The following is a 144,179-nucleotide window of genomic DNA, read 5'->3' as shown; positions in this document are numbered from 1 at the left end:
TGCTCTAATGTATGTGATATACATTTGTGAATATATATGCATCCTCAGAAAACATAAAATATTGTTTAGTGCATGTAGGTATTTTTATTTTGTCTGAATGTTTCTCTATCTTAATCTTTCACTTAGCACTACAGTCTTACACTCTACCTGTGTTGCTGTGTGTAGCTCCTTTTTCTGACATGCCATTTCTAGTGTGTATCCACATTTTACTTATTCATGTCTCCGTTAATGGTTACCTACATCACCCCCAATTGCCCACTCTACAGATGGTGATGGTGCATCACTAAGCAACCTCTTCCAAGACATTTTAATAACATTTTTTAGAATGTCTTTGGAATAGTTTCCCAGGAGTAGGTCCACTGGGTTACAGGGATAAGTTCATTTGCTTTTACTAGACACGGCCAGATTGCTCTCCAGAAAGGCAGCATCCACCTGCTCTCTCAGATCAATGAAGAAAGGTTCCAGTTTTCTTACATCCCCATCCATACTTGCTACTTTCCAGCTTTAATTTTGCCAGCTTTTGGGGATTTAACATAGTATCTCATTATTGTTTTAATTTGTATTTTTCTTCACACACTTGTAGCCACTTGGGTTGCCCTCTTTTATGAATTAATTGTTTACATCAGTTGCCCACTGTTATTGTGGGCTTTCGTCTGTGGTTGTTGTTAATTTGGAAGAGTACCCTGCATATTTTAAATATTACTCTCTTTGGGGTTGTAGACATGACAAACTCTTCTTTCAATTTGTGTTCTATCAACTTTGTCTATTTGTCCTTTGTTGAACAGAAAACTTAATTTGGATGTCATTTAAGACATTTTTCATTATGTGGTTTGAACTTTTCAAGGCTTTGTTTAAAAAGTCTCTCTCTAGCCCTAGGTCCAAAAGATATTCTTCTATCTTTTCTTCTATTTATTCTACAGTTTTGCCTTTCACAATCAGGTCTTTAATGCCTTTTTGTACATTATGGAAAGTAGGAAGCCAGTTTTATTTTCTCCACAAAGTGAGCCAGTTTTTCCAATACAGTTCACTAAACAGTGAGTCATTTATCATATGTTTTATACGTGAATTTCCCAAATATAAATAGCTATCTCTGAGCTCTCTATTTTGTTGCACTGATTTATTTATTTTGTTTCTTATTGTTCTTGAGCCAGTTCCATAATATTTTTGTTAATGAAGAGTGTCTTTATATCTGGACAGGAAAGTCTACCCTCTTTGATTTACTTTTTTCAGGGCTGATTTAGCTATTCTTCATTTTTTCATATATATTTTGCATACATTTGTAATAAACTTGTCAAGTGTCTGGGAAAAAGGCAGCAGAAACTTTCATTTGGCTATTGTTTGATTTAAAGATTAATTTAAGGGGAATTAACATCTTTATAATATGAACTCATTCCACCCCAGAGCATTTACCATCATCTCTTTACAACTTAGTATCTCTTTTTATACCCTTGATAGTGTTTCTAAATTTTCTCCACTGAAGTCTTGTGTACTATTTTTAATTCCTAGTTACTTTACAGAAGGAAAGTCTTAATCTGTTAGTTGTCACTTTCACCTTGGTGTGAATGACGACCAAGTTGACTTGGAGAAAGAGACTATTAGGGTGCTCATCTCCTGAGAAAATGAAGAGTTTTTTTGTTTATTGTTTGTTTTTAAGGTCAGTACAGAGGAGAGATAGAGGTACCCTGCAAAAAACAAAGCTAGGGACTGGGGTTCCCAAGCATGAACTTTATTTATTTCCCAGTTATGTTTGAAGAGAACCCTAACAGTCCCCAGGACAACTTCCTACCATACCAACCTCACCCTGCTCACACCTTGCCCACAAAGATACTTGTCAACCATAGCCACCTTTCTCTTTTTCCTGAGGACCACAACTTGTGAATCTGTACTGTAGCTCATCTTAAAGGGAGGACTATGCCATGGGAATGTGTCATAATATAAATGACTATCTTTTCCTCTCTAGTAATACCAAGTACTGAAATCAATTTAAATGAAAAAAGAAAGCAACATTAATGCAAATTCCTCACTACTCTAGTGCATATCAGCAGAATTTGACATTGGCTTCCTACAGTCTGTCCTCCACTGTCACAGATTTTTTTTAAATCTATAAATCCATCTAAGTCTCTTGTTTCATTTATTATTTAACTAATAAATAAGTATAAAAAAATCATAATTCACACTTGTTTATAACACCAGATATTCAGCATCAGAGTTAATTAATTAATATCCTTGAATTTTGTATCTCAATTCTCGAATCAGTTTTAAGGGTATTAATGTGCCTTACAATCATTTGCACAGGTTAAATATTATTTTAAAAACATAACTAAAAAAAGTTACATTCAAAACTCTATGCATCACCGGTGTAGTTTTACCACACCCTCTCAGTCTCTGATGAGAAAACTGTGGGCCAATAAATGTCAAGTGAAGTAGATAATCTCTACATTCTCATGAACCTGCTGAACATTTTAAAATACAAATGATTAAACACAGTACCAACTCACAAACGTCAATCCTGAGAAAATGTCCCCTTTCCCTTTTATTTGTCACTGTCCTAATTTTAAAATTGTGTAGGTGCTATAAATAGGGTGACGCATCACTACTTTAGGTTAGTTGGACAAGATGTCACTCTGAGTCAGTGGCAAGTCAGAAATGCATTATGTTTTAAAAGAACTACAGATCTGTTTTCATTGTCAAATTCTTACAATCAAATAAACTAAGCTAGAAATATTTCATTCTGTTTAACAAATATCTCTTTTGTTGCTGTTGGAATATTTTACCAAGCAGGAGTTCTTGGACCCATGTTTAATACTTCAAAAAAATGTATAGTAATAGTTAACATAGTGATGGTGCTGTAACAGCCTTAGGATTAATCTGAAGTGGGCTCACTTTTGAGAGAAAATCTTGAATGTGCCTAAATACTGATTAGAGAACTGGAATTTAAATCATATTAGTTAATTTGCATGCCTTTAGAAAAATTAGAAGTACCTACAGGCCCTTGAATGAATAAGGAGGGAATTATGTATAAGAACGGTATGGACATCGTGCTTGGAATACGTAACAGGCTGGCAAGGGAGGAATTACAATAAACAGTGTAGCCATAGGCCACTGAGATTATCTATTAGAATGTCCACTTGAGTGGCCTAATAGGAAAATATTTGAGTGAGGTTTGCCTAGGAAATGGAGCAGAAACAAAGCAGCACACGGGCTGCTGGACGAGAGAAAGGGAGGCAATCTGCTTTATTTTTTCATTTACTTATTTATTCGTTCACTATAACATCAGCTTCATACGAGCACAGCCTCTATCTGTCACCATCCTTAGAATGTCATAGGCCCTCAGTAAGTTCTAGGTGGTTGAGTAAATGAGTTACAAGCAAAAGTGACTTGATGATATTGCAATAAATGTTTTTCACCATTTCATTTATAAGCTCAGCATCCAGCAGGCATCCAGCAGGCATTCAGGTGAAGGGACAACATGAATATTTCTTGATAAAATAACTTTTATCATTTTTGTTTCTTCTCATCTTTTCCGTTTTCTTCTGATGTAGAAAGGTAAGTAGTTTTATCTCCTCTGTGCAGCTGGGAAGAGTGAGATTTGTTTGTGACTTAGGCAAAGCCACAGAGTCTTCACGAGAAACCCAGAATTTGAGTTCAGGTCTTCTGTCTCAATACCACTGCCTGTACTCCCTCTATCTCTTTCGTTTTTCATCCTATGCAGCCTGTTTTTTTCTTCAAATTCGTTGCTGAAGCTCATACATTTGATAAGGTTGGCATTGAGTTTGAATTAAAGAACTGAAGTCCCATGGTCGACAAGGTCCACTCTATGGTGTAAGAGGGAGGCAGCAATTGAGAGTCGCTCTCTCTAGTCAGTCTGCTTAGATTTGAATCTGGCTCCACCTCTTGTTCACTGGGTGGCCTTAGCTATCTAAAGTTTCTGTAATAAGAGAACAATAATAGTTCCTACCACATAGAGTTGTTGACATAATAAATATTCAGGAAACATTAGGCATTAACGATAAGGAGACTCTTCATGGACAAAGTATGGAGCATCCAAAAGAAAGAAGTGAAAATAGTCACACGCTAGCCAGGAGTTGGGAAATAAAGATCTACAACTTAACTAAATGTTTTACCTTGGACAAGCCAAATCTGTTGAATGAATTAATGAGTCTTATTCTGGACTTTAAGTTGTAGCATGAATCTCCCTTCCCCTTCATCCTCTGTTGTCAAACTGTCCTGAATCCTTTTGTTTCTTCCTTTGAAATATCTCTTGATTTAGGGTCTTTCACGCAATAAACATATACTGATACTATTATTGGAACCACTACACTACACGTGTGAATTGTTGTTAAAAACAGTCCCTGAAAAGATATTTGTCATATATCTGACAAAAGACTCAAATTTAGAATATGTAAAGAGTTCTTGCAAATCAATAAGAAAAAGACCACCCAGAAGAAAAAATGGACAAGAGCTTGAACAGACACCTTGCAAAAGAGGATATCCTATGAAAATACGAGGAGTCAGACATCATTAGACATAAGAAAATGCAAAATTAAAATCATATACCCACTAGAATGACTAAAATAAAAAAATAAAATAAAACAGACAATATTAATTGTTGGCAAGCATTTAGAACAAATGGAACTTTCATAAATTGCCTGTAGGAGTATAAATCAGTACAACCACTTTAGGAATCTGTTTTGCAATGTCTACCAAAGCTGGACAGATACAGATTCTATGACCCAACTATTCAATGTCTAGCTACATACTCAACAGAAATGAATTTGTTAGCAAGAGACATTTACAAAAGTATGCATAAAAGCATTCTTCATAATAGCCCTAAGCTGAAAACATTAGAAAGGATAAAGTAATGTATAGTTATACACTAGAACACTATACAGTAGTGATAATGTATATGATATTGCTACACGTACTACAGGGATGAAACTCATAAACAAATGCTGAGCGCAAGAAGCCAAACATAGAAAAATATAACCCATGTAATTTCTTTCATATAAAGTTCAGAAACAGGCAAAACGGGTTTATCATGTTAGAAGTTAAAAGAGTAACCATCTTTGGGGATGGTTAGACCTTGCTAAGGGACAAAAGGGGTTTCTAGGATGCTGGCGATATTTTGTTTCTTTATCTGGCTGATTAAATGAGTGTGTTTATCTGGTAAAAATATATCAAGCTATACATTCATGATTTATTCATTTTTTATATGTTTTATGTGTCATTACTGTCATTATTTCTCAGAATCAGTTAAACCTCTCAGGTTTGACACTGTCCACATTTTCTCTAATTTTGGCAATAATTTCCAGGGCTTCCTTTGCTCAGTCTGTACCTCCCAAGAAGTGACCAGTGTTGGCCTTCACTGTCTGTTCAGGATTCTCCTCTTAGGTCATGGACAAAACCAGGGGCACATCTATTTATTTCTAGATCTGACCCTACATACCCCAAATTTAATCTCTGTTCAACCCTACTCTCACCATGCATGATAATTCCTACAATAAAGATTGTTAACATCTGTCATATGTCTAGTACTAATGACTAATGACTAAGACATGGCTGTCTCCTTAAAGAGCTTATTAATACAATTGCTTCTATAACATTTTTAATTCAACTGCTATTTCCTAGACACTGAACCAGATGGCAGGGATGCACAAATTAATAAGTGCTTTTAGAGCACTCAGAGGATAATAGAGATGACAATTATTCAAAGGGAAAAACAACAATTCTATGTAGTATTATCCCACAAATACAAATTCACGTGAAATGAACAAAACATGTTACAAAGGGATTACAACTATTACAGTAGAGGTGCCTGATTAGAAATTGATATTGAAACTCATTCAAAACTTCAAGATGTTGAATGTGAGTAAAATTTTAAACATTATTAATTAGTATTTGGATCGGTTTAAAGAATGAAAGAGGGAAGAAGAGGAAATGGCAGGGGAAAAAAACGTTTGGCGATGGGGCTGGTAGAAGAAAGAGAAATGACTGGTGTGGTCAGAATGGAATGATGCTGAGAAGTGACAGCCAAGAAGGGTGGGTAGGGAAGGTGAGAGCAACTTAAGAACAGCTTTGAATACCAGCCTGAATAGTCTGGTCTTGAGCTGATGGGCAATAGAGAGCCGTTATGAAGAGGTGAGCATGGAAGAGACGCATAGAAAGCAATAAATTTAGACATTAAGCCTGAGGGTTATCTGACGCAGGAGTTGGAGAGGCAGAAACTGGCATCAATGAGGCCTGCTAAGAGGCTGTGACACAAGCAGCAAGGGTAACTTAGTACGATCGGTGAGCTAAGGACCAATGAAGACAACAGTCGATATCCAGATAAACTTGAGCCACCAATGAACGAGATTTTTACTTAACACTAGTTTGAGACTGTGACACAGTATATATTTTTAAAACTTTAATTGAGGCAATTTGGTAGGGAAAAAGCCAACTACTTAAGATGCTTTAGGAACTAGTGATACGTAGAGTAATCTTATGCAGTGCTCATGATCGGTCCCAACGATATGGCAAACAACTGGCATACCCAGAATGCAAAGATGCCATGTAGAGGTCCCTGAGAAAGGCACAGCCACTTAGGAGAAAAAGACCAATGGAATAGGAACTGCTGACTCTAAGGAAAATCTGCCAAATTTGAAGGCCTCAGGCAGAATCACCAAACTGCTACTGCCACTGATTACCTCTGCAACAACCTAAATGCTTCTTATCATTTTTCTCCTCTTAATTGATTCATGGGCCCAAGAGGAATGAAGCAGAGGCCCAAAGGACCCCATCCTGTCCTCAGGTATCTCTTTCTCCCCTCTTCTTGCTGAAATGATAGGTGAGGAACTCACTGGAACAGAGATCAAATACTGCTTCCCCTGTGGAATGGGCCGAAGTGGGGGTGAAGGATGAGAATGGGAATGCCGGGGGGCGGGGAGATTATGTATTTGGGGAGAGAAGCAAAAGGGAGTTAATTGGTGCTCCTGGATTTTGCCCACATAGAGACGACCTGTGCACCCAAGCTGGAAAACTGCCAGTGAAAACAGAATAATATGTTAGTTGAGAAAGAGTCTTTGTTCTCAGCTAGTTGTTTAGACAACTTCTCAACACAGCATGAGCAAGATCGTGTGTTGAGTAAAACCAAAACTTCTATTCTTCATCAGAGACTCAGACAGTGTGGAGGCAACTGAGCAATACAAACTGATTTCTTTGGCTTCAATGTAGACTCCCTTCATCTCCACATCTGCAAATAGAGAGAAGCACATGGGAGAGGGATTGATGCTGAATTTTACCACAAGATAAAACTTCATCCAAAACATCAAGAAAGTGACCAGAGATGTTCCTGCTTTATACCTTTGGCATGACCTTTTTATACTCTCTTTCCCACAAACACCCAATCACAGCACACCATTGGTCTCTTCTCCCCACTCTCCTCCCTCCAGCCCCACCAGGACCTCTCTTCAGGTTCCCTAAGAACTGAATTAAAATTCTTCACACTTGGCATTCATCTTGGTCTCCAAACCGGATTCGTTTTGATCACCACTTAGATGTTCTCGTGCTGTTTTTCAGCCAGTCATGAAAATGTGCTCCTGATGGGCTTTTAAGATCACTGCCAGATCCTTTGGTACTGAGGAAAAAGAAGGAACTTACATGTCAATATAGCTTCTGTTGGAAGGAAAAGCGGTGGTTTATCTGTGGGCACTGACTGGGTCACACATTTTCTAGTCTTTCTTTTTCTCCGTTAACACTAGGTCAATTACTTGCATTTGTAAATAAGTATTATCTTCAGTTAGGGCTGCTTTGAAGCAAAACTGTGAAATAAAAGAAGACTGCTTTGGGACCTTCATCTCTTCCTTTCTACACCATTTCGCTCACCATTGTCTCTCTCCTTCTTCTCTCCAGCTCCCATCTTCTACCTCAATCTGTTTTATATTCATACTAAGTCATAAATCATAAAACTAATATCATTCATAATTTTCAAGCTGCTCCCTTAGATTTTATCTCTTTTAATTTTCTTAATAACCTGTCAGATTATGTTATTCCAATTCCACAGATAAGAAATATGAGGCTCAGAAAGGTGAAATAACTTTCTGCAAGTCACACTGCCACATAATGACAACTTTAGGACTAACAAAGAGTGTTTTCCATTCACCATGTTTTATCACAGCGTGAAGTGTCAAGCTAAACGCATCTCCAATGACAAGATTTCAGCTGTTAGGGATTGAAGAAAGGGAAATACTTGGTCAACAAAGAGAGTTTCCTGAATCCATGAAACTATACGACTTCCCCTCCCACTGAGTCACATAGTACCCTGTATTCACTCTTATCATGACACATGTCAATCTGAATTAAAACACCCTGGTTAGTTCTCTCATTCCCAGACTATAGATCACTAACTCCATCAGAGAAATGAGATGGACATGTCAATTTTTATTTGCTTCTCCTGTAATTCCATTAACTACCATTCTCTCTCTCACACATACACTGTATCACCTTATATTTTGCCTGGGGATAGCCTTGAGTAACATGAAAAGAACAGGAAGTAAGAACATGGCTACTCTACCTACTTCTAATGAATTACACAATTTTCAAACTGGAACAATTGGAACAGAGATCAAGAGAATTACTGAGAGAGGATGGCAAGGAAGAAGAGTGCCACGTGGCATCAAAAGGAGGCGAGGAGCAAACCACCTGCTTCCTCATGTTGTGAAGGATAAAACCTGTACTCATATGATCTAGGCAGCCTCTCCATGGCCTGTTTTTTTGAGTGAAAGTCAGACCTGGAAGACTCACTCAAAGAAGTTCAGGTCAGGAAGGATGATATCTCTCTGTCTTTCAAGAGTTGCCCCATTCGTTCTACCACAAGCAGGCATGTGTTCCCCCAGAGTGACCCAAAGGCAAAGATGACCCATGTTCATCACTGGTCTACTTTCTCCATCTCAGTTGCAAGGGCATCCTGAAGATGAAAAACCACAATGGCAACCACACACATCTTTATTAGACCTGTTCTCCTCCTCTTGTTCTGCCAGCCCTGGTAACCCTTTTATGTTGACCCCCATGCTATTTAGGGTCTCAAACATTTCCCCCATAAAGACACAACCTCGGTGAGAGCATACTCTGGACACTACATCCTGCCCAAAAATGTACCTGGCCTGTGTCGCTACTATCCCAGGTAGCACCAGCTCACTGAGATGGTAATGGCCAACCTATCCATACTGAGGCATTAAGACCTAAAAAAATTCTAAATGCAAATAAGTGTTATTGCAAGATTCTTTAATATCTTAGCTCAAAGGACAAATCTGGAAATTTGGACAAAATGACAGTCTTGTAGAAGAAAGCTTTTGGATAAATGTCTCTTGGCAACTTTCTGTGCCTCTTACAGAAGTGTTGGGCTCAGCCTTACGCCTGACCTTCTGACTTTCTCATAACATTAAAATTTCTGTGACCTCTTTGGAAATATTTGTGGTTGATCACATGCACTGTCATTCAGGAAGAGTAGAGGGTGTTTTGATATTTTTTGCATAAGATCCAAGGTTGATTTCAGGGACCTTTCTGCATACTTATTATCACGTAGCCATTCATTAACTCCCCCAGGATGTCCAGAACACCCCTTCCAATTACCCCTCTGAGAACCCATTCTAATATCCTGTTTGCCTATGGGATTCCCCTGTACCACCTTGGTGGTTTAGTATTCTCGACAATGACATAAAATGGAGAGGATTGGGGGAAAGAACTGGAAGCTAGCATCACTTTACCTCAAGAGCCACAAATGCTTCCTTCTTTCGTTTTTTTTCACCCACAAGTAGAACCAAAATTCTACCTTGATCTCTTGAGATAATCCACTTTCCCAGATGTCTACGTTTGTCACATTGCTTTGCTAGGTCATTTATTTCATAAATTAGTGAAACCAGAGTGAAACCAGCAAGAGCTTCATCCAATCATAATAAATTAAAAGTTGTGGCATTCTAATAGAAATTCTTTCCTGAAATCCTCATCTGTCCACAAAGGGCCTTTTCATGACTTTTCCAAAAGTCACTTCTCCCCACAAGTCAGTCTCTCCCAAGAGCATTTATTAAGTGACTTCTATGTGCCCAGCCCTGTGCTAGTCCTCGTTATGTAGGAGGAAAGAAACATAAGGGAAAAAAATCCTCATCTAAAATCAAATTAGTGAGACAAACACAAAGAAGAGGGAGCATTAGTTAGGGAGCATTAAAAGAAGTGCTGACATTAAGTATGATCGTGATTAGGATTAGGGTGAGAAACATGGACATGTGCAAATTTCTTTTTTTTTTTTTTTAATTTTTTTACTGGGGAATATTGGAGAACAGTGTGTTTTTCCAAGACCCATTAGCTCCATGTCAAGTTGTTGTTTTCAATCTAGCTGTGGAGGGCGCAGCTCATTGGCCCATGTGGGAATCGAACCGGTGACCTTGGTGTTATGAGCACTGCGTTCTAACCACCATGGTAACCAGCCACCCGCAAATTTCTTGTTAAAATCCCTCTTTGTTTACCCCAGACTAGGCAGATATTAATGCCTTTCTGGAACAAGTGCCATCTAAGCTAAGACATGACATATAAATGCGGAGTTAATGAGGAGGCTGGTATTGGTAGTAGGGTGGGGTGGGGTGGCAGGGAAGGCTGAGAAGGAGTACGTTATGGGAAGAGGAAATAACATGTGGGAAGACCTGGAGTTGAGAAGGAAAATAGTGTGTTCAAATTACCGAAGTAAGTTCTATATGACTTCATTGCAATAGGAAAAGTAATAAGAAATCTTCCCTGGTGTGCACATGACTCACTCCTTCCCCCCTTCAGGTGATTTCTCTCTTAACCTCCTTCTCTCTTGTTAAAAGTAATATTTGGTTCCCAGCAATTGAGCAGAAGGTACAGAGATTTGCCTCCTGCACCCCTGCCCCAGGATGGTACATTTGTTACAACTAATGAACCTACATTGACACATCATTGTCACCCCAAATCACCCAAAGTCCTTCAGGTGTTTATTACAAGGCTCCTTCTCAAAAAGGTCCTTCCCCAACCACTGGGCAACTGCCAACACCACCCAACATATATATTCACTATTTTATTTTTGTATCAGTTACATATTACTATATAACAAATTGCTCCAAAATCTGGCAGCTTAAAACAACCAACATTTATTATCCCATATAATTTCTAAGGGTCTGGCTCTGGGTCATTCACGATGTTGTAATCAAGATGGCCAGGGCTGCAATCACCTGAGAATTTGACTGGGGCTGGAGGATGCACCTCTCTCTCTCTCTCTCTCTCTCTCTCTTTATTAGTTTCAGGTGTACAAACAATGTAGTATACATTTCACCCCTCACCTATAGTTTTAGATAGATAGATAGATAGATAGATAGATAGATAGATAGATAGATAGATAGACATAGATATAGATACATAGATAGATACATAGATAGATACATAGATAGATACATAGATAGATACATAGATAGATACATAGATACATAGATAGGATAGGATAGGATAGGATAGGATAGGATAGGATAGGATAGGATAGGATAGGATAGGATAGGATAGGATTGGATTGGATTGGATTAGATAAATAGATAGATAGATAGATAGATAGATAGATAGATAGATAGATAGATAGATAGGCAGGGGACATGGGGCATAGCATAGGGAATAGAGTCAATGGAATTGTAGTAGATATATACGACATCAGAGTGGCAATAGATTGGGGGAGGATCCACTTCTAAGACGTCTCACTTACATGGCTGCTGTTGGAGGTCTGCAACCCTCACCATATGGGGCTTTCCATAGGACTGCACATAACATGGCTGCTAACATCTCCCAGAGTGTGTGATCTAAGAGAGGGAAAAAAGGACGTCAAAGTGCCTTTCATGAGCTACTCTTCAAGGTCACACACCATCACTTCTGACTTAGTCTATCCATTTAAAGTGAGCCACTAATCCAGCCCACCCTTGAGGAAAAAGGAAATTAGGCTCAACCTCTTGGAGGAAGAAGTTATCAAAGAATTTGTGGCCATATTTAAAATCACTACATCTTCCATGTTTTATTTTCTTTCATGGCATGCATTACCACCAACATGATGTATTTTACTTATTTGTTTATTGCCTGTCTTAGTCCACTAAAATATAATCTCCAAGGGAATTTTCTCTGTTATATTTACTCTTGAATTCTCAAAACGGTGCCTAAATTATAGTGAGTGCTCAGTAAATATTTGATGAATGGGTTGATAAAGGAATGAATAAATGAATCGATAAATAAATGAAGCAAAACTGGAGAGATCAGCAGAGGTCAGACTGTGGAGGACCTACTAAACATGTCAAGGAATGTGGGAAGCTGTCAAAGACTTGTAAACAGTTGTCTGGCATTCGTGGATGTTACAGAGATTTTCTTGCCTCACTCATGGCACTTGAATTCCATTCCTCGGAGGTCCTTTCTGACTCCAAGTGTGGCCCATAGTGCCATGGCAAACCCTCACCAGCTTCACCGCCGGAGCTGTACCCACCTCACCCTCAAAATTCCAGCTACTGTTGAAGTACTAGTCTCAAAATTTGGAAATGTCTTGCTCTAAGTAATTGACAAATTTTACGTTTTGGGGCAACTTATTATTCTCTGACTTATAAAAATCTCAGACTTTTACAATATTGTAAAATCATATTATTAGAGAATAATATATCCCCAAATATTTAAACAAAAGATACATGCTAGGTTGATCTGTGTTCTCAGGATGATATGCAGTTCATTTTTTAAAAATCAGTAACAACTACAGGCAAAGACACCAAGCTAGAAAACATTTTCCCCAGGGTTAAGGGAAAGCTGAATAATGGCAGCAAAGTAAAGTTTAAGCCAAATCATTAAGTGATTGTTCTAGACAGCACCTCCTCTCTGAAAATGAATAAAAGCAAAATAGCCCCCAGAATAAAGGTATAAATAAAATTGTTCTTAGAATTTTCTGCACATTTTTGCATAGCAAAACCAGAAAGCTATAAAATGAAGGTCTCCCATGATCTTGTCTTGCAGAAAAACCCCTCTTTAACAGCCTGGTGCATATTCTTCCACATTTTTTCTATAGGCATACTAACTAAATTATTCTTCCTGCAAAAATGGGGTCATGCTATGCATATTGTTTCGTATTTTACTTTTTCTTTTTTTTTAAGGTTCTGCTTAAATCAATGTATGTGTTTTTACGTCCTGCTTAAACCTACTTATAATCATTTAAAACTATTATCCCACAGGAAAGAAATTCTTTCCCCATTGGTGGCTCCAGACTATCATCAAGTGGCACTGGTATTCTCGTCTCCCAGCCCTATGGTTAGCTTCACCAGGAGGAAAGAAGAATAAATAGAAATTAAAATATATGCACATCAAAATGATATAGCAGTCCTATCAGTAAGCCCATTATTTTTCCATTGTGGTGGGAGGGGGGAACTACTGACATAGAAACATTTTGCATTTTGCAAACCTTGTGTGTGCAAAAAGTAATTTGTTGCCTACTCTAAAGTTATTTGAAATTTTCTTCAATGTTGGAGATGGTGGTTGCTGAAACTCAGAGGATAAGAGGAAGTGTAGCTGAGCTTAGATGTGTACCTGAAGGCATAGGAAAGGGAGAACATCTATACGATTCCAAGAATGTGTTTTTTTCCCCCAGGGAACATAGCCCCTGATATGGTCTGAGGAACTGGTTACTGGCATGACTTGTGATCCTGTCTATTGTCAATCAAGTATAGACCAAATCAGAAGTTCATTCCTTCACTCAGCAACCATCTATACCTCACCTCCTCCATGCTGGCCTCTGGGCTGTGTTCTGAGGATGGTACACAGTCCCTGTCTTCAAGGTGTTTAAAGTACACAGTGTACAAAGTCAGGGGCATAGTTCTCTGAAGGTAGAAACATTGAACAAGACACTGAACTAGAGATCCTCTGAGCTGAGTCCTGAAGGAAGATAAAATTCACCTAGCCCAATAGAAATCAGCATGCACAAAGCCACAGTCAAATAACTGTAAGAATTGAGATGAGGATGAAATACTTATATGTTCTAGTGCTTAGGAACTAGGATTTCATCACCTATGAATCTCTGTTTCCTTTGGTGGACAATGGGTGTAACTGCGTATACTGTGAGTATTACAGATACTGTGTGTCAATTCTCTAGCACAGTGCCTGGGACACAGAGACACAAAATAAATGTTGGCTTTACATTGATATAAATGTTAGCTTTTATATCTGGCTGCAGTGTGGAAGATGGATTGAAATTGTGGGAATAGGGGTACAATACTGATTACAGGGAGAGGAACTGAGAAACCAGTGAAACAGTCTAGACAAGCAGCAGTGGGGCCACATCTAAGGGGTAGCAGTGGGAGCAGAGAGCAAGAGAATAAACTGAGAGACATGAGGAGGAAGAATCAACCACTTGGGAGCTGAAGATAGAAGGGACAGAACGAGAGAAGTCAAGAAGCACTGGCTTACCTGCGGGGTGGCACCACATAGTAAACTGGGGCCATTCTGGGAAGAATGCATCAGTGAGGTAGTAAGTTCAGTTTGGGTTTTGACATTGGCGGGCCTGGGGAATACACGTACGCAGTTGGGTATATAGGTGTAGAGCTTAGAAGAAAGGTCTGGAGTCCTTTCTAACAGACAAGGGGTTATCTTGGAGAATTTATAGAAGAGGACTGGGGCCAAAAAAGAGTTCCAAAGAACACCAGCATTTAAGGAGTGGTAGAGAAACAGCAGCTGGGTTTAGAAATACAGTTGATTCTCATTATTTGCAGTAGTCATGCTCCATTTTTCCCCAGGTTTACTGAGATAGGATTGAAATAGAACAAATGTAACTTTAAGGTGTACAGCATGATAATTTGATACACGTGTATATTGTGAAACAACTCCCACAATAAGGTTACTTAATACCTCCATCACATCACATAATCACTTCTTCCTTTTGAGGTGAGAACATTTAAAATCTACTACTCTCAACAATTTCTAAGTATATACTACAGTATTATTAACTATAGTCACCATGCTGTACATTAGATCCCAGCTATATGTTTGTACACTTGGACCAACTCCTCCAATCCCTACCTCAGCCCCACCCTCACCCTCAGCCCCTAGCAGCCACCATTCTATTTCTATTAGTTCAGCATTTTTAGATTCCACATATAAATGAGATCATACAGTATTTAGTTTTTTATTTACTTAATTCACTTAGCATACGAATGCCCTCATATCCATCCATGTGTCACAAAAGGCAGGATTTCCTTCTATTTATGGCTGAATAATATTCCTGCATGTGTGTGTGTGTGTGTGTGTGTGTGTGTGTGTGTGTGTGTGCCACATTTTATTTATTGATAGACACTTAGTTATCTGCACGGCTTAACTATTGTGAATAATGCTGCAGTGAACACAGGGGTGGGAATATCTCTTGGAAATAGTGATCTCATTCCCTTCAGATATACACCTGGAGTAGGATTGCTAGATCATATGGCAGTTACGTTTTTAATTTTTTTGAAGAACTTCCATCCTCTTTTCCATAGAGGGTTGTAGTTACGTTCTATAAAGTTTCCATAAACACTGAATTCGCAAATACTTAAGCATTGCTGTAAAGACAACAGGGTTCATTTCTTGCAAGTCTCTGGCCACAACATTTTTATCAGCTTACCAATCATAACCTTGTTTTATCTGTGTTTCTGTTTAAATATATATTTAATATGTATTGTTGATTCATTAACATTGAACTTAGAACCAACAACACTGTAATCCAGGCCTGAACAAAGCTGATTTAACCCACCTGTTTCCTCCATCAGGTTCATCAAAGCCTTTTTGCACTTAGGAACACCAGACAGCACTTCAGCACTATACTTGGGGGTCATTTTAAATAGCAATGTCCTCGGTGAAAAAGCACAAATATGCAAAAAACTTGGCACACTAAACAGACCACGAAAAGGAAATTAGTTTACAGTGTGAGAGCTGAAAGAAGCAACATCACCTCGTTCGACCTCAGCTGAGAACCAGCACATCAGGCGACTCAGTTTTCACTATTCGGCACATGCCTGCAAATGACCACAAAAGCACTGTGTGCGTTGATTTGGGGGGTTACAGAAAATTTTCAAGTAAGCGAATTCACACATATGGAATCTGCAAATAATGAGGATTGACTGTACATATATATATATATATATATATCTGTAGATAGATATATATAGAGAGATATCTATATCTATATCTATATGTGTGTGTGTGTGTGTGTGTGTTCAGAAGAAGGAATAGTCATTTGTAAAAGAAATCAGTGCCATGGAAGGAGACTCTCAGTAAAAGGAGAAAACAAATAATCATGTCACATTTCTCATAGAGCTCAAGTAAAACGAAGACTGAATAAGAATCAGCTGGATATTGTGAATACAAGGTAGTTGTTGGCATTTGTTAGAGCACTTTCATGAGGGCGGTTGCAGCAAGAACATGGTTGCTATGGGTTGAAGAATATTGGGGTGGGAAGGTGAAGAAATGGAAGGAGGGGAGACAAAATTGTTTGAGGAAACTTAGTTTTGCTCTTCAGGGGGGGAGACGTTCAACATTGAATTGTAATTGCTTTATGAGAGGGTAGGGGTTTCCTTGTGTTCATTGCTGCCTCCCCAGTGCCTAGGACAATGCCTGGAACATAATAGGTGCTCAATACAAATCTGTTCCCAATAGGCCTGACCTAATAATGCTGGCAGGGACCTTTGGGATCATGTGCCCAACCCCTGAATTTACAAAGAAAAAATACTGAGGCCAAAGAGGCTGAATGATTTGTCTACAGTCCCACAGCTAGCTAGTAGCAGAATTATGGCTAGAAACCCAAGATTTCACTCTTACTTCACTGTATTGTTTTCCTATACCATGGGGCCAAAAATAGGAGAATGGAATGGAAGGGAGTAAAAGTATTTCTGCCACATCACTACAACAGGGATTTCAGAGTGTGTGGAGAGGCTGGGTAGGCTTCCTAGGTGAAGAAAACAAATTGCAAAACAATGTGTATAACATGACTCCGTTTTAGTAAAATAAAAACAACTTAGCGAGCTATCATTTGGGGGGGGGGGGAATTGAGGATCACTAGACTTTAAAGTGGCTTTCTCTGCAGGGTAGAATCACAAGAAAACTTCATTCTTTACACTACATATTTCTGCAGAGTTTAGATTTTATCTAAGGGTATATATTACTTTTGTTAAGAAAAAAATAAATAAAAGAAACATTTTTAATAGCTATAGAGGAAAGTCCACACGTTAGAACTGTACAATGCTGTCTAGGTAGATTGGTGGCTCTTTGGCCAGTGAGTAGAACAAGCTTTGTAAGGATGCCCGCCACAGCCCAAAACAACCATTGAAGCATTGAAGTTTTCTTCAAACACCGGAGTGATCTAGAAGGAGCATGGGAAAAGAATTACTGCTGCGAAGTGAGAGAAAGAGAAGGTGGTGGGAAGAGATAGGCAGGCATTCCCACCGTTGGGGTGGAAAGGGGCAAGTGATGCAGAAAGCAAATCACAAATCATCTAGGGATTCATAGCATGGGCACCTACTGAGGAAGAAAATGACTCAGAGATTTGTAGTATCAAGAACAGATGGTTTCCTGCCCACCCCCACCCCCACATCCTTGCCCAGCTCACAGTGACACATGCACGCACAACCAGCTCTGCCATGCTACTACTGCCTGCACAGTTTGTAGATTACTAATCCCCTTGGAGCTAATCTATCAGGGCTGCTTGCTTGAGGATCCAACAAAGTGCTGCATGCAAAGAATAAAGCACAGCAGCAGACTTGTAATAAGCTATTATCATAGTGGGTGACTGAAAAAGCGATCTTCATATTGCTTTCACCTTGGGGAAATTCACAGATTTATTTTACGCTACTGGTACATTTTCTCTTAATTAAATGCCATTCTACAGCATTGTTTGGAATTAGGAAACATTGGTGTACATGTGTCCTGCCTGAAAATGATACCAGAGAGTCTCCCACATGGTGTTTGTTTTTTGAGAACATGGTAGACAAGACATGGTTTAGATGTCTCGTTAACCAAAGGTCAGAGGGCATTCCCTTTTCTTTTCCAGGCTCTAAAATAATCAGATGTTTTTGAAAATCAGTGAGCAAAAAGTTTAGAACTCCGAGAGACAGGCATCAAGCATAAGATTTTCAACTTAGATACCATTCCATAGTAATCAGATAGCCTCTGTATTGCTTTCTTAGTGCTTCTCCAATGAGGTTCCTCTCCTGGAATTGTTTCAAACATCCAAGTAGAACAGGAGACCACCTCCCTCCTCACTCCCAACCCCATGCAATTCTCATGCCAACTCCCCACTCCCTTCCCCTGCAAATTAGAAAGTGTAAAAAAAAAGCATCATCCAACATGCAATTCCAGGCATATAACAGCTGCTGCTTCCCATGCCAGGAGGTTAGTGATGGAGGCACCCTGGTACTAATATATACTGACACGTAAAAAAGTAAGACTTTACACTCGATATAATTGACAGGAGAAATTTCTTTCTCAACCGAAGCACTAAGAAGATTTCTTCTCCTCCCTAAAAGAAATGTCATAAATTATTAAATGTGCTAGAGAGTCTCAATAACTGAAGCAGTGTGGTACTACTAGATGAACAGAAAAATAGACCAATAGAAAAGAATAGAAAGTCAGAATTAGAACCAAATGCCTACAGAAATTTTGTGCATGACAAAGGTAGCATCTGAAATCGGTGGCATAAAGATGGACTTTTTAATAAAACAGTGCTGGGCTAATTAGGTAGTCACATGGAAAAAGACAAAGTTAGATCCGTAACTAGCACAATGTTTATCAGAATAAACATCAAATAAATCAAAGATTGAAACATGGGGAGAAAACAGAAGAAACAGTAAAAATGTAAGAAAACACAGGTGAATCCATTTGCGACATCAGAGTAAAGAAGGCTTACCTATGATTCAAAATCCAGAGGTAATAAGAAAAAATAATGATGCACTCAGTTACATAACAAACAAACAAAAGCCCTCTGAATGCCAAAATAATAGTCATATTAGTGGTAATAATAATGATACACCAAGAGCACAGTCAAAAAATAGGCGACAAACTGGGAAAGATATTTGTAACTCATATTTCAGGCAACATAATCTCCCCACTGTGTATTTTTCACAGAAAGGGAACATAAATGCCCTTAAACACACGAAAAATCTCTCAAACTCAGTCACACTAGGACAACTTACTGTAAGTCTGAACTGTGTTAGGAAACCATTTCTTTCATATCAGATTGGCAAAGCTCCAACAGTGACAACACACTCTGTAGGCAGGGCAGTGGAGAAAAAGGCTCTTATGCTTGTAGAGGGTTCAAACTTTCAACCTCATCCCACAAACCTCTGGGCAAGGGAGAAGGGCTGGAGATTGAGTTCAATCACCAATGGCCAATGATTTACTGCCTAAGTAACAAAGCCCACCTGTAAACAAAGGGGTTTGGAGAGCTCCTAAATTGGTGAATGCATCCACATGCTGAAGGGGTGGAATATTCCAAACAGGGACAGAAGCTCCTAAACTCAGTTTCCTTCCAGACCTCTTCATCTGTGTGTTCTTTTGTATCCTTTATAATATCCTTTATAATAAACCAGTAATAAGAAGTAAAATGTTTCTCTAGGTTCTGTGAACCATAGTAGCAAATTACTGAACCTGGGGAGGACGTCATGGATCTCTATTTGTAGCCAAATCAAACAAAGGTGTGTTCTGGGACCCCACTACTTGCAGCTGGCATCTGAAATGAGGGGCAGCCTTGCACAACTGTGCCCTTAATTTGTGGAGTCTGCACAGACTCTGGGTAATGAGTGTCAGATTGTTTAATATGAAGAAAAACCCCACACATTTGGTATCAGAAGTGTTGTGTGAGTAGAAACGGATCTCAAGTGGTATTAATGGGAAATTTGTTAAGAACAGCAAGGGAAGGGTGCAGCTTTTGTGTGAGAAAGGGGAATGAAAGATACATTTGTATTTGCCTGTATTTGCATTTTAAAAGTACAAGATGAAAACCCAAGAAACTAATAAAATTGCTTAACTAATTTGGAAGGAGAATCAGAATGGATGGGAGCAAGGGTAGAGATAAAACAAATATATATCATCGTTTTATATTGTTTTGATTTTGAACCAAAAGAATATATTATTTACTCAAAAATAAATTAAAATTTTATTGGCACAGAATAAGACATAAATACTGAGCAGTACCACATGCTTTTGTTTCCTCCCCTTGTCGTAACATACGAAAATCACTTCCTCAGGTAAAGCTCTGCCCAAGCCCTGCAGAAACTCTTTTTCCCACTGAAGGAAGGGTTATCACATGACAGATGGACAGGAGTCTCTACCTGCAGAACAAACTTGTTCAAGGAGCCTCAGGCATAGAAATGTGATCAAAGGAAGACTCCATATTTAAAGGGAAGGCAGGATGTGGGAGAAGTGGATATATGGTTGGGAATAAACAACCATTGCAATCCCTCACCCAAGAGAGGGAATCTAGGCTCTATTTTGCAGGAGAGCGGAACAAAGCAGGTCTACAGTCTTGGATTCGGTCTGGCTGCTTATTGGTTCCATTTTCTAAGATGCAGTAAACCACCATGCTCAAGACTGGGGTCTCCAAAGTCAGCTGGGCTTGGATTCCAGCCCCAAGTATACCACGTATATGGGATGTGAACTTGGCTAAGGTACTCAATTTCTGTAAACCTCAGTTTCCTCATCTGTAAAATACAGGTGATAATTAGGAAACTTATCCACATATGGGCACTTAACAGAATGGTTGGCATACAGTCAGGTCTTACTTAGTAAAAGGCAACCATCATTATTTGGCCTGCGCTAAAGGGAGTCTGTCATGCAGGGAGGCCTGCGGGGTCTCTACGCCCGCTCCCTGCACAAGAACACAGGATACGGTGAGGCCAAAAAGGAACACCCACGGAGCCATAGGTAGGGGAGTCATACTAGTATATTCTCGCTGGTGGCACTATAGTCTCACTGGAGGCTGGATCCACACTGTCCGCAAACCGCCATCCTAACTGCAATCCACGCTTGCCAGCCCAGCCACCATCTTCTTGCGAGCCCCCATTTTCTGCTAGCGTAGCCACAGCAGTTATATTAGTGGCCAATGGCTCACTGGTTACAGCTGACGGCCAACTAGCCACAGCTGATGGCCATGCAATCACAGTTGATGGCCGTTTACTACCTGATCCACCACCTTTCCATGTGAGGTCGAGAGCCTGGAAACTGCTCTCTGGGGCTCTGTCCCCACAGAATCTGTTATCCTATATTTCCTCAGGTAAAATATCCTGCAGAGGCATTGCCATTTTGAAGGAAGGATACCCAAAATTTCACTATCTCCGTTTCATTTTCTTTTTCATTTTAACTTGTACATATTTAAATTAAAGACTGTGAAGCCCTTATTTGCACAGCTCCTATTGGAGCCACGTGTGTGAAGGTGTGGGTGTGAGTGTGGCAACTCTTTCAAAGGAACCAACTCCTCATGTGCAGGCCTAGAGGGCTCCCCTCAGAGCAGGAGGCAAGCCATTTACAGAAATTTAATCATGTATGGGAGAAAAATCTCGACTAAGATTGAACATCTGTGACTGAACTCAGTAAATCCTCTACAAGCAGTTAAATCATTTGACTTCAGAAAATCTTTTCAATACAGGTGCAAATAGCAGCTTGGCTCTTTTTCCCCCAGCTTTACTGAGATACTATTGACATATAAGTAAGTTTAAGATGTTCAATGTGATGATTTGATACATATATGTATTGTGAAATGATTATAATAAGGTTAGTTAACACCTCCATCAACTTACATAATTACTTTTTTTTTAATTGAGAACATTTAAGATCTACTCTCAACAACTTTCAAGTGTGCAATACAGTATTGCTAATTATAGTCACCATGCTGTCCATTAGATCCCCACACTTATTCATCATATAGCTGAAAGTTTGTACCCTGGGGCCACATCTCCCCATTTCCCCCACCCTCCAGCCCCTGAACAACACTATCTTCCACTCTATTTCTATGAGTTTGGCTCTTTTAGATTTCACATGTAAGTGAGATCATACAGCATTTGTATTTCTCGGATTTATTTCACTTAGCATAACTCCCTCAAAGTCCATCCACATTGTCACAAAAGGCATTCATTTTATGATTCATTTTATGACTGAATAACATTCTATTGTATATATACACCACGTTTTCTTTATTCGTTCATCCATCGATGGACATTTAGGTTGTTTCCATATCTTGTCTATTGTGGATAATTGGGGCTGCAGATATCTCTTCAAAATAGTGATTTCAACTCCTTCACCCAGAAGTGAAATGGCTGGATCATATAGTAGTTCTATTCTAACTTTGTTGAAAAACCTCCATCATGTTTTCCACAGTGCTGCACCAATTTACAATCCCACCAATAGTGGACGAGTGTTCCCGTTTTTTTAACAGCCTCACAAACACTGTTGTCTCTTATCTTTTTTATAATAGCCATTCCAACAGGTATGAGCAGTTTGCCTCTAGCTATTGTACAATTACCTTGGTTCTTCAATTCTCCCATTCCGGTGCTCATGGTAACAATAATATCCGTGCCCTAGAGGAGACTGAGTAAACACTATACTTGGTGACTAAGAACTGAGCCTCTCCCCAGAGAAATCATTTCACTGGCACACCAGTGCAGGCACATTTATCTGTTATCTTCTGAAACACCACAAGATCTGAGAGGCTGGTGCTTATCTGGGAATCTTATAGGGAAATGCAGCAGATTTAATGCCAGTGGTATTTCTGTGGCCATTTCACAGTTTTGCAAAGGAGAATCAAATTTCTTGAGACCTTTCCTAGAATCAATGCCCGTGACTGGCCTAGTTTCACAAGCAGTTTGGCAATGAATGCTGCCTTTTCAAAAATCATTTGCAGTCAATGTACATGCAAGGATTGTTTATGGAGTCCTTAGTGACGAGTTGTAGTATCAGAGAAGATAGGGGGAGGCTGCTTTGATTTGGAGAGGTAGGATGGAAAGGCAATGGAATGAACTCGGTAACTTCATGGTTACACTCTGAGACCCCGAACTACATCAACCTCCGTTCAAATTCCTCCTCTGCCCTCTACTAGTTTTGAGAACCTCAGAAAATTTCTGAACCCTCTCACCTCAAGAAAACAGTAGCATTTATCTTACAGGTAATGAGATCATTTATGTAGAGCATTTAGTACAAAGCTCAAAGCTGCTGTATAGAACCTGATAAATCTTTCAAATGGCAATAATAATAGTTCTCCATGTGGTTATTGTGGTACTAAATGAGTTAATATATATATAAAACACAGACTGGAACTGAGGGCATGGTAAAAGCTCGGGAAGAATAAGCACTTACAGCAAAGACTCTTCCTTCTAACACGATCCATAATCATTACCCAGTCCTACCCTTTGCAGAAGAGCGGTTACTCAGGAATTTAAGTTTTAATCCACTCAGTAGTTTGACCTACACGAATTGCTAATATTTAATGACCTGGGACCTGAAAAACTGGCAATTTCTTATGGTTCAACTTAATTATTTGATTTAACCCTCTTTAAACGTATACCTGCTGTCTCAGAGAAGCAAGTGGAATTTTTCCCATTACAACACAATCTCCTATGTGATATTCTAGTGTTGTACTAAGGACAAGCTTCTTAGATGGTGCTTCCAACTAGGTCACCATGTTGGCCATAGGTGAGCAGTGATGCCTTAGTCTCCGGCTCCATGGGACAACCAGCTGGGCTTTCCCCAGGCAAGCGGGGAAAATATAACTATAATTAATACCTACTGTGATTATCTTTTCCAAGGTATAAATACTTAGTAACAACAAAGTAGTATACAATTTAGAGTAAAATATTAAGATATTTGTTTTACATAAAATAAATACATGGGTCTACGGTGACACCTTTCTTTGAACGAAATGGTAAACTTTGCCTGTTTAGAGTAAACTTGGTTTTCCTAGTTCTTCTCTAATGAAAATCTTTTAGGTTTTGATTTCTATTTCAAAAGTCAAAAAAATTTTATGTAGCCCACTCATGATTTTAAAGTCAGAATCTCTTGCAGTCGGTTTAACTCTACTATTTCACTATCAATTTGTCACTGATTAGAGAGAAGGGTCCCTTGTCTAGTTCTCCATGACAGTGAAGAAGAACGTACATGGTTTTAGAGTTAAGAAATCTGTGTTTGGAATCCAACTAATCTCAGCCTCCATGTTTTTTACTGGCAGAAGAGAGACAACATTCATAAGATTGTTCAGAAAATGTAATTAAATAATGTAAGCCAATGACAAGTCACATACAATGCATTTATTACTGTTACTTCCCTTCTAATAATAGCTAGAGTTTACTGAGTGTTTTCTGTGTAAGAATACTGTATTTAATTCTTGTAGGAGGCAAGAATTAAACACAGGCGTGGAGGAACTCAGTAACTTGCCTAAGAGATGATATCCACATGTCATAGCAAAGATATGAATCCAGGAAGTCTAACTCCAAAGCCTCTACACTGAACTACCACGCCACCCAAAGAGATGCTTTTTCAAAAAGATGTAACAAGTTGATGTTACTTATCAAACACTTTATTGTGTTGCTTTTACTTATCAAATGTTTAGAACTTTGACAGCTAAACAGCTTACATTAGTCATTCTCAGCTAGTTCATGCAGATACACCCCAGACGGTATTATGACTTTCTTAAGAGTTCAAATGGTAAGTATAAAACTCAGGCTACAAACTCAGGTCGGCAAAAAACACAATTTCATTTGTTTTTCTCTATAACGGGACTCGACTTTGTTTCAAGTCCCATTCAGGTGGGTGGTAGCATGGAGTCCAGGTAATTACAAACAATTAAGAATCCCTCTCACTTCTCTGTCATCTCTGGGGTTGTCTCCACATTCCTGCTCACCAGTGGGGGCAGGGAGGAGACTAGTCCTCTGGTGTTTCCATTCTTTTATCTGCTGAGATGTACATCTTCCTGGCTGTTTGATGATCACCAAAACCCAGAGGTCTGGCCCCATTTCAATTATTTCTGAGCCCCTCTCAACAGTACAGGACAAATTTGAGTGCTCTCTTTCCGTCTGTGGCCATGGGAAATTCTGGGACACTGTCTTACAACCTTTCTACTAAGATCAGCCAAAGTCCACACAGTCATTTCTACTTTTTGCCAGTTATCGGCCAGAGAGATTTTGAAAGGTTTTGCCATCTCTCTAGACTCACGGAAGTGAGACAGAGGTTCCCTTTTACTTCAGTAGTTCCCAAACCAGTGATGCGCTGGTAAATGTTTATCAACCACTTCTCCATGGAGAGACATCTTCATTGTCACAGTTTCCAATTTCTGCAGTGAAAATTTTCCCACTATGGCCAATTTCAAGCTACCAATGTGAGAACACTGAAGGTGGAGCTGGGAAGATACCACAATTGGCTTCCACAAGCAGGTGCAACTGGCTCCAGCACACCATCGCCCCAAACTAACTGAATTGTCTCTAATCCTCACTCACTCAGTCAACCCCAGACTCCATCTAGGAGAGTCTCAAGGAAGGACCCTTTCTCAATAACCCACATCTACCCTTCTCCTTCCCGTTTCCATCCCTAGTCTGGCTACTCTGAGTCTCTTGGGGGCTAGAAACATTGGCTGTGCCTGACTACATAGTCACCCAATTTGTATCTTTTGAAAGCAAAATCCAAAAGCTTGACCCCCTACTTTACTAGTTATTCAATGGCAACCCTTTGTAGATCATAATGACTTATGGTCTAATGCTGAATTGGGAGAGAAAACCAGTTTAACGGAAAATACCAGATTGGAGGATCAGGGTAGGAAGGATCTATATTTACTGTATCAAAATAATGGCTCACTACATTACAGAGAATTCACTCCCTCTCTCACCTCCCAAGCCCCTGCCAGCATCACCTGCCAAAGATTATACCCCCTACTCATTCCCCACATGGTGAAGGCACAGCTAGCACGTGCTTCAATGGGTGCTCAGGCTACCATCCCAGGTGTGCAAGAAACACAATTTTATTTGTTTTTCTCTATAATGGAAATTAACTTATTTTAGCATGGCAATTTAGCCAATCTGTTAAAATTTAAAACATACATACTCTTTGACCCAACAATTTTATAGGTTTTGAAATATACCTGTTATAGGTTGACTTGTGGCCTCCCCCACCTCCAAAAATCATATGTTGAATTTCTAACCCCCAGTACCTCAGAATGTGTCTGTATTTGGAAAGAGGGTCTTTAGAGATGTAGTCAAGTTTAAATGAGGTCATCTGGGTGGGCCTTAATCCAACATGACTGGTGTCGCCATAAGAAGAGACGATTAGGACACAGACACACATAGAGTGAAGACCATGTAAAGACACAGGGAGAAGACAGCCATACACAAGTCAAGGAGAGAAGCCTTAGAAGAAACCAACCCTCCCAACACCTTGTTCTCAGACTTCTAGCCTCCAGAACAGTGAGAAAATAAATTTTTGTTTTTAAACCACCCAGTCTGTGGTACTTTGTTCTAGCAGCCCTAGCTACCGTGTTTCCCCAAAAATAAGACCTAGCCGGACAATCAGCTCTAATGTGTCTTTTGGAGCAAAAATTAATATAAGACCTGGTCTTATTTTACTATAATATAAGACCAGATCTTTAATATAATTAATATAATATAATATAATACTGGGTCTTATATTAGTTTTTGCTCCAAAAGATACGTTAGAGCTGATTGTCCAGCTAGGTATTATTTTCGGGGAAACACAGTGACACAATATTCTTTAAAAAAAAAAAATACTTGCATATTTTTACAAGGCAGGTAGTTGTGGGAAAGTACTCAGACTTTGAGAACTTGACTTCGAGGAATCACAGTACCGCAACAGACTCTAGGAGTGCCCCTCTACCAGCCCCCCAACCTTTTTAGTTACCCCCACTTATGTCTATCTACAGCACCACTCTCCTTGGCCTAAGGGCTTTCTCATGGCAGAAGTTGCCAGGGTATTGATGCTAATGATGCTTAGTCACTTCCATCCCCAGCCCAGCACCCTCCAGCCAGTAAAATGTGGGAGCACCCACAGCCCTCAACGCTGAGATACAAGCACGCAGAGCTTTCCCAGCTGTACTAAGCTTCAATTAGTCAGCATGGTAGCTGGTTTAATAATACACCTCTTTACTGGATACTCCTCTGATTAATCTCCCGAGTACATGCATTACTGTAACTGCTGTAGTTGATGTCAATACAAAAAGCATCTTCTATCTTTTTCTAACTTCTCTTTCAAGTCCCAATCAGGTGGGCGGTAGAATGGAGTCAGTGGAGAGACTGCTTGAGGTCTGGACAGAAAGATGCTAATGTGCTGTGATACACCTGTTAGGGTTGGGCCTCCTGGTCCTTAAGCCACTGCCCTAAATTTCTGTCTCACTTGCTAGTTAAAATTTTCCTTTTTTTTTTTTTCTACTTAATTTATCATCCCTCCGATAACACTTAGTACCTTGTATTGTATTTATGCATATCTGTCTCCCCTACTACTCTGTGAACTTTTTCTTTTTAATTAAAGTTTATTGGGTGACAATTGTTAGTAGTTACATAGGTTTTAGGCGTACAGTTCTGTAATACATCATCTATATATCACATTGTGTGTTCACCACCCAGAGTCAGTTCTCTTTCCATCACCATATATTTGATCCCATTTACCCTCATCTACAATCCCCGCCCCCTTACCCTTTGGTAACCACTAAACTATTATCTGTGTTGATGAGTTTTTGTTTCTTCATTTGTTTGTCTTCTTTTGTTTTCAGTTTGATATATCACATATCAGTGAAATCATATGGTTCTCTACTTTTCTGTCTGACTTATTTCGCTTAGTATTATAATCTCAAGATCCATCCATGTTGTCGCAAAAATTTCTTAAAATACTAAGTTAAAATAATTTTTCATTCCTCCCAGCATCCCTTACCTTCTTTGAAATAGAGCAATTTTAGGAAACAAGATGGAAAACAATAATAGGTACAATTATTGAGCTCTGTGTGCCACCATTAAGTGTTTCACATGCTTAAAATTGTTTCATTCTTACAATAACTATTTGAGACAACTTACAATTACTATCCTTGTTTAACATACTCATCAATTGAAGCTCAGAAAAGTTAGGTAAATGGCCCAGGATCACACAGCTGGTAAGTGGCAGAATCAAGACTCAAACATTCTCTTGTCTGACCCAAGAGTGTAAGCTCTGTTTAAAATGAACACTTACGGGTGTTCCTCTAAGCTTCTCTGTGGTCTTGTTAAGATTGTTAAAGAAAATCGATTGTAGAAAGACTTGTGGAGATTGGCTCATTCAGCCAGAAGAAAATATGATAAAATAATCTAACAAGTTTGACCTGTGTCATCGCCAAGTCTGCATTTGAGAGGCCCTGCAGAGGCCACGGAAAAGATGAGTGCTCGAGTGAACCAGTGCCTTGGACCCACTGAAAACCAGAAGGCAAAGACAGGGTCAATGTTCTTGAAAACAGATTGGTTTGGCAGAGGGAGAAACATACAAGATTCGTTATATTTTTATTTCAATTAATATGAATAAAAGAATTGCAGTGACACATGGCCGAGTGTTATTTTTTTTTCCGAGTGTTGTTATTAACACACATACAAACGTGTACCCATACACACACACAAACCACAAATAGTCACTTTTTACTGTGACTTTTTCATTATTAGCGACTAGGAATTTAACAAAGGGAACCAGACATAGGAAAAAGCAAGATGCACTGGCCGGCTATGTTGCCCTTTAAAGAGAAGAAATGGAAATTAGTCATCACAGAGAATTTCAAAATCCACAATGAGTGGAAAATTATCTTTCGCCTTATACGGAATTAACAAAAAACAATAGCTAAATGTCCAATAAATCATTTTGTAACTTGTGACTGACTTGTTTAAGATTAAGTAGACTATTACCTGAAGAGACACTAAGATTAATGTGTTGTATGTAGCAGAAAATACCTGTGTAAGCTTTGCATGCCCTCTTAATGAAAGAATAAATGAATGAGTGAGTGAATGAATGAACATAATCACTAAATTTGTAAAATGAAGGTTATTAGATGTTTTTCTAGGACCCTCTTTAATCAAAGGTATCCAGCCTCCAAGTTTTAATTTTATTATATTATTTAAGTGGTGACTAAAGAACTGTACATATTGATATGTTAGTCTCTAATATTCTGTATTTTTATAGGTCTTCAAATTATAAAAACAAATCCAAGTGAAATTTTTTTTCTTGGTTCCCACATTTTGATTCTGAATGATGAAAGAAACGGGCATGTTCTTAGAGCATGGATCTGTGATGTTCTTAAAGTCTTGGCAGCTACAATTCAGTCATTAATTTAAGTGATCAGGCTGAGGTGATTATTTATGCCAGGTTATGCTCTCTGGTTAGTAAAGTACTTCAGATGTTTCATCTTTGCAAAATTATGAGTTAACGTTAATAACATTATTGGCTCTTTATGAAAAAAAAGTGTGAGTATAGTCATACAAACCTATTTCCAATTTTCTTTGGTTTCTCTAGAACCTTAACTGTTTTACCTGAATAATTTTTAATGGGAATATCAAATGCTAAGGTACTCATTGTGGGCAAAATTTTCCTGCCTGACATGCCCAAACTCTAATTGAATTTATGAATATAAAGATTCTATATTTTCCCATAATATGTGGCATTTTACATTTTACCTTTTCTTCTTGAAATTATAAAACTCCGAATTTTACTTAATTCATTAAAAAAACATAACTTGAAGCAGATAGGAAATCTTTGATATTGGCTGTACATTCATAAGGGGACCAACCTTACTATCTTTCCTTTCATCAGTAAGTGTCGTGAGTCCTTTGCCTGACTCATACCTGATAACATCTCCAATTCATGGTTACACTGATACAGTTTGCATATATCAGGTAATTGATTCCACCTTCTAGAGTCGCTGAGTCACAACATTGTAGTCACAGACTTCTTTGCTTTACCACATAACGGAAGTAGACAAATCATTTCAGCAGCCCTGCCCCAAACTGCTTCAGTGTAATCTGAATAAATGTAGGTCATCTAAGATAGGGCTATGAGGCAAGAGCCCACAATTTCAGGATCCACAGCCTTTTGCTTTCCAGATTTAACCTTCACCTTTCTAAAATATGCCTTTTTCTCCCATTGTTTTAAGGAAAATTGGCCTTTAGCACAGTAGAACTAACATTTTGAATTAAATAACGTTGACCTTATGAAACACCTTTACAGACCTCACACCACTGAATCTTCAAGTTGGTAGGTGAGAGACACAAGCTCAAAGAAGTTTAACCAGTTTGCTCAAGCTTATTATAACTCCAAAGCCAGTGGTTTCCAAACTCTTTGAATATCAGCATCACCGGAATTACACATAGGTTCCCAGACCCCTTCTCTGGCCAGTTCCATGGGTGGGTCGGTCACGGGTAGTCACCCTCTATAGTCTATTATCTGCTATTTGTGGCTAGTTTTTATTTTCTGGTGGACTCCAGCCAAAAAAGGAAACTACACCAAAGGACTTTATTTTTATAAGCCAAGGAAGATGCGAATGATATAATGTATTTTAGTAGTTTATCTTGAGTTGCTTCTTTTTCCTGAAATAGATTTTATCAGAAATTATATGGAAAGTAAAGACTTGTGTAGCGGCTGTAGTGGTGGGCTTGTAAACTGCCCTGGGGAGGGGAGGTCACTGGGGAGGAAGCACTGATTTATAGCATTTGCTTATTTCCTTGGTATAAATACCCACCATGGCCAATTTCAAACTACTGATGGTGTAACAATCTGCTCACAAAATTTCTGAATATTTAACAATTGGCCCAAAAACTAGCTCCAGCATACTACTGGGTGTAGAATATATTGGAGAGAAACTGAACAATTTCCCAACATCACCTAAATGGTCCATTAGGTGGTTCGAATTGGTTGTGAACTCCCCAAACATCTGTTGACTTCGTGCTCTGACTTTCAAATGCCCCCCAGTCCTCATCTCTCACTCAGTTTCCAAGGACATGCTCTGATAGAGGTTTGGGGACTAGTAGATGGAGCATTTAGTGGAGAAGTGGATGTCATCTTTAGGATGACTACTCGTCCCCTCTTACCTGCGTCCTAGCAGGGGTAGCACTATGGAAGAGCTGCCCTCTGCTGGAGGGAGGTTGCTATCCTTGACAGGCCCGTGCAGGACCACGGCGGGAATGAAACATGAACTACAGTTTAAGGAAGCTTGGCTCTTAACCTGAGAGGGGAAAAAAGGGCTGAGTCTTTCTGTGAGACACAGAAAGTCTTTCTCTCACCACAGGAGACAGACACGGCCAAAGCAGGATCAACAGTAACGTGAAGTTGAGCAGCAAAGGGCTGAAGATACCACTGCCCTGGTTTTCATCCATGAGTCAAGCTAGAGGGACAGACTGGCCTCTCAGAGCTCCCCATGACCAGGCCCAGAGGGGCACAACCGTAGCTAGTCCAGTGACAGAGACTCCTTTTTTATCCTGGAGTAGCCTTCATGCAGCCGACTCATCTAGGGAAACCGAGTGACGATGGCAATGCGACAAAGCCTGATGCCACCACATATAAAAGTACCAAAAACAATATGTAAATGATTCTAGGATCACATACATTTTAGATTATGTGCTCCTTTGGGAAGCTTCCAGAAGTCGGGATGTTTTCTGGGCGTCTACAACTACAACAAAGGTAAAACCCACCCTTGAGCACCCTGGGTAGCCAACCGCAACCCAGCTGCATATAAGCACAAACTTGTTTTCAATGTTGATTCTCTTTCCTTCTAGTTGAATCCATTTGTACAATGTATGTGTCCATATACCCTTTTTTCCTGACTAGAAAAGTACGTGGTTCATTTATCTTCAAGAAAACAAAGTTAAAAATGTAACTCCCAAATGAATCAACTGGAGAACTGAATCACAGTTAACACTCACAATTTTGGCACTCCAGAGTAGGCAACGTGGGTAGATTTCGAGGAAAAAGACCTAGGTTTACCAGCTATGAGATCTTGGTCCAGTCATTTAGTCTAAGAGTGTTTGCCCATCTGTAAAATGAGGATATTTGTGCTTCAATCTTACGGTAACATTTCCTACCATGTACGAAGCAATTTATCATGTTCTTTATTCTTAATTCTCAAAATCATCCTTCAAGGGTTCTTAAGAGTTCAGATTCCCACAGCGACCCACAGAGAGCAAAAACAAACGTGCAAAGCCTCCATATATGCGTATTTGTGCACCTTTATCTGGGTTCTCAACCAGGGACATAAGGGAATCTCAGCATCCTAGGGTGAAGATTGTGGGAAAGGAAGAAGAGGCAGTAGGTGTGCATTTTGGAAAAAACTTCCTTTGTGATTTTGATAGCCTCTCCCAGTCCAGCTTTTTAGATACCAATTTTGACAAAAAGACCAAACCACCAGTTTATAATATTGATTTGAGCGTACACTGTATGGAGGGATAGATAGAATGAACTGCAAAGGGAAATGAGGAAGCTTTTAAGATAATGGAAATGTAGTGGATCTGGCTTGTGGTGTTGGTTTCACAGATGTATATACATTCTTTCTAAACTCATTGAGCTATAAAATTTTTTTTAATGATTGCAGGTTTTTGTACATGAAAGTGTACCTTAATAAAATTGATTGAAACATTGAGTTAACAATCCCAGCTCCTACATGCCAACAACTCTTATGGAACATTTCTCAAGTAAACTACTTACCTCCCAATTCAAGCATATGTCCTTTGAGTTGCTCTTTTAGTATGAGTGATGGACTAGTACTGATCCCTCAACACTATTCTGTCCCCTGGGCCACTGAGTAGGGCTTTTAAGAGACAGTCAGTAGTATGCTGCAAGGACAAACTGTCACACACAGACTGCGGTAATATCCTCAACCTCCTGAGACCCATACCCTAATCCGTCTAATACCCAATAGATCAAGCGGAGTGACTTACTCCAATGGATGAACTCAGACTTTACATTCTATAGCTTAGGTCAGATAGACTGTGAGTTATGCAGTTCCTTGCAAGCTAGCTCGAACTCCTTTCTTCACTGTAGATGGGTGGTCAGCCATTGAGAATTCTGCCTAACCAACTAAACCAACTTTCAGTTCCAAATTTATTTTACAATATGCCTCAGTAAACATTTGTACAGAAGCCAAGACAACTTGTGTTCTAAAATCCAATTATATCCTAATTTCTAACTTTTATTTCCATCTTTAGTTACTTAGTAACTTTTTTAATCAACGAACTATTTTAAAAGGTCAGTATTTGTAAGCAAATAATTGTACACCACAGTTCTTTATAACCTCATGATAACATAAAAATCTTTTATAATGAAAACTAACATTGTGAACTGATGACTTGTACAAGCACTTGTAACCAAATTAAGCACTTTAGGACATTGTTCATTTGTTTTCTAACCAATAAGCACGAATATTCTGTATAGTTTATCTTCAGTACCTTCTACGAATGATTATAAAGATTTTATGTACTTTTATGAAATCGTATTTTTAAAAAATTAAATTTATCATGATTTGCAAGATAAAGAGTAAGATAACAGAACATGTCTTATGAGTGAAATAGTTAAAAAGCATGTGTTAAATTTTTTAAAAATTATCCTGCCTTGGAAATTTTATGCTTCCTACATTTGTGCAAAATATTGTGGACTTGGTTTCAATGCATTTGGATTGCTGCAAAAGAAGTATAACAGTTGTTTAACCTGGTATGAGTAGAATGTTTCCAAAAGATAATTATTTGTCCCATGTAATAACATTCTGGAGAAGTCAAACACTTGAAATACTTGATCAATTTTTATTTTGAAATGTCTACAAATTTTTAGTTCCCCATTATACAAATAATTTTTTAAAATTCAGACATTATTCAAATGTAAGCCAGTCCTTGTTCAATTAGAATGCACACAAAGATCAAAAATATACATATACTCTCAGCAAACTTTGTTACATAAATAGGAAAAATATATACAGCCGGTATTTTCAATCTAAAATAAAATTATCTTAACATTGTAACAACATACAGAAGGTACTAAAAAATTACCACTACACAAAAAAGGAACAAAAAAATGTTCCTTTTGTTAAAGGAACAAAAAAATTCATTTTATGACATCTATAATTATAAAGATACATAGAACCAATTTTAGGGAAATATATACTTCACGCTTGGATCATAGTTTTTACTTCACTTTGTTCACTTTTTTACAATATTCTCTGGATAGGTGAAATGCACAATTCTACCAGCTAGCTTTGACACCTAATACAAAAGTTAGAACATGTGAAGAACTATATAATCTACTCATATGTCTTTCTACTTTGGGATTCACGTAAAAAGAATTCTTTAAAAGTTAAATTTGTGTGAACCTGTGTTAAAATTTTCCAAGTAAACTGATTGGCTATTGAAAAATCAAATAATTCTTTGTAAGCAGAAAATGTTAGAAAAAAATCCAAACACTTGAAAAGCCTTAACATAGTAAAGCAATAAAGAAAAACTGTTCCCATGGTTCCCTAGATAAAAGCAACTCAACCAGGTGCATGTTTAATTACGTTTTGCCCCAGAAACTCTCCTTCCTTTTCTGAGCTCGTGCCAGAGTTTGAAAAGCCTGGAGACTCGAAGCTGCAGAGCGAGCCGAAATCTCAGATAATCTGTCCACATCTGCAATGAAAGAATTATAGTCAGTGCTAAAAATAACTCATACAAAAATATTGTTTTGTAATACTGACAGAAAAGTAAAAGCACCAAGCTTTGTAATGTCAACACTGATTCTGACAGGAAAAAAATAATCCATAGAAATATAAGAGAGTAATGTTTTCAGAATAGTTCATAGTAATTTCCCAAGTTTACCAAATTCAGAAATCAAACATTTTAATGTTAAATGAGCATTCTGTTTCCTTCCTGAAATCCCACAATGTCATTACCTTAACACACAGCTTATGATTTCAGTATTACCTGGAAACAATTCATCATCATACTTTCTTGTCCTACTTTAAAAAGCACAGCTGTTCTGAGCGAAAAGCTTCTCAAAACTTTGTAAAAACAAAATGCCATAGCTTAACATGGTACTTACATAACATTTCTAAAATAATCTCACTTAATGTGAAATAATATTTGACTTTAATGTGCTGCCCTTTCATTATTACTGAAATTCCTCATCCTGAGTGAGCAAATCTATTATAAGACTATTTGTAAGCATTGTTCTTCCATTAAAGAGAAATCAGAACTGGATTCAAATTGTCCAGATAATTCCACTTTAAAACATAGTAACTTGATTTCTAGCTCACTGAAGTCTGAAAACAAAGTCCCAAATGTGCTTAGAGGAGAGAAAACCTTTAACGTGTGTGAACTTAAAATATATAAAATATTGATTTAAATTTAATTTCAAATCCAAAATTTATAATTCAGTAATTTCATACTTCTAAGAATGAATAAAAATTGTAATTTCAGTGGTTTGCATCAAGAAGTCAAAATTCCTCCTGCTACTATTAGAAGCAAATTGATTTGTCAGAATGAAAACTACACAGAAGAAAAAAAGTTCATTTTCTGTAATCATATTTTTTTTGAGAATTGAAAATTGGTAAGCATAGGCGTTTGGAGAAAATGCTGGCTATATAACGCTAGGTCAACTTCCTAAGCCCCCACCTAGCCAGGGTGGAAAAACAGAAAGAGTTCTGACCTCAGTGTGATGTGAGGCACAATCTCTTACCATTTGTTTGCCCTAGAGAAGATTTTCCAAGGCTTTAGGTGCCAGTTTACTCATTTGTAAAATGGGGATAATTTTACCTCCTTCACAAGATTTCAAGGATCCAATGAAACAACATCTGTGAAAGTACTTTGTAGAGTATATAATGCTAGTCAATTTTAAGATCATTGTACTATTATAACTACCATATAATAAAACCTCATACTTTTATCTTATGTTATTTGACTATGGAAATACCTTCATCATGAAAGGCTTCATGCTGAGGTAACTGGAAATTGTTCTTCTTTGCTTTTCCCACTTAAAAAAAAGGCAGAAGAAATTATCTTTCAAAGCTACCCAACAGTATATCTTATTTATGTAAACCCTTAGTGAAAGCAGCCTGTCAAAATTTTATTAATTTTAAATCTTTAATAGAAATTACTATCAAAGGGCCATTCATTAATTTATAATGTGCTTATTAGGAACAAACAGGTAAACAAACAATGGGGTAACCTCCTAGAATTCTCAATGATAATGTTGATCTATTGTAACTTTAAAAGAACGTAGTAGGTTTCTGTTTAAAGATGGTAGATGGAATACACACATTTACAAAAATGACATAAACCCACAGGAAAGAAAATGGGAGACAAAAACACAGCAACAAAATTTTGGAAAGTGGAAAGCAAATAAAAGGGCAGTGAGTGTGTTGTTAGCATACTCAAGCAAGTTGACTCCTCAAGCAGAGGAGGGAAATCAAGAAGCAACCACTTTGTTCCCCTAACATGTCAGTGTTTGGGAGTACTGAGTAGCACTGAAGTTGGAGTGAACGTAAGACTGAACAAAGAAACTGGTTGAAAGTCTTTTTACAAACAGACTGCCAGGTCCTTTAAATTTGCACAGGTAGGTAACTGCCCCTCTCCCAAAAGAGTAACGGAGGTTTCATCTCTAAAGGTTTATTAAAGCTACTATAACTAAAGGATACTAGGTTCAACTCAGGGCAAGGGTACCATATTCAAAACAGGGAGATTATATATGTATCATCTATCTTCCGAAAGAGATAAAACATGCGATCCATGAAATGAGAACATGATGCTGTATAAAAGGAATATGCAATGCTAAAAAAATTCTTAGAAATTAAAAATATAGTAAAATTATTTTAAAAAACTGGAAGAGGTAGAAGATAAAAATTAGTAACCCTTTCAAATTAAAATAAGAAGACAGAGATGGCAAATGGAAGAGGTAAGAAAATAAAATAAAATCATGGTCAACATGTCCAACGTCTGATTAATGGGAGTGCCAGAAGAAAAGCAAACAGAAAATGGAGGGAAAGAAATTACTGACTAAATAATTCAAGAAAATTTCCCAGAAGTAAGGAACTGAGTTTCTAGACTGAAAAGGTATACTGAGTACTAGCAAAATGAATGAAAAAACACCCATTGTAAAATTTTAGAGCGTTGCGTATAAAGAAAAGAAGCCAAAAGCTGCCAGGAAAAAAAGCCACATACAAAAGATCAAAAATAAAAAGAGCATCAGACTTCTCAACAATAATAGTGGAAGCTAGAAAAGAACAGAGCAATGCCTAATAAAACTAAAGGAAAATAATTTATGACCTTGAATTCTACATGCAGGCCACATCTGGCAATGTCTGAAGACACTTTTGGGTGTCACACTTAAGGAAGGGGTGCTACTGGCACCTAGTGCGTTGCCTAAATGTGTACGGGAAAGAACTTGAGAGACACCTCACACTTATAGAAAAGTGAACTTGGGTACAGCACAATTAACTGTTCCAAAGATGAGATCTTTCCTATTTAAAGAAATTTATTACATTAACTAAAAACCTAAATAACATCATTTATTAACATGTAGTACATACTTATAGCCTTTGTATCAGCTTAATGCTTTCATTTTAAAAGACAAAAAATTAAAACCAAAACAATTACCATTATGCTGAAATTCTGGGTCTTTCAGAGAGCCCTGAATTCGACGAGAGGGACGCCAGTAGGATGGAGCAGAGGGTGGAGAAGGAGACTGCCCAGGAGTGTTTGCTGGATGTTCTGGACTTTTTGAACCTGGATTTGCCCCAGCAAATCTGGAGATATTGATATCAGAATCTTCTCTCAAAGGCAGGGGATCAAGTGTTTTTATACCAGCAGCTGGAGAAGTCGGGAGGGCTACTGCACGACCTTCTTTCTAAATGAAAAAAAAGATACATATGTGTCGTACTTGTATAAATAAACATATAAATACAAAAAAAAATCATCATAAAATCAATAGGAGAAAATATGGGGAAACTTTATATAACTTCTATGTGGGGAAGATTTTATAAGTCTAAAAACCAAATATAGACAAACATTTAGCTATGTAAAATATATACACAGGTTGCCAAAAAAATGTACACACATTTTTAGAAAGGAAAAAACTGTAATAAAATTGTAATAATATAAACTGATAACAAAAGATGAATCAAGTCACGTTTGACTTCTGCAATCACAAGAGGTGCTCAAAGTGGTTACCATCAGCGCCCAGACACTTCTGGTTACGGGAACACTGTTCGGTAGACTTCCGTGCGAGTGTGTGAACTGCTCCAGCACCACAGCAGAAGCAGCAGGACTTGTTGCTGAGCGAGGCCTCCTGGGTCTTCCCTTGTGCACATCACACACAGCACCGTGCGTCTCAGACTTACCACGAATGCGCGCACTTGTTTGGGTGTTGAAGGCTCTGTTACATACCCATGTCTCCACTGTCATTGTACTTCCACAACGTCCTCGAATTTCAAATACCACTTCCAAATGGTCTTGTGCTTCTCGAGTGACAACCGTGCTTCCGCCATTTTCTTTGTCTGTCCTCCCTGTCGCTTGGTGACACTAGCATTCATTTGATTAATGCCGTCTTTTGAGCGAACGTCATACTACACATTGCTACTGTAATTCAATTCAATTAAACTTCGAAAAGCAATACATAGATAACATCTCTTAAAATGTGCATACATTGTTTTGGCACCCCTGGTATATACCATATATATACATTTTAAAAAATTAAAAAGAAAACTTGAGGAAAATATATAACTTATATGATTGATGGTGAATTATCATTGTCACATAAGTATTTCTTTAAAAATAACAAGAAAAAGATAAACCTAATTTAAAAGTAAGATAAGGATATGTAAAAGTAATGCATATACACTGAAAATAAAAATGGCAAACATATTCTATCTCACTTATAATCAAATAATTTCAAAATAAAAGCAATGAGGATCAATTTTCACTTCCCAAATTACAAAGATTACTTTAAAAAAAAGTATAATACTAGAGCTGGCAAGGATGTAGAAAAATTGGCACTACAGTATTGCTGGGAGCACAATGTTTTGGGGGAGCTGGCAAAACATAGCAAAGGCCTTAAAATTTTGTATTCTTTGACCACACAATAATACTTGGGGAGTATTTACAAAAAAGGAGATAATAGCAATATGAACAAAAATATAGCTAAAGGATGGATTTCAAAATAGGAAAATTAAGAAATAACAATAGGCATCTAGTTTTAAAAAATAGATTTCAACCATAAGCATCTGGTTAAAACAACCATAATATAACTAACTATAGATTTCATGTTATTAAAAATTTGAAATTATATTTAATGATATGGAAATATGTTCACAATACATCGCTAACTGAGAAAAATGGATTATAAAGGCTTATCTCTACAGTCTAATAAAGGAATACACTATATAGCTAAATAACTCAAAAATTTAACAGTGGATGTCTCTGAATAGTAGGTGTGACATCATTTATTATCTATTTTATTTTTGTAAGTATTTTTTATTATCTACAATGATAATGTATCACTATCCTAAAAATCCCTGTAAAGTTTTACTTTACATCTGATTCTGATCAATCTTCTGAATTCCTACTGCCACATTTCCTTTAGTAAACCTATATATGTACACATAAGCAACAGGAAATAGTTTAGATATTCTGTCACTCCAATAACACTCTTTCAGCACATTTTTCATGGGTACCAGCCATGAGCCGGGTTCTAAAAACTGGTCTGTGAATGTTCTCTAACCGACTTCAGCAACCTCTCCGATCCTACAGCAACCTCTCCATAATCTCCATTTCCAACTACCGCCTCCTAACTTTAAAACTAATTCCCACAGGTACCCTTAATTCCAACAAGTCCTTTAGTCTGACAGGACCTCCCATCCACTGATCCTGTCACCTTTGCACTGTACCTTACTTTATTGAGTCCTATTTTCCCTCCATAACCAACTCAACGTCCATGGGTAATCACTATTATCACTTACTCCCTTGACAAAACATGAACTTCAGTTAAAACCAATTCTCTGCCTGTCCAGCACCTCTGCATCCAAACATACCTGGAGAAAAATACACGACCTATCCTGATTGGTTTTACATCAAATTTGTGCTCACTAACCTGAAATAGCCCCTCAATGTTGCTCTGTAGGACCTCACATTCCCCTGGCCCGCTCACTTTCGCACTGTCTGAAAAACTATTTCATGCTTTATTCTCTTTCCTCAAACCTCCAACATTTTCTTCCCCAGCCTCATTCCCAACAAGGATCTTTCTTCATAATCTGCCAAAAGCAATCAGAAGAGACTTTCCCAAACCTCCCACATTTTCCTGTATTTCATCAGCAGTGCCCATATAATCTGCCTTCCCTCTTTTAACTCTACCAGTGCTAAGGCTAACTAACCCTGCCACATCTCCCCCAAATCCTACACCCTTTCTCCTATTCAAGAACATCTTTCCAACAATTTTCCCCTCACCCCTGCATCATCTTTTCTCTTTAAAATTGTTCTCATCAACATACAACTGTGCTGTTATCTTCTCTTTTGATCTCACATTTTCTATCTCCCACTCCATTACTCTGCTCCCCTGCATAAAAAAACTTTTGAACACATCGTCTGTGATGCTGCTGCCAACTCCTCTCCTCTCCGTTCTCTTGAACTCATGGGCATTTAGGCTTCCGTCCCTCCCCTTCGTCCAAGTCCCCAACCACGCCATGCAGCTAACGCCAATCATTGATTCTCCTCCCTTCCTGACCTAGCAACAGCATTGCCGCTCCCTCCTCCAGGACACTGCAGTCTCCTGTTTCCCACCACCTCACTGATGGTTCCTCTTCTGTCTCTCTGCTGGTTACTCCTCAGCTTCCCAAGATCAAAACCCTGGGACTCAGACCTGCCTACTCCTCCTCTTCTCTGTCTGATGATCTCCCCCAATCTCAAGATCTTACATACCTCTACCTCCCATTTGATAAAGAGCCTAAATCTCCATCTGCAGCCCAACTTCTCCTCTACACTCCAAACTCAATCAATTCCCTCCTCCACCTGTCTACTTGTATGTCTAATAAGCTTCTCAAATTTAACACGTGAAAAACAGAACTCTTACTCTTCCCTGACGAATCTTTTCCTCACATTCTCTTCCTCATCTCAGTTAAATGGCAACTCCATCCGTACTGCTCAGGCCAAAAATCCTGAGTCATCCTTGATTTTTCCCTTTCTCCCACCGCGTATCTTACACATCAGCAAATCTTATCAGCTATATCTTTGATGTATATCCAGAATCAGACTTTATCATGTGACCAAATGACCATCACTCTTGCCTGGACGTGGGAATTGACTCCCATCACTCCTTTGCCCCTCCAAAGCTTCCCATTTCATTCAGAACAAAATTCAAAGCCTTTGCTATGACCTGTAAGCCCTACACAACTGAGTCGCCCACTACACCTCTGAACTCATTGCCCATCATTCTCGCTCCCTTGCTCTCTGCTCCAGCCACACTGACTTCCTGACTGTTCCTCCAAGAATGAGCTACCGTGTCACCTTGGGGCCTTGGCACTTGTTCTCTTGTCTAGAATGCCTTCCTAGATACGTATGTGGGTGAGTCCTTCACCCACTTCAGATTCAGCTCAAAGGCCACCCCCTTAAAAAAGTTTTCTTGGCCTCTGCCCCATTTTATTTTTCTCTTAGTACTTATCACACTATGTTTTCCTGCTTATTGTCTCTTTCTTCCACTCGAATGTAGTTCAATAAGGGTAGGATTTTTGTCTGTTTCTTTCACTGCTATATCTCCAGTGCTAAAACAGTGCCTGGAACATGGCTGACTACAAGTGCCACAAAAGTAGATGCTCAATAAATAGAACTGTTTTTCTTCTCTCTTCCGGTTGAGTCACTACAGACAAGATTTGAAAGTCTATCAAGCAGAAATACAATGCCAATACCAGAAAAAACAACCCAGTGCTTTTGCCTGACTAAAAATACATTAACAGCATTGTCTCCACATACGATACACAAAATTTTCTAAAATCTAAACCTATCATTCATTTATTAAATGTGATTAAAATAATCATTCCCTGAAGAAATGTTCTTCCCCAAAATATAAATATTTACCTTCTTAAAATCACCCTTCGAAGTTTCTAAGACATCTTGAGAGGGTATTTTTTTCTTCTGTTCCAGAGCTGGAGGCTTCACCTTAGAGGGAGACACCAAAACAGCACCACCTGGAAACACGCAGAAGATTGTCAATTAAACTAAATTTTCAAGTAGAAAAGGCAGGTTAAGTAAGAACTGCACGATGTTTGTCTATTACCAACAGCTGGAGTGGTAAGATCATGATGAGTCCTTTGGATTCCACCAAGTTCTCTCAGCTTAGGAGTAGGAAGCCTGCCTCCTTTTACTGAGGATACAGAAGAAGAATCTGACCTACAAATTAAAACAATCTATATGAAGCATTCTTCCAGGAAATACGATCAAAAATACTTTGCCATCATTATGCAATAACAAAGTATAAAACTTTTAAGATAAGGCTATTTTGTTCCTGAAAAATATAAATCTACATGCAGGTAAGAGCGACTGAATATTGGAAAAGAGGACCGATCACTGCAAGTCAGCAACAGCAGAGCAGAGAATTATCCGGTTAAATCAGGGCCTAAGTCACATATTATCTGCAAAATTCACGAATGAATGATGAGGGATCTGGACTATGAACAAAAGCACCATTATCAATGGTAGAGAACCACTCCCCAAAGAAATCTGCATATAAATCAACAGGAATTAGCTATTTACTGAAATCACTTATTTTAATATTGTAAAACATTATCTTTTCTTTCTTTTTTGGTATAATCATCTGATACTGAAGAAAATCAGTTATTTTCCTTAAATCATAAAGAAAGCCATTCTTCCAGACATATTTACAAATCAGGCAAATCATAATTTGCAGGACACAAATGAAAATAACACCAACTTCTTCCTCCCCAAGTAGCTCAGTGTTCAATTGTTCAATTACCAATTTGTGGTGACTCAAATACCTGACTGAATCAAATTATAAACCATACAGAACGCCTACTTCATGACATTAAAGTAAATTCTGCTCTTTATTAGTCATAAAACCAAAAGCGTAAACCGCAATACTTAGTGACAAAACAAAATATGTATTAACCATGCACAATAATGCTGCTATATACAGATTAATTTAAAACTCTCACCCTTCTTCTTTCTTGTCTGCCTTAGATTTTTCATGTACTTCCAACTTGTCTACCTCTCCCATATAAACCTGCTTGTCCCTTTCCCTTTCCTCCTGCTCCTTTCTCCGCAGTTTCTGTAAGTCTTCATTGGTGTTCTCTGCATCCCAAGCCAGACGCCTTCTAACAGGTATGGTGGGAGCACCTGACACCCCCAATTTCTCCATGGTATTTTTCTGGGGCTGTTCTTCCAAGACAGGTCTTTTTTCTTCTAGTTTTGTAGAAGGACATTTCTGCAAAGTCTTATGGCTTATAGGATCTCTGCATAACAAAATAAGTTTTACTTTAAGCTTGCATAGTTTGAGGATTCTAGTTGATACTAATTTTAATGAGTCCATCATTCCCTTCCACTGTCCACAGCTATGTTTCCCATAGCTACCGCCTTTCCCAGGCATGGAAGAAAGAAATCTAATAATAAATCAGACAGAGAAAGAGAAATACCGTACGATCTCACTTATGTGTGGAATCTACAGAAAAGAATAAATGAATGAACTAATCAGAAACAGTCTCAGAGACAAAGAGGAAAAACTGAGGGCTACTAGATGGGGGGGGTGGGGATAAGGGGGAAGGTGAGGGGATTAGAAAGCACAGTCGGTAACCACAAGATTGCCACAGGGTTACGAAAGTCAATTTGGGGGATGTAATCAATAATGTTGTAAAGATTTTGTAGGGTATCCGATGGACACTTGTCTCGTTAGGGAGACCACCTCAGGGATGTAGATATCTGATCACTGCACTGTACACCTGAAGCTGAAGCTGAACAATAATGAATGTCAACTACAATTTATATATATGTATGTATGTATATAGTTACAAGAAGCGGTGTACAGTATTCGGAATAGAGACAGTGGAAATGTAATGGCTGTATGCGATGTCAGAGGGGTAGTGGATAGGGAGAGGGGGGTTGTCACTGTGTGAGGGATATAAATGATAAATGTCTAACTATTACATTGTTTTGTGCACCTGAAACTAATAAAAAAAAGTTACAAAAAAAACAGTTCATTTTATAGTACAATAAAGTTGTGATCTGGAATTCCTATTAAAATATTCAAAACTATTTTTATCTCCTCCTACCTTCACATATACATGCTTGTACTACCACTGACAAAACTCAGATAAATCTCCTAAATTGGCATTTATACACATAAACCAGGACCCCACCTGGTCTAACTTATTCAGTTACTCAAATTAGAGTTTGTGCACAAACTCAAATGGACTTGTGGATCTGGTAAGCTGATTCAAATTTTATACGTTAGATAGATAATTCTTTTCCAGATAATGTTTAATAGATTTTGTGATGAACTTTTTAAATCAGATGTCATATAACTAGAATTTACAGTTCAATTTGGGATGTATGACTATGTTAATATACTGTGACAACTAAAAACTATTTTATTTGCTACAAATCATTGTGCTATTTCTCTTATAAATAGTTAAATCCTGTTCACTTCAAAATCCAAAACAACAGAGAATTCATCCATAGGAGCAGGACCTGAGTTCCGTATTAACCATGAAACTTAATTATTGAATAATAATGGATATGTACTAATAGTTTACTTTTAAAGTTCTTTTACAGCTACTGTATAATCATCCCAATTCTACTTTTACTTATTAACAAGGAATATTATAAAATCCCATCTTCCCGATTTACATTATTTATTATTTATACACAAGTGTGTAAAGCAAGTATGCAGTTTTTCAGAAAATAAACTAAAAATAATGAAATATAATAAATGGCTGGCATATCTCCATTTGATCAGAAGATTAATTTTGAATATTTATATCATTTCCTATATAATTCCATGCTGTACATCAGCTACAACATACTTTTTCACCATACACAAAGAACATCTCACCCAGCAAGATCTAATGCTCTAATGTTACTACTAATGGTTCCTTCTGAGCTCGTGGTTGAGGAGACATCCCAACAGCAGTTGTTATCAGACAGAATCTGATTCAGATGGTCCCGAGAAAAATGTGTTCCCTGAAGTCGTTTCCTATAAAACTCAGCCATCTCTCGGAGTTCTTTAACCTACGCAGGAGAGTTAAGACATCATGAATTATACTGTAAAAGCTCCTTTGCAAATATCACCAAATAGCATATCAAAGACATTGCACACATACAGCCAGAGACCAAGAAGAAATTAAAGCAAAAATAGCCACATACATTCATTAATCTATGCACATTTTTAAGCAGAAATTAAAACATCAAGCTAAAGCACAATGCAGTTATTTTGTCTCAGGCCAGCAGGCAGGGAGAAATTTGTAGCAGCTAAGAAAAAATATTTACACCTACTTCTTATTTCAACTGAAATTATACAAGTACTCTATGCATTACTACAGTTTTTTAAAAACTCAAAAGCAACCAACCTCTGCATACCACATGGCATTTACAGAACCCTAGGGGAGGAATACAGAAACATACTTAATGACAGGTTAATGCCATAAATGAATATTAATGGGAATCAGTGAAATACCTTATTATTATTCTAAATATATATCAAATTTGTCAATCAAATTGTTAAGTATTTTTAGTAATATTTAATTCAGTAACTAAGATATCTTAATATTAGCTTGAAAACCAGCCACATTACTGCATAGCTGGGATGGTGTCCATGACAGGTAACCTAATTACTATTCCAATTTCCCCACCTCTGGAAGATTACTGATAGGCCAGAAACCCCATGCCCCGGCTTAATTTCCTGGTTTTATATACAGCTGCTACTAGTATAGAAGCTCCCACTGAGAGAGTCATGAGGCTTCCCACTCCAAATTCCTCAATTGTTTCCTTGGAATCAGCAAAACCTCAACTTTTTAAAAATGTATTAAATATACAGTAATTTTTTAATCCCACAAAATAATTATTGTAATATATTCAACAGAGACAAACAAACAAAAAAAATGTTCTGATGAACTACAAGGTGATGAGAATTCCCTAATATGCGAATAACGTATTTCCATGTGAAATGGAGCCTTTTGTAACTCATTTAAAACCCTTTCATTTTATATATTATACTGCCACCTGCTGGCTTCCCAAAATACAATTCCATAATGTAAAAAACTTACATTGCACCTTAAAATTCTGTCTAAAATAATCTGTTATAAACCAATTACCTCAATAAAATTAAAATAAATAAAATAAAATAATATTTATTCTCAAAAGACTAATTTTTCTATCATAAAGATGGAATATTAGCATTAAAAGGATATTTGGATACTGTCTAGTAAAATTGCTTTTCTTTCACTTAAAGGCAGAAAAGCAAATAATGAAACTTGGCATTGCAAAAGGAATTGGAGAAACATGGTCTCAGCTCCTTAAGGAGACACTATTGAATGCAAAGAAAAAGTGCTACAACTCTAGGGACTAAGCCAAGGCAAAGGACAGCACCCGCCAGGCATAAGAAACCATATAAACTTCACTAATGAACCAAACCTGAAACATTCCTAAAGGAGAATTCAAAATATTGTTTTCTTCACCGCCAAAAAAATCGAGCCATATTCATTTATTATTTCTGTCAACTCCTATTCTTTAAAGAAAATTACGAGTACAGGAGGGTCCTCAAATAATGTTGTTTTGTTCAATGTCATTTCATTAAAACATTGATGAGAAGCCATAGGAATGTAACTCTTGTTCATATCAATTAGCCTATAGTAAAACTGGTTTCATTATATGTCATTCGCTTAAAGTCACAGAACCTACTGATGATGTTAAGTGAGGATTTACTGTAGTAGTTTTGAATTTAACAGGTAGAAATGAATACATGGGTTGAGTGGAACTACTAACCAACGTACTAAATGCACAGGAACCGTGTTTAAAGTGCCTTGATATAATCCAGGTTTTATTTCTAGTATGTGCCACCATGTTTCAAATGCTTCATGGCCATTCCATCACCCACATGATAAAATCTATAAGCCTTAGTTTAGCATTGCTTCTTCCTCTGTATTCTTAAAGCCCTTCGTGCATATCCCCATTAGCACTTATTGCATCCTACTGATATTAATTGCTCATGTCATTCTTCCCCATTAAACTATGAACTCCTTGAGGTGAGGAAGAATGTAGCATTTAAACCTTGTTTTGCATGTAGACTAAGTGTTAGGTCTGAGCTAAAAGGCCAGTAGCCAAAATAAGCAAAAAAGTCCCTGACTCAATGTGCTCACAGTTTGGTAGAGGAAGCGGATGTCCTCTATGATAAATTATTATAAATTGGTACCATTTACACCATATTAAACAAATGAGATATAAGTTGGTTCAAAAGGGAGGCCTATCAGTCCTGTGCTGTGTGTAGGGAGGAGTGGAAAGGAGCAGTGAAGGACGCTGCATTCTACCCACGAGGGAGGACCTTACCGTTTGATAAATGAGAGGATGGACGAATATACCCGTCACGTACATAGTGATCTAGTTTTATTTGACATGAACTTTTGAAGGAGGAGGGAGAAGAGATACTTACAGAAATACTGTAAAATTTTGGTTTACTCAGTTCTACTTGTAACTGACATTCAAAACAATGTTTTAAATTTATGAGCAATCTTTATTAATAATCTTGCTGCTAATGTTATAATGTTTTACAAATACATAATTTTAGACTTCTATAATCCTAAACTAAGATGAAAAATTAGGAGGTTGATTACTCCCAAAGTAAGGTGTTCTACTAGAAAGAGTTTTAAAAATCAATGGTGTGAACTCAGTATTAAGAATAATCCCTACAGCTAACAACCAGAGACTAGAAAGGATATAAACAAACCATTCCAAACTCAATTAAAACAACACACACACACCTCTTTCCAGGTATTGTCATCAGATTATATGATATAGTAAGCACTACAAATAGAATGTTTTCATTTCTGAATTTCTTTTCCCAAATTAAGAACTCAACTAAATCATTTAAAATGTATATGCAGAAAATTCAAACTCAGAAAACTGGAAAAGGGAGGATAAAAACTTTTTTCCCAAAAATCATCCCCCCAAATGAGGAGTCATCTTTATACTTTGTATAGTGTCAGATGGTTACTAGGCTTATCGGTTACTAGGATCACTTTATAAGGTATATAAACGTCTAATCACTATGTTGTACAACTGAAACCAATATAATACTGTATTGTCAAATGTAATTGAAAAGCTTTCTTTTAAATTACCCCAATCAATGTAGTTTGGATGATTAGATTACATAACAATTAAGAAAAAAAGAAATTTAACACAGATTTAGTAGTTATTCTGAGAATGGGAAATAACAATTATAATTGCTGGCTATTATTAAAAACAATAGTTTAAGTGAGCATTTTAAAAAGCAATAGTGCCAGTGGTTATATTATGGAAATAAGAACTATACAACCACTGGACAAACAAAAACCACCACCCAAATGTTATATGAATAGGTACTTGGTACTCAGGATAAAATACCAAGTGACTAGACTATAGATTTTAAAAGTACAATATCTCAAACAACATAAAAGGAAATTAAGATGATATATGGGCTAGAAAACTGTAACATGACTCAAAAAATAAGTTAACTTTCTAATGATAACAAAGTCATTGATATCCAAGTGCATTTGAAGAACGTGAATAATATTCCTTCATGGAATGTCAGGAATGGGAAAATGGGGGAGTACCTTATGTTTAGATACTTCATAAGCAGCCACATACAGTAAATGTCTTCCTTTAAAAAAAAAAAATCTAAGACTTAAATAAAATATGGCCTAAATTAATGTCAACTAAAACTGTTATCGCCATCAGTGATCACTCACCTCTTTACTAAAAATTCTTACTCTTTTCTAACATTTGTATTAATAACTATTAGTAAATAATTCAATTTACTTTTTGAATTATTTTGCCAATAGAGATCAAGGCAAACTATACCACCACTAATTTAAATATTTACAGTCACCAATAGCAATTAATAAAACAAACTCCCCCCTAAAAAGTTACATGACCAAGATAATGTAATAGGAATCCCTGAAAAGACAGATTTTAAATTAACAACAACAAAAATGTTCTCTTCTATCAGGGCAGAATAAGGACTGTCATCTTATCATGATTTCAGATGTAACAATCCTCTCAGTCCATTAAATGTTTAGATCTGAGCTCTAAATACCAACTCTAAGGAAGTCTCAGAGACTAAGATAATTTTTCTAAAACAAGAAGCTTCTCATGAACCAACTGAGTGAAGCACCTAACCCTATTTATTGGCCACACGAGCCCTCTACGAGTATGGCCACACTGTGTCCTGCCTTTGACCCGGCTTTTCCTCATTCCCCATCAGACTTCTCAGACACAGAGCTTCTTGAGAAGGTCTGACATGGCAACAAACTGCACAGAAGTTTAGCTGACTCTATTCCTTTCTGCCATCATGGCTGCTTTCAGTGTTCATATTTATAACGTGATCTCACCAGTGTGAATATATAAATTTTGTCCCCAGTAATATCTGGGACAGCTTGGAGTTTTGTCTCTTACTTTGCCTGTATTGCCTCTGAGCCATGCTCAAGTAAGGAAGTAGAGAATGCCAAGAGCAGCCATGGTGGCATGGTGGAAGGAATCACGGAACCTTCTGAAACAACATTTGAAGCAAGGGGTCACCAGGACATGGGTTTGGGATCTGCCAATGCAAAGAGCCAGCAGCTCAAAGTGCTAACAACTTCCCCCAGAAACTGGTCACACTTAATTTTTAGCCATGGTTTTACATATGGAGCTAAATAAAAGATTCATTCCCCGTCCAAATTATCCCTCTCTTTACAATGATGGGGGAGGGGGTGTTTACTAATGTCTAATCTAAACTGTTTTAACTTAGCTCATTCACTCAGAAAAGGCCGAAAACTACCACAGTGTGGTTTAAAAGATGTTAATTGTACAATAACCAAAAAAGTTCCACTGTTTATTCTTTGATTATAAAAAGTTAGCACTAAACCAACTCAAGAATTACCCTTTAACCTCAAACCTCTCTTTAGGATGCTCAGAATTTCCCCCAAATATCAGGATATCCCAACATTGGAACTCAAACCTCTATCAGCACTCCTTCCTTGTACTTAGAGACTATAATAGCACACACTGATGGGGGTACCACTGTTAGACAAACTAATCTTGAAAATTAATTAATCTTCAGTTGTGAGGGTGGAGGTCTGGATGTTATAAAGTAATCAAATCTATCATGCCACAATGTTATAAACTGACTTTATTAACACAATCAAATATTGATTATAAAAAATTTTTAACTTTAAAGGCCTTATAATAATAATCTCTAAGGAGCTAGCTGGTAACAAAAAAAAAAAGGAAACACACTGATAAATTATATGCTAATACATACAACTTTAAGTGTCTGATACTCTTAATGCTATTATTGTATTACACATCTTTAAATTGTAGTCTCTATTACTAAGTTAAACTCATTGTGAAATTAAACTGATATAGGCTCAAAGAAAATGTGGGCTTACTGAGCTTATATATACTCACCTGATTTGGTATGTTTTCCTTCACACGTGTCCAAGCCCCAGCTTTATATAAATACTGAGCAGGGCTCAGAAATTTTGCTCTATATTCAGAATTCACCTTCCTAACAGAAATGAAATGAAAGTAAATATTTCACCATGTTAATCATCTAAATACTATGCTATCTATCTTATAAAATACATACCCAAGCCTTTGATGTCTCCACGGAATGAGCTTCTTTTTAGGCTGGTTTAACTCTTTTGACTCCATCTTTGCTTCTATTTTTAAAGGATCGTCTGTACTATTACACTAAAATGAAAATAATTTAAACTTTTTATGCTTAAAATATTTTATACATTAAAGTGAAGGCATAAATGTTATAAAGTATACTTTGATACTGCATTACAATTCTGGTTTTAGAAGCTTTAACCACGAAAGATAACATGGAAATCATAAGAAATCAACAAACAAGTTTTGAAACTAATATATCTGGCTAGTTTTTTGAAGTATACCTGCTCAGGATACAGTTTCATTTTCTAACAATAAAAATTTTAGATCCTTGGCTAGAAAAAAAATATTTTTTAATTAACAAACAACTAAATAAATAAACTTCATGTTACTACCTATTGAATAGTGATCTTACATTTGCATTTGATATTCTAAATTTATATTTAATTGTGTTACAGTAATTAAATGTAAGGTCCCAATGAATAAGTTACCACATTGTTTTACTAAATAACTTTTTTTTCTTTCCAAAATATCACAGATCCAAAAAATATTATTATATAGTTGTAACATTTTACTCTTAGTCATATAATTTCTATTTTTAGAACCCATAAAATATCACATATAACATTCCAGGAGATTAGAAAATAGGACTTATGTTTACCTATAATTTACAATAATTTTAACCTGATGCTGTAACTTAAATAGCTATAATTTCACACAGAAGCGGGTGTTTGTATATCTTGAGGTAAATCATGTGAATTATACTGGCTAAAATTTGGGATGCTAAAACTTTGATTTAAAATACATGTGTGTATGTATATTTGTGTTTGATTTCCATTATTTAAAGTATGTGTTTCTGTCACTACTGTTACCCCTGGAGCTCACATTACTGTAAAACCACTCATTGGATATTAGATATAGCAGACATACCTGCTATATTTGCTAAACATTCATCACACTGTATTTATGTTTAGTTATCTACATCTCTGTCTCCCCACTAGTCCAAGAGCTACTTCGGGCTTAGCATGGTTATCATTGCTTCTCAGTACCTATCCAGTGCCCAACTCCTACTGAGTGCTCAATGAACAGTTGGCATTTAATGAACAAACAAACAAATTAATGAACTAGCTAAAAACCAAAATCTCAAGTGGTGGTAAGTGAAAGATAAAGTCTAAACTGAGGATTTTGTTTTGTTTAAAGAGTTGAGGATTACCTTCTTTTCAGGAGATACTGTTTCAAAATGTCCGTTCTCTTTCAAATCATTTCTTAATTTTGGTTCTTTCACTGGAGATAAACCCTTGAAATTTCTTTTGTATTCAGTTTCATGGATGATTGAGTTACCTTTGAATTGTGGAACAAATTTGCTTTTATTGTGGAAAACCTTAAAACAAAAATTATCTTAGTTTAGTTTTTTTGTGGGTTAAACATATATAACTTACCTTTCCAATTGTTTAAAAAATGTCACGTCTAAAGTTGAATCATAGGATACAAAAAAGGCATAAGTATGTACGACTGTTTATAATTTCACATGTCTAATTAACATCCACAGGGCAACAAAAGCAAAAATAAACAAATGGGATTGCATCAAACTCAAAAGCTTCTGTACAGCAAAGAAAACAATGAACAGAGTGAAGTGACAACCTCTGGAATAGGAGAAAATATATATGCAAACCATAGATCTCATCAGGGGTCAATATTCAAAATATATGAGGAACTCAAACAACTCAATAGCAGAAAATAACCCAATTTAAAAATGGGCAGAGACATAAAAACAGACATAGATCAAAGGAACAGAATACGGAGTCCAGATATAAGCCCACACAATATATGATCAATTAATTTATGACAAAGGAGCCACGAATATACAATGGGGAGAGGACAGTCTCTGCAATAAATGGTGTTGGGAAGACTGCACAGCCACATGCAAAAGAATGAAACTGAGCCACAGTCTTATACCATACACAAAACTCAACTCAAAATGGATTAAAAAGTTGAATGTAAGACCTGAAACCATAAAATTCCTAGAAGAAAACATAAGGGTAAGCACCTTGACATTAGTCTTGGCAATGATTTTTTGGATTTGACAAGGCAACTACAGCAAAAATAAACAAGTGGGACTACATCAAACTAAAAAGCTTCCGTACAGAAAAGAAACCATCAATAAAATGAAAACGCAACCTATGAAATGCAAGAAAATATTTGCAAATCATATATCCAATAAGGGATTTATATCCAAAATAATAAAGAACTCATACAAAAGAAAAAAAAAACAATCCAATTAAAAATAAGCAGAGGAGGGGCGGCCAGTTAGCTCAGTTGGTTAGAGCGCGGTGCTCTTAACAACAAGGTTGCCGGTTCGATTCCCCACATGGACCACTGTGAGCTGCACTGTTTACAACTAGATTGAAACAACTACTTGACTTGGAGCTGATGGATCCTGGAAAAACACACCTAAAGTAAATAAAAGTTTAAAAAAAAAATCTCATAGCGTTAAAAATTAATAAAATGTTAACTAAAATAAGGTTAAAAAAAAAATAAGCAGGACCTGGACAGACATTTTTCCAAAGACATACAAATGGCCAATGAGTACACGAACAGGTAATCAACATCATCATCAGGGAAATGTAAATCAAATCCACAATGGGATGATCACCTCACACCTGTTATAATTATCAAAAATACAAAAGATAAGTGTTGGCAAGGCTGTGGAGAAAAGGGAACCCCTGTACACTGTTGGTGGGAATGTAAATTGGTGAACTACTATGGAAAACAGTATAAAGATTCCTCAAAAAGTTAAAAACAGAACAACTGTATGATTCAGCAATGCCACTTCTGGATATAGTTCCAAAAGAAATGAAATCAGTATCTCAAAGTGATATCTCCACTCCCATGTTCATTGCAGCATTATTCATAATAGTTAAGATAGGGACTGAATCTAAGATGAATGGATAAAGAAAATATACTGCATGTTATATATATATATATATATATATATATATATAGTGTACATATATATAACATGTATATATATATAATAACATATGTTATAACATATAATATGGTGCATATATGTTATAACATATTATAACTTATATATAATAGAATATTATTCAGCCTTATTAAAAAAGGAGAAAATCCTGTCATTTGCAACAACATGGATGAACCTGGAGAACATATGCTAAGTGAAATAAGCCAGGCACAGAAAGACAAATACTGCACAATTTCACTTATATGTGGAATCTAAAAAAGTCAAAGTCATAGAAGCAGGGTAGAATGGTGGTTGCCAGGGGCTTAGTGGGTGGGAGAAACGGGGACATGTTGGTCAAAGGTACAAAGTTTCAATGACACAGGATATGTAAGTTCTGGAAATCTAAAGAACAGCATGGTGACCATAGTTAATACTGTGTTGCATACTTGAAATTTACTAAGCAGATAAATTTGAAGTGTTCTCACCACACAGACACACAAAAAGGTAACAATGTGAGGTGAAAGATGTGTTAATTAGCTTGATTGTGGTAATTATTTCACAATGTAGACATATATCAAAACATTACATTATACACATAAACATCTAATTTTTGTTTGTCAGTTATACCTCAGTAAAGCTGGAAAAAAATCCAAAGATCAACTTTCTATACTCATTAATTACCATTATGTTTTGAATAACAGTTAACTGTAGTCAAATAATGCTTAAGGCAAAGGAAATAATGAACCATTATCTTTTCTCCCCACAGTTCCCTACCCCCTCCCAGTTTGGTAATGGGATAAGTAGAATAGGCATATCTTAATAATATGAACATAGACATTAGCTCTACAAGGCAACTCTGTTGTCAGCTCTACAGGTTTTTTCCTTCCTTGATATGATTTTTTCTTCTTTGTGCAACAATAGAAAATTCTTAACAGTTGGAATATCTGGTATGTTCAGTTTTTGTTTTTTGCTTATTTTTAGCTTAAGGCAAGATAAAAATCAGGTAATTATGTTTCTATTTTTAAATGTTTCCTTTTATCCTTAATATTTTATAATATGGTTTTCATTTTAATGTATATTACTATCGATTACAAGGAAAACAAATGAAAAACATGGGGCTCAAATAAGGTACATTATTGCTTTATAACTCTGAATAGTACACCTTCATAGAGACAAAATCCAAACAATATATCTTAAGTACAGTATAACCTCAACAACTTTTCTGCCAAAAATTGCTCCAACTCCTTTACATATTAATATAAGACATCCTTTCAGAAAACAGGTGTCTGGTAAAATAGAAGTAAACAGCTCCTTTAGAGGTTACCCATCAACAAGCATTCAAAATTTCTGTCACAGCTCTTCAATCCACAGCCCCTGAAATTGATATGCTTTGAACTAACAAAGAGCATTTGCTTCCCCCAAAAATTATTTGAAACCTTCACTAATGAAAGCAATAAAATTACCCGTGAAGGTATTGCTAGTGATTTATTTCATATTATACTTCTGATCCTATGAAAAGAATATTTCTATACAATACTTTCATTGAAATATGTAAAAGTTGTCAATGGGGCTTTAATTTGAATCTATCTTAAAGGTGAAATACTCTATGAAAACTGCACAATTCACAATTTTCAGGTCATAATTTTGTAGGCACACTTACTATTCAAGAATACTTGTCATCCAGCAAAAGAAGTACTGATCCTATTTACTAGGTTCATAAAGGGTACATATCACTTTACATTATTTTGTATGTTCTTAAAATGTTATATAAATTTCAGTTTTTAAAAAACTGAGTAACAAACCCAAAGCTTCCATGATTCAAAGGATCACCGGCATTACTATCTCAGTATAAGATGACCAATATTCTTACCTTGTTGAATCTAATTACCCTCTGTCCTCATGGGTATATAGTGAATGTTAAGATACAGGAGAAAATGAACGTGAGGGTATGTGAAGGTACATGTATGTGCATGTGTGCATGCGTGCGTGCGTGCGTGTGTGTGTGCTTATAAAGAAAAACACGAAGACCAGGAGAAACAAAAGTCTAATCTATCATGGGCCTCTGAGGATATTTTAAATGGAAGTGTTTCCTACCTAGGCCTAGGAGTATGTTTAATATAAATGAGAGTTAAGACCTTAAGAAATGTCTAGAGGATGACAGTAGTAAAACAACAGAGTATTTATTAGTAGTGGTAGTCCAACACTAAAATTATGCAAGGATAAAATGAAATATAATACCACCTTTAGTTATTATAACTTTTGAATTTTATAAACACAGTTAAACTCTCAATTCCTATTACGATTCATTTAATACAAGGACAAAATTATATATCTTGTGTTACTTGCAACATATTTTGTACTTATTAAAATAAATATCCAAAGCAGTTATGCCTTTCTTAGAAGACAGAACACATGTAATACATTAGTCAACTAAACACATTTTAAAATAAAACCAATTTAGTAAGTTTCCAATAAATAAAAAAAATTCACAGTATGCAAAATCTTACCTGTTCCCAAGTTTTCATTACCCTGTCTCATATTTAATATGTGTGATGAATCTGGCAAAAATGATCATCATTTTTTAGCCTAGGACAATACACATCACTACTATAAATCACAAGTAATAAGATGATTCTCGCAAGACTCTCATTTTCACTTTTCTAGAACATACCTCTAGGCCTACTTCAGTCTCTAATTTCTTTCAGCAATTAGTTCTATATAAATCTGCATGACTAGATTAGATGGTGATATTCAGAAATGTCTTACATCCATTAAACTACCTGATTGGCTGCAAAAACTGGAGCAGTTTCTTTAGGGGTTTTCCAAACAAACTGTCTTTGATATTCAGAATTTCTCAAGACATTATGTGAAGGAACAACAGTCAATCCAGCTTTCTTCTGCAGAAGTCTATCCAACTGTTAGGAAAAAAAAAAAAAAAAACCACTCGAAGTCATTAAAAATTTCTATTCAAACATTTTTTTTTTACTACAGTAAAGAAACAACATGAAATTCATCCTCTTTACAAATGTGTAAGTGTACAGTACAGTATTATTAACTATAAGCACATTGTTGTACAACTAACGTTTTTCAATTGATAAATAATCTCCCCTTTAAATTGTCAAATTATTTAAAATTCCTTTCTTAATACTGTCAAGGCATTCGTATGCATTCCAGAAAAAGATTAACATCTCTCAGTTCCTTCCTAGCAATTATTCATAATTAAATCTATTACCAAAAAACAACAGCACCTTGCCTCATCCACACATTGCGTCTGGGACACCCCTTCCCTGCCCACCAGACTTACACTTCACCTTCTGTGCTTCCCCTATGTCCCCTGGTTTTCCCAGTAAGCCATGGGTTCTTCTCCAGCACTTCTAAATGCCGCTCTGTGGTTCCAGTCAGCAGTGAACATGAAATGGGGAAGAAGCACCGTGCAATGGAGAAAAATGCGCGAGGCAGTGAGATGTGCGCACGGGTCCCTGCAGCCTCTGCTTATGTGCTCACAGGGACCTTCTGCAGGCCAGCTGTGACATAAGAGCAGAACTGCAAGATCTTTGAGATCCAGCCAAAACTCTCCTTTCTTTTGCATTTTATCAATTGAGATTCTGTTTTTTTTCTTGCTCGTATACAATAAGAAATTGAAAAGAGCCTAGGTAGAAGTCAGCTCACCATCCCTGCCAGAGGTAACTGCCTACTCCCCTTCTCTGTCTCAACTTGATCTCTCCCTTAGGACTCAGGTGCTGATATATGACGAATAAAATCCAGAAGCAAGCTGTCCACCCAATGAAGGGATACTTTAGTATAACTAGTACAAAGTGATTATTAAGACTAGAACTAACTCACAATAACTAAAGTCAATAGCCTATTATTAACTATTCTATAGGCATTAGACAAGAAAACAACGGAAAACTTTTAAGCACAAAATGTAGTATTACTGAAATGATGAATCCCACAAAGAAGTCAATGCTTTTGTAAGGAAATGCAGTGAATATACTTACCCTGTTATCTACATTTTCTGAGAGAAGCTTGGTAGAATGTTCCAGTTCGCCATTTTCATTAACTGGTATATGGTTTGTTATTACATCCTTATTATTTTCCACAATATCTGAAGCCCCTTCAGCTCTGGAGTCTGCAGAGTGAGATCTGGTTCTCTTGGGAACCCTGGTGGCTTCTAGTGCAAGAACTCTTTCTTGGTTAACATCTGTTTGTTCTGCCTCTTGTGATTCTGGTGTTTCTGGGGCTTTGGGTTCTGGTGATATAACCACATCATTCTCTGAGATAGTTCCATTCCACTCAAGAGATTTTGAAATCTGTGGATCATGGTAAGGGACTCTTCTTTTTGAAATAAAACTTGGCTCTTTCGTGATTCCTACAAAACATAATATACAAAAGCAGCATCTACCAAAGCATAAAGTTACATAGACAGCTTTTAATAACACCTATGAGAGGAGAAATGGAATTTAAAATTCAGTTGAGGTATACACACACAATATCCTTCAAGTAACAGGATAAAAAAATAAGTAGTTTTTCAACATAAAATCTTTAATTTTGCTTTAAAGAAATATTAAAAGTTTGACATTAAAAATTTTTTTTTAATTGGGGTCACAATGTTCAAGTTATCCTCACACAAGTCACTAAAACAGCAACGTGATGGGCCTGGCAAGCCAGTGGTACATGCTGCCTCCGTTTCTAATTACTTTCCTGTGCTACTTAAAAGAACAATGAACCCTGGTACTGTCAAAATTTGGAACTTTTCACAAAGCTTCTCTTATGCAGAGCAGACCAAGATGAGAAGGGGTGAGATGTCCTTATTCTGGATCTTGGTTCTACATTTGCCTTGATTTCCTGAGAATTAAAGAGAATGAACCCTTTTAACAAGAGCTAAGATACTATTTCTCTATATTTCTGTCTGGCAAGCAAATGTCTAAAAAACTTAACCTTCTACCCAGGTAAAAGGAGCACTGAGGAATGACAGCTACTAAGCTACTGCCCCAGTTTGGGGACATTCTTTAAATAGAAAGAAGACTGTGCAGAGTGGGGAAGAAAGATTAAGACTGGAAGGGAAGAGAAGGAGAAGGAAGGTGGACAGAAAATCGGGCATGAGGTAAACCCCAGCTGTTCAGCCCCTATAATGGATGTTTCGGCCATTGAATGCAGAGTCCCCACCCTTACAAGGCTTCGCTAGACCAGTGGTCTTCAAACTGGGTGGATATATGTCTGGAGGCACATAAAGACACTGGGGGTGGGAGGTGGTAAACAGAAATGGACAGCTTAAGGGAATCATTTTCCAGATCCTAACTTCCATATGTGCTACTTCCTGACACTGATCTGCCTACAAGCTGCATCTGCCATCTGTAGTTTTATTTCCCACCACCCCTTTCATTATCACCCCTTTCCCACTTCACAAAAGAAAGACACACCTCTTGACCAGCCCCAGGAATAAAAAAATAATAATAATAGTCTCGTAGGTGGGGAGGAGAAACAAAGGGACAATTCATGAAAGCATAACTCCTGAGGGAGCATATTTGACAGCAAAGCAAAGAAGGCAGAAATTAGAAATAACAAAGGAACAGCACCTTATTTCATCCAGCTCCACACCTTTTCCATCTGCCTATCTTAGAATTAAAATTCAGGTATAAGAGTGTCATCATGTGAAATGCATATATGCATATTAACACACTAATTTGGATTGAAAGTTAAACCTTTTTTCTCCCAGAAAATAATTTTGATTAGTTTTACCAAAGGAGGGCTGACTTTATCAATTAGTGTATCTATGACGAACATTTGCCATAAACTAAATAAGCAAAATTGGCAGCTCCAAAGTTTTAACAAACTATATGTAAAATATATATATAATATTCAATATACCAGAAATCACATCCTTAGAAACTATTTTTTACACTTATGATTTAAAACATTAATTATCAACTTACAAATGTGAAGGGATACAAAGATTTTCTAAATTCTTTTAGGGGGTATAAAAGCTAGAATTTGAAGACCACTGCCCTGGACTTCTCTCTGCTTTTAACACAGAGAGAGGCTTCTGGTAAAAGAGCAAAATGAAAGGGGAGGATTCTCAAGTGACCTGCTCTTGTCTCCCAGCACCAGCAAAAAGACACTGTGAGGGAAACTGCACTCTTAGAAGTCAGGCCTGCCCTAGGTAGTAACACTGCTGCTGTTCCTGGCTAACCTCCCCTCTCCCCTTCTGAACATCCTAGAGTCCTCACTGTGGCCCTCCCCCTTACCTAATAGTCTCCGTGAACATGCCTCCCCTAGACAATTCCTCCTTTTGTAAGGTTCCATTCTCCAAAGTGGCTTTGCTCCCAGGGTCTCATTCAATCACTCTTCTACCCTCAAATATAGCTGATCTAAGCTGATATGTCATGGAGGCAACTCTCTGGTTAGCCAATTTCCTAGCATCAAAATCCCCCTCTCTAGGCCCTCAGTGGGGTATCTACACGTTAAGAGAGATTTATTTTGGATTCTTAATCGAATGGAGTCTCGAAGGTGTGGGATCTCTGGCCATTTGGAGAAGATTATGAGCACCACCCTGACCACGAGGCAGGGACACCCAGCCGTTTTGAAGTCAGGCTCTGGGCAAAGGATCCTGATGCTTCAGAGGTGCCCTAAGAGAGCCACCCCTCTAGCCCACTCTTTCCTTTATTCACCAAACACTCTCATTTTACTAATTTCCCAGGCATGGCACCCCACTCATAAGCCTTTTCTTTTCCTGGCTTCACACATCTAACATTTGAGAACTTATATACCACACATCAGACACTCTCCCACATGTCACATATGAGGCACCCAGCATGCAGTATGTATGCACCTGCCCCTTAACAGGCATCATCTCATTTAATCACTCCCAGCAACCACGTGCAATGGGCTTCCTAAGTCCCACTAGGTAAAACAGGCCCAATTTGCCCAAGGTCACACAGCTAACGTGCAGGTTTACTCATTCAGTCAAAAATTAGTTTTAATAAGCACCAGAGTATGTCACGGCCCGATGTCAGGTACTGGGTAGGAACAAGGTGGTAAAGACAGACAGAGCCCTGTTCTCAGAGATCTTACACTCTAGTGGGAGAATTAAGCAACAGATAGAATAAAGTCAGTCTTTCTCTTTTCCCCTCTACCATGCTCTGGGAAACCTTGGCCCAGGCTCTGATTTCCCTGGGATACAGGAGGAAACATGTATGATGCCAAGAATGCAGCCTCTGAACTCCTAGGGTTTGAACCACACAGACTTGATTTCAAATCATGCTTCTGTCATGTACTAGCTGTGAACCGTGGGCAACCTACTTTATCTAAGCTTCCATTCCTCAGCACCTTGGCAGTCCTCTTCCCTAGGCTTGTCTACTCTCCGCTTCCATGTCTCAGCTCAAATATCCAATCTAAAGCATATTTCCTCCAATCTAGTCCTCCCCCAAGTTATCTACCCTGCTACAATTTTATATAACAACCTGAAACCCCCTAGTTTATTTATCGAGTTACTTGTTCACTGCTCTTCCCTACAGTTAACGGTCCTTGTCTGGTTCAAGGCTATACCCCTAGCTAGGAATAGTCCTGGCCTATAGTAAACCCTCAATAGATATTTGTCAAATAAATAAATAAGTCAACCACACCAATGGAACAATACTTCACAAGTTTTTAATCATTTTGCAAACTTACCCCAAGGTTTATTCAAGTTATAATGACTATTAGTTTGTCCAACTTACCTAATTGATCTGATCTAAGTCCAGCCCATGGGTACCTTCGCCCCACTGAGGAATTACAGGACTCTGACAAATAGGACTTTTTCCACAGAAAGTTCCTCTGGTATTCACTCAGCCCCTGTAATGTAAAGTACAATTTGAGAACAGTGCAATGAATGAACGTTGCTTTAAAGCAGACATCAGTAACAATAATTTCTGAACACCTAAAAAGGGTTGCAAGACTTGATTGATAATTAAACAAAGAAGAGTTCCTTAATAATAGTTAATATTTACCCAGCCCTGTGCTAAGCAGTTCACCCGTTATATCCTTTAATCCTCACAACCACTTGAGGCAGATGCTAGCAGGAATCTGAGGTTCAGAGCGTCTACCCTTCCGCTGGTTGTCTGATTCTAAAACCTGGGCTCTTGTCTAATAACAGTGACCATCTAAATCCTCATCACTATAATTATCCTAATTAAGTTCTCACTGAATACACAATATTATGTATTATGCCTAGTACCTTTTGAAACTTTGTAAAGTCAACCGAAGAAAGACAAATCCCCCTCCCATTCTAGATACAAACCCTTAAGATAAAAGGTTAAGACAGTCAGGGCTCGTGGAAGGCTGTGGTCAATTATTACGTTGAAGAGTACTTGATCCTGCCAGCTACCACCTACCTGGAACTTTTAACGAACCCTAAACAAATGCACAACTATGAGTAATATGTATTCCCTATACCTTGTCTTTATCTTGTTATGGTCCCATTTCGCAAGCCTTTAATACACAGACACACTTTAAAGTTTTAAAGGGAGGGTGGTGGGGGGGGTAGGGGTTAAATGCCAAGCTGTGAGATGGGCCACAAGTGTCCCACTCTGAAGCAGTCTTAGCTCCCAATGTAAAGCGCCCTCTCTCCATCTCTACTTCTCTGAGCCTCCCAAAATAAACCTGTCTCCACACCATTTGATTCTTCCACACGGTAACTCGGAAGTGAGTGTGAGCGGACAGGGAGCTAGGTAAGAAGGCACAATCATCCTCCAGAACCGTGGCAGGTAGGCTCGGGGGCTGACAGGCTCTGCGGGGCCGAGGGGCGCGGTGCAGAAAGCCAGCGAGGCCCCCGCGGCCCGCACCCGCCCCGCCATGGCTCCCCCCATCAGCCTTCGGGCCCGGGGACCCCGGCCTCACCTTGAAGCGCACCGGCATGTCGCCCGGCGCTGGAGCCCCCGCCACTCCGACAGTTAACGGGACAAAAAGCCCCGAGGGGGCGGGGCAACAACAGTCTGTTCCCTAGCAAAACCCTTGGCCTGGCGTCCCCGACTACGCGCCGGCGTATTCCGCGCTTCCCTCCTTGAGCCCTGTCGCTCTGCCTTTCCCCGCCCATTCTAAAGCCTAAGAACCAATAGGAAATTCTCAAAACTGCTTGCCCTCATTAAGATTTGACCAATCAATGCTCGAAGTGAGGACGCCCGCCTCCTGTGCGAAATCCCAGGATTACTAGAGATGGCGGGCGGAAGGCCAGCCAATGAGGCTCCCGGAACCGGGGTGGGCGGGGCCCCGCGGGAGCTTCGTCCTGAGGAGAGCGCGCAGGCTGCTGGTGTCGCCGGCTCCCGCGCAACAATGGGTCTCCTTACTGGTGGGATTCGTGTGTCGCTGGGCTCGCTGGGCCAAGGTTCTTGACGTCATAAAACATGAAGGAGTGTTCTTAATTCCAAAATATGTGATGGAACCGAATGTTTTTATGAAGTCAAAATGTTTAGGTCTATTCTCCTGAGTATCGGTTCCTACAACCGACAGCCATGTTACACTACTTACTGTCACATCGAAAGGGATAGACCAAAAATAAATATAGCTTAGGCAGGGGAAAAAAAAAAAAATTATTGACTCTTGAAAGACAAAAGGCTGGCTTCCAGTGACGTTTTTGTCTCCTACACCCTCCCCCAAAAGTTCGTACATATAACTCAGATTAAAACCATGAAGGGTGCTTATGAGTCTCAACTTGGAAAGCTTCAGCCTTCTCTCTCCTCCACGCTTTTTTAAAAATAAAATGTATCTGATTGTAATCCTGTTGCTATTAATTATTTCTTGAGATTCTACCATTGACAGAATACTGTGCTGATCCTGAGAATGGGAAAGCAATAAATTGTCCCGACAGTTCTCTAATATACTTGAGAATGAACATATATTTTATTCAATAACAGTAGAATGTGTCATGTGCTAAATTTCCAAATGATAGGTATAAATGATAAGGGCTATCAGAGTTGGAGGAGGGAGGAAATGATTAGAAAAAGCCTCAGGAAGAAATATTCAGACTCAGCCTTGAAGATTAGAAGGACTGAAGTAAGTTAAGAGGAAAATGGGACGATCAAAAAAGGCAGATGTCTGAATGGAATGCTGCCAAACTTCTTCCAGGAACAATAAACGCAGTGCCTTTCACTTTCGTCGTTTTTTGACTGAAGAAAAGTACACCCTCTTTGAAACTTTCAAATATTAATACCAATCCTTGATGCTCTCCTTTAAGCATGTTCTGCCAAGGCTTGTCTTCCTAAATTCTAATTGATGCCTCTGCTCTATCCTCACTGAGATACTTAAAAATTCACTTGAAGGAAGCACCTGATATCTGAAACAAAGAGAATACTAAATTAGTCCCAATGCTGTGCATCCAGGGGGCCTTTGAAAAATGTTAATTGGTGATGACAACATCTCTATCGTGTAAATTAAGAGTGGTACACACAGTGGAACATAAAACAAAAGTCTTCTGCAGGAAGTCAGCCCAGATCTTACAGGGTAGGAAAGACACAGCTCTATTTGAACACAGCTTTGTGACCACATGATGCGATGGTGAAATCAGTCAAAGCAAGCATGTGGAATGTAGCCTATCTGCTAAACGAGGGCAATGATAACTGCAGTAGAGCTCTGCTGGACGGGGAATAAATGACAAGAAAAACCAAACAGCAGATGGTAAAAATGACTTAGTCACAATCTGAATTTGCCGAGATGTGTTAATAGGAAGAAGAATATTTTACTTTGTTATTTTAAACTAAAGCCTACCCTAGTTTATGAGGAAAAGATGTGATAATGAAAAAAGGGCCAACTCTATAGCTACCACATAGCGTATGCCCAGCAGCACTGCCAGTAGCTGTGCTATTCCAATAGCCATGCGTCTGTAGGTATCACTCTGGCTGCTGGCCACCACAGCTACATTTGCTAGGTACTGAGGCTCCACCGGGCACAGCATGAAGCCTCCTCAGACAGCCCAACCCTGTTGGTGCTCTGTGACAAAAGACCTCTCTCCCCTTTTTTTGTGTTACCCTTCATTAAGCGAGTACCAAAATACCAAAAAGAACTTTTCCATTTGTGTTTTAGCTTCCCTTCTCTCCAAGGGGCTCAAAGTGAAGTCCATGGAGTCTAGGCCAGAAAGTAATTCCTCAAGTGATCGATCTCCTTCTGTGCTTAGATGAGCATCTCTCTTCTATCTTGTCCCTCTTACTGGGACAAGGGTGCCATACCCAGCTGCCTCTTCAATTTTTTGAGTTCTCTGTTTCTCATGGAAATAAATTTCTGTTTATTGCCTGCAAGAGACCAAATTGGTACAACCTCTATAAAGGTTAATGGGGCAATCCTTTTGACCCAGCAATTCTACTTTTATAACATTATCTTAGAGATATACTTGCCCATGTGTGAAAAAATATTTATTTGAGGTTGTTTATTGTCTATAGTAGCAAAAGCCTGCAGTGGTTTATGCCTTATTGAGAATTGCTTTCCTCAGCCATAGCTTTGTATGGCTAGGAGTCCCTCAGGCTCACCCAAAAAAAGAAGTCCATGCTGTCAAGAGAACCTGGATTCTCTCCAAAAGGTGCCCCACAAATTCAAAAGACAGACACTTCTTTGTCAACAAAGGCAACCCATGGCTGAAAGTCTGAGGCGCAAATTGCACTTGGCTTGTTGGTAAGTCTTAATCATAGACCCTGTTTATTCTTACTGACATTAATGTACAGGATCAGCAGTTTTGCTTCTGAGACAGAATCCATTGATTTAATTTTGTCATTTTTTTCCAGTTGTACAATCAGAAATTCATTCTTATGAGGAAAAAGCAGTTAATACCTATGGAAAAAATGTCAAAGAAAACAGTTATCAAACTGGTTGCTTTTTGTCAAAGGCTGAGCTAAAGATTTATTGGAAAACCAATATTAAGTGTGACCTGAAAGGAAGCACTCAAGAGCATGACTAAGCCTAGAAATTGGAATTTCAAGTTACCTTGTAAGGTAGTTCAGAGAAAATTATATACCAGGGGTGCCAAAAAAATGTATACACATGACTTATATTCATCTTTTGTTATTGGTATATATTGAGCATTACAATTTTAATACAGTTTTTTCCTTTCTTAAAATGTGTATACATTTTTTTGGCACCCCCTGTATATATGCAAACATAGGCTGAAATATCTCTGTGTTGAGAAAACAGTCATTTCTAAAATTGTTTTACTCTGATTTCTGAAGCAACAAGGAAATAAAAGAGAGACAACAGACGGCACGTAATTTACCTTTTTGGGAACCAATCTTGAACAAATGTTAGTTAAATCTTCCCCAGGATCGTCTGGCCTGGATGCAGCTACCTTGGACAGAACAAAAGAGAAAGTGGAAGGTCCTCCAGATCAGGTGTTTCCCAGGATGGAATTTAAAAGCAGTTCCCTTATCCTGTCTGCTCTTTAGTCCTGTTTTGGATCAAACTTTCTGGCACCAGATTTAAAAGCATCTTCAGAATAGAAGGGTGCTCACATTTAGCCCCTTCTCTGTTTTCTTCTTTCTATTCATTTCCTGTGGTCTTTGTGTACGTGTCTGTCCCCCACAAATTGACTGTAATCGGATTTGAAGGCAGGGGCTGTCTTAACTCATCTTGGTATCTTCTTTCTTCAACCTTGTTGTCTGACAGTGTTTTACTTATATATAAATCCTTCAAAACAACTTTAATTTGCACTTGAAATATAAATATGCTACTCATTCTATTAAAAACAGTCAATCACTTCATAAAGCTAACATTCCTCCTTCATGATGTGACTTTGTACTAACTCCTCCCACCCAGGCGTTGAATCTATTTCCCTACACCTTGAATCTTGGCTGGCTTTTGACTTGCTTTGGCCAATGGAATATGTTAGACACACTTTTTTGTTTGTTAAACAAAATTAAATAGAGTTAGAAGCAAATACAAATTATCCAGTGTTTCAATTGCTACCGAGACCATGGTGTGTCATTTCTAAGCCTAATCCTCAAGAGGCCTTGCACACTTTGCTCTCCCACTTGGAACTCCATGAGCACAATCCAGGCTAGCGTTAAAATTAAGGCCTTAAAATGAAACGAATTTTATGCCCCCCAAATTTTGTTCCCTGAGTCTCATTCAGCAAAGGCGCAACATATTATTATGGCCTTGGGGACAGTGGCTCTCTGCAGTGGAGATAACCCCTAAAGGGCTGACAGCACAGAACATTCCCAGTAGCCACAGCAACTCTCTTTCCTTGAGGCAGGATATAGATAGTGCATCATCATAAGCATGTTCCTACCAAGCAGCACATATTCGAAGCCATAGACAAAAATACCTCTGTTCCCATGGGGAGCTGGTCTCAATGCAGCTTTTAGTATCTTACTCCCCAAACCTTCAGGAGTGAAGGAGGGTACCTGTCAGCACCGATGCCCTCAGTTCTGGCTCAAAACCCCAGACACAAAACATTGGACCTGAATCTCATTGTCCCTTTGCCCTTCCTTAGGCTGTCTCTTCTACCTTACCATGTGGCACGGTGTTATGCTTTGCCCTATGGCAGACCATCCACAGCCTTGGACTTCTTGAAATTCTGGTGGTGTGGGTACCGTTGAAGCAATTAGAAAAGCCCGATGCAGGGGCCAGCAAGACATTCTTTGGATGAATTCCACAGGCAAAGGAAGGACGGGTATTGGAGCTGAGAGGAGCACCGGAACCCGAACCCTAGAGGGAGCGAGGGAAAAGAACTGGACCTGAGGAGCTGAGCCCAGGACTTGTCTTTCTACTCATGGGTGTGTAAAACACAATATTAAGGAAAATTGTCAATCTCAGTGAACCAAGAAGAGGAAAAGATATTGGCTCCCTAAAGTTAATCGCAATTATAGTCACTTGTAAACTAGCTACTACCATTTATGTCTAATTACCATACAGCATGATAAGAAATTTACATGTTATAAAGTGTGTGTTTAATAAATCGATTGGAAATCTAAACCCTGCACTATATGGACAGCCATCGGGGCTTGTTACTTCTTCCTTGTGAGACAAGGCTCCACCCATAACACTAGAGAGCACACTAGCTAGAAGGCAACTTCATTCTCTGATGAGAGAAAATTCTATGGAACGAATCCATGTTTCAAATAAATATTCTCTTTATAGTATAAGCTATTTGATTTGTGATACTCTCTTAACCATGGGCTTTTATTGTTAAGAAAGCAAGTGTCTGTTTCTAACATATGCTTCATCTTAGCCAAATGCAGTAAGGTATGTGCAAATACTTTGTGAACTGAAAAGAAATGTGAGCAGTTAAGAGTGGTCTCCATTGGTACCACTCCTCACCTTTGCTGTTCTTAAACAGTGGAACTCACATAGCTTAACACTATTAATCTATTAGTCTCAAATTTATTATGAACAATATTTTTCTTGTTATGGTCTAATGTTTGTTGAGTGCTTGCTACATGTCTTAAGACTATATGCTATATAGGAATGGTTCTGGCACCCAGACAACTCTAATATCTAGGAGGTGTTACTGTCAATATTTTTTGGCAGTAAAAATTCTGAGATGTTCAATAACTTGCCTCAGGTCATACACATGTAGGTGGCAGACCTACAACTCAAACACTGGTCTGTCTGATGGCCCATGGTCATACCGAATACTTTTAACAAGTATTCTCTAATGGCCCTTCAAAATCTATATAAATCCTGGTTATCTATCATAATATTATTTCCTGACCCTGTGAATACCAGAGGCATATGTTCTGACTATCCTAGAACATTGTAGGTAAGAGATACAGATCTCAAACTCAAGTGATGTGTCAGGGATGCATGTCTCCTTTGGGGCCAAGCTGGGACATTTCTGCTGCCTGTGGTATCAGGTGAAATGTTAGGCAGCTTACAAAGCTACATTATCAGAAAGTCTCTTTTCTTCCTCTGGGTGGACAAAAAAAATAATTTCTGCACTCCTCAGTTCTCTAGTCTTTCCACATACTGTTCCTTACCCAGCACTACCTTGAACACTGCTTTTGTTGAACAGGAAGAATATGATTTCCATTACCTCAAGCTGAGTGAGAAGAGCTTCGAGGGAACATTTGGAGAGATTGACACATGCTCCCTGGACTTTGTGAAACAGAAAGACTGTGTCTCATTCCTGCCTAAGGAAACACAATGGTGAATGATTACAGCTAGAGTTGCTGGTTTAATGGCAAAACGAAGAGAGACAGGTGCAGTAGGAAAAAACTACACTTCTACCCACAGTAGGACGTGAGTGTCTGAGTTCCCTTGTGGGTCAAGTTGGACAGATGAGAGGGAGCCCACTAGAAGTCATGTTCACTCCTACCTAAGAGCATTGCCCAAAAGGAAAATGTGACATGCCGGTGGTTTGCCGGAAGTCCAGGTGCTGAGGGTGGGATTATAGTGGCTACAGAGCTGCAGCCCCACCCACACCAAGGGAGCTGCAGTCAGAGGTCTTCAGTGGGCACACCTCCAAAACATCCCTCTAGGGAAAGAGCCAGCAATTGTGCACCTGCCACCTCAGAGGAAATCATCAGATTACAGACTGCACAGCCCACAAAAGGTCTTTTTCATTAATCCCCTCTTCTTCTAAGCCTGGCCCTGGAAAGGTCAGAAATGGCACCGAGAAAACAGGGAGGAATGGAAGGACAAGGTAAAACAAGGAAGTAGAGAAGTCTATTATGCTTTTCTCCCCAGTGAGGCAGTTTGGGGGGATGGGCGGAGGATGGCAGAAGGAAAGAACAAAGGAACTGGATCAGAGTGTTGTACTACATGGGAACTTAAAAATCACCACCAGGAGGCTGTTGTTGTGACTTAAAGTGACCAAGGGATTTTTGTTTGTTTTTTTCCTGTCTAATAGTTACTGAAAAAATTTGGGACGTAGTTGGAATTACATCCAGGAATGAGATTTCACAGGGAGAGATGGGAAAGAATTAAGTTGATTTTTGCTTTACTCTATTCAATCCAGCTTGTAAGTAAAAATAATTATACCAATACAATAAGAAGAATGGGAGAACATAACAGAACCCTTGGCAACTATAAACATTATAGCAGAATCTTAAAATGGCATATAAGCACTAGAAAATAAAGTTGAGGGTACCTCTTGGAAGTTAGATCAAAAAGAATAAATCCATAAAAATAAATAAAAGATAAAAATCAACAGTCATTGAGGAGGTCCAAAATCTGACATTATAATAGGAGCTTGAGAAAGAGAAAACAGGAAAGAAAAAAAAACTAGAGAAAGAAGTTACAAAAAAAGAAAATGCAAATCATCCCTGAATTGAAAACATGAGTTTCCAAATTAAAAGTGCTCACCAAGCATGTGCATTAATTCATTCAGCAAATATTTGAAAGTACCTTCTATGTGCTCGGCCGTATTCTAGAACTACAGCAAAGACTGAAACAAGCCAAGTCCCTCCCAAGGAGCTTCCATCCTAATTTGATGAGACAGGTAATAAACAAAGAAATAATGACACAATATGTCAGATGGTAATAGGTGTTATTAAGGAAAATAAACCAGAAGAAAGGACTATGGAATAACGGGGTATTATAATGGGGAATTGATATAATAAGTCAGGTGCTCAGGGAAAGCCTCTCTGATAGGTGACAATTGAGCAGAGGGAACAAGAGATACAGACATGCTGGAAATGTAAGTACAGCAAGGACAAGTTTCTTTGTGTACCTTGTGTACTGATATGTCCCAACTACCTAGAATAGGGCCTGACACATAGTAAGCACTCAATAATTTGTTGAATGAATGGCTCAAGGCATGTGCAAAGGCCCTGAGATAAGAACATCCTCGGCTTGTTCAAGAGTACGCATTTAGATGGAGCCGAGGAAGATTTGGGAGAAATGGTAGGCAATGACTTATATGCCATGGCAAGGACTCTGGATTTTATTCTGCGGGAGATAAAATCCATAGCAGAGCTCTGGACATCAGAATGTCATGATCCAATTGACATTGTTGCAGAAGTACCCTTGTGCTGCGAGGCAAATAGACTGTAAAGAGATCATGGTGGGAGCAGGGAGACCACAGTAGTCCAGGCAAATATTAGTGGCTTACAGGAGGGTAGTGTCAATGGAGACAGTGAGCAATTGTCTGATTCTCAATAAATCTTAAAGAAAGATGGACAAGACTTGCTGATGAATTAGATGTCCTGTGAGAGAAACAGAAAAGTTAAGGATGAAGTCAAGGTTTTTAGCCCAAACAACTAGAAAGATGGCGGGGAACACTGTTAGATGCAAGGTGCAGATGCAAGAACCGGAGGCAAGGGTAAGAAATTATGGGATGTCTTGGATTTATTAATTTTGAGATGCCTGAAAGACAAACAAGTGGAGCTGCCACATGTATTTCTTTGCTAGATAAATAAACTTACGGGGGAAATACATATTCAAGTTAATTTTTCTCAATACGGTGGGTCTATCTCAAGGGCCAGACAAGTGACCAGATTTTAAGGCCTATTTCCAACCCTGAGACTTGACATTCCAACAGTCCTCTCCTCACAACTAGAGTAAAAGCTGTAATTCTCTCCTTTTATGACTCCTACAGGATATTTTCTTTCCCATGTGTATTCTTTTCCTTTTCCACATTGCATTCTCCCTCTTTCCTCTAGTTTCTTGAGGTAGAGGTCTGTCTTATTTTGGAAAAAAAAAAAATGAAAAGAAACACAAACCCTTCTCTTGACCATCCTGTTCTTTCTTCTTCATTTCCCTGACAAAACTTAGTCACTTCCCCTTCCAGTCTGATGAAGCTTTCTCTCCTTAACCTTTTCTCTGTCTCCAGACCCCTCCCCAAACCAGTCCTTTCTAGTGCAAGCCTTAAGCCTGTTCGCTGATCTGTTCCCCTTTACAGGCTGAGGCTCTGCACCATTTCCTGGGGTTGACTTCTCAGTGCGGACCTCTCCCAGGATTCATTCTCAGCCATCTGCCCTCCTTCCTGCATGCTTTCTCCCTCAGAAAGCTCATCCATCCCCATACCTGCAGTTAACGCCTGTTTGCTGATGACTCCCAACTGTCGTTTTCAGTCTTGACTTCTTATCAGAGTGGTCTTCCTGAGAGTAACTAGCAAAGTACTGATCTAGTATAAGTACTGGAGTCAGATGGTATGAATCTAAATCTCAGTTTAACTATATAAATTGGGAGTCATATTTAACCTCTCATCCTTCAAAAAGTGGGAATAATAATAGTACCTCTCTCAAACAATTTCCCTGAGGATTAAATGAGTTTATATGTGGAAAACACATAGTGCCAGGCACATAGGAAATAAATGTTAGCTGTCATTACTGGAGATCCCACTATCACTGCAAACACAATTTATGTAACACCAAACTCCTCATTTGTTTCTCTCTCCTTTCAGCAGTTCTCCTTTTTCTTTGCTATCTCTAATTCTAAGACCCACAGGTTTGAACATTTGTAATAGTGTTTGATTTACTCTCTGCTTCAATTCCTTTATCCAGTCAGTTGACAGATAGGTAGGTCTTGCTAACTTTGCTACTAATTTTTCCTTCAAGTGCCACTCGGCCTTTTTCTTTCCTCTTCATCCCTCTGCTCTGCTCCAGACCAGTTCCCATCTCCTCATACTAACACAACGAGAGCAATCACCTCCTCACTAGTCTCCATGGACTCAGCCTCCAACCCTAAAACCATGGAAATTCTCTCTAAGTCCCCATCCGTTGTTCTCTCCTTTACTCAGAAACTTTCAGTTGCCCGATTCCATTCCCATCAGGCGAAAAATCCTCTTAAGTAGAGAGAACTTTCTAGAACTTACATAATACAGCTCCATTCTGTGCAATCTTATTTCCTTCCACTCACCTGCTTTACCAGCTCTGTTTCCCCACTGCCCCAAGACCATGTCATGCTCTTTCTGGCCTCTCTGCTTTCTTGCATCTGGATTGCCCCCCTGGCTTTTCTCTACCTATTCCAATCCTACCTGTTCTTCAGCCGAGCTCAATCTCAGTCTGCTCCCTGAGGTGTATAAACCCATTTGATCTTATTCTTTCTATTACGGCAGCACCTGAAATCAGCATTTGGTAACATATTATTCCATGTAGTTTCCAATATATGCCATTTTTTGCGTGTATTAGATTATAAGATCCTAGAAGATTGTAGTGTCTCCTAAACTTTAGTGTCTCTGCTCCACTACTTCCCTACCCTGAGCCTAGGAAAGCCATAAGTAAGGGGGAAAGACTCTGAAAACCTTGATGATAATATAAAAATAGTAATAGTAACACATACCATGCTATAAGTACTCATCTAAAGAGCTTTACATATATTAATATATTTAGGGCTCACAATAATTCTGTAAAGCAGAAATATTATGATTCTCATTTTACAACTAAGGAAACTGAGGCACAGAGAGGTTAAGTAACTTGCCCACGATTGGTAACTGACCCAGAGTAATCTCCACATAAAGATACATGAAGGAATGTAAAATATAATCTAGGAAGACTGTATTGTAAAAAGTATATTAAAGACCCAAGAAAAAGAAATCCTAGGACTCACTCACGTTTCAGTGATACAGAATAACTGTTTTTCTGGGTTGTGAAGGGAAAGGAGTAAGTAGGGAGCACATTTAAAAAAAATAAGGTGCAATTTGTCATTTCTTTATTTCTCTGATTGTAAATGAATCACAGAAGAGACCTGAAAAACATATCTGGTCCTACCCCCTCCACCCCCTTCCATTTTATAAATGAAGTCACTAGAATTGCTTGGAGAGCTCACCCAACCACAACGAGCAGTCCTTTATGAAATAAGCATCTGTGTAAACTGGCAACTGCCCTGACCTAGAAGGAGATCCATGAGACATGTTATGCTCTGAAAGTCACATGCGTCTCTTCTTTGCCTTGTCACAAGGATGTCTGGGATACGCGTAAATAATGAAGTGCTGTGTTAACTGGTGTCTGTTTGAAAGTCAGTCAAGTATTCCACACAAATAACAGGTCGTCCACACCCACCTTGAACTCAAGGTCATCACGCTTTAGAAGTGAGTACCACAGCGCTGAGTGATTCCTTGATGGCTGGCTGAACAGGCTGCACTCTTACCAATGAAAGCAACAGCCCCAAAAGCTGGGCTCTCCCCTCCAACACTCATCACCTCCTGGGTATGAAGGCAAGACTGTAGCTTGACTCCAGCTCATGACGAATGTGGTGAGTTGAAGAGTCAAACAAATCAGTCATTTTCCTGTGGCCTAAGTAGGAACTTGTACCTCTTGGCTTTTCTTTAGAAAAAGAGGGGAAAACAGTGGCCTATTACCGCAGAAGATTATGCCCAGGGAGAGGCTAGCCCTTTAGGGTATCTGCCCTGGTTCCCACAAAAAGGTTTTACAAGCCTGGTTTAAAAGTTCTCGAAATAGTTATTATCTTTGCTTTAAAAACATGAAATATGAATTAAGAAAATTTGCAATATAATTGATATTTTATAACACCTCATTGGTATATAAATATGTTTTTCTAAGCTCAGATGATTTCCACATGGGTGGAAGACTTCATATTTCATTTTATTAAAGACAATTAGCATCAATTTGAAACAGTAGTTATCTATATGTCATTCTACCTCCAGCAAAATATTCATGTATTCAGATGTTTCAGCTGCTACACACACTCCTGACTGACATTCAAGTGGATTAGTAGCTGTCTTGCCTCTAGTGTCTCTTTTGCCTTAATGGAAAAGTTCTTCCTAAATCTTTTGGGCTTTGATTGTCTTCAGCTCAAAGTAGTCTACAGGCCAAAGGGCCACATTCTGGGGAGACTTTTTCTGAACCCCTCAGCTTCTATCCTCCAACACTACAGAGAGCAACTTGAAGAACGACATATTCCAAAGGCAGCCTGCCAGGTGAAGCAGAAAAGCTGCAGGAAGCATACATTGTGAGGAGAAAGTGCGTCCAGATCCCCTGAGATAGGTTTGTGTTAACGTAACCATGGTTTTTAATCTCCTCAGATACTCTCTCTGTAACTATACATGCCTTGTATAGTACGTTCCAAAGAAACATGATAATAGCTAACAGCTGGACTCTTTCTAGCACTTTCTTATCAAGTGCCTTCTAGTTTGCAGCTTCCCAGAACAAAGAGTATTTCTAATGCTTAAGCCCAGAAGCTTGATTTATAAACTTAGTGTAATGAACCCTGTCAAAATTGTATTACCGATTGGTTTGTACTATAATGTATGTGTGGAGCAGCTATTGTATACAAGGATGAGTTATGTTCATGCACCAGAACTTCCCATTTGTTAACATTCTCTTAGCGCTGGGAACTATAATGTCTCCTTTGTTTATATTTAGATAGTTGCCATTTAGCCAGCTGTCATAAAGATGGCCATTTCCATCTGTTTTCTTTGGAGCTGCAATTCACATCTAAACTGGCATCCATATCTTTTATCCACCTTGGGTGCTGAACAGAAAAGATCCATCCACAATTGGTCTAACATCTGTGTGTTCTCTCTTATAAAAGCCAATCCCAAGTTAAATCTTGGACTTCGTGTAACCATTACAGTCCTTCTGGAACCCATGAACGCCAAGGCATTTGTTACACAAGACAGCCTGGAACCAAGATGTAATCAAGCCTTTCACTTGTCCCACTGGACTGGGCTATGAATCATCTCCCTTTCTTACCCAACTGGCACAGATAAATAGCGACTGAACAGCATTTTGTGTCCTGAAGAGTATAATGGCCTTAAATTACCATAAGGTAGTAGTTGTTGTATTCACTTGCAGCTTTTATAAAGCCCGACATATCTCAGGAAGGCCAAACTAATCTCAGGAAGCAGCCCACATGTGGAGAAATCCCACTGCAGTTCAAAACCTCTTAAGGAGATGGAGTAAGCAGAATCACCCTCATGGTCACCTGCTTGGGAAACTTGAGCCAATGGGACCTGAATAGCACTGGGGCTCCAAGCAATGAGACCATCTTTTGTTCTCAAGTTCATTTCACTGCCTAAATCCTTCTGTCACCTGCCTCTTCCCTCGGGGCTGAGCTGATAAAAGATTGTTACATCTATCAGCGACTCCATCTGGTTCACTGAAATTTATCTCACAAATAGCAGCTAGTCAAAAGATGGGAAGAGGGGCACGAAGTGGTCTAATTTCTATGAGTACCCCCTAACTTTGTGAAAGAAAGCACTAGCTTCCCCTTCACTGCAGAAGCAACCTGTAAGGTAATGGATCCCTTCAGAGCATTCAGATATGGCCTAAATTGGGGCTATTTACCTCGCTTATTCCTGGTATTTTATTCAGGTTAAACTTGCAGTGCTTCATTCCTCTACTGAAAGTGACTTTCTTTCTCAATCTTCATAAACTGGAGGGGGTGAAAATCATTTAGGCATATACAAAAGGTAATAATGCATTGACGATATAAACAAAAAGCAGAGAAATCTGTACTTTTGCCTGTAGATCCCTGCTGAATATTTTGAGTCAGTGGGGGTTGTGATACTTATTCATATTTTTTCCCTGAGTCACATGTGCAGCACTCTCCTCCCCTAGTCTATGACAGACAGAGTTTCCCAAATTATCAGCTATAATGGTAAAGAACACACATCCTGGATCCACTTACCTGGGTTTGAATCCTACCTCTAGTACACTAGCTGTGTGTTTTTAGGCAAGTTACTCAATCTCCACGTGCCTCAGTTTCCTCGTTTGCAACATGGAGGTAATAGTGCCGACACCATGAGATGGTGTCGAGGATTCACTTAGTTAATATAGGTGAAATATTTAAATAGTGAGTGGCTAATTGTAACTGCCAGATATTACCATATTTATATATTCCACAGAGCGCTAGTTTCAAGAGATTTTCTTGGGCAAACGAGAGTCTGTAATCAAATAAGATTGGGAATGCTTCACACTAACATATTTCATCAAATCTACAAAGCTATCGATTGACTACCATTAAGAAAGAAAAAGCAATTATAATCAAACTGGGACACAACATTGTCCTAGAGGCTTGGCAGTTCTCCTGATTTCAGTTGCATTGCTCTCTTGGCATGTGATAGGCATTTCTTTTGCACCCACCTCAGTCACAAAATATAGCCTCAACTACCAGGTGTCTTCCTGTCTTAAGTTCTATCAAGCACTCGGTTATTGCTCTGCAAGAAAATATGGAATTGTCACTCACCCTGCAATAATAAATTTTTGCTGGTCTAACATCGTACAGATACTCCGCTGCTCTGTTCCCATACCTTTGGCGTATATGATAACTTTCTGTTTCGATGTCAAATCATGGTGTGATCTTTATGAAGATGTTTTAAAGAGCAATTAACCATCACCTATGTTCTAAGAAGGTACCTAACTCAGTTGACAAGATGACAACAGAAATAGCTGTGACCAAGTTCATACATGTCCAGGCCATGACCACCAGGGCACACCTGCTACCTGGCCAACAACTGCTGTAAGATACCATTGTCCTTAAGAAGCATTCTAGTTTCAGCGATGATCAAATGTGGGAGGCAAGTACTGCTTAGAATTGATGAAATATTCATGCCCCCTTTAGAAGATCCCCAGGGCACATTAGCCTACTAAAAGTGGGAGGAAGCCCTGCAGTGAAGAAGCCAGCTTCCCTGATTCGAGCCAATATGTTGGACCACACAGCCCTCTTTATAAGTCATGCCTACCAACGTGTTGAGATATGTTCAGATAGAACCTAACAAATCTGAGCATTACAGAATAATCAGACGGGGTTTTTCCAGCTACTTTATAATCAAGCAGCAGCAAAGAAAAGGAAGACTGACCCTGATGGAGTTCAGGACATGTGACCCCAAAATATGGCACCTTGGTATATTGAATATTTTAAGCTGAAGGCGTCTGAGAAAATGACAGGAAGTTCACGTTGGCCCTCCCTCCCCCTCTCACTCTTCTCCCTGAAACAGGTCATAAACCCCTAATGTGAGAGGAGCCCTTCCTATACCCAGAGGAAAGGAGCTTCCTACTCTCTAAAGAGAAACAAAGAAGAATGCTAGCAGGTCTTGCTAAGTTTCCCCCAGTTTACTACACTTACTTCATATACCTTAACCCCATATTTCTATACAACTGCCCACTCTTCGTAAGCATAAAAATGCACAGGTCGAACTGTTTCTTTGGGTCTTCATTTCCTTATGGAGTTTCCCATATCACATACAACTTATATTCGATAAGTGTGTGTATGCTTCTCTCCTGTTACTTTGTCTTTTTCAGTTTAATTTTCAGACCCAGCAAGGAGACTCTAAGAGGGTCAAGGAAAACTTTGTCCTCCCCTTCAATCCTGTTGTGGGATCAGACATAAAAGTAACCCCAAAGAACTCCTAGAGACGAGTAATGAGTCCGTATCTCCATACTCTTAAGGAAAACACTCGCCTTGATCCCAGTCCGGGGTCTCCATCGTGAGGAGACTAACTCCTTAAAACTGGTCAAATTTCAGTTTAATAACAAACATTATTGACCTTTCAATATGTACCAAACTCTGAGCTCCACACCAGAGCTAGAGAATGATTATGGAATGTCTATTTCATCATCTGTAAAAAGACAGTAATAATAACACAACAATAATAATGTTGTTATATAGATGCAACGAAGGAATGTACAAGTGTGTAAAGCATTTCATAATGGTGCCTGGCACAGATTGCTGCAGGGTTCATTCCAATGAGGGAGATGGAAGGGAAATGTGAGAAATGCGGAAAGAGTATGGACCACTATGAGCCTGTCCCTTGTTCTAAAAGGCCATATCACAGAGAGGCCCCCAAGCAAATGACCTCCTGTCCTCTGGTTAGTTTAACTTGAGATTCAACTCATTCTAGTTCTTTTGTGCCCGCAAAACCACAAGAACTAAATGAGGCTTCAGCCTGCCTAGCATCTGGTCATCTGCCCCCTGCAAATACTGCCATTTGGCAGAGCAAAGCACTGACTTATTCTACCTTCAGCTTGGCATTTGGGATGAGAACCAGCAATGAGAAGATCATTTAGCAGGGGAGAAAGAAGGTACATACAGACATGGAGAGGTAAGTCAGAAACAAAAGTCAACTCAAGGCTTTCACTTCAGCCCCAGAATGGCAAGCTAAGTGAAAGGTGGCACCTCAGGTATTGCCTGTCTCCCCACACCGGTCCTCTGAACTGAGGACCACGAGAACTTGGTGACATATTCAGACCCACTTTCACTGGAGTTAGAACCAGACTAGGTACAGAGATTTTAAAGACAAGGATACTGTCAGGGCACCCACTGCACAGCCAAGCTTTCGATTCTTTCAATTCTTTCTCCCTGTCAGGGGCTCAGCCAAGCTGCTCCAGCAGCTCCTGCAGCTTTGTGGTGCTTCTCACATACTCACAGCTGCTCTGAAGCGAGATGTCAGATGCTTAGATGCTTAGCCTCCTGCTGGGCAAGAGAAGCTAAAGTGAAGGAGAATGTTTTAAAGGGGATTATATGGAAGCTGCGAAAACTATTAAATCAGCATACTTTTCCTGTTTTTCTTATTAAGTGACTCAAAACGAGGGGAGGAGGGAAAGACACTGAAAAATGACTTACTGGCAGAAAGTCGCAAGAGGATTGGTTCTGAATGTCTTCTTCAAAGCAAGTACTGTTTCCTGTTACTGTAGGATCAGGTCTCACTGTATTAGTTTGATAACTGAAAGCTACTTGGTAACATGGAAATACTTATTTAAAATATTCACTGGGAAATGCATATGAGTCATCGCTCCAGATTGTGTTGTAACAAGGATAGCTTGTCTTCTTGTGCCAAATATCTCTCAAGAAAAGAAAGAATATCAGATTTTCAAAAATCTAGTTGAACTCATTTGCAAAACGTTAATTAATAATACAGACAACCTGGTATAATATCCATCTGATACCCTGTAGTTGATACCTAGTATTATTGATTTGATTTCATTAGTCTTTAAGTATTACAGTTACAGCTGTCTATTTATGGTATCTTCTTAATTGAAGCAAAACACACATAGACATTGAAATTTCAGTAATTGACAGCCATAACAAAATTGATAACTTTAAGTTGGCTTGGTTTCTCCATGCAGACATTAGTAGGGATATGGACTAACTTGTTGAATTAACAAAGATTGTTCCCACATACAAGGAGGAAAGGAAGAGCAAGGTAGAAGAGAACAGTAAAACACCCTGCCCATTATCACAGCCGTAGAATGGGGTGGGGAATAATACAAGAGAAGAAAGATGTAGGTGGAGGTATAGAGACATATTCAAGGAAAAGTTTGGTAGAAAAGGTGTTTGCAAACCAGAGAAGGAAATTAAAGATGGTAAGAAAAGGGAACTAATCTTATTTTTGTGGTAGCCTATGGAACTGCCTTGAGGATGGAGAAAAAGGAAAAAGATGGCATATATCATTGGTTTCCATAGTGATGACTAACAGTCTCACCATCAGAGCATTGTGTCTTCAGAATAGGAATGAGGATATAAAAAATAGCATATACTGCACTAACATATCCCTTTTAAATCCCTCCCCAAGCTCTTAGTATTTATTCATTAATTTTCATAACACCTGTGAAGTAGAGTATTATCCAGTTTATTTCAGTGATTAAGAAACCACAACAGGAGCAGTCTAAACGGACACACATTCTGAAAAGGTATACTGCTGCTAATCTTTTACCCTACATTATAAACTTGTGAAATAATTGATATGAAAGACTGTTTCATTGGTTTCACGCTAATCATTTTTGGAAAATGTACTAGCATTGTATGGTGGAAAACCCCTTTCTAACAACTATTCTTATATTTCTCTTTTGCTTACAAAACAAGAAAAAGCAGACTTTTAAAACTTTTCAACAACTCAGCATAACTAGCCAAACTTTTTGTGTCACAGATTGCCGGTCCATCTTCCCCACAGATTACTTTTATTGCAACTGGCATTCTTTCAGGCTTTTTACATTTTTTCTAGGCTTTGTTTCACTTTGGTCTTCTGTCTCCTTCTCCCCCCCACCCTCTTCATTCATCTGACCAGTAAGGCCCTTCAAACACAACCTCAAAACCAGGGGTGGGCCTGTGACTGTATCACTATAAAGTTCTTAGTAGAATCTAATTTACATGGAGAGGAAGTTTGGCAGTTAAGGAGGCTTTGTAACCAGTCAAACTGAGTTCTAATTCTGCCTCTGCCACCTACCAGCGTGGTGACCTTGAACCAACTACTCTCTAACCTTAAAAGAAGATTATATTAGTATATACTTCACAGGGTTGTTGAGGATAGAATGGGAAAATGCATATAGAGCATTTAGTAATTTTTACTTTTTTTACTGTGGTATACATGACATATAACATCCTATTAGGGTCAGATGTACAACATAATTATTCAATATTTGTGTACATTGTGACATGGTCACCACAATAAGTAAACATCTCTCACCATGCATAGTCACAAAAAAACTTTTTGTTGTGATGAGAACTTTTAAGATCTACTCTCAGCAACTTTCAAATATGCAACACGGTATTATTGACCATAATCACCATGCTGTACATTACATCCCTATGACTTATAACTAGAAATTTATATTTTTTGAACCCCTCCACCTCCCACCCTCACCTCTAGCAACCACCAATCTGTTCTCTGTATCTATGGGTAGAGCATTTAGTAATTGTTATTCCCAGGGCTATGAAACGCCAGTAATCCCTCCCTAGGTGGCTTTCCTGCCACTTTCTGTATTCTATTTTCATGTTCCCCACCTTAGCTCTAAAGCCTTTTGACACTAATCTCCTTTTGGAGATTTCTTTCTTTATTCACATCTTGAGGACAAAGAGAGAGAATGCTCAGAAAAGCTATGGCCATGCTCAATATCTATTAGGACCTCAGCAAGTGGCTGAGGGACTATAGACCCAGAGACCAAAGCTTTCTTTCTTTCTGTGTGTCCCTCTTAAATCATGTGATCTTGGGCAAGCTACTTAACTTCTCAGACCTTCAATATCCTCTTCTGTAAAATGGCATTGTAATACTTCATTGGTGAGCATAAGGATCTTATAAAACTTAAAGGTGATTAATATGAAAATTGCCTTGTATAGTATAGCATACAAGAGACATGCCATAGAATGTGGACTGGATATAACTACAAATCAAAAATATTCTCTCCATTCTCACTTTCCTCAAATTTAACAGTAATTGAGTAAATTCTGGTATGTCCTATGAGGAAGTTACTAAAGTCACGTAGTAGGAGAACACTTATTGACATGAGAAAATGCTCATGAGCTATTACTAAGTGAAAAGAAGTATTTTATATCATTTTTGGGGTTTGTTTTTTAAAAAACCACACACACACGTTGTGCGTGCATACACACGGAAAAGTGGTCTGTAAGGATTTTTGCCAAAATGTTAAACAATGATTATCTGTAGGTGATGGTCTTGTGTGTGTGTGTTTTTTCTCTGTTTTCTAAGTGTTCTGCATTAAATATGAATCCTTTTCCTTTTAGGGAGAAAAAGCAAAAATGAAATTTAAAAAGGAAACTGTAGCAATTTTTTAGAAGTATTATATGGTGATTCATCGGTACACAAAGCATAACCATGGAAGAAAAGCAATAAAAGTATCAGGGAATGTGGAAAGAGGAAGGAGCAGCCAAGAGGTGGGGGAAGGGAGAGGGAGGAAAAGAGGTCAGAGAGAGGACATGTGTTAAGTTGGGGCTAAGACTCAGAAAGAGCCTTGTCTTCTTCTAAGCGTTTGTTGCTGGGACTGCCAAACAGTCTGTGGGTTTACAGAGCTGTGTCCCAGCCAGGCAGGCCACCACCATTCAAAGTTCACTGGGGAACTGGGAGCCCCTCGGCTTCTGAGCTTCATTGAACCACCCTGTCCTTTCAGTCTCGAGTTCACAGAAAGGCTGGTGTCCTTGCCTGTGTACTTCAAAGCTATCAGAGGACCTAGATGGCCTCTTGTGTGGCTTTCGAGCTTAGGAGAATTTGATTTTACTAGGGTGTGATTTACTCTCTTTCCATGAGCAATAAACCAAAACCTATCACCACTAGGTGGCATGCCCCAAATACTATTTCACTTGGAAACTGACAGAAAAGTTGGTTTGTCAAAGACCATTTATGGTTTCAGTTTCTCTCTGTTAAAAACTAAAAACAATCACCACTGCCACAACAAACACTTCTCTCCAAAAGAATAAATTCAGTGTATTTCTCATAGACACATCTGACTTTCCCCTCACCCCCCAACTCCATCAGTGTCTCCAACCAACAACCCCATTCTTTGCCAACCAAAATAAATTAAGTGGCCCATATAATACTCCAAAAGTGGAAATAGGTCCCTGGTGCCATCATAAAATATAGATGTAACATTAGCAGTAGTAGAAGAAGACCAGAAAAATCCCCATGTAGAAATCTGTTACAGTTGAGGAAGGACTACAATGGTATTCAGCCCAGAATGAATATACTCCTTTTGATCTAATAAGCTTCTCTTTCTAAATATCAGGGCTACTGCCAAGACCTCTATATTTAGCTAGGGCTATCAGTCATTTACACCTTTCTGTGGATTAGTTTTCTCTACTATCTTTTCTCCTAAAAGTTACATACTATTGGTTATTCTGTGAGAATGGGATTTTGGTCAGATGGCTAAAGAGAGGGATAATTTTGGATCCCATGAAAGGAGCACCCAGACAGGATAAGACAGGGTGGAACCTTGAACTTGAGAGCTCTGTATGTGGCTGCTGAGGCTCACTGAACTCTTGCCATTTTTGAGTGAGGAGAGAAGAGAGTAGATGGAGAAATAACTAAAAGGAAGTGCTGAAATAAAGGGATGTGGCAAGACACATTTTGCATAATTTTCAGATTTGCCTCGGTCTATCCGGATTATAAAGCCTAAGTGATAAAATGTGAAGAAATATAGGCACTTTGGTATTTTCTATTTATGAAACCCTAACCAGGAATTTCCCTGTTATTTAAATAAACTACATATATGAGATGTGACAATAAATGTAAGGACAGAATTTTTTTAAAGCAAACACACAAATGCTACCCCTTTCTAAGTAGAAACCTTAAAAAGCTGATTGATCGCTCATTTTAATGATGTAAACGATTTTAGGAGTTCCTCTTTTTAAATTAATTTTATTAACTGCTACATACCTTTTGAAAAACCACAGTGCTAACATGACATCATTCTTTTTTAAGATGGGTTTTGTTTGTTGATAAACCCAAAAGTCATTTGAAGCTAAATTTGGTAAATAGGAAGGACGATCAACAAGAATTTTGATTTCTGGTCAAAAACGAGATGTGACTTTGAAATATTCGTTCGAAGTATATGCTCTGGTATCAAGCTGGGCCCAAATCCCCATTCCACTATTTTATTAGCTTTGTGAATATAAGCAAGAAATGAAATCATTCTGTGCCTTAGTTTCCTCATCTATAAAATGCAGATGATAGTAGTATCTACCTGATAATGTTACTATGTGATTAATGAGATAATGCATATAAAATACTTCCGTGGTGCTAGTACATACTATTTACTAAATAAATAGTAATGTTGGAAGTAGTGGCAATGCAATAAAAGTAGCTAACGCCACAGTAATATGTGGCTTATGAACTCAAAGAGGCAATTAAGAAAAGTGCATATAAGCAAAAGTGAATATATACAGTCTCCCAAAGTAGCAACTTTCAATAACCACACTAATTTGCATGTGTTCTGACATATTTTTTAATCTTCCGTGCTTATTAGCCAATCTTATTTAAAGCTCTTCCAGTCAGTAGAGGAGTCAGTATTCAAACAGGAAGTTTCTGCATCAGTAGTTTTAAATTATTGTACCAATACATTAGAGTTAATTAAGATGCTCTGTCCTCTAGACACGTCAAATTGTATGTCTTTTGTTAACTCACAATAAAGGTGTACCAAGCTTATGCAAATCATTTTAAAAACTGCTAAAATAAGTCAAGTCAGTCACTGAAGCAAATCAATCTAGTCAATCAACAAATAATAACTGACCATGAATTTTGGACTGTAGGGGCTGGCCACTGCACCAGCCATGGAGATATACGAATGAATGAAACAGACATAGCAGACCGCAGAAAGTTGGTGGGTTCTGAAAACTACTTCTAGCTAAGGAGCACACACACACACACACACACACACACACACACACACACACAGCCTCCTCTCTGGAAGAACACCCAAGACATTGGCAATAGTGGTTGCCTCTGGGAAGCAACCATTTTATTCTACTTTGTTCTGTTTGAGTTATCATGTGCATGCATTCATTACCTTTTCAAAAAGTAAATAGAAACTAAAAACTAAAACTTTTACATACACTTAAAAATGTAGTAGTGCAGATCTATCACCAATCCATCTATTCGGAATATGTGAGATCTTTGTGCTTTTCTCTTAACTCAGAAAGAAAATTCAATCCCTCACTGCAACACAGTACTGCTACTGAGCCTCGGCCCATTAATTACTCCTAATTTCCCTTGTAAGCACGAAGTAACAGCTGTACAATCAATCCATCCATGTGCCACAGTGACGGCCTGCTGAAATGCCTTGCTAAATGAATTTGGTCCTGGTGAGGTTATCAGGATCTTGCTGTCTGGCTGGGTAATCATTCCATCGGTAGCCAGCAGGGTCTGCAGCCCACACAGCAGAGCCGTCCAGCAGCCTCCTCATCCATCAGCAGCATGTCTCCCAGAGGCACTAAGCAGTGACCTTCCCCGTGAATGCTAAAGCTCATTTTCCTCTTTTGAAGTTCATTGCTATGTGCTTAACTCCAGCGCGCAGTACGTCCTTCAGCTTTCACCTTGCCCAGAAATCCGTCAATCAATCTACCAGCAAACATGCATTAATCATCTCCGTGTTCAAGGCACCATGATGGATGCTTTGGGGGATGTCGAGAAATAGAAGATGTAATTTCTAACTTCAGAGGTTTTTGTCTGGTGCAAGAGATAGAACACGTAATGATTGAAAAGGTAGAATCCTAAAAGGTAGAATATCCAAAGTAACAAATGAAGAGGGGAAGGGAGAAAGAGGACGAACGTTTATCAAATGTCTGTACACTGCGTTAGGTTCTTCACATATGGTTTTCATTCAGTCATCCTGCCAGCCCTGCTTTTAACTCCATTTTATAGTCTTAATGATGAAAGTTGCCTAAAATCACACAGGTAATGGCAACGCCTGCATTAAAACTTCAGTAAGTCTGATTCCAGGGTTCTGCTCCTCTGACTCCAAAACCTTACTCTTCCGAGGTGTATCACACCTCCCCATAGAAAATAAACACTTTGAGAATTCATTGGAGTGAATTATCTTTTAATGGTAACATAAGGCATCTTGAATAGGTGATGAAATGTAAGGAAAGCTTTCAAGGAGTTAAAAAAAAGGGGGGGTGAGGGTAGAATGTTGTAAACTAAAGAAAGAAAGGTATGTTTCCATTTGTAAGAAAGGGCTTCCACTATTGTATAGAGATTGAAAAGCCCAAGCTGGTGAGAAGACCACCGAGTGTTGTACCTGACCATGCTACCGGCTCTTCTCAGCACAGGTATACAACACAGTCTTGAGAGCACGTAGGTGTTTCAAGGACCAGCCAGTTTATGAATAAGTGAGTTCTTCTTCCGAAGCAGTACCCCTGTGTGTACACTGGGAATGGCATGGGCCTGAGTGTCTCAAAGCTATATATGTCTCCTTAGGGATTCTTTGTGTATGTCAGGGACCCATCATCCAATTGTGGGTGCGATATTGCGGAGGCAAGGGTGAAGGAAAAGGGAGCCCATATTACTCCTGCAGGTCTCCTTGCTCTAGTCTCCCTTGTTATTCATCCTCTCATGTTGTTTTTATTTCTTGTACTAATTAGTAAATCTCGCATTAGGAACACTCTATGTGTTGCTTTATCCTATAAATCATTCTCGACTTTGCTCTTTGTCTCACAAACCACATCTGATCCATAAGCAAATCCTGTTGTCTCTACTTGGAAATACACCCAGAATCCAATAATTGTCACCACCCCCTGCCAACCCCACCCCCCAGCCCAAAGCTCATCTTCACTCCCCTTGCATTGTTACAGAAGCCTCCTCACTGGTCTCCCCACCTCTGCCCTTGCCCCTAGAATCTGTTCTCCACAACAGCCAGAGAGATCACGTTATAACCTACATCAGATCATGAGAGTGCCCTGCTCCAAACCCCCGTGGCACCCTGTCCCGCTCAGAGTAAAAGCCAGAGGCTTCCAAACGGCCTACAAGGCCCACACAATCCTTTCCAGCCACCTCCTCAATCCTCTCTTCCTTCACCATTCCCCCAGCCACACTTGCCGTTTCACTGTCTGAGCAAGACAGGTACCTCCTTCCTCAGGAGTCTAGCACTTTCTCCTTCTAATTCCTGGGATACCCTTTCTCCAGACATCCACCTAGCGTTACCCAGCCCCTCCAGATCTCAGCTCAAATGTCACTTTTCTCCTGAGGCCTGACCTAGCCTTAGGAAGCCCCATCACACCCTACTAGCAACATCTGATACCATGTGTTATACTTATTCATTGTCAGTTCCACAAGGGTAAGGGTTTTTATCATTTCTTTCACTCCCCGCACCTTCAACAGAGCCTGATACATAGTTGGCAGGCAACAAATAATAGTTGAACGTATGAATCTGGTAGTCTTTGGCTCAAAAAAATTTTTGTTTTTATAAAGCACAGATCAAACTAAACTACCTGCCAAGAGGCAAACAGAAATTACCTTTAAATAGCATTTAAAACAAACTGCAGAATTCGTATAGTATAATCTCACTTTTTAAATTATATGTTTGGGTATATATTATTGAACACTGTATGCCAGCAGCTTGATAAACATAATATGTACAGGCCATGTAATATATTCATTTAAACATAATTGCATGATCAAAGTTCTGGAAAATACACACCAAACTATTGGAAAGTGGGAGTGAGGTTTAAGGAAGCAAGAGGAGCCTAGCTTTACTTTAGATGTTTCTCCATTAGTTGAATGATTTTAAATGAAAATGTATTATTTTATAATTTAAAAAGAAAAACATCTGAAGAAACTGAATATCAGTCTTATATCTATTGAAAACTTTCCATTTTCATTTTTAACTTCTCACAGAACGGTTTCCTGTGCTAATTTACATGGTTGTACTCTCTCAGGAATTCTTTCTTGGCTGCTATAGAAAATAAAACAAGTGTCGGTGCCATCCAGAAAGCAAAGGATTGTGACGCTTTCTTTTTTCTTTTGGGTTGCAGTTTTGTTTTTTTGTTTTTTTAAGATTTCTTGTTCCAATTGGCATGGTTATGAAATGGAAAACATTACATACGAAATTGCCACGATCCCCATTTTCAGCCTATCTTTATGTTCCACACACGCTCACTATCTACCATTTCCACATCTGTAGCATAACAGCATGGTGCAATTGTCCTCTGCAATGCTGAGGACCAACAGCAAGTGGCGGAGCCCTGTTGCAGTTTCACAACATACAGGGTCTTTCCACTTCAGCTGGACAGATGCCCAGAAAGGCCGAGCAGAGGAGTCTTCAGATAGCTGCATAGAGACCAGGCCTGTCAGAACTGAAGTGGCTCCACCCAGTCAGCAAGGGACACTGTATGTGGGCCAGTCTGCCTCGGTCCCTCTGTCTTATGTTTGTTATTTAGTTGGATTGTTGTTCACAGGGCAACAGAGAGTCCACCACCCCTCACAACTGGGCTCTCCCTGCAGAGTTGATGAGAATTACTACTGCCTCTCAGTGACCACGCCCTTTCCCAGGCGGGGCCCACAGGAAGTCAGGGCTGGAGGGGAGGAGGCGTTGCACGTTGTGGGAACCACACAATCTCCTGTACTGCTGACCGAGATCTACTCCACCCCTCGCCCTAGAAACTGGCGCGGAACCAGCTTTTCTCCTTCTCCCCAGCCCTCTTGGCCTGAATAGCTGACTTGGGTGATGTTTATACTCATCTTTCATACTTAAGAAGTTTTGAGCGCAGAGATGAACTCGCTCACCACTCAGGCTGCGTACAACAAGGCTTATGCCGAAACCTCCATTAATCAAGTCATGCAAATGGGAAAAAAAACTAGATAGAGTTACATATATAATTGTATATTACCATACATATATATATTAATGGTAACAGTAGTTGCCAAATACTTGGTTTCAGTTGGCAGCTGGAGTATACAACCTTGGTACAACCTTTCTGAAAGGTAATTTGACAACACACATCAAAAGCCTTAAAGATGCTATATCCACCAGTAATTCCATTTCAGGAATATAATCTAAGGAAACACAAGATGTACAAACAAGGATGTTCATCCCAATGTTACATCCATGAGGATGGAATACTTTAAAGCCATTCAAAATAATGTTTTTTTTTCCTCCCCCCCCCCCAAAATAAGTTTTTTAAAGGGTATGAAGAAGTGCTCTTGATAAATGAAGAAGCCCTTATATTAATGTAAAAATCTACACATTCTATGTCAAAATATGCATGTATACATACATGTAATAAATGTATGTAAGTATTGTTGTGTGTTCAAAGGGAGAGGAAGCACTTCCTTTCTCTTGAGCTACCCTCTGCCCTTGGCTACGGACCAGTGTGCTCTGTCCTAGTTTTCTTCCTAGATACTGGCTGGCTGCTCCTTTGGTCTCCCGAGCGGTATCCGCCTCCTGTTTCCAACAGATCCATTCTGGAGGGCCTCAGGTCTCAGTCCTCAGACTTCCTCTCCATCTGCATTTAACTCTCTAGACCAGTCCCATCTCTTTTCCACCCTCTCTATGCGCTTCCCTGGGACTGCCAGCATATATCCAACTGCCTACTCAGAATCTTCACTGGGGTATGAAATTTTCACTCCAACTCCTCATACACAAAATTAACCTATTGATTTCTACCACCATGTCCCCCTCCCCACACACACCTGCTTCTCTCTCATTGTTCCCCCTGTCTGTAAACGATTACCATTTCACCAGAAATGGAACTAGACACCTGGACATCATCCTTTTCATGCCTTCTTTCCTTACATCCAATCCATTAACAAGTACCATTGTCTCTTTGCTGAAAACATACACCAAATCCAACAACTTCTCACCATTTCTACTTTTCAGCCCACAGCCCAAGCCACCAGCAGCTGTCCCCCCAAAACATCTATGAGAGCTTCCCAATCGATCTCTGCACCCATGCTGCCTACCTACAATTTTCCACACAACAATCAGCGATCATTTAAAAAAAGAAAATCAGATCAAAAGGCAAGAAATCCATAATGAAAATGTTAAAAATTATCCAGAAATCATGGACCATTCTTATTTTCTCTGTCTGCTTCTCTGTTATTTGTCAAATTTCCAACAGTAAACACACTTCACTTTTACCAGTGAGAAATCAAAATGCTGTTTTAAAACAACAAAGTCATTACAGGTTTCAACTTGGAATGTTTAGGAGTTTATCTCCCATGAATCGATTCTAGCAGACCAGCACCAAACAAGCTTCAGAGGAGTAATGAATGCTCACCCTCTAAATGCAGGACGGAGCAATGGAGGAACTTCCTAAACCAGGGTAGCAAATACACAGCACTTGTGATACCACTTCTCCCTCCTGTATGCATAGCAGACATTACCAAATGGCCACCATTGCCAACTGGGCTTAGATGCAGCCTCAGAATCCTTCTCAACACAGAGGCAGCCACTATCATTCAATTAGGATTGATACCTAAGAGGAAACATATTAATCATATGTAATAAGCATTCTATCTGAAGATTGAGAAGTTAATTATTATGCTCCCTCTTAAATGACTATAATGCACTAAACATCTGAAATAATTTTTACATCTAAGGTATCATATATCTTCACAAAACCCGCAAGGTAGGGAGGGCAGATATTTTTATACACCTTTTAATGACACGGAGGGCCATAGCGATTAAAGTCACACAACAGAGCTCTAGTCTCCTCGTTGCCAACTCCTGTGTGCTTTTCACTGGTTCCCATAAACCTCTGCAGGCCATGAAAGAGGTCAGAACCACATACCAGACACTGACCACAGCAGAGAGGGAGGTAGGGGGCTGCAGTTAACACCAAACCTGAGCAGAGATGGACTGCGGGTAATGAGTAATTCATTAGTATTAACAACTTTGAAAGCAAATAGTGGAGAAGCAGATGAAGTGTACAAATTTCATAACAAAAGCCATCATCCTCTTCAGGGGCCGGGCCTCAGGAAGCCAAACATGTTTGTTGGTTACCATAGCAACCATGACTGGCCGGCTGTGGTACCTTTGACCTATTCTAAAGTAGCTTTTTATGCGAAGCTCCCAAGTCTACAAAGAACAGATTGCGCAATTGGCTTTAGCATCTTTCACACTTTTTTGTCACCTTCTCTGCAGTTGTACAGAGGGTCAATGACCAAGAAAAATAAACCTTTCACATGACCATCACAAAGCAGGGTACAAATTTCCGCTGCTGTTCCAACTGTCTGAAATAAGCAGCTTACTCTATAGGCCACTATGAATTCTGATTGTCATTAGAAATAGTGTGACCTCTGTCCTTGGGAAGCCAATTAATGGAAGTCTCATAGTAGGAAATAAGTGGAGAAAACTTCTGTTCCGCAAGGAGTAGGCATGGCACCCTAAAACAGAATAGACTAGTGAGATTAATCTTTTTGTAAGGTGCCAGGACCATGAGGCAACATTGACGAGTGGAGAAGTTCGTGGTCTCTCTAATGTCCTTTTCGGCTCCTTTGCCCCACACATACTTCCCATTAACTGCTCCACCTGCCCCCCACCCTCCTAAGGCATTCTCCCCAATCCCCACAGTGAGATACCGAAAGACTAGATCCTTTACATTCTTTACTTTATGCCTTTTTACTCTAGTTTTGAAATAAAATGCTGTATCTCTTTGAGCAATGTGCAAGTGAGGGAAGCCATTCTTTGGCCAGGAAATTTCTTCTTCCTGGTGTTATAATAAGACTGACCCTGGTATAGACTTGTTCTGCATTTTTTAGGTGCAGGACTGGAGTGGGAGTGGGGCGAAATAGAGCACTTAGATTGCACTGTCAAGGAGGTCAGTCCCACCTCCTTCAAACCTCATTCCACCCCTCCCACCTGTCCTGCAGGGCGGCCTGTGGAGCCTCTACTCCTGCTCCCCACATAAGAACGCAGGACATGGTGAGGCCAAAAAGGAACACCCACGGAACCATAGGTAGGGGAGTCATACCACTATAGTCTCACTGGAGGCACTATAGTCTCACTGGAGGCTAGAGCCACATGACCTGCAACCTGCCATCCGCTTCTCTGCCTGCCAACCAACCGACTGACCAACCAGTGCAGCCGCGGCAGTTATATCTGAGGCTAATTGGCTAACTGGTTACAGCTGACGGCCATCTACTACCCGAGCCAGCACCTTTCCACGTGAGGCCGAGAGCCTGGAAACTGCTCTCTGGGACCCTGTCTCCACACCACTTTTCTACCCTAACACCATGGTCTCTGGAATCCAAAGCTTTGTTTCACTTCGCTGCAAGAATGTCCATACCCTCCTACAGCCACTCCCCTCTGCTACTGGCAAATGACACCCTAGGACCTTCAGGTGTACAGGATGAATGATTATGCAACCGCTTATGATGTTGTTGAAAGAATGATGGGCTGAAGTCAGAAAATCAGGCTCAGAACATGGTACTGGCCCCTGCCACTTGTTACTTGTGGGTATGGACTCTGTGTCTAATTTTCGTTACAGGATAACAATCACCATAAAGTGTGATTGGCTCATGTGGTATTAATATAGCGCTATCACAAAATACCATCAATGCCAATTATAGATGCTAGAGAAGTGAAGTGACAGGAGAAAAACAAAGTGTGGTTTAGCTGAATAAAAGAAATAACACATCAGTAAATTGCTTATAGGGTGTGCCTAAGTGCCATGCAACCCAGTAACAATTACATATATTCTATTAAACAGGGGCTAAACTAAGTCTGTTGTAAATGTAATTCAATTACAATAATTGGATTCATGCAGGGCCATTTGCTCACAATCAAAAAACTAAAAGGCCCCTCCATGCCCCCTCCAGGAAGAAAGGAAATGGCATCTCTAATGTGCCACGTGTGGTAGCCTCCTGAGTCTGCCAGCTGCCTACTGTCCACTCACACTTTCTGTTTTACTCTGTTACTCACACACCTTCCAGCTCCAATGATCTCATGGGTTCCCAGGTTTGGGTAAAGGGAAATAAGTCCTTCAGGGACAGCTAATGACATGTCTCCACTGAGAGTTGCTGACAAATGCGGCACCAGAATGGCTGGTGTTCCCTAGTGGAAAAAGCAAAGTAAAGGAGACCCAGACAGCAAATAGAGAGATGAGAAGGAGGTTGTTTACACCTGCAATTGTCAGTGACAGGAAGAGGTGCCTGTGGAATAAGCCCAAAGCTGTGGCCAATTGCGGGGATTACTGAAGGATGAGCCCCAAAGAAAGCTGCAGGGGTCAGAGGCAGGAGGAAGGTGTCCCCCAAAGAAGGCCGCCAATAACAAGGAGTAGGAAGCAGTGGTCCTTTCCATCAGCCCGGCTCTCTGGAGCTCTCCCTGTTGGGAGCCTCTGCTGCTCTTACCTGAATCCTCACAGCAAGACCCTGAACCAGACCCCAAACTGTCTGAGAAGCATAAACCAGGCTGGACAAAATTCCATGCCATCAGACCAAAGGTTAGGAGTTCAAGAGAAAGCCATGACTCCACTTTCCGTGTTAAGGTCACGACATATAAAAGATGTTTCCTCAAGTTGCCAAATCTGAGTTAGATCTACTATCATCCTAAAAATGGCAGCTCTGGACCCACTTCAGACATGAGGTTTCCCATATGAGTCAACCATTAAGAGGCTGAATGTCAAAACATAAGGAAACATGATAACAAGGAGAGTATAGTTATATGTGCGTTGCCTGATAATTATAGGGGCCTAAAACAATAGGCTTGGAAGGAGTCTGGTTGTCCACAGCCACCAGGGAGAATATGGGTCACAGAGTGAGAACAAATCTGTATATGAGAAATCACCGTGTGAATTACCCCCATCCCATCCCACCCCACTCCCACAAATAGTTTAGTTAGACTCTGCCAGTGCAGGGAGGCATATCCTGATGTCCTGTCAAAGCAAAGCTTTCAGTGGCTGCCCATTGCTCTTGGAATGAAATCCAAACCCCTAAGGAGGGCCTACACAGCCTAGTATTACAGGGGCCCTGCTTGCCTGTCAAATCTCATCATTTGGTGTTGCTGCCCCTTGCTCACCCTGACTCAACCACACTGGGCTGCTTTCCATTCCTTTTGCCTGTGGTAGAGTCCCCGCACCTGCTGTTCCCTATGCCTGGACCTCTGACGTCACCTCTCTTCACTAAATTTTACTTTGGGTATTTCAAGGAAATAATTCAACATATGAAAAAGGTTTCTGCCCCAAGATATTTATAGCAAAATTATTAACAAATTGTGACAGACAAACAATCTTAAACGTCCTACAGTAGAAGATGTTAAACAGCGTACATCAGCTTGATGGAGTAGTACACAGTCATTAAAAATGAAGTTTATGAGGACTGGGTGAAAATGAAAATACTTCATGTAATGTTAAGATTAAAAAACCCGTAAGATAAAAAAGGATTAAAATGCTTATATGATATGGCCTTTAACATAAAATTTACAGGATAAATTCATGTAAAATAGAAAACACAATATGATTATAGCAAAAGTTAAGAGGAACTGTTTCTAAACTGTAAACAATGGTTCAAGTTAAATTCACTTCTACACATATTTACCAAGCTGTGTGACATGCACCAGGCCCTGTGCTGTGCCCTGAGGATAAAGAGATGCCCTCACAGACAAGGGCTAACATACTGTAAAATGAGCTATACGAGGGGAGAAATCTGTGGGATTTTTGAAACAAACAGGAGGACCTGCACACTCAGATTTGGTAGAGAAAGGCAGAAAGACCGTCAGGGAAGGTTTATTGGGGGAGGTAGTATCTACGTTCTGAATCAGAAAGAGAAAAGATGAAAAGACACAGACAAGGAAACAGAGGAAAAGAAGGAATAATATCAAGAAAGACGGAGAGTGTTCCAAGCAGGGTGAACAGCTTGTGAAAAAGACCAGAGGCGTGTGGGAAGGTGCAGCTCGTTCAAAGAATTGAAGGAAATTCCATTTGGCACAAGTGTAATATGATAGGGGCTCAGAGGAATAGGAAGTTGAAGAGACAAACAGAGCCAACCCTGTGGAGTAGTTTGGACACGAAGGACAGCGGGAAGCCTTTGAAGGCTGTGTTTTAAGGTCTGTGTTTTATAAAGCTCTCTCCCTGGCCCTGAAACTAGATTTGAGGACTAGCGGGGCTGGAGGGAAAGGGGTATATTTAAAAGCTGTTTCGATAATCCGGGAGAAAGAGAAGTATGGCTTTGTGTTGGGATAAAGGGATTATGGGTAATTTTTCCACCTTCATATTTTTCTAGCATTTTCGATCTTTAGTTAACGAGCATGTGTTATTTTCATAATGGGAAAAAAATAAGATTTTTGTTTTAAGGAAGATGAACTTGATAGTATTCAGCATGAAAGTCCCTCTGAGACTTTGGAACTATCTGCTAAGCCCAGGGCCTCTTTGCACAAGAATCCACACCCACATGCTGACCCATAATGCCCTGGGAACCACCCACAGTCTCTACACTGAGAGGGTGGAATTTTCCATAGACTAGGGACTCAAGGTAGAGTTGGCAGAAGTAACAGCAACTGAGAAAGGAAAGAGATGGCTTCCATCTCATATATAAAACTATTCATTTATTCACTCATTCATTCACAAATATTGAATACCTAATACTTGTCAGGCACTGTTCTAGGCACTGAGGATACAGAAGAACAAGATGACAAGGTCCCAGTCACACATTCTAGGGTGCAAGACAGATCATCTACAAATAAAAATCCAGCTGTGCTCCCCATGTGATGGGTAAAAGCCTTGTGCCATAGTGCTACTTATTGACAAGAATGGCTTCGGAAACTGAGAAATAATTGCAGATCTGCTGATTCCTACCCATACTAAACGTGGCAGCTGTTCACAGAGACCGATGTTGCCACAGTGTTTGTGAATGGGTTGAATAACTCTCTCCTAGAACAGAACAGTGCTTTCAATATCAATTTCATGTGCATGTATGTACATTTACAAATGTAACTCGGATTTCTCCATGCCTCCCCTGCCAGTGGGTACAAATGGGTTTACAATAACAATAACAACTCATATTTTTTTTTAATGTGTTCTCCTGGCCACACAAGGAGGAACCTCAGTTGTCTTTTCGCCCCATGTATATTTGGAAGCATCCAAGGGAATCTCATGAGTGTTCACAAACAGGCTTCTTATGTTTTGCACTCCCGCCTTGTCAATGACATCTGCTACACAAGCAACCGTTTGGAGTAGCACCTCACCCCAGTGGTCTATAAGGATTCTGCTTCCTGGCCCAAGGAGCAATTTACAGAGATCCCCAAACCAAAATGATGGAGGTAGCAAACTCTCCAATAGGAAAAATATTCCTTCCCCCTAACACTATGGAAAGGCCCAAGCTGCGGCCATGTTAACTGTTCAGGACTCTGTAAGCACTAGCCCTAAATGTGATTAACAGTATCTGGGTGCACTCTGTGTAGCATTCTCTCACCTGGACCCTGAAACCCTGACGCAACATTGCTTGTGGCCCTTTGTCTCCAAGAGTTCCTTGTAAATAAACAGCCCTTTTGGCTTCTGCCTGCAGACCCCTCTCCACAGAGCCCCAAACCAGTCCACGGTCTGGTCTTGGGAACAGCCCTGTGGTGGCCTCTTCCACACCCTCTTCTTGGTGCCAAGCCCCGAGCACAAATCTTTCTTCAGGCCAAGCCATTCAGCTGGGGCCCTCTCGAGTCACCAGACAGGTCCAGACATGGCTAAATTTCAATCTAAGGCTGGTGAAATGGAGAAAATTCAATTTGAAAAGATCAAGCATAGTTTAGGAGAGTATTAAGGCAGAAAAAGCCATCCCACACCACTGAGAAAGGAGGAATTAACAGAGAGGAGACCAGGCTGGAATCGGTATCATGCCCCTTAGGACACCGTGCATTAGGAGGCAAATATCGTAGCCCAAGTGAGGTACCTACGTAGCCCCCTTCCTACTGACCCCCTTACTCGTGGGCCCACTGCATCTCACACGTGACCCTCTACTTTAGAAGCCCTGCTATGGAGAACAGAAGGCCTCAGGGAATCAAGAAGGGAAGACAGAGAGATATTGCCAGGAACTATTTAGGAACCATTTCTAAATTTCTATTCTAGCACTGTAATCCAAATTTTCTTTGATCACAAGCTTTGCCCTGTAGGTTCAGGGTACTTTCAGATGGCAGCTTTTTTTCAGATGGTACTTTCAGGTCAGTTCAGGAACCTACTGTCACTAGAAGGTCAGTTCAGGAGCCTACCATTAATTCCAATGCCACTGATTGAAGTTAGTTATTTATACAACAGACCCCAATCCCCCCACCCCCAACAAGCTGGAGATCCAAAACAGAGCACCCAGAGACTGAAACATCCATCTCAAAGGCCAACTCAAATGCCCCTTCCCCCATGAAGCACCTCTGGAACTCCCACCCCCAAATCCAAACTTCTGATCTTTTTCTCCCTCCTATGAAGTTCTACCAGACTTTGCTTTGCCTCCCTTCACCCTGTGGTTTAGTGATTTTTATGCCCATTTTCTTTACCAGAGGTTCCTTGGCAGAACCAGAATTTATTGCAATAGCCCCTGCAGCACCACACAAAGTCTTCCTGTAGCAGACACTTAGTTGGTAATTACTGAGACAACTAGGTTCCCAGGAGGCTACTTACAAAAGCCATTTTCCTTTGGCCCTAATGTGGTAGGTCCCAAGCGGTAGAGATTTCTCATTGAGTCCATGATATTCCGTAGGGACAAGCCACAGGGACCAGGAGGCCTTAGCTCGTCGATATTCCGTCAGCATGAGGTCTCCTTAGTTTTTCTGTGACTCCAGCAAAGGTGAACAAGGATTTTTCTGGCACTGTTTTTTCTCAGAGTCCCTGCTGGCATGCATTATGGGATTGTCAGGATGTTTTCCATAAAGGGATAATGACCCACCCAGGACCCAACCAGTCCAAACCTCTGTGATCCAAAGGCCTACGTCTGTTCTGATTGGTCAGAGCCTTGTCCCTGACCTCTCCCACACATCCCTAGGGTCTTGCTTCCCTGGACTCCCCCTGAATTCTCCACTTCCTTTGCATACCCTGTCCCCTCTGCCCTGCATCAGGCAGAGCATGCTCATCAATGACGTCTAGCTGCCCAATCACCTCCTGTGTGGAATCCCTCCGCCTCTCCTCAGAGCAAAGTGAAGACTCTATCGTCTGTGGTCCCCAGCACCCTGCATGTGCTCTCACGTAGCACTTACTCTGTGCTGAAATTGCTTTTTGTTTCCTTCTCCCTCACTTATTTTACTCATCTTAGCAGATCCAGCATAGCACGTTGCTTGGCAGGAGAAGTAGCAGCTCAGCAAATGTTTCTTGAAGGAATGAATGGGCATGACCCTTACAAATGTTTTCCAAGAAAGAAAACAACGAAATGCCCCGAAGTACTCAAATTTAAAATTCTTATTATTTTGTTATCTACAGGTTCATGCCTTGCGTTTTAAATTTAAAAATAAGAACGGCTAATATTTATTGAACACTTGCTAGGTGCATTATCATGTTAGAATCCAAAGAATATTATTACCCCATTTTACAGTCCAATAAATGGAAACCGAGAATGGCTAAGAAGTGTGTCTAGATTCATGTAGCTGGTAAGTAGGAGTCTGTTTGGTTTGAAAGCCTGCGCTCTCAGCTACCATGCTTTCTACCTCGCCCTGAATTACAGTATGAGCATTTTCATATATCATTAAACTATTTCTAACACCTTTAGTCCTTTAGTATATAAAGAATAATATATAATAAGCTTCACATCACCTGGAAGCTTGTTAGAAATGCAGAATCTCAGGTTCCATTCCAGATCTACTGAATTAGAGTCTGCATTTTTGCGAGATCCTTAGTGATGTGTACGTACATTAAAGTTTGAGAGGCACTGGTTTAGATCAGGAGTCCATGAACTAAAACCCGTGGGCCAAACCCAGCCCATCTCCTGCTTTTGTGTATGGCCCTTACATTTTAAAATAATGGATGAAATTAAAAAAAAAAAAAAAAAAGACAATGATATTTTATGACACATGAAAATTATATGAAATTCACATTTATTTGTTTACTGTCTGTGGTGGCTTTTGTGCTACCATGGCAGACATGGGTAGTTAGACTGGATGGCCCACAAAAATATTTACTATCTGGTCCTTTACAGAAAAAGTTTGCTGCTACTTCCCAACTTTATCCCATGCCTGCCACCATCAAGTCTTTGGTTCATATGGGAATGGAGAAAAGGACAGCTGCCCCTTGAGAAGATTAAGGGGGAAAAGAGCGTTTGCAGGGAGTACCATGGAATGGAGGTCCAGAGGGAGAGGGAATGGGGCTGAGCATGTGGTGTGGGGAGACAGTGGTAGCTTAGTGAGAGGATGCACAGAGCCAGCAAAAGACAAAGTACAGGAGAACACTGGGAGCTCCTTAAAGGTGCAGGGGAAGGCTGGCCAAGACCAGGGATGAAAGGCCAGGTGGAGTTCTCAGCCTCAGATTTCCCCACCCAGGACAGTTGCAGTTGTTTTGAGACTGCTGCAAGTAGAAAGGTTTTGGGGCGTCCCAGTTGTTAAAATTGGCAGACTTTTCCTGAGGTTTCCCAACTGTGAGTGTGAAAAGGTACTAAGAAGAAATACTAAACTTGATGTGAATAAAGATGAAATTAACTAGCTCTCTGCACCTTTATCGTGAGATGGAATCAGCTGCTACCATAAGTAGCTTGTTACATATGCAGACTCCCAGCCCCACCCTGAGAGAGCCTGATTCAGTGGGAATCTGTATTTTAAGAAGCATCCCAGATAATTCTAATGCTTTGAGAAATACAGCTTCAGTAAATTAAAAAATTCAGGTCTCTAGAAGGAGTCCGCTTGAATAGGTCATGCTTCTAAAAGCAATCACTTATTATGGGTGAGAAGTTGTTTTCTGGTTTCTGATGCCATGGCATCAGAGAGGAATTGGCATTAGAAGAGGCAGTGGCATTAGACAGGAATTGACGGGCTCTATCTGCTCATACCAAGAAGTGGTGGAAGTTAGGAGAAATGCCACAGGCATCTAGGGACCTCAAGGAAAGGCATTAGCTTGGATAAGGCATAGAAGGAGCTGGGGACTGAAGCTAAGGGTTCTAATCCAGAGGATGCCACAACTGAGATTCAGAGCACATCATGCCTGTGCCAGAGAATAGAAATACCTGCCTCTCCCTAATGACAGGAGGATCTCAAGTGACACTTGACAGATGAGGATGTATAGGACTCAGGGTTACTGTAGGCAGATGGTAGATCAATATGTATTTGTAATGTTTCCTGAACTTTGTTAAATTTCAACCCTACCCCCTCCACTCCCGTGGTCTTATATGACTATCCACTAAATATGTATTTTCTCAAGTGCTAGATGGGGCTCGATGCTAATTAAATTATGATACTTGCCCCCAAGGAATCTCTGGCACCAGGGTAGATATACAGTGACAGCTTATTTTTCACAAGATACAAAAATAAAAAGTTCAGGTAGCATGAATACAAAGCATTATCTCATGTATCCATGATTCGGTTCCCCAGAAAATGCTGGGTAGGGAGGACAGGATGGAAAATTAATCCTTGTTTTAACCTGCTTTGGAACTCCATGCAAAAACAGTCATCTTCTCTGTTTTTTCTGTGATTCCTGTTCATTTAAGGAAACTATGCTGGAAACAACCACACTTGAGACGCAGCATGAAACATCTGTCCTGTTTGGCTTCTCATTGAGCTATTGGTTCAGCGTTTGCATGCAGCACCTTGCTGCCTTGAGACAAAACCATTCCCAGGCTCTTTAAGCTATTTTTGTAGGGTTGCTATTAGGAACTGAGTGCACTTAAGCAGACTCTCCAGCCCACCCAGGAATATAGGTCTGACCCTTAAGTGTAGTAAATCAGGGAGTCAGATCCAAGAAAGGCTGACACTCCCTGCCCAGTTATTTTTAAACCCCAGAGGCTGCTTCTGCATATGATATCGCTTATGTAACTTCTCTTTGCAAGGCACCCTCTGCTGCCCCAATCAGCTTCCACACCCATCCCACCCCACAGCATCTACTGACACATGTGCAGCTCCACCCAGCTGTGAATTTGCCAACAGTTTAAGGATGTGGATTGGACATTGAGTAAATAAACACACAAAAATGAAATTGGCTTTTGTGCAACCAGCTTTCAGGAGTTACATTTTCTTCCTTTAGGTTTAAAATTTCAGTGCAATGGGACAAGAAAATTGCCCAAACTATATTGCAAAGCTGATTAGGAATTTCCATCACTAGGAATAGCATTATGTTACTTTGGGATAAAATATTTTTTATTTATACTGCAGCTTCCATGTAAGGCTATCAAGATGAATCTGGAACAATTCTACTAGTTTCTATATACTGGATTTAGAAATGAGTTTATGATTAAATCCATATATTAAAAGTTTTAAATACATTCTGACAATAATTAGTGACCATCCGCTCTTTTAAAAATGGAACAACTAATGGGATTTTGCTTCAAAGAACTGGTCTATTAAATATGACATTAAGTATTCATCTATTTAAAAAGCTGCAAATGTCAATGAAAGAACAAAGCTGTCAAATGCTAGAAGCTTTGCACTAAGAAAACAGCCTCAAACACTGACGGGATTTTGATGAAGTTGAGAACTCAGACCAGCTTTACTGGCTGGTGAGGCGGCTATTGATATTGTTTTTGTTGTTACCAAAATGCCAACAGAGTGGGAAAACACAAACATGGTGCCCTGAATGGAAATTTCTCCTTTTTTATGTTTCCATTAGCCCAGTTTATTGTAAATAAAACCTTTATATAACTTAATTAGTATAGACTTCAATGGCAAGTTATAGTGATATTAATACTATAACTTGATCACCATGGCCAGGTGAAGAGAGGAAAAGAATGGATAATCAACACATCTAGTAATTTAAAAGGGTTATTTTAGCAATTTCTTTTCATCTTTTCTACTGTTAAGTGTTTTGGGTAGGGATGCTTTTGGTTGCATGTAACAGAACATCCCAATAACAGCAGTATAAAAAAACAAGTCATTCCAATTTTCTATTGCTGCATAAAAACCCACTCCCAAAATTTAATGGCTTAAAATAACATTTATTTTACTCATGAACCTGCAGTTTAAACGGGCTTATTTGCTTTCCTTGGCATCAGCTAGGGCTGCTTAAAGATTGTGGGCTGGAATTATCTAAAGGCTAGTTCACTCACATGTTTGTTGGTTCTTGATGGGAAAACTGAGAGAGTTGGGGTCTGATACACTTGGGTCTCCTCAGGCATCTCTATCTCTATGTGGTCTCTTACAAGGTTTTTCTTGCATGACAGCTTCACTGTAGACTGACTTTTGCTATGTCAACTCCAGGCTCCCAAGTCGCACGTGCAAGAGAGGAATAACCAGGCAGAAACTGTATCTCCTTTTATGATCTAGCCTAGGGAATCATGCAGTATCACTCTAACTGCATTCTGTTTGTTAAAAGCAAGTCCATAAGTCTGGCCTATATTCATCAGAAGAAGAATTAGACTATATCTTTTGAGGAGAGGCGTCTCAAAGAATTTGTAGCTATGTCTTAAAACCACCACATAGGGATTTGTTTTCATATATAATGTCTTAGAGGGAAGCACTTCTGTATCATGTGGGGTTCCATGATATAATAGAAACCAAGGTTTCTTCTATAATTCTGCTCTACCATTGTTAGTACATTGATTTTTGGTCTCAAAGCTTCAAGATGACTGCTTTAGATCCAGACATTGTAACCATGTTCAAGACCAAAACAAAGTGGAAGGAGTAGTGCCAGCTTCTGGTCCCTCTTATCAGGAAAGAAAAGGCCCTTCCCCAAACCATCCTCAGCAGAATTCCCCTCGTTTCATTGGCAAGAACTGTGTCAGAAGGCTGCCCTTTGCTTCTGGGGAGGTTCAAGCACTGGCTGTAGCGTCTCCATTCTCTGTGGTAGAGGTCAGCAAGGGTGAAGAGATCTGGAAAAGGGCACTGAGCCAGCCAAGCCAGGCTTCTGCCCTAATAAGTCTTCATATCAGACCCATAAAGTCACAAGAGGAGGAGCTGCCAAGAGCTGCTTCTCCCTCATCAAAGGTTAACAATGAAATGATCCAAACATTGTCAACACAAGGAAAATGCATCAGCTAATGAATGGATCATTTTCAACTATATGTTTGCAAATAGGATCGAAAGCTAGATATTGAATCAAATGAATTGCTTATACAGTTTAAACAGGAAGCAGAACTGGGTCACCACAGAAGCATTTATCAACAAGATAGGGAGGAAAAGAAGAGGGAGACTGACTTCTGATAAAATATGAAAGCTGCCTTGAAGATTACCTTGGGTTCAAAGGTCCAGCGCCTCAGAAGAATGTGGGGACAGGGCAAAAAGAAACTATTAACTTACCATCTTAACCCAAATTTTATATCTTACATTATGTAACATTCCTTTTTTTTTTTTTTTTTAGGCTTCTGATGTTCACTAGTGAATAGAAACAGGAAAAATACTGTGAGTTGATGAAATGTATTTAACCCACCTGCAACAATTATTCAAATGTAAGCTTTAAAGTTTTATAACATTTAGCTAAAGAAAAAAAAACAAACTTATTTCTTTCCTACCTGTAAGCACAGGGGCCCTCCACATCTACTGTCTCATATTATGATGGTCTCATACAAAAATAAAGAAATCACACTGTAGCAGGTATTTTCTGGACCTTTCATTCATTCATACAAGCATTAGCACATGCCCCAAACAAGGGCTAAGATGGAAAAATGAGACAACCGAATTTACTGACTCTGGTGGAGTTGAGAGCTCTTTCCCAGGTGAATTAACAGATGTTCATGAAAACACGTGTGCTTAAGGGAGAGAACTGAATATGAAGAAAGCAGGTGCCCACAAAGTGAATTCCCAGGCTACAACTTGGTATGAGTATAAGAGATAAATGAGTGCTAAATTCTCGAGAAAAAAAGGAATGGGAATTAGGAAGCCTTTTCCTTTATATTGAAAGAATTCTGACAAAAGGAAATCAAATAATTTATCCAAAGTGACAAAACACATATTAAGCAGAAAATTAAACAGTTAATTTGGAATAGAAATTCATGCAGTTCTTTATTCTAAACAATGACTAACTTGAACGAAAATGAAATAGACACTTCTTAAAATTATAAAACATATTACAGGAGTTACCCATCATTTTTTATCATTGATAAGCTAATACTCTTTCTTCAACGTTTCTATTATCTACAAAATTTAATTAAGAAGCAAAGAAGAGGCTTATAAAGATCATGACTCCACAAATTTCTTACTCACATTTCAAATTGTAATAGTATCATAATGATTTGTGATCCTCATAGATTACAACAAAATAATATATTTGAACTTTCCCTTATTAAAAGAATTTGGAGACCTACTATAAGACACTTCAGATATTCCTAAGCCACATAGCAAACTTCTAAAGTGCAGAAACTGTCATAAGCTTATTTCGTAACTCTCAAAAGCAACTGTCAACTGTTCTAGGCCCAGGATAAGTGTTCAATTTATACTAACAAAACTGCATGAATAGTCAACATCTCTCACAAACACATATATATTCTTCATGTATGAAAATATTTTTGAGACTGAATACTTCCCACACTCATTTCTAATTAGAAATTCCCTTTGGGTTTTGAATGAAAAGATGTATTAGCTATTACTCAACTAGGTGACAAGATTAATAGTCCCAATTAAACAATAATTTGCTTTTTATTTTACAAAGACTAACACAAATGTAAAACAGGAATTGGCCATCCCCAGAGCCTATGTCTAAGACAACATGCAAGCTGATAGTAATTCGGTACATGAGCTGTTGTCCCTGCCATACTCCCTTTCCACTGCCACTTTTGCCATAAATAAAATCTAACAGCAAATGCTTCTCTTTCCTACCCTGTGTCAAACATCCTCAGTGCGAGTAGTTTTTGGATGTGTGTGGGACACACACACACACACACACACACACACACACACACACAGTGTTTAGATCAACAAGCATCTATCGTGTCCACTACCGGCCACTATGCTGGTATGGCAGATACAGGGCAAAAGGTGCAGCCTCAGGAGTCAGGCTCTCTCAATTCATACCCCAGCTCATCATTTACTAGCTATATAACCTCAGGCAAGTTCCTCAGCCTTTCTAAACCCAGTTTCTTTATCTGCAAAATGAAGATGTGAATAATACTTACCTCATGGGAGTTTTGTGGATAGTAAATAAAATCATTCATATGCAGAGTTTGGCACCTAGTGAGTGACATAAACTTAGCTATCATCACCATCACCACCATCACAGCATGGTCTCTCAGTCTTTATCCCCCAGAAAACTGAGGGGAAAAGACACATAAACAGATGATTCCCATTTTTGTGTGCTGTGATAAGTAGAACTCAGAAGAGAGGCACTTGTCTCCACCTGGAATACTAGGAAGGTCCCTGAGCTGAGAGTTAAAAGATGAGTTGATTTAGCCAGATGAAGAAAGATGTTCCAGAGAGAACAGCTTGAGCAAAATCACAGGGAGTGTGCTGTGTACAAAAACTGGATGTGGTTTGCTATTATTAGACATGAAGTTCAAGGTAAGGAGCAGTCGAAAATGAGGCTTATGAGGAAGGTGAGGACAGGTCATGGGAAGTCTTACATACCACATTAAGATGACTCAACTTCTTCGTGTAGACCAAATTTCCTAGGCCAAGTTATATAAAGTACTAGAATTCATACAGGTATTTCATGACATGTTCTTGGTGTTCCTCAAAATAGCAGCTTCACAGTGACTTATGCCTGGAAATAGCCTCAATTTTACCCCTGCTTAGTGATTCACAATGCAAACATTAGCATATTGGAGGCTCTGAAAAGTCCTGCAATGAAAGGGCCTCTTTATCTCAGGTTGGCCCAATATTTTTAAAATTGATTTTAATGCAGGACATCACTTTTAAAGAATGTTCAGCAAGGTTTTGCCAGTTAACAAAGTGATGAATTGGACAATTTTGCTTAGTAAGATCACTCTAGCTATAGAAATGGATTTTTTTTCTTTATCATCATGTCTTTTTTAAAAAAAAAAAAAAAAAAAAAAACAGGACTTCACTGGGAAACAGTGTGAACTTCCAGGTCTTTTTCCAAGTCAAGTTGTTGTCCTTTCAATCTTAGTTGCAGGGGGCACAGTGCACCATCCCTTGCGGGAGTCGAGGAATCGAACCGGCAGCCTTGTGTTTGAGAGCCCACTGGCCCATGTGGGAATCAAACCAGCAGCCTTTGGCATTAGGAGCACAGAGCTCCAATCGCCTGAGCCACCGGGCCGGCCCCAAGAAATGGATTTTTTAAAAGGATGACTAGAGAGCATGACTGAGATGATGATGACCCAGGATGGATACAATGGAAAGATTCAAAAACTGTTTGGGAGGTAAAACCTGTAAGTTTCACTGCTAGAGTGGAGTGAGGGACATGGCTGTCTAAAATGATAACTCGAGTTCTGGTTTGAGCCAAAAGAAGAGTAGTGCCATTCACTTCAAACGGAATACAGGAAAACATGACGTATGGGGAAGGAATGAGGTGTAGGTAAGATAAAGAACTTAGTTTGGGACATGATAAGCTTGAAACACCCATGAGACTTCCAGGTGGAATTGTAGATAGCAATTAAGTCAATACTCCATTATTCAGCCCCAGTCTAAACCAGGATCATCTGACAAATAATTCCCTGATCTTTGTACTCAAAATTGCAAAGTTAATTTATGATTCCATAATGCATTATGTTCCTTTTAACAGCAAATTTACTAACAAGATTAGAGTTTAGTTATCTTCAGAAACTCAGGATTTTCTTAATGCATTTCCAAATTAAAATACTCACATGTACATACATAGATAGAATCTCAAATTACTCAAGGTAAAATTCCTTAAATTCTCACTTAAAAAGTGAATCTGCTGTAGTTACTGCCCTAATTCAGATGTACTGCTACATACCTATATAAGTAAATTAATTTTTCATATATGTTGTAGTGAATAATCTAATAAAAGTGATTTGTTTCCTTTTTGTTCTATGTCTAAGCTTTTTGAAAGCAGGAGACGTGTCTTCATCTTTGTGCCCTAAGGGTCTGAAACAGTTTCTGACACACAGAAAGTGTACATTAAAAGTTTGCTGAATAAGATTAATTAAAGCAGGTCATAGTAATAAATACAAAAATGACAAGTTTCCAATTCTACTCTCTCCCTAGTTGATCTGATTTGCCCTCTTGGCTTTAAATATAACGTACATGCTAATGCCTTCCCCAAACCGTTATCATCAGCAATGCCCTCCCTCTGAATCTAGGCTCGTATTTCCAAACTTACTTGACTTTCCCATTTGAATGTTCAACCAGGACCTTAAACTCAATGTGTCCCTGATGACACTGCTGATTGCCTGTTTTCATAATATGCCTTCACCCCTTACTCCTTATTAAAACAGGGCATTTTTGTTCAGTCAACCAATGTGTCCAGCTAAAAAGCTCAGCCTCCCTTGCAGCTAGAGGTGGTCACATGACATAATTTTGGTCAGTGAGATCAAAGCAGAGGTCTTCTAGGGATTCCTAAGAAAGCTTTCCTTTCTTGACGTAGGCACTACTCCTTCCTTCTTTCAGCTTAACCCCTTCTCCCATCTGGAGTGCTGACCCTATGCCTGGGGCTGCAGCACTCCTCTTATGTTGATGAGAATAAAAGATATGGCAAAGAGGGCCAAGGAGAAGAGAGAATATCCCTGGGATCTCAGCAGCACTCATGAACTATCATACCAGCCCATCTATCTTTGAAATTCTTGTGTAGTGGAAAATAAATCAATTGATCAATGAATTGATTGATTGCTTGGTTAAGATACAGTTGGTCATGTTTTTGGTTCCTTGCAGCTGAATGCAATCCTACCTGATATAACATCGAAAACAAAAATTATCATTTCCATCTTCAAAGAGCACCTGATGCCCCCCTTCACCCATCTCTCAGACCTGTTCCTTTCCCAGTCATACACACCTCAATTTCTGCCTTCACCATCCATCCAGTAGTTTAAGGGGAAAAAAATTCTGGGTACATCCTTGATTCCTTCCTTCTGGTTCTACCCTTTTCCCTTTTACTCACTTACGCACTCAAGCTGTACCACCTTCACTCTCTTCCTCAAAACCACCAAATAAATGTAGTCCCACCTCAGGGCCTCTGTACTTTCTGTTCCCTTTGCTTCCAATGATCTTCCACCCAACTCTTGCCGTGGTTGGCTTCTTCTCATCATTAAGATCTCAGCTCAAGTGTCACTTCCCTAGGTAGGCCCTCTCTGACCACCACATCTCCACTGTGATTCATTATCCCTACACCCTGTGTTATTTCCTTCAGATGTGTGACATTATCTAAAGTTATCTTGCTTATTTGTTGTTCACTTGTTATTTTTCATTTCCCCTTCTAGATTATAAGCTTCACTGAGTGCAGAGATTATGTCTATTTTATTCACTGCTCCATTTTTATGTCTAGAACAATGTGTGGCACAGAGTACCCCTTGATAAACATTGTTTTTAACAAGTAGATGATTTTAAAAAACAAAACAAAAAACCAACAACATACAATCTTGGACTTTTAGAAACCTGCCAAAGTTGATGATTCTGAAAACATATAATTTTCTTGTCTAAAATCTTACAAAGCAAAACTGAATTTTAGATTTAAATAAAAGCTTATTCTAGTGTATTTGACTCAGAAATAACCAAATGTACTTAATCCTATTAATTATCCTCCATCACAGGTAAATATTTTTGCTTATCACATATATTCTTTAAACTAGTTATAGTCATATAATAAGGGATTAGATCCTTGATACAAATTGCCAAGTGTCATGTTTTTATATGCAACAAGCCCTCAGGAGTTTGGAAAGGAGCCCAATAGACTCACAGTTCAAAGCTTTCAGATCCATTTACATGTGGGAGTGCCAAGGAAAGGCTATCCTTCAGGCTATTCTTATTGATAGCATAGAAAACTAGGGATTTTTCCCCTGAAACTCTTCAATTACAATCCAGTGAAAATAAGGCATGTAGGAAAAATGTTCAAAGTAATCAGTACAGCCTCTTTAACGGACAGATGCTTTCAAAACCACAAGGAAAACGGCATATATATATATATATATATATATATATATATATATATATATATATATATATATTTCTGGTCAGTTCTATTTCTAGATGGTTAGCAATTTGGATATTTTATAGTTATACAAGTATTTTCATTAGTAAATTCCTCAAGTTGGAAGGAAAGAGAGAAAGAAGAGAATCCAGCACCCCCCCCTTCCTAGCACTGCTGCAGAGGCCAGTAGCAGAGCAAGAGAAAAGGCTGGCTGTGCTTTGGTCTCACAGAGACATTGTCACGTTGCTTCGTAAACAGCCCAGGATTTGAGAGGAGGGGAGCGTGCAAGTGCCGGCAAAGGGCAGGTACAGAGAGGACTCAAGGTTCTAGGCAGCCACAGGAACACTTAGAAAGCAAGAAACTCTCTTTCTTTGGACCCATTTATTGTGCAAAAGGTCCGGCTGCTGGCCCCTCCAAAGCCAAAGCTCGAGAGGCGAGGTTGGTGGAAAGAAAAACAGGTTTTATTCCAAAATGCCAGCTTTAATGAAGACAGTGGACTCCCTCTCACAAAGACTGCCTTCCCCGCTCTTGATATCTCCAAAGGTTTTACAGACGCGCAAGGAGGGGCAGAACAAAGGAAGGAGAAGTAAGCCAGACCACTTCAGGAAAAAGCGCTTCTTAGAGGCTGGTTGGCCCCAGGGTCAGGAGTGAATCCCACACAGATGCAAATATACCCTTCACAAGTTACCTGGGCCAGGTGTGCACACTGGTCCAAAGTAAACAGAACCATCGAAACTGGTATGCATAGTAAATGCACAGTAAACAGAGTCATCAAGGTTTGTGGGGAGAAGATGGAAGCAAAGAAAGGAAAGTCCCCAGACGAGTCCAGTGGCTGCCTAGTATGTCCTCGCAGTAACCAGTGCCTTGTGGGAGTTAAAAGCTGTCTGGGAGCAGTGGCAGGTGAGCCAGGGCACAGGACAGAGCCGGCAGGTAGTGGTTAAGTGATAGCCACTCTTGAGAAAAGCAGGATAAAGAACCAGGCAACTGCTGACACACATCATGTATCTTTTCATTTTCACCACAGTGCTATGAGATAGGTATTACTTTCTTCTTTTACATATGAGAAAACTGAGACTCAAAGAGGTTACACAATGTGGCTGAAGACCCAGTAAACAATAGGGCCAAGACTGGATCCCAGACTTTCCGATTCCAAGGTGGAAGCTGTGAACTGGCTTTTGGAGTTTGGCAGGCGATGTCAAACAGCAAGTGAACTGAGAAGTAGAAAAGCACAATGGTTGAAAAGGTGTCCTTGGTGGTCACATTCCAGCTATGCCAATCATCCTATGATCTTAAAAGAGCTGTTTAACGTTTCGGAGTCTTAGCACCTTCATCTCTAAAACAGGTTTAGTAATAATAATAATAATGTCTACCTGCTGGAGTTGCTGTGAGAATTGAATGCAACACTGTGTGTGTACAGATCTGATCGAGCACTCAGCATGCAGTAGGTGCTCCGTAAGGGATAGGTGTTTTGAGCAAGCATTTCTCTTATTGTACTGCCGAGTGCAGACAAGCTCTGAAACGGCCCAGATATTTCTCCTGAGCCATTTTACCTCTCGATTCAGGACACATCGGTGCTGAAAGGAACATTAGAATTGATTTAATCTAATTCTCTTTTTTAACAGAGGAGAAAATTGAGGGTTAGTGTAGTTAGATGAGTTGCCCAAGGTTTCATAGCTAGTTATCACAGAGCAAAACTAGATCATTTTTTTGGGACTTACGAAAATGTAAAGCTGTCAGGCTGAGCTAGAAAAAACAGAAAGCATAAGAAGAAACATAACTGAGACAACATCAGGGAGCCCTCCAGTCGGGGCTGAAATTTACTTAGTAGGAAAAGATGACGTGTCACACTTGAGAAAAGTGGGGTGACTGATTATGCTAGGTGGGGCCTCCCTCCCACTGTCACTGTGCACGAGTGAAGGGACACTTCCTGGGAATCAGGAAGTATTGCTTTCAGATATTCATTCTATATCACTCCGTTCTTACCCTGTGGTATTGTCTGTACTGAACAAAGGAAACTTGACCTTGAGTGATACACAAGAGAAGTTAACAAAAGGACGGGAACCAGTATCTTGGAGAGCATATGGTAGGTATGTGATTAGTGTTAGTAAAAAGATCACCGGCAGAAAAAAAAAAAAAAGAAAGAAAAAGTTCTTTCATATCACTTGAGTGGGTTGCCTTCACCCGCTAAAAGACCAGCTGAGAATTGAATGAAATTAACAAGCAGGTGTTAGATGGGCCTGCAGATTGTTAAAGAAGGTATAGTGAACTGAGCAGGTAATAAAGAGCTTTGAGAATGAGGTTTGAAGAAAAATAAATGTACACATACATATATACACACACACACATATATTTAGCTGAGAATGCCTGTTGCAGAATCCCTTTTGCAGTTAATTTAAGAGGTGCCCTCAAAGGCAAATTAAATTGTGTCCACTGTGCTCTTTACAAGTGTCGGGGGTGGTTCTCAGGCATGATGGGAGATGTAGAGGGAGTAGGACAGGGCAAGGCAGTTAAGGATTATTCGAAGCAGAGATTCCAAACTGAAATTGCTGGATCCACCTGCTACATATTAATTATGCAACAATTACTGTCTCTGTAGTGTCACTTCTTTTAAAAGAAAGAAGTACGTTTGGGAAACATTCGACAAATCGATTCACCAAAGAAAGAAAAGGCTAAAAATTTGTGTGTTTTTCATCTACATATATTATTAAAAGAAACTAACTTGACCCTATTTGATAAAAACACACAGTGATTATCTGGCAAAGAAATCAGCCCAGACTTCAAAGCTTTTCCATTAGCTAGAACCAGTGTTCAGTTCTATTATTTTTAAACACCCGAGTGATGTTAACTTGCACATTGTTTTGCATGGATTTGCATTTTGAGTCAAAGAGGCAGTTTGCACAAATATGTAAAGAAAAAATGCAGTTGATATTGCAAACTACCCACTAACACCATCAGCGGTGACATCATACAAGTCTGACAATTATGTTCACAAACTTGTTGCAATGATGTTGCTAACCTTTTTTGATATCAGAGGGATTATTCATTATGAATTTGTACCAACTGGACAAACAGGTAACCAAGTTTACTATTTGGAAGTGCTGACAAGGCTACATGTAAAAGTTAGATGAAACAACCTGAACTTTTCACCAATTCATGGCTCTTGCATCACAACAATGCACCAGCTCACACGGCACTGCCTGTGAGGGAGTTTTTAGCCAGTAAACAAATAACTGTATTGGAACACCCTCCCTACTCACCTGATCTGGCCCCCAATGACTTCTTTCTTTACCCAAAGATAAAGGAAATATTGAAAGGAAGACATTTTGAAAACATTCAGGACATCAAGGGTAATATGACGACAGCTCTGATGGCCATTCCAGAAAAACAGTTTCAAAATTGCTTTAAAGGGTGGACTAGCCATTGGCATTGGTGCATAGCTTCCCAAGGGGAGTACTTCAAAGGTGACCATAGTGATATTCAGCAGTGAGGTACATACCTTATTGGATGAGTTCATGAAATTAATTGTCCGAGCTACACCAAGATCAGTCTCAAAGATCACTGGTCTTCCCAGAGATTCTCCCAACAGGAGAACCACAAGCGTTATGGGAAAAAGGAATTGCCCAAAATTGAGGAGAGAGAGTTGACACAAATTACAGATGACGCAGAATTGCAATCTAAATATGTACCCATTACGATGAATGATGCACACGTGTTCACCTGGCCAGACGTTACCATCTATTTCCTGCATGCTAGAGCCTCCGGTTCTCAAATAGAAGATATTGAAGTTAGGTGACCTGCTCAGCTGGAAGCTTTCTTTTCTTGTGGAGACATCTTGGGGAAGTCCAATTTTTGTCTTATCTTCTTATATCTTGTAGACTTGGAATTTTGGTGGTGCTAGTCTTTTTGTCTTCAGAATATTTACAAGCTCACCAGCAACCCTTTCTAGCCTTCATCTCCCTCAACTTTTCCACATGTTTGGTTTTTATTTGGTGGGTAACTATGAATGTTTGTCCAGGAGCTCTTGGGTTTACAGGGTTTTGCTGAGATTTTTTTTCTTTTCTTTATTTATGTTTGGTGTTTTGTCTGCTTATACCATTGCTTTGACCAATTCAATTATTTGGGGGAACTTATATTTAAACACACACCCACAACTAGACTTACAACCACCATTTTCATAATGTCTTTCATTAGTCTCTTTCACATTATTTTAAAGTTTTTAACTTTTATTTTTTGAGTGATGTAAATATTCTGGAATTAGATGACGGTGATGGTTGTACAACTTTGTGAATATATTAAAAACCACTGAGTTGTACATCTTAAAATGGTGAATTTTGTGGTATGTGAATTACATCTCAATAAACAAAATTTTCTGACTGAAGGAAGAGTTCAGTCACAGATGAAAGTATCACATTAATTCAAGCAAGTAAATGCATGAGAGTTTGAAGGACTCACAAAACAATTTATGCTCAGTTTGAAATTACATACATTTATAAATTAATTTTGACAGAGAGGACAAGACACATCACATTTCCTTATTTCACCCTCCTTTCTCTTTGTGGGCAATAAGAAAGTTCCGACTGTCTGATACTACATGTAACATTCAGGGGAAAGCCTCATTCCACGTTGGTTACTGCTGACATAATCTTTCTCAAGCTTGTAGGTGGGTGGCTTGAATGCATTCATGCTGACCTTGGTCTAGGCATATTTTTCCTATGGCTTCCAAGACTCGGTTCTCAATTTGGGGAGCCTTGCATATCTTTTAGCTTCCTCAACAGAAGTCCTGGGCACACTCTCATTCTTTCACTTGCCTACTCACTCTGAGGGAGGCCAACTGCTATATTGTGAGCTGCCATATGGAGAGGTCCACATGGCAAGGTCTGAGGGAGGCCTCCAGCCAATAGCAGGCAAGGAACTGAAACCCTCAGTCTAACAACCTGAAATGAATGGAATCCTGCCAACGTTCCAGCCAGCACACTGAATGCAACCTCCTGAGAGACCTTGAAACAGAGACACTAGCTCAGCCATATATACCCAGCTTCTTAACCTACAGAAACTATAAGATAATAATTGTTTGTTGTTCTAAGCCACTACATTTTGGGGTAATTTGTTACTCAGCAATATATAACTAATACATCAACCATCCTATATAAATTCTAATTAGCAAAATCCGTCTACCCTTGCTACCTAGTATTCCTATCCCACCTTACTCCATTACTTTCTCCATAATAGTGACCTCCAAAGCCTTGCATATTATATGTTGTTTGTATATTTGTTTAGTTTTGTCTCCAACCACTAAAATAAAAGCTCCATGGGGGCAGGGATATTTGTAGGTTTTGTTCACTACTGTATCCCCACCACCTAAAACATGCCTGGCACTCAATAAATATTTGTTGAATGAATCGATAAATCTGGGTAAGGGAAAGAGCTTTGTGCAGTAGTGAAAACACAACTTAACTCGCAAGATTGTAGTGAGTGTTAAATGAGCAACATATGTAACATCTCTGGTCTTTCGTACCTGCTCAACAAAGTATGGTTCTCTCCCTCAAAAGAAATTGTCATCAAATAACATTGGGAAAGACAGATAAAATTGTAGAGTTTTTTCAGACTGGGGTGCTTAACAGCACAATACATGCCAAAGAAGAGAAGGGTAGCTCCTTTAAATTAAGATGCAAAACTTCATTTCAGTGGCCATTTTAATTGTGGGTCTCACCCAGCTCATCTCCATTTCAGGATCTCTGAAAGCAAACAACACTCCGCTTATGTATAAGGCACACGGTTCGTTTTCTGTATTGTTCTATAACTCAGTCTCTTTTCGGCATTAAGGACTTTGAGGTTATCACAGAACTTCTTTCAGAACTTTACGGGCTGGTTCTCACTTTGAGAGTCATTCAGAGAAAAAATAAAAAATAGTTCCTTCTGTCACTCTTACTGAATGGCCTCTTAAAACCCCACTGTCTTCATAACCATTGCCAGACAATAAGATAATCCCGAAAGCAATAGGCAATTATTACCATTTCAAAACCATTGTGCAGTTGCCTCTGAAATGAAATCATTGGGTTATATGATCTTCAGTGATTATGGACTTATGCCATTCTCTGGCAGGAAGCAGCATAAGTGGACCATTTCTACAGAACAATAATGTTTAAAGCTTTAATGTTGGCCAAGCAATAAGAGCAATTTTCCTAACAGAATTGAACTGAGGATAAATGTGATGTGTGACAAGCTCCTCTGCTGCACTGATGCTTCTTAAACCCTTCAGGAACTGTATTTTATTCATAGTTTTATTCCAAATCTAGCACAGTCCCTGTTATGTGGGCTGTGCTCAGAAAATGTTTGTGGATTAGATGGATGACGAGGCAAATGAAAGGGTTATTATGAGCCCCTGGATGAATGTCTTCATGTCTTATAAACTAGTCCACCTTGGTACAGTATCCTGAGTGGTCACTTCTTTCCTGCCTGAATCAGCTGATGGCTTCACTTGCTTTGATGGTGAAACAGACTTAACTTTCAAATCCTGGCCTGCCACTGCCTAAGTGTGCGACCTTGGTCCTATTATTTAACCACTCTCAGACTCAGTTCTCTAATCTGTAAAACTGACATAATAATATTCCCTTAGGATTGAAGGATGAAATTAGCTAGTATGTAAAATACCAGTAACACACACACCTAGGCAATACGTAATATATAATTATAACTTATATAATTGTTCATTGAACCTAGCTCTATCCTCTTCCACTATGAACAAAAATATCCCACTTCATCTGTTCTCTCTCAACCAGTTTCATTTCCCAAGCCCCAGGTAGGTTGGCCCTTAGTAGAAAGAAACTTTGTACCAGCAAAGTATTTCTATGACTGTGTTTACTAACTCTTTTTACGTTAAATCTTTTCTATTTACAAAATGCTGTCAAATACATCATTCCTTTTGAGCCTCACAAGCCTAAAAAGTCAGTAGAGCAGGAGTGGAGGACCTATTTTACAGATGAGGGAACTGAGGCATAAAGAATTAAATTACTTACACAAGATTACACAGTTAGTGACAATAAAGTGGGAACTAGGCCTCAAGTCCAGAGTCTTTTCATTGTGTTATACAGCCTCCAGCAAGTGGATAGAGACAGAAATGCCAATCAAATGGCCCAAATGCAGATTTCAAACCATATCCTACCTGAAGCACACAGGTAACCTAAGATACTATACAGGCAGCCCCTTCTGGAATCTCAAACCTGGGTCTTTGTAAATTGATAGACCAGGAAGCATTTATGAGCAACTGTGGAAAAGTGTCTCTGAAAGGATGGTTCCAAGGCTCTTTTTATTCTTTCTACTCCCACCAATAATTGCTCTGGGTGACAGAAATCTTGGAACTGAGAGCTACTTTTTTTGAGCACATCATCATCCTGTTTTACTGGTTTTGTCAGTACACAGCCCCAAGACACCCAAAGAGGGAATCTTTGCTAACCCCTTCCCACTTTGCAGCAGAGCTAACTAGATCCAGGAAGGAAGAGTAAATTCACAATCACTGACCACCTACTAAGTGCCAGGCACTATAAATAAGGATTGATGTGATTGCCCCAGGTCTGGCACATGGAAGAAGAGTCCTAAATAATGATTATGTAGCTGGAAGGTTGTTACCTGACACCTGCAGGAGAAATCAAGAGACAAACTGGGATCAGACACTTTATATATGTTATCTCAATCCATCTAATCCTTAAACCAATCACTGCATCTCTATAGTGGACAAGGTGATACCTGCCCAACATCCTATTTCTATCAGGGTGCCCACTCCTTTTCCATTTAGTCCATATGTTCTAGAGCAGCTGACCCGCCTTGCTGCTAGAGGTGGGTCAAGTGGATAGAGCTTAAGCTGATCAATATAAGCCTATTCCCTGGTCACAGTTCAAGAGAGATGGGTGACCAAAATTGGGTCAATGGGAAGTTTGCTGGGGGTGTTGAAAAGAAGCTCATCTGTGTACTCTCTCTTTTCCACACACTCTAGCTCTGCTCCTGGAAGGTGTCATGAGCTAATACAAAGCTTAGAATTTCCATAACCATTCAAGACAATCGGTTATAAAGTGAAGTTGACTCCACAAAAAAGGAAGAGCAAAGGGATAGGAAGAAATCAGTTCTTTGATGATGTCATTGAATATTGAATCAAACAACCCTAAAGTTTTCCCTACTTCTTAAATTTTCTGTTATGTGGAAGTCAAATAATACCATTTATTTATTTACCTAGTTAGAGTTGAGCACTCTATTACTTCCAACATAACAAGTCATAATTATATTAGTTAGGGTAAGGCTAGGCTGTCATAATAAAGAGATCCAACAATAATGGAGTAGCTTGTAGTCAGAGTTCACTTCTCTCTCATATGAAGGCGGGCAGATGTTCCAGATGAGCAGGCAGCTGTGCTCCATGTGTTTATTTAGAGACCCAGGTTCTTCCCAAGTCATTGCTCTGCCATCACTATGGTCCTATTCTCATCCCCATGGTCAAGGTTGGAATGTACTGGGTTCCACCTTATAGGAAGGAGAAGGAGCATGAAGGAGTCTTATGTCCCAGAGCCAAATGTGTCACACAGCACTTCCACTGGCAGGCAATTTGTCCCTTGGCCACATCTAACAGTAAGGCAGACTTGGAAATATAATATTAGCAGCCATGTGTCCAGCTGCATGTGTATTACCACAAAAGAAAACAAAAATAGATTTTGGTGGACGACTAGCAGTTGTAGCCACATTAACCATTATCGAACTCATTTTATAGAGGAGAAAAGTAAGACTAGGAAAATTTGCCAAAAGTCACGTAACCAGTAAGTGGCAGAGCAAGAATTTAGCCCAAACCTCCAATTCTTGCAACTGCACTCTCCATAGAGTAGACTTCATATAATTACTCTCTCTAAGTTCCAGCTCTTAAAATAACATTATTAGTAACAAGCATGGCATAGGTTGCTAACTCCTGTTCTGTCAGTTAGTTGCCTGGTTCCCTGCAAAGAAAGCTAGCATCCTCTTAACTCCCAACCACGACTTTATTCTCTACTGTCTAGGGGAGGAAGTGTTAAATAAGGATTGATGTGATTGCCCCAGGCCTGGCACATAGAAGAGGGCTAAGTAATGATATCTGGCTGGAAAGATTGTTACCTGACAACTGCAGAAGAAATCAAGAGACAAACTGAGATCAGAAGCAGAGAAACAAAATGAATGGCACCTAGAATATCAGGGAAAATGCATAAATGGAGGATGAATGACCACGAAAGTCAATAATGAAAGAGGATGAAAGGGAAAATTGAGGATGTACTACAGATTGGGTAGATGTGGGTCATTTCAGATTTAATCTATGTCAGAGCATTGCTCTTATTAAAAAAAACATATTTACTAATTTGAATTGGCAGTGCATTCTCAAAAAGAACAAAAGGGGTACAAAAGAAAGAAAAGAACAATTCTCTCTCCCACCGTATGCCCCAGGTACCCAATTCCTCTCCACCACGGGATTAAATATTACTGATTTCTTGGATATCATCCTGGACTTATGTATATAGAAGCATATCCATATCTGGTATAAGTAGTCTTTCTCTACCCTTTTGTTACCCAATTGCCAGCACCTTAATTTACTTCAGTTAACAAAATATCTTGGAGATCTCTCAAAGTGTGTACATTAAAGGTATCCTGATTTTTCATGGCTCCATCATGTTCCATTATATAGATATGCTGTAATTTATTTAACTAATCTCTGATTGATAGATATTTGGATTGTTTCCAATATTTTGCTCTTAGGAACAATGCTGCAATGTATAACCTTGTAAACTTGTTATTACCTATACGTCACAATAAATCTATAGGATACATTCCTAGAACTAACTGACTTATCAGAGCATATGGATATTCATAATTTTGAAGGATATTTCCAAGTACTCCTTCATAAAGTCGTACCAACTTATTTTCCCACCAATTGCGTATGAGAGCACCTGTCTCCTCACATTCTTACCAACACAGCATGTTAATTTCTTTTACCATTTCCAATCTAATGCATGGTGTCTGTGTAAATTTAATTTCTATTATTATGAAGTTAGTTCTCTTTTAATATGTTTAAGGAACATTTGTATTCCCTTTTCTATGGACTTTTCTATTTGCACATTTTTTGTAGGGCTGTTGGTCTTTTTCATTGATTTGTAGGAGCTTTTTACATATAAAGAAAATTAGCCCTTGTCTGTTAAATAAGTCGCAAATATTTACCCTTTGTATAATTGTCTTTTGACTTTGCTTATGATGGGTTTTGCATTCCAGAAAAGCGTTCCTTTTATTCACTCTGTGAAGCATCTCTCTTAATTGGGAGAACTCCTGCAACACGTCAAACTTTACCGGACAGGTAGGAAAGGAGCGTGAACTTGGGAGAACTTTACTCTTGAAGATTTCCTCTACTGTCTGATCCCATTACTTAATGGTGTGGAATTACTTTCAGATAATAATATTGTCCCAGAGCTCACCCCATGGAATAAAATTTAGGTTACTAACCATGTCTTCCAGCAGTAACAAAGTGCAAAGGAAGCTAAGATTCCTGCTCTTTGGTTTCCCAGCTAAATGACAGAAGAAAGCAATGTTCTGAAAATCCCCAGAGAATGTTATTGACACATCAGCTTTCATTCTTTCTGAACCTTCTTCTTCCATACAATTCAATTATAAAAGTCCTTCCTAGGTAGTTATTCAATGAAAGCGACTGAGGTGAACAAGAACGGGCTTTTGGATAAATTATCAGATGAATGGGGGAAAAAAATAAAGAAAAGGAGTAAATGAATAACAGACAACATCACATTGTAAATGTGGGCATTTCATAACAGAAATGAAACAAACATATTTCCACACACATGGGAGAATGAAGCACTTCTCAGAAGGCCAAACATCAATCTCAGTGGTGAATTTCAGGACCCCAGAAACTGTGACAATATGGGGTGAGGTGGGGGGAGGAAGCCCCTTTTCAAGATGTAGTAAAGGATATAAGCAGTATTTCTTTAACGTCACCGAGAAAATGTGCTGAGGCAGCTTTGGAGAAGACTCTGGTTCCTTCTGCATTTCTCAGCCAGATCCATGGCAGTTACTGAAAACCCCCAACTTTGTACCTCAGCTGTTCAGCACCTGAGTGAATTCTGACTCTGCCTTGCTGGACATTTACACACCCCACTAATGAGTGAGTAGTCTAGAACCCTGGAACTCATTCCACGGCTGCCTCTCTCTGTGCTTTCCCCTTCCTCCCCGGCCTCCCCTTTCCCTCCACCCTAAAGCATTGCACTGTGCATCACCTAGCAGGGCAGCCCTTCCCAGGCCTGGGCTTCTGCTGGCTTCCCGATCACGCTCTGGCACCTGCTCTCCTTGGACCATTGCCCTGAATTTCAGCCTCCTTGGCAAGGGCATCGACAGCACAGCTGGCCCTCAGCCACCTTCCTGTTCCTCTCAGCAACTGGCCAGAATCCTCTTTCAACCCGGATGGTCCCCCCCTCCATGACCCCTACTGCGCCTTCCTCCTGACCACCAAGTGTTTCCACAATCCAGTGTGCAGTTTTGCCCCCGCTGTGCTCCCCTCCCTCCACTAGATGGGACCTCATGGACATCTGTACCACCTAGATCTAGGCCAGATTCACTACACACTGACACCAACTTAACCCACTTTAAGCAATAAATACGTTTATTAACTTATGTCATGGGAAGTCCAGAGGAAGATTCTAGGCTTGGTTAATTCCATGACCCATGGTGTCACTGCCATTCCCACCATGTTGTCTACTCCTTTCACAAGATGGGCACAGTGGCTCTACACAACGAGTGGTGGGCTGGAGTCGGCTCCCGTGGGCTCCTGAGAGCTAATTGCTAAATTTGCCAGCCAGTTGTCACACTATTGGAAGCTTAAAAATCAGCCATCAGGAGAAAATTTACACCACAGAAATGGAAAGAGGCAAACACTGCAAATCATGGCTTTTGTTTTTGGAAAGTGGATGAACTCACACAATAATTTCTAGAGACAGAAAATGTCTATTTCTCAAATACATTTTTTTGACAAGCAAAGAAACTTCTGCAAAGCTTACAGAAGATGCTCCCACCCCAACTTCCGTGACCGGATTGTGTCCCGTGCCCATGTTTCAACCTAAGATTGGCAAATAGGTCAAGTTAAGACAACTCCCGTGAAGCATATTGGGTTCCTGATACCTGAAAATCAGGATCCTTTTAGCTAGAAATAAGGTAGGAGACAGCCTTTGGGTGGACAATCAGCAGAGTTTGTCACACACACACAATCCACCCAGGTATCGAGAGCTTATCTCTATGACCGGGCCCATGGTGAAGGTTCCAGCAGGTTTACAGGGCATGTGGGCTATGGTAGCTGAGATGTTTGCAAGACTACCTCACTAGAAGAGTGAAAGACCACAACAGAAACCACTGAGAGGCAGTCACTTAGGTTCTAGGCCGGCAATTTATCCAAGTGGTTCCAAAAATCTGGCTTCTTTTAAGCACTATCAAGTGAATAAAAATTGTCTTCTGTTTCCACTTGATAATGCTTTTTCTATAAAGAAATCCATATTCAAAAAGGATTCAGTGTTAGCCAGGAAGAGAATTCCATTAATTTTCATGTTTTGACATGCAATTTAAATTGAGTTAAATAAATATAAGACCTGATCCTGTTAAGCAGTTCACTCAACAACAACTTGTCTAAATTCAGGCTTAACCTAATTGTGGTTTTCTCTCTGGCTCGAGTAGACTATAAATTTGAACTCACCTGGTTCATTTTTTGGAGTCAGTCCTTCCAAAGACTTGTCTAAGTTTGCACAACTTTCTATGGTTTTGTGAAGTGTTGGACTCTATGCTATCTTCACTGTGACTTTCATTGCCCTCAGGAAGGGACGTCAAGCCTGCATTCAAATAATCTCAAGGAAGTGTCCACATTGCCCTTCTCTGTATCCCATCCAACTTCTTCAATCTTTCTCCTTTCATTAATGAAAATAGAAATAGAAACCGTCTGACCACAGATGCCTCTGTTTGCCATGAAGCATCAGGCTTAAATATATGAAAACTTTTATGTAAACCTCCGTAGGGCATTAAAAAATGTACAGAAATCAGTTCTTAGGTTCAAAGGGCAGATAATCCAGTTGGGGAAGCACATACAAGAAGCAAATGAGCAATGAGTTAAAAAGCTATAGACTTTTAGAAAGAGGAGAAATCATTCCAGTAGGTGGTTAGAAATTCTGTTTTCTATATTAATGTTTTCCACTGTTTTATTATGAAATTTTCAAGCATACAGAAAAGTTGAAAGAAGAGTACAATGAACACAGTATCCCCATCAGTTAGATTTAATAACTGTTAATATTCTGCTATGTTATTAATCTAAATATTTTACTATAGATTGTAAAGAAGTTGCGGTCATTGTAACACTTCACTCTAAATACTTCAGCATGCACCTCTTTAAAAAGGACGTTTGCCTAAAAACCACAATATCTTGGCCATATCTAAGGATGTTGGAAATAATTCTCTACCATCTAGTCAATATTCAGATTTTTGCATTTGTACCCCCGCCCCCAAAACTGGTTTTTACAAATCAGGCTCATACATTGCATTTGATGGCTATGCCTCTTTAGCTTATTTTAAGCTAGCAGAGTTCTCCTTTTTTTTATTTAATGATACTGACCTTTGAAGACGACAACAGCAGTTGTCTAGTAAATGGTCCTAAATTCTGTATTTGTCTATTATCTCAAGGTGTTGTTTAACTTGTTTTTCTAGCCTTGGTGTCCTATTAAAACAAAGGCCTGATTAGATTCAGGCTGAATCAGTCAGAATACTGACCGGAAGCAGATGGCACACTCAAAGGGTTTAATTGAAGGGAGTTAAGTGAATGCACTATTTGCAGACATGTGGGCAGGCATAGGAAACAATAAGGGGTGCTGAAGCACCCCTGAAGTACCACCCAGGACCTGTAGCTAGAGCTTTGAAAGAGGGGCCCCCAACAGGAGCCCAGATGTAAAATGTGCTGCCAAAACTGTACCCAGGCAGGGAGTGAGATGGTAGGGAATAAACATCCCAAATCTCTCTCCTTCATCCTCCAAATTTCTGCCAGAGCCTCCCCATTAGCCAAATCTAATCAGAAACCAAAATGCAAGGGAGGCGGGGTGATGCATTCTGCAAAGAGATGTCTCTAAGGGGCATAAAGCAGGATGGAAAAGGCACCAAATGGATTTATAAGGGCAAGTGGAGAATAACCAACACACAGCTTAAACATTTTTGGTTAGATTGCTGCATAGCAATTCAGTCTCAGATTGAATTACATCAGGAGAAGCAACATGTTAGGTTATTTCACCATTAACAAAGCTAAGTTTTACCACTTGGTTAAAATGATGACAAGACCTCACCACTGAGATGTAACAGTGTCTTTACTTTTAATAATCAGCAAGTAATCCAAGGGGAGACCTTTTGATACCATGAGCATGTTCTTTTGCCCGAACAACTTTTCACATAATCATTTCAGCATCCATTAATGATTCCAATCTGAATTAATTATTTCACGAAGGTTGCAAATAGTTGATGTTTCTAATTCTTTCATTCCATATTTGGTTGAACCAGGCAAAATTTTGTAGGTGAAAAATAGTTGAATATCAGTAATTTCATAGGTTTCAAATTAAAACATTCTTTGGGAAGAAATTCTTCCTCTCCTCAACCAAGGAAAAACAGCAATTCCTCCTAAAAACACAGGTAAATTTGTTTCCTTTATATACAATTGTCAAAGTAAAAGTAACCACGAAATGAGTAAGAGCTGCTGCTACTCCTTTTTCTTCTTCTCCTTCGCCTTCTCCTCCACCCACTCTCTCCTCTCTCTCTCTCTCTCTCTCTCTCTCTCTCTCTCTCTCTCTCTCTCTTCCCCTTCCTCCCCCCTTTCTTCACTTTTTCTTGTTAATGCCCAAATTTAGCCAATGGGATTTCCTTCAAGCTGACACCTTAATAGGCCCCTGTGAGCCTCGGAGGATTTTTGTTTGCTTGTTTTTAACTATGGGATGTCCTAGGCTCACCTAAGCTAAGTGATGTTTCCTTTCTCCAGATGTTCACCAAAGAGCCTTGGCTCAACGTAGTGGGAAATGATATTTAGTGCAACCTCTATGCACTAGGTGTGCTCTTTGTTGCGGAGGTATTGTTGCTTCTAGGCTGTGACTGTATATAGAGCCCATATGTAGACACACATACATATACCTTAAGTCAGAAGTTTATATTAACATTTCCAACTCAAATTTGACATTATAAAGTAGTCAGGAGTACTTATGAGCACCAAGGATTTGAACTGGCCTTAGGAGGTACGTACCATATCTTTTTTTAAAATATTGTTTCTGTAACATAATCACATTTCCAAAGAAAAACAAAACTAAAAAATAAGAAAGGAAAGAGAATAAATTTACCAGTAGTCTTACCCTTTTAACACAACCATTTTAAATACTTTAAATAAGCCCTTGGTGGTTAGGATTTTAATTGAGAAATAAAGGGGGAAGGAGAGATTCCAAAGAGGAGAGGGCAGGCCCTAAATCATGTGTAGAACTTGAAACAGAAAGTTGATATAGGGACATTGCTCATCTTTAGGGCTCAATTCACACCATACTTTCGGGGTGCATAATCTTTTCCGTATTCTTGCATGTCAAAATCATACTCCTTCAAAACGCAGCTCAATAGCTTTCCCTGATTCCCCCAGCCAGATGTAGCCTTGCCCTAACGGCAATGCATTTCTGTGGACCTGATGCCACTTTTCACTTGCTACCTTTTAGAGGTATTTATGTACCTATGTTTCTCCCTAACTAGTTTTCAAGCTCCTTGAAGTCAGGAATTATATCTGGTTGTCTTTTTGTTTTCACAAAACTCTTCACTCAGTAGCTGCCATATGAGAGGCTTTGAGTGAGCATTTGCTACATTGAATTGAGTTGTGGAGAGTCCTAAAATGAGTCTGACAAGTTGGTCAGACCTCCTCTAACTGTTCTTTTCCCAGGGTGGAGAAAAAATTCCCTTCATATGACTATTTTTCACCCTACTGATTTACTTTGGAAACCTAGGGCTTATGCTGTTTCTAATTCTGAAAGCATACTCGAGGTTACTTATTACAACCCTTTCAGTTGCCTAGTAATACTTCAATTCACTTTTAATACTGCTTCTAACTTTCGAATAACAATTTTAAACACCTGGAAATAGAATATATCAGTTTTTAAACAGACACATAAAGTGCTCCACATTTACATGTAAAAATGTCATTAGATTGAGAGGTGTGAAACACGCTCTAATGCTTCACAAAGGAAGTGATTGAATTGCCTTCTTAGTAGACTGTAAAGAAAAAGACAACCTGCTGATATTGTTCAAACTTGCCGTGACAGAGGCAGATGGATACATTATTAGAAAAGACCGGGAGTTTCCTTTCAGCTCTGTGATTTTAATTGTGCTACATAAATTTACACAGTCCCACCTGTCTCAAGACTAAACTAAATTGGTTTAGAGCTAAACCTCATTATTGGCAGATAGTAATTTCAGTAATACTTGACAACAGAGAAATTTTTGGCTTCCATTTTCTTATCTATAAGATGAGAAAGTTAAATTGATTAATTTCTATGATCATGAAGCACTATAACTCCTTAAATCTTTTCGGAGTCTATTATAGTTCAGGTACATGTTTTTCTATGATATTGACTGAGAATAACTTTTTGGCTCCTAAATCTTCCTAACAGCTGATAGATTTTTCTAAAGAACAAATTTAGCTTTATTGAATACCTTTAGATTTCCAACAGAAAAATTGTAGTTGGAGAAAAGAATAAGGGACAGGCAGACATATTGAAAGAACACTGGACATGGATTTGAATCCCAGCTCTTCTACTCACAAAGTTATATGACCTTGGGCGATTTACTTACCTTCAATATTTGCATCTAAAGTTAAATAACAGCTACCACCTCATACTCATTAAGTTGGCTACTATCACAAAAACAGAAAATAATAAGTGTTGGTGAGAATATGGAAAAACTGGAATCTTTGTGCACTATTGGTGTGGATGTAAAATAATACAACCACTGTGGAAAACAGTGTGACAGTTCCTCAAAAAATTAAAAATAGAATTACTATTTTTCCATACTCAAAAGAATTGAAAGCAGGGTCTCTCCATTTTTACACCCACATTCATAGCAGCATTATTCACAAATAGCTAAAACACAGAAGCAACCCAAGTGTCCATCGATATATAAATGGACAAGCACAATGTAACATATAAAAGGAAGGAAATTCTGAGGTGTTACACCATGGATGAAGCTTGAAGACAATATGCTAAGTGAGGGAAGCCAAACACAGAAGGACAAATATCGTATGATGCTGCTTGTAGGAGTATACTTAGACTAGGTAAATTGATACAGACAGAAAGAATAATGGTTACTGGGGGCTGAGGGAAGGGAGACAATACGGAGTTCTTCTTCAGCGGGTATACAGTTTCAGTTTGGTAAGACAAAAAGAATTCTGGAGATGGATGGTGGAGTGGTTGCACAATATGAATGTACTTAATATCACTTAATAACACGTAAAATGGTTACAATAGTAAATTTTATATTATGTATATTTTACGACAATTTTTTTAATTGGGGGAAATTTGTAGTCATGTCCGTCTGTGGTATTGTTATGAGAGTCAAATCAGACCACACAGATGAAAGACCCTGCCACACCACCTGGCATATTGTGGATGGTGAACAAATGTGTTGTGATATGGCCATTAATACAGTTGTGGTAGAAAGAGGTAATTGGAATTCCCAGGTCAGGCTGCCCGTTGTGCTAATTAAGATTCTTGTTGTCAGCATCAGAAATCTACTCTGGCTAACTTAAGCACACACACACAAAAAAAGAAAAAAATAATCTTTACTAGAAGGATATGGAAGAGTTCACAGAATCAAATGGAAGGCTGGAGAGCCAAGTCCAGCAAAGGACAAAAAGTAAGGCCACTTCAGGGTCGTATTGCAGGAATATTGCAATTGCAATGGTCTTGACAGAGTTTTGCCACTGGAATAGTGAGCTCCAAATGTTTCCAGTCTCCTATTGTCCTACTGATCAAGACTCAAGTTCCGGGGGAGGGAGGGGGGGAGAACGGACATCTATTTAAGCGCACTTGAATCTTACATCTTCCTCTTGGCTAGGGATGAGCAGAGCATCTTAACTAACCGTCCCACCAGAATACAACCAATGAAAGAGAAGCCATTCCCCAAAAGGAAAACATTAATGCCATTGCCAAAAGATAGTGAATAGACATAGGGCTGACAAAATTAAAATTTCCACTTATCTCCAACACTTTCGCATTTGGGGAAAATAGGAGGTGTTTGCGACAGAAAAGTACTACATGGAGGTACTTCTAGAAGTTCCCAGAAGACCTAGCTGCTGCAGGTACATAAGTTATCATCGAAGATTGGGCATCCAACCAACCTTAACTCCTACTCTGGAAGGCTTTTCCCAGAACTGACAGTTGTACCCTAGCTGTGGTGCTGTGTAGCCCCTGTCTCTCCTTTATCATATCCTGTGGCACAAGCCTTCATTTCCTCCTGATTCGGTTTGCCATTAAACCCTATACTTTGTTGGAACCTTAAAAGTCTTTGCCCGTGTAGAACTTCTGGCTACTAACCTGTCAGTCTTCTGGACCTTTATACTTCACATGTTCCCTTTGCTATTGTAGTTTAATTTAATTGGGTTGATAGCTATGTTCCTTACCTCTCTGTGCCTCAGTTTCCTTCTGTGTCAAATGAAACCTGGGATCAGATGAACAAAGAACAATTCTGTCCAGCTGTTGCCCTACAAGAATGTGGGCCCACTGTTGTCAGATGTTGTTAGTTTTTCCAGAGATGCTAGAAATATAGGTTTTTATATGAAAAACTTTTGAAAACAATGTGTAGGCCAAACAGCTATACCAAAATGTGAATAGCTGCTGTCTTTGGGTGATGGGATTTGAGATCATTTTTATTTTCATTTTTACATTTGACTGCATGTTCCAGAATTTTAACAATGAACATATTACTTTTATAATCAAAGAAAAATTGTCGCATGTTAAATTTTTAAAACTTAGTTACTAAACAGAGCAGTAGAACACCGGTCAAATAACAAACACTATAGGAATTTTCTCAGGGTGGATGTTTACATGAGACCAAATTTTTAGAATATGGTTTCCTTCTAAAGTTTGCACTCTATCAAGAATAATTTCAGCCACCACATACCAAACCTCAGGTTAACTGATTCTAGGTTTGTGATCATGATCTTACCAGTTTCAGGATTTGTGAAAGCAAATTGTTTGTTCTATAATATTATCATCACTTTCTATTTAATTAAGTATTTAGCCCCGATTCTATAATATGAGAATCATCCTGATTCTGACTAGATGTGGAAACAAGGAGCAGGTCACGCTTCCTTAGAGTAATTGTGAGACATATCTACTACATGGGGTGGCTAGGAGTATTAAAGGAGTTAAAATCTGTAAAGCACCTCCATGGGTATCTGGAATGAAATGAGTGTTAGCTGTCGTTGTTATGACTGTTGCTAGCACTGCCTTCATCATCATCATCATTATTCAGTAGGCAGCAGTTACAAATGACTATTACTTGCTAGGGGGTGGGAGGGAGAGAAAAAGGAGAGATGGGAGATAAAGAAAAGAAGATAGAACAGGCATTTATAATTTGCTATTTCTTAACTTGGAAGACAAAAAGGATGAACTGGAAGAACGGAGAATATGACAAGTCTGGATAGTCGATGTGTGGGGATGAGAAGCCCAGGGCAGCCCCAGGTGGGGACCCAGGGAAGCCCCCACCTCCCCAGGGCATAGCTGGTGGGCTCCAGCAAAATCCCATGTATTTACTAGACCATAATTTTTCTAACTGCAGGTGACAAACCCTATATGAGTCATGCAATTAATTTAGTATGTGACAATCCACATTTTTTTAATGAAAGAATGGGATAGAGCAGAATAGAATATTGCAAGTAATGAAGACAAGTATTGTTTATTGAAAAAGAATTTTTTATATGTAGCTGTCATAAAAGCCAGAACTTCTTGAAGCATTGGCTTTTCTCTGCATTATGCCTCTTCTTTAAAACGAGGGGAAAGTGTGTGTGTGTGTGTGTGTGTGTGTGTGTGTGTGTGCGTGTGTGTGTGTGTGCATATACCTATAGTAACCCTGAACAAATTTCAGACAAAAATTTTTTAAGAGAATTGAAGAAACTCCCACCCAAATGGATTACTCTAGATCTAAAGACATTTATTCCAGTGGCAAACTTTTTAATACTAATAACAACTACTATTTATTGAGACCTTACTGTGTGCCAGGCACTGGGATAAATACTCTGCATTCAACCCTCCCAACAACCCTATGAGATGAAAACAAACACTAACAAATATAAAGAAAATCCTGGGATCAACAAGCATTATAGATTTTCAATCCCTCCTGTCTCTCTCTCTCTCTCCCTCTCGCTGTCTCCTCCCCCTCTCCCCACCCACCTCCCCAGTTTAATATCTCCAGAGAGGACAAGAGGGGAGTACTGAACACCATTAATGTTGTACCATATGCCTCAGATTTTTCTTTAAAATATAAAACCTTCCATGAAGCTCTTGAAGGGACTCAGTCTTTTGGGTGGGGTTGAGAAGGGCAGCGGGGTGTGGTGAGCTAAAACAGACTACTGCTCTCTTATTCTGCTCTGTCAGCCTTGGCTAAACACTCTTATCAGGTATGGCATGAAAACCAGCTACAGATGAACAGAAAACCAGTATTGAGGTACTGATATTAGCATTTCGTGCAGGGGTATTAGCATTTTGTGGTCGAGTCACACATTTTCTCCTCTCAGAGGAGCCCTCTATATCTAGTTGATTTCTGTGATGCATGCCGCTAGGCTTTGGCTCAATGTTGACGACTTTGTTCCTTTTGAAATCCTGCAAGATTTTATTCCGTTTGGTTTCCAGGAGTTATGTACCAGGATGATCTCAACCCAGTAACACTTTTGCTGTGATAAAAAGAAACTACGGGGAAGGCCTGCTATGTACCATATGCTGCTGCTACCCAGCACAGCTATGAATACTTGTTTTCAGAGAATGCAAGGGACAGACTCTGTCTCCAGGGCCCCGGTCATGTGATTTTACTGTCCTATAAACTGGGAGCTCTCAACCATGTGCTATTCACACATACTCTTTACCTGGAAAAGGCCCTTTCTGGCTAAAGTCAAGTGGACTATGTCTAGATAGAAAAAATGTTTTGCCTAGCAACCTAGCTTTCATTTTTTACCTTTATGTAACAGACCACTAGTAGATATATGACTTTATTGTTAGGTGTACCTCATCAGCATTTTTGTCAGTGCCATCATTTCAGTATGCTTTGAACTAGGGTTTTGTTTGTTTGCTGGCTCCCCTGCACACACACACACACACACACACACACACACACACACTTCCCTCATCGAAGTAAGAATCTGAGGTAGGAAATGCTTGAACTAATAATGAAGTTATCAAAATTTCTAGTTCACCAAGAAAAATCAGATTTCAGGCAATACTACCTATACGAGCCTAGAAACTCGATTTTTAACCTTCTGGACCCCACAGAAATCACTACAGTATCCCCTTGTGCTTTTGTATTTTTCAACTGGGGCCCAGATTTTATCTGTGTCAATGACACTCTAAATATAGGCCCTTTTAGTGACTCAGCCCATGCAGAGGCATGAGAAAACTTCAGGCTGGAACACCAAACCCTCATTCCTGATCCAGTCTTTGAAAGCACCCCGAATCATCTCAAAAGATAATGAGGGCAGCAGCAGAAAAAAAGTCCTCATATCAAAATTAATTTTTATCAACTTTAATTAAATGCCTTTTAGCACTTTGTTGAGACAGATTATTTTGTTACAAAATCAGAAAGCGAGTAGCTAATCTCATTTTTGTTGCCAAGTTCCAGCTGACCTACTTTTAAGTTGCCCTGGAAAATGTGGCCTCCACTCATTTCCCGTCCTTCCTGTTCACTGCTCCTCCTGACCTCTGTGCCTCTTCACCCTTCGGCTGCTTCTCCATCTTTCACAGACTTCTCTTTCTCCTCCCCCACTTGTCTCTGGGAAGGTCCCAGTGACCTTGACCTTCATCCCTCACCCTGATGATGATTCACCGCATCCTCATGACTTGCCCTGTGTCCTTCTCGCAGCGAGACACCCAAATCTCTAGCTGCTCTCCAATCCCCTACATCCAGAGTGACCCTTCATCTTCCTTTGCTGGGACTGATGCCCAACTGATGTCTGTCCTGCCAGCTTCATTAGCAATGGTGCCCACTTTCCCTCTCAGGAGGGTCTCAGCCAATTTATTATTTCGCCACTCTACTCAAGAGCAAGATTTCTCCCTGAATGTTTAGTGGACCCAACATTTCCTCTCTTCACTACTTCTTTTTCTGAAACACTGGACTTTCCCAGCACTCCAATTTCTGTAGGTGGTTCCGAGGCTAGAAGCCTTGGGCCTTGTCGACCCCTCCCTCCCCACCTTATCTTAATCACGCCCCCACAAACATCAGAGGAATGGACAGTTCTTGATTGTGTCATATACCAGCTCTATGCCCTTGGTCACCTCCTGTCTCTATGCCTCAGTATCATTATTTGAAAGACAATGAGAACCATACATTCTGACAGGGTCGCTGCAAGGAGCCCATGAGGCAGCTTCTGAAGAAGCACCCAGCACTTAGCCTGATACAACAAATCTGATTGCTTTTCTTCACACATTCATTCAATACATATTTACTGAGCACCTGCTATATGCCAGGCACTCTTTTGTGCCTGTGGATGTATCAGTGAGCAAGATAGTCAAGAAGACCTGTCATCCTAAACCTAACATCCTAATGGAGAAATTAGATGATGGACAAATAAAGAAATCATGTCAGATGGTATAAAGCAAGGAACAGCCAATCGGGGTGAGGGGGACAGGGAGGATGATGATAGAGAAGGGTCACTATTGTCATATTGTCAGAAGGGTGATCAAGGAAGATGTCACTAATAAGGTGACACTTGAGCAGAGACCTAAAGGAGGTGAAGGAATTAGCTCTGCGCTATTTAGGGGAGAAACAGGCACAGGTGAGTTCCCTGAGGCAGGAACAGGTGTGATGTGTCTGAAGAATGGCGAGGATGACAGCTTTGTGGCGTGGAGGGAACACGTAGGCACCCTAGAGGGGGTGAAGCCAGAGGCAGCGGGCCCCACAGTGCAGCCTTTGCAGATCCCAGAGCGGAAGGGGTTGGGCTTGTCCTGAGTGAGGTGGGAGGGGCTGCACAGGGCGCCCAAAGGAGTGACTGTGCTGAGAGAAGACTGCAGGAGGCAAGTCAGAGACGGAGAGAGGTAGAGATGCAGGAGGAGGTGCAGTAAGCCGAGCCAGAGACGATGGTGGCCTGGACCAGGGTGGCAGCAGCAGACGTGCTGAGAAGTGGACACCACTCCTTTGAAGTCTCTCAGATTTCCCACCACATTTCCATCTCTCAGCCACAGCTCTGTCCCTAGCCTTTGTCACCTCATATCTAAATAATTGCAATAGCCCACTTGTGGGTCCTCCTTGGACCGTTTATCCCTGTCTCTTTTTCTTTTTTCCACTTTAATCATATTACTTCCCTGCTTAGGAAAAAACAACCATGCCCTAGCAGTTATCCACCAAGTTCAAACTTCTCCCTGGTCTCTCAAGATCTTCCACTGGGTCCTACACATCCATTCAATGTTCTTTCCTACCCTAAACCAATGCCTACCAGTGCTCCAAAATTTCAGTAGCAACTCAGACAGCAACTGGCTGACCAAGAGAATATGACCAAGAGATTTGCTATTCAAATGGAAGTTCAAAATTAATAGAGTAGTTCATTTCATTGGCTCTTACCACCAGATATCTATTATAATAGATAATAATGGCTTACATTGATTAAGCACTCACTAAGTGCCAGACACTGCTACGAACTTTATAAACAGTATCCCCTTTAATCCTTACAACACCTGCTGTGGGGTGGATACTATTATTGCCCCAATTTTACAGGTGAGAAAGCTGAGGCACAGAAAAGTAAGTAAATTGCCCAAAGTTACAAAGTCAGGAAGGGAGGAGGTGGGTGTGGAACTGGGATTTGAATCCAGAAAGTCCAAGTCCAGAGTCAGCCTTCTTAACCATAACCTTCTATTGCCCCCCAAACTTGGACATTCTGTCTCAAATTTCTTAATGTGAATTGTTAAGTTGTGTGTGTGTGTGTGTGTGTGTGTGTGTGTGTGTGTAGTGCACAGCTCTCATTACTGCCCCCCTGCCTTTGCTTAGCCTTTTGTTCTCCTCCGCCCCACCTCTCTGCCTTGCCAAATCCCACGCCGCTCTCCAGGAGTAACTCGACTTCCCGCTATTCCACAAACCTTCTCTAAATATATTAGCCCTTGCTGACCCTCCATTCTCCCAGCTATTTGAAATCCATTGCAAATCACCATATTTTGTTTCTTCCTTCCTTCCTTCCTTCCTTCCTTCCTTCCTTCCTTCCTTCCTTCCCTTTCTTTCGTCTTCCCAACTATATGGCAAACCACTTATGTAAAGCAACTATAAATTATATCTCTCTTTTATCTCCACAGTATGTAAAGCAATCCTGGGCCATTAAGCTCTACAGACATTTTAAAATAAATCTACCGTGAGCTAGATCCTGAATAGTTCCTAAGACAGAATGAAGACAGCATGCAATAAATGCTTCTTGCCCAATTGGAAGGATACAGGGAAATGCTTCCTGAAACACAATTATCTATTATAATTAATGCTTTTTATATAAATGCCATCAATGACACTATTTATACACAAATATATGATTTTTTTCAGGTTATTTCAAATTATTTCAGGATTAATTCACTGAGTATCTACTTTGTGTAGAATCATGAGCCAAACGCTTATTCCAAAAGGGAGCAAGACAAAATCCCTGCCATTGGAGAATCCCAGACTGTCACCATGTCTTTCGACTGCACAGGGGGTCGGTGCCCCTCACCCCTGCATTGTTCAAAGGTCAACTATACTGGGAAACTTCATAGAACTCAAATGTAGAGAGAATAGCAAGGCGTGTGAATGAGCAAAGAAGTTCCTTTCTCCATCTTCCCTCTTCCTGTGCCCTCCCTCTCCCTCTTTCTCTCCCTTTCTCCCTCTTGGTCCCCCTCCCTCTCTCTCCACCAAAGCTACTTCCAGAGTGCCTTCCTTCACTCTGTTTTCATATGACCCATCATAGCTTCCACCAAATGGTACCCTCAGCCTCTGAACATCTACATGAGGCCCTTCCAGGTCCAGCATCACTGTCTATTAACTAGGATTTCCATATTCTAATCCCACGTGTCCAGCAAGAGAATCTAGGCTGACCATGTAATAGTCAAAACAGTTATGGCTGGGGAGTGGGAAAAAGATGTACAAGGTCATATTGAATTGTACGTAGGGCTACAAAGCACCACTCTTCCTAAGGCGGAACTCACATATTGGCATAGTGTCTTCTGTAGAATATAATGTGATACAAGGTACAGTAGTTTTTCTAAAACACAGACACACCTCATATTAAAGGCTTCACAGATTCATGGAATTTTAGAAGTGTATGGGATTCTAAAAATCACTTGACACTATCTTCACACTTCAACTCAGTGGAAATCAAAGCACAAGAGTGGTTAAGGATGGAGCCCAGGGTAGATCCCATATGTTCTGACTCTTAATTTAAATTGCTTTCTCTGCCTCATGCCCAACATTTACCAAACCAGCAGCCTTTTAAGACCATCTTTGGCATGTGTGTGCCCAAAGATAGTCTACAGGTCATCATAGTATGTGGATTTGTTTTTTCTTTTTAGTATAATTTCAGTATCTACTAAGTACTTTCATGTACCGTGTTTCCCCGAAAATAAGACCTATCCAGACCACCAGCTCTAATGTGTCTTTTGGAGCAAAAATTAATATAAGACTCGGTATTATATTATATTGTATTGTATTACATTACATTACATTACATTATATTATATTATATTATATTATATAAGACCTGGTCTTATATTATAATAAAATAAGATCTAGTCTTATATTAATTTTTGCTCCAAAAGACACATTAGGGCTGATGGTCCAGGTCTTATTTTTAGGGAAACACAGTATATCATTCTATTTTGTCCACATAATCATTAAACCTTTAGTATATGATAAACTGACTCATAAAGAAGTAAAAAGACTTGACTGCATTTTATAGTTTGTACTGGGCAGAGCCTGGACTTAAACCCTGTCCATCTGACTTCAAACCCTTGCTTCTTCTGCTATGCCATGCTACCTCCACTCCCCAGGAATCAGTCAGTTAGTTATCCATCATGCAAACGGCATTGGAAAAGCAGACTGACAAGCTCAGATGGTCAAGGTATCAACACGTACAACAGAGAAGTGGGATGCTCAAACCACTGACCTTAATCCCCGACAAGCATGGCTTCCAGCACTTTCCTCCCTCAGCATTCATATCCTCAGCTCAGCAAAAGGAACAATAGGAGCGTTTTCCAGATCCAAATGGTTGCATGGAGAGAAAAGCTGGTTCTCATATAAGATTGTTCTGGAGCAATAATTCATTCTATCAAAGGCATCACTGCTACCTTTGATATGGACACTGTCATCATCAGCCCTCTTGGAATCAATCGTAAAACCATGTATAATTTGATTAGTCTGATGAAATTCTTCACAGTTCTCTAAACAACTTCAACTGCTTCTGAATAACTTGACTCTTCATTCCTGAGACCAAAAAGGAGCAAGGCAGACAGGTCCCAAAGGGTAATACTTCAAAGAACTCTACACAAGGCCAATTCCTTAAAACATGTATGCTTTTACTGCTATTGGCATATTTCTTTGCTATCGTAGGGATTTATTATCCTTTATAATACAATGCTGGACTTCAAAGAAATCGTATGCTCTGATTTCAAGAAATCCTGATAAGGTTCTCTCAACAAGAGATAGGGTGACACACCTTCTCAGTTTGCCCAAAATTGAAAGGATCCTCGGGACGCGACACATTCCATTTTAAAACCAGGAAAGTCCCTGGCAAACCGGGACAAACGGTCACCCTAATCTACAGATTAACGACAACAACAAAAAAAGCAATTCATTTGTCTTACTAACCTTTAAGAAGTATCTGTAGAACCAACGGCATTGGCAATGCAGGATACTAATTATCCTTTAATGTCTTTAAACAGCATATTTTTATAGGTTTGTAGAACACCCAAAGTAGAAATGTGTGACAATAAATACAATATAGATCAAACAGTGATTCTTAATACCTCCCAGTGCAGACGAAATACATCAAGCAAATGAAGAGCAAAACTGACTCAGGCGACAGTGATTCATTTCAATACATAAAGGCCCAGTAGACACGTCTGTATAAAAACAGGTCTAGCAGTCAATGCTGTAATCTTTGATTCGTCACCATGAAACAACAGGACCTGCCATATTTCTCTAATGGTGGGGGTTGGGGTGCTTCAGTCCCATGCTTTTTGTTCAAACTCTTACCTCTACCTATGTCCAGCAGCCTAAATAATGTACACATTAATTAAATCTTCAATAGGGGTGGAAGGAAGGGGGCCTGAGGAGAGCCCAAATCACTTTAATCATTTCTAGGGAATATAAAGAGTTAAAGCTTTACCAATCTAGCCTCTAAAAAATAATCCTTCAAGACTCAGCCCTGCAGTGCAAATTGATTGATGTTATTTGTAAGTAATCTAACAATGTTGAATAATTTATTTTAAAATGACAGATGTTGAAAATATAGAGCCATACTAATCTGTGTCTAGTGAAGAATATATTTGTGATTATCATACATACGATTTCAGGTCAGGATTGAGTTTTGTTTTGTTTTGTTTTTTTAAACAATCTTCAGATACCTCATTTTAGTACTTATAATAAGTGAATTTAGGAAAAGAGTAATTTTGAGCCAGTAGATGAGGCTGGATTATAACTTCGTTATTCCATAAATATATACCGATTACTATGCAACGTAGTGGGAGACATAGTGGAAAACAGAGAAATGGTGCTTGCCCTCCCTCTTTGGGTTTCCATGCTAGTGGGACAACTGACAATAAACAAGTAAACAAATATGCAAAATAATTTCAGACTGTGATTAATAAAAATTAATAGTAAATCCACTTTCATTTTATCTATAGCTGTTTGAACCATTCACAAAAGCCTATGAAACCTCAATATCATATATTATTCAACAACAGCTGTTTTTTCTCTGTTCAGTCTTTGTTAGTTCCTGCTTCACTAAAAAAAAAAAAAAAATCTTCAAGAAGAATGATTGTACATGACATCATAATTTTCCCTCCAGAAGAACTATATTATCCACCTTAGGCTATTAAAAAATCTTTATTATTTTTTGTTGTTTCACTTAATATTTTTAAAGCCCTGGATATGATTTTCAACATCAAAATGCAAGGTTTTACAAGTAAGCCAGAAGTACAGTTTCTCACCAATCATGAGACTTTTCTTCCTAGCGGAAAGAACCTGACCTGTTCTTTCTGGTTCCTAGAACAAATAGAAGAATAAGGAAGGAAATCTGTGTTCCATCTCTATAAGTCTAACCAGTGCCAGCATTCAGAAGGGACACAGAAGATAAAGCTTAATTAAGGATACAAGATGGCCCAATCAGCTTTTCTAGAGAGGATCGTCTTAGAATGGCTGCCCTTCCGCTCCCCCAGCCTCCATACATCTCTGTCTCTCCTTCCCTGCAGTGGCAGCTTTCCACCCAGCTTCCCTAAGAGCCTTCTCCTCCAATAAAGCTTAATCTTCAAACAGGACTCAACTCATTCATTAAATGTGACAGTGATTGATGACAGCAAGGATATTACCATTTAAATAAGGATCAAGGCCTTTAAGAAATGAAACTTCAAAAATAGGTCTAGCTCTGATTGAGTGACTGAAAGTAGTGTATATTTGGCCAGCCCTAAAGAGAGCTTGACTCTACATTTGAAGTCTCCCGGTCTGAAAACTAGCTGCCACATAGGGCACTGGTTGCACTGATGCAACGCCATTGTCATACTCTATGGTCATGACATAATACCAAGTAACACTGCTTTCAATATATTATAGAGTGACACCCAGGCAGCTTACTCAACTAACAACGACAACAACAACAACAAGAAACACCACCTCTTAGGTACACTCAGTTCATCTTGGATTATCTTGTTTAATAGTATTTCAGTGTACTGAAATGTCCTCCATCTAATGCATGGTCATTGAGATTTTTGTATGTTAACATTTGTCTTTCCCTCTAGGGCAGGGACTGTCTTCTAAATCAGCACATGGAAAATACTGATAGATAGACTCTTGACTATGAAGTATAAATTAATCTTTCCAAGGCTCATTTCAAATGTTGTTTTGCTGTGAGTACATTTAACGTTATTATTACAAATAATAATAACAGCACTTATGCTTATTGGATATTTGCCATGTACCAGGTGCTCTTCATTACATTTTTGCTTATGCTCACAACAACCTTCACATTAGTTGCTATTTTCCCTCCTTCTGCAGTAAAAGGAAATGCCCAAGGTCACACAACTGGAGAGAAACTCTGACATTTATCTGCCTCTCTTTTGAAACATCTGAAGAGAGTCTGTCAAGGTTTTGCTCCTGCATAGGTTAGGGACAATAAGGCAGGAAAGATTCTATGTCTTGGCTATTACACAGGACACATTAAGGCAAAGGATAAGAAATAGGCAACTTTTAAAACCTCTGTGTTTCTAAGGGATATTTATGAGTCTGGATGTGAGTCAAGAATGCAACAGCCAGTGACAGAGTGTAAGAACTATAATCAGTGCTATGGGACTCGGCAGAAATGGCTTAAACAGAAGAAAGAGAGTTCCAATTTAGGCTCGCCCTTTCCAAAGCAGGCAATAATAGAGCAACAAACTGACTGCCAACCACTGGTTTAAAGCCTAAGATGACAGGACCAACCCTCCCTGGCAAACCCAACCTTGGCCCCGACTAATTTTTATGTACTCCTGCTTTATTGGGTAGTAATATTAACCTTGCTATCAAAGGAGAAACCAGGGTTTCAATAAAAGGAGGCCTGGGGGAGGCTTAAGTAAGGTTCTCCATTCTGTTCCTGCCTCCCACTCTCTCCCCATTACCACTGCCTGCAAAGCAATCTAAAAATGTCCTAATGACCATTGGTAGACTTCACCCCAGTCTACAAAGTCCTTTCCCATACCTACTTCATTTAACCTTGTGAAATAAATATTACTAAAAGCCTCATCTTAAGTAGGAAGCTGGTTCGGAGAAAAGTTATGACCTGCTTCAAATCACACTGCCAAGAAAGACCAGAGCCAGAACTGAGTCCAAGTTTTCTGAATCTTCTGATTTAGAAGACCAAATGAAAGCCACCATGTGAAAAGACATCATGTGATTATTGTTTGTTCTACCTCATCTCAGATTTAGGATTAAAATTAACAACAATTTATTGGATTTAATGGTGTCCTACCATTAACTCTACCCACCTCCCACAAAAACACTTCTCAGTCCCCCAGGACTATCCCTTTCACATCTTGTAGTTTAATTTCATTCATGACAGTTTATAGAGAACATCACCCTTTATGAGTTTCTAGACAATGCATATGAGTATTAGTAAATATTAGATGCATTCACGAGAGGGAGAAAAAATCCTCCTACATGTCCTCTGTAGCCTAGGATTGATTTTCATTGCTTAATTATGAACTTTTCAGGGAGATAGTTTTTATAAAGCACATACAAATCCTGAGTCTCTACGATGTGAGTGATAGTACCCCTTCTTACTATCAAGAAAGAAGTTCATTCTCAATGAAAACAGCTTCTGTTCACTTGGAAGTGAAAAGAAAGAGAAGAATTTGAAATTACTTCTAGCACTGTTTAGGCTAATAGTTATTCAAGAAGTAATTATCCAAGTTGTGGATTTTCTGTGTTCCAGAAAACCCTCCCTCTTGTTGCCTACTTGGCATTTTCACTGTTCATTATCATCTTCTGCAGAGTGTTAGAGTAGAGGTGAGACTCAAACTAAAATTTCAATAAATGATCAAAAAAGTACCTACTTTGTGCCAGACACTGAGATAGATGGGAGAGTCCTAAATGAGTAATATATGGTCCCTTATGTGGGTTGCTGTGATCAATTCTGCATTAAAGATATGTGTAAAGTGCTATGAAATCCTGGTGAAAAAGCAATTAACCTGGAAAGGAGGGGAGGGAGACAAAAGCAACAGGGGGAAAAATGACACTTCTGCTAGGACTTGAAGAAGGTGAAGTTCAACAGGAAACGGAGAGGGAAAGAGGAGAAATAGGATGAACAGGGGACAGCAGGAGTGTAGACAGTGGGGTTAGAAGTACGCATGTGCTCTGAAAATAGCGAGTGCTCTGGTGTGGACCTAATAAATAGAGATAAATAGTAAGGGATGACAGTAGGTTGATTTCATGAAAGGCTATGTGGGTGGTGACCATACATCCTGGTTTGCCTGAGTCAGTCCCATTTTCTGGTTACTATATTGGTGTAATGATTATACACCCCCTTTTACTCTCAAAAGTATTTTAGTTTGGACAGTAAATTATATGGTCACGCATGTCACTCTAAGACACATGTGTCATCACTCTCCCCACTTTCAGCCATACAGGCTACTAAATTATCAGGGCACACATTCTTGATGAAGCCTGGACTTGTCTTCAGAGTCCTACTGAAAGCATCACTCCACACAGTCACGTAGATTGGAATTGGACCTACATATGCCTGCTTTGCTATGGGCCAGAGAGGTTGCAAACTGGCAGCTCACAGGCTATATCTGGATTACATTTGTATTTTGTTTGGCCCACACAGGATTTTTTAAAATTCTGAGCCAATATATGCTGAGCCATCATGAGATTTAACTTAGAAATCTGTATTTCTGGCTTTGAGAGATGGAAAATTCCAGCAACATAGGACTCGTGTTCTTCCACAGTGACAATTGGCTGATGCTGAAGATAAATACCACCATTTTGTCCCATAGCTACATGTTGACCTTAAAAATAAAACAGCCAGTTATTTTTTAACCGGCAAAAATGGGTTTAGAGAATAATAGAGAATTACAATTCAGGACAAGCACACTATAGCAAAAATAATAGGAAAGTCTAGCAAACAAAAGAGAGGAATGTTACTTTATAGAGAAAAAGGAGGAAGTTGGGAGGGATGTATTGATGAAAGTCCATTGGAGGAAAGCGAGAGTTCTGGGTGGTGATGGTTTCTCATTGACTGAATGACGACAGTTCCCATTGGCTGAGTTTGTTGCTGGGCAAGAAGAAAATCTCCCTTCCTCCTGCTGGAGTTGCAAAATAGAGACACTTTTTGTTGGGAATGCAAGGCACATCTCTTCCTTTTGGGATCTGTAATCGACGCTTATTCCTGTTGGGGTGTGTGATTGACATCTAACGGTGGCTTGTGAGAGCTCCTCCTTCTAGCCTCCCAACTCCATTTTAAATGAGGTTTCACATACCTAAGGTCATCAGCTTCCAAGATGCCCCCCCAATCCTTGCTTCCTGATATCAACATCCTTGTGGTAGTCCCCCACCACACTGTATCAACTTTGGTTATGTGTGACCAACAGAAAAGGACAGAAATAATGTTATGTCACTTCCGAGGCTAGGTCACGAAAGACATTGTGATGCTGTCTCTCTTGGATCACTTACTCTGGAGGAAACCTGCTATAGTGTCGTGAGGAGAGACCCATATGTTGAGGAAGTGAAGCCTTCAGCCAACAGCCGTGCGAGTGGATCCTCCAGCTCTAGTTAAGTATTCAGATGACTGAAGTCCCCATCATCTTTTTTTAAGATTTTTATTAAAATATATCTAACATACAATATTATATTAGTTTCAGGTGTACAGCAGTTATTCAACATTTATATACCTAAAGAAGTGATCACCATGACAAATCCAGCAACCATCTGATACTGTACTGCGCTATCACAATATTATTGACTATATTACCTATGCTGGACATTACATCCCCATGACTTATTTGTCTTATACCTGGAAATTTGAAGCAACATCTTGACTGCAACCTCATGAAAGTCCTGAAACCAGAACCACTCTACTAAGCTGATCCCAGAATCCTGCCCTTCGGAAACTATGTAAGAAATAGGGTTTATTGTTTTAAGCTACTAACTTTTGGGGCAATTTGTTACACAGCACTAGATAACTAATAGACCAACATAACTGATTGTCTTACAATCTACTTGCCTCTATTAGTTATGTCACCTATACAGTATGGCTCTGAAGACAGTGGAAGTTATATCCCTGCTGTAGAGGAAAAAATATTGTTGAGGATTTTAAGCAAGAAAGTGAGATGATCAAATCCAGTTTTAGATATATCACACTGGAATCTCTGAGAAGGAGAAATCAGAGGGAGGCTCAAGATCAAGCTCAAGTTTTCTGAAAAGCTCATAAGTAGAGCTTTCCACCTAACACGTCTAAGAGAGAAGGCTCTGGAGTTTAGAGTCAGAATATGAGTTCAAATCCCTATATCACCACTGAAAGATTATACGAATTGGGCAAGTTACTTAGTCTTCCAATTTTCTTATCTGAAAAAATGGGATTAGGAATGCTTTCAACTACAAGTAACTGAATGCTCACTTAACAAAGCTTTAAAAATTATTTTTCTCACATAACTGGAAGTACACGGTAAGTAAGGAAGTACAGGATGGTTTAGCTGTTAAGCAATACCTTCAAGATCCCAGGTTCCTTCTACCTTTCAACTCTTCCTTTCTTAGCACGTTGGCTCATTGTCTTGTGTTTCCAACATGGCTTCTGCAGCTCCATCACATTTATACCTAAGGCAGAAAAAAGTGGGGGCAGGCTGAGAGCTTTATTCTAGTTATGTGTGTACCATTTTATCAAGAAAGAAAAAAATCTTCCCAGAAGCCCCCAGCAGACTTCTGCTTATATCTCATCGGCTAGAACTGGATCAGAAAGCCACCTTAGCAGTAATGGAGGCTGGGAGAGTGAGTAGTTGGATACACTGACATCCCAAGCAAAATTGGGTTCTATTAGCAAATAAGAAGTAGGGAAAATGAATATTAGGTATTCAATTGCCCAACTGGCACAATCAACTTCAGAATGTTGATATAAAGGTTAAAATAAGTCAATACGTGTCTGGCTTGTAGTAAGCGCTCAGTCAATGTTAGCTGTTGGAATTATTATACAATAGCCCAGACACCAACTGATTCAATCCTGCAGTAGGACATGGCAACTCTCATTTTGAGACCCAGTTAAGCTAACGAGCCTGAAAACAAAGATAGGTGAAACTATCAGTAAACAGAAAAAGATTGGGTTTTAGCATTCTGTATTCCCTTTATTTCTCCTTTCCCTTAAAACCACAGAAGTGTCTGTCTGTTTCCCACATTATCATCTTTTTAAAAATTATTTTATAATTGTATACTTTTGTTAGAACTGCAGTACTTTATTGTTTAAAAATATATAACTAAAGGAAATATAAAATTTGAGTTCTTAAGTCTACTTGATTAAAAAGACTTCTACAGGGGCCGGCCCGGTGGCTCAGGAGGTTAGAGCTCAATGCTCCTAACTCCAAAGGCTGCCAGTTCGATTCCCACATGGGCCAGTGGGCTCTCAACCACAAGGTTGCCAGTTCGATTCCTCGACTCCCGCAACAGATGGTGGGCTGCGTCCCCTGCAACTAGCAACAGCAACTGGACCTGGAGCTGAGCTGTGCCCTCCACAACTAAGACTGAAATGACAACAACTTGACTTGGAAAAAAAAAGTCCTGGAAATACACACTGTTTCCCAATAAAGTCGTGTTCCCCTTCCCCAATAAAATCTTTAAAAAAAAAACTAAAAAAAAACACTTCTACAGCAATTTTAATTATACCTCTCAATTAATAGCCTGCACAATTGTATTATCACATAATCACGGGCAACGTGACCTGCTTTTAGGATATATTTGTTTTAGCTATAGCTTCCCTATATTAAGAAGTAGAAATATTGCCTATGTTCATGCTAAAATTAATTGCAATATTGTAGTCACACTACAGTGAGTATTTTAGAACTAGCAGCTCCCAGAAACTGAATTGCACTCTTTACTGAACCCATCTCAAGGCACTTTCAGGGTGGACGCACCATACATTTTTCTCACTATGGCCAATAGTTTACAGGCCAGGATTCAGAAACCACTGGCAGTTTTGTAATTGTATACTATTAGAGACAAGAGAGGTGAGTGGCATGGGCTATAGATTTAAAAGGAAAGGAAGGAACTGGAATGTGACACCCCCACTCCTAGCT

At 39.3% G+C, this 144,179-nt stretch overlaps 1 protein-coding gene across 7 annotated transcripts; it reads right to left on the bottom strand.

Moving 5' to 3' along the window:
* Positions 1-33,771: 33,771 nt before the first annotated feature.
* On the bottom strand, positions 33,772-142,614 carry MDM1 (Mdm1 nuclear protein). 7 transcript variants are annotated; one of them, XM_074325439.1, is made up of 18 exons: positions 142,607-142,614; positions 68,810-68,906; positions 67,287-67,482; positions 66,050-66,121; positions 61,536-61,650; positions 57,819-58,189; positions 56,601-56,735; positions 52,066-52,233; positions 50,830-50,933; positions 50,649-50,748; positions 45,578-45,607; positions 45,064-45,239; positions 43,172-43,468; positions 42,277-42,389; positions 42,078-42,187; positions 37,611-37,860; positions 35,929-35,988; positions 33,772-34,646 (listed from the first exon to the last, which is right to left on the bottom strand). In XM_074325439.1, the coding sequence occupies exons 3-18, from the start codon at positions 67,410-67,412 to the stop codon at positions 34,534-34,536; spliced, it is 2,340 nt and encodes a 779-aa protein (XP_074181540.1). In that variant the 5' UTR covers positions 67,413-67,482; positions 68,810-68,906; positions 142,607-142,614; the 3' UTR covers positions 33,772-34,533. The 7 variants fall into 7 exon arrangements, with proteins under 7 accessions (XP_074181540.1, XP_074181539.1, XP_074181535.1 ...); XM_074325438.1 differs by lacking the exons at positions 43,172-43,468; positions 142,607-142,614; XM_074325434.1 differs by lacking the exons at positions 45,578-45,607; positions 142,607-142,614.
* Between the last annotated feature and the right edge of the window lie 1,565 nt (positions 142,615-144,179).

The sequence above is a fragment of the Rhinolophus sinicus genome, linkage group LG02, assembly GCF_036562045.2.
Source record: "Rhinolophus sinicus isolate RSC01 linkage group LG02, ASM3656204v1, whole genome shotgun sequence".
Lineage (NCBI taxonomy): Eukaryota > Metazoa > Chordata > Mammalia > Chiroptera > Rhinolophidae > Rhinolophus > Rhinolophus sinicus.
Note: the sequence above shows the minus strand (reverse complement) of the source record. Positions and strands in the feature narration are given on the sequence as shown.

What these genes read in the sequence shown, in the direction of transcription:
- MDM1 (XM_074325439.1), bottom strand. Translation starts at nt 67,412, where the DNA reads ATGTCTTGCTGGCCCCTGCATCGGGCTTTTCTAATTGCTTCAACGGTA. An exon ending in CAGTATCTCCTGAAAAGAAG is followed by an intron (nt 50,934 to 52,065) that starts GTAATCCTCAAC and finishes TTTTCATTTTAG; the next exon opens with TGTAATAGTACAGACGATCC. An exon ending in TGGAGACATCAAAGGCTTGG is followed by an intron (nt 50,749 to 50,829) that starts GTATGTATTTTA and finishes CATTTCTGTTAG; the next exon opens with GAAGGTGAATTCTGAATATA.